The sequence below is a fragment of the Sceloporus occidentalis genome, unplaced genomic scaffold (assembly GCF_023333645.1).
Source record: "Sceloporus occidentalis isolate IW3139 unplaced genomic scaffold, rSceOcc1.0.p SCAF_7, whole genome shotgun sequence".
NCBI lineage: Eukaryota > Metazoa > Chordata > Lepidosauria > Squamata > Phrynosomatidae > Sceloporus > Sceloporus occidentalis.
This window is the reverse complement of record NW_028316987.1, coordinates 12,191,936-12,336,114: the sequence shown is the minus strand read 5'-3', so window position 1 is coordinate 12,336,114 and position 144,179 is coordinate 12,191,936. Positions and strand designations below refer to the sequence as shown.

Genomic DNA, 144,179 nt, shown 5'->3' with positions numbered 1-144,179 from the left:
GTTTTACCCATCAATGAAAACGTGCACTACAGTAACAAATGGAATGCAAGACAGCAGCAGGATGGACACAACACTGTGTGATCAATACCAGCCAAACACGTTTTTATCTGGTTAAAATTCTGCTTTTTAGCCACATGTGATAAAGTCCCAAGACTTTCTTGCCTTCTAATTTCATTCTCGATTTTGGTTAATGACTGATCCAAGGAATAGGTATTTCTTTTACCTATTTCACTGCCACTGACTAGTCTCATAAAATTCTGCTCTGTCTGTTCCCTCTTCCTCTGGTTTTGACCAACATTAAATCCAATCAAGAAGTATTTCTTCATTGACTGAACTGATAGCTACTGATGGGGAAGGTGGATTTTTGTTTAATTGAAAAGAAGAAGAAAGGAAAAACTAACAATGAGGCCCTGGTTGTTCATTCTTTTTAGTGGTAAGGGGGGAAAACATGGGAAGTTGAATGGATGAAAATGAAACAAGAATGTGTTCATTCATTAGTTCATTCATTTTTAAATGCTTTGCATCAGGGACATTGTTTTGCAGGGAAGAAATAACCTAGAACACTATGTGCAGTTCACAAAAAGGTCACAAGAAGGGAGGAGGGAGAAGGACAGCAATGAAACTGAGCAAAGGAAGAAAAAACTTAGAAGAACCCATACAGGTCACAAAAAGGTTACAGGAAAGGATGGAAAGAGCAGCAGCACCAGTACTTAAGAGCTGTCAGCCATTAGGCTGTCTTTGTACCTTTTTCACATGTAAAAATTAAGAAAACTCTTCGATCTGAAATTTCACACAACAAATCCTTCGGAAAAGTAACAGAACAAGAATTTCCCATCTATAGGATCAAAAACCACCCGTAAAATGTGCAAATGAAATGCAAGTTACAGGAAAGATCTGAAAGCTGGTAGAGTTAATGGCCCAGGTTGTGGGGAGGTAGGGTGTCAAACATTTTCCTATTACTTAAATGGAAAACCTAGAAAGTACAGGCAGCAGAAGACTTACTCGGACCCCCACTGAAATAATTGGGAACACAGATGAAAATTGTACGCATGAATGATGTTCACATTAATGAAGAAGTGTAGAGGCTTAAGAAATTCTGGAGGGGAAAAAACAAAAGGGGGAAAAACCTATTTCTATGCATGCCACTTTTCTGGCTTCTTTTATGTATGGCGCATAGAATTATAGGGAATTCTGAGAGCTGTAGGAAAATTTTCATGCTCTGCTTGTATTGATCAATCAGAGTCCTCTCTTTGAAGGCATTCTGTATTTGAAGGACTGCCTAGTTTGTCAAGAACTGTCAGAGAAGAGGAGCAGGGCTCTTGAAATTGTTTTACCATTAAACTCTTAGAACGTTGTGTGAGCAAGCATAATGGTATCCTAACGTATCAAGATGCATTTCTGTTTTAATTACAGGGGCCGCCATAAGTCGACAGGTAACTTGAAGAAACACACACACACACACACAATTATTCCTGAATTTCTAGAGAGGGAGCTGTGTTAGTCTGTTGCAGCAGGACAAAGGCCACTGTCCAATTGATAGTCCCAAAGACAAAGGACCCACCAAAATAATTGCTGAATAGTAAGTAAATATTTATGAGAGCCAGTATGGTATAGTTGTGGTTTGAGCATTGGATTATGACTCTGGAGACCAGGGTTCAATTCCCATGTCGCCCATTAAACTTACTGGGTGACCATGGGCAGGTCACATTCTCTCATCCTCAGAAGATGGCAATGGCAAACCTCCTCTGAATAAACATTGCCAACAAAATATCATGATAGGTTCGCTGTAGGGTCACCATAAGTGGGAAACAACTTGAAGGCACACAACCTACAAGTAAACATTTGTTTAAATCACATTATTCAATGCATCCCCTCTAGTTGGGACTAGCAATTGGATTTTGGTGAAACACACTTTGGGCTCCTCCAGACAGGCACTTGTAGCATTTATTGTAGCTGTAGTTCTCAGATATTTTAAAAGAAGTATCCCAACAATATGTCTGTTATCCTAGACTATTTTCTGGAAATTCCAGGTACCAGCTACAAAATTTCATTTCCACCCATGGATTGCTTTCTTTTTAATTCCAAGGCATGTTGGAATAAAAAAAAGTCTCCTTCCTCTCCTCTGTTTTTCTTTTTCAAAAAGATTTATAGTTCTGTTGTGCATCACTTTCACATTATAACCCTATGGCTGCATCTGCACTGCAGAAATAATGCAGTTTGACATTAACTTAATTACTATGGCTCAGTGCTATGGAATTCTGGGATTAAAAGTTTCTTGTAGTACCAGACTCTTTGACGGAGAAGGCTAAATACTGTATATAATCATGTATAAGTCTAAAATTTTAGCCAAAAAATGAACTCAAAAAATCTGAATTGACTTATCCATGGGTCAATGTAAGTACTGTACCTTAACTCTTATAAAAATAGAAACCATCCCCTGGCGAAACACAAGAGTATATAATCTGTCCTGGAAGCACTAACATTCCTCTATTCTCTCATCCATCAGCCGTGAGTGTGAACACAAACAGTTATCTCTCTTGCAGTTTTGTAAATTCTTTGGTATTGTTTTTCTTTGATCCTTTGTTACAGGACTCTAAGTCTTACTATCGAATTATCCATGCGTCATATCAAAATCTATCATTTTGGCCCCAAAACCTGCCCTCGACTTATACATGAGATCGATTTATAGGCAAGTATATAAAGTATCTCATAAAATTACAAATCTGAGAATTCTGTAGCATTAAGCCATGACAGTTAAAGCCATGTCAAACTGCATTATTTCTATAGTGTAGATGAAGCCATTAAGTCTAAGAAAAGTTCGAAGATGAGAAATTTTCAAACCAAACTGTGCCCTGGATTTTTTTTTTTAAAAGAAAGCAAAATTTGGAAGAGGCCTAGTGCAGATCCAAGAAATTACTACAAACACTTGCCTGGAGCTCAGCCTCCCCAAATTCAAGAGAAACTACACCATGGAGACTTGGGGTCAGGCCCTGAGATTAGACAATCCTAAAAAAAAAACCTCAGAAAAGAATGGACCAAGTGGACCAAGAGGCAACAACAGCCAACAAATCCCAAGGTGCTCTGTCACGAGAACTTGTGTGTCTTTAGACCCATTTGGAAGGAACCTTTGTGGTGCCTTCTAGATAACAAATATATTATGGCATAATAAGCGATCCAGCCCACATCACCAGATGCAATTTTATTTCTACATTTGCATTCATATAAATCATCATATGCAAATGTTATGCAAATCTCCACCTGCTTTTATCCTCTTTTGGAAGGGATGCCTTCTCTCTTGTTTGGCAATGAGTCAGTGGCCACCTTCCTCCCAGAGCTACAAATGGAACCAGGCATCTGGGCTTTGGAAATGAATTCCCCTCCTTGTGGCATTCCACCGCCACTTCCTCCTCCTCCAGGGCTTTGATCTCCATATGTTTTGACATCAAACACGTGCCAGATTTCTAGGACAGAGTGAGAGCCTTTGCAGTGTATACAATATAAACAGGAGAAATAGAAATGAAGGGGGTGAGGAGACAAGGCAACCTGCGCCAGGCACTCTTTGCTTATTTGTTGACAGATAAACTTCACCAAAGGCAGATGGAAACGTGCCAGCAACTCCCTAAGAGAAGTGAGCAGGGAGGGGCGTGGATAAAAATCTCAGTGGTGTGATGGGATATTCCACTTGTAGACAAATGACAAGGTTAGAGGTTAATTCCTAAAACAGGAAGGGGATGGAGTGAGGTAGGAAGTTGAGGTACAGAGACATTCATATGCTTGGGCTTTATTCACCAGCTGCAAAGTGTAGAAATTAGGCCAGCATGGTGTAATGGTTTGAGTGTTGGATTAGGAAACTAGAGACCAAGGTTTGAGTCCCAGCTTGGCCATAGAAACCCACTGGGTGACTTTGGCCAAGTCACATTCCCTCAGTCTCAGAGGATGTCAATGGCAAACTTCCTCTGAAGAAACTCACCAAGAAAACCCTATATGACATGTTCACCTTAGAGTCACATAAGTCAGAAATGACTTGAAGGTATACAACAAACAAGCCACATTGTAGTATCGGATCATACCACTGCATAACCCATCACACAATGGGCAGTACTGCCATGTGCATCAGGAATTCCTACTCTCCGCCTGCCACTAGCAACTCCACAACTGGACTTGATCGGTGGTGTATGTTGGTGACAGTGGGCCTGCAAACCATAGAGAGGATGCAACTTCTAAGAAAGTCCTACTGGTATAATGGTATTTAGGCCAGTGTTTTCAGTGTGTATGAAATTCAAATCCAAGTCAAGTCAAAGTTGTAGTCATCTGGTGCTGAATTCAAAATGTTCTACAGTGTACTGTTCTTTTGATCATGCGGCTCATGGCTCAGCTTCATCTGATCACTTGTTTTATTTATTTATTTTATTTACACCTGCTTTTCTCTCAAAATGGGATCCAAGGTGGTGTACAACATTTTAAAAGCACAATCAAATTAAAAAATTCTGAATACAAAAATTAAACCACAATTAAACTAAATTTCTGTTTTAAAAAACACAAGGTAAAAACAGTTTAAACAAGCATTAAAACACATTATGAACAGCACTGAAAGATACTTACAAACATTATAAAATAAAAACACTACAACTCCTCCCCCCATTAAAAGCTTTATATGCTGCATACACTAAAACCCCAAAGCTTCCTTAAATAAAAAGGCCTTTGCCTGCTGCTAGACTTGTGTAACCGATTTATTTTAAAATGCCCTTCATTGTGAAATGCCAGGGTTCAGTCTTCTATATTTCCCTCTTTCAGAAAAAAAATGAAACAGCATAAACATCTGTAACCTGAAACATGTGCAACATAACACAAACAGAGTCCATGTTTTGAGAAGAAATGTTCAGTTTTAGATAAACTCAATCTGTGGATGCTCTTAGAGTCAGACTTCTCTTTAGACTTCCAACAAATTTTGCAGCACCTTTGCCAGCTGAAGCCTATTTTTCATCTTCAACCTTGTAGATTGTTCTGGACACAAGCAATCCATGCTCTGATAATAGACTGGTTGGATTACTATAATGCAGTGATGGCCAAACTTTGGTCCTCCCAATGTCTTGGACTTCATCTCCCAGAATTTCTGGGAGAGCTAGGGCTTCTGGGAGTTGAAGTCCAAACCACCTGATGGACCAAAGTTTGGTAATCACTGCGTGTAATGTCTTGCAGGGAGGGTCTGCCTCTGAATACTTAAAAAACTGGAATGGTTTCAAAATATCAGGTGCTGGTGGGAACCATGTTGGGCTTGAAGGATGGATTGCTTTCTAAGTGATTGCCAAAAGGAACATTTCAAAAGGTGAAGGAAGGAACAAGGGGTTCAACAATCCTGGACTTGATCCTAACCAAGAGGGAGGAGTTGGACACTGGGATCAAAACAGTTGGTACTTTAGGGGAAGTGACCATGTAATACTAGATTTGTGCTTGTGGAACAGGAGAAAGAAGAATATAGTCAAACGTGAACCTTGGATTTCAGAAAGTTTGATTTTATCAAGCTCAAGGAATTACTGAGTAAAATCCCATGGCTAGAGATGCTTAAGGAAAAATCCACCCTATATAGTGGGATTTCATGAAGAAGGAACTGCTAAAAGCACAATCATAAGCAATTTAATGGAAGAAGAAAATGGGAAACATCTGAAAAAGTCAATGTGGCTGCACAGTAAACTTGATAATATATAAAAAAATCAAAGGAGGGGTGAATCACCAAGGAATAGGCCAAGCTTGCTAGAATAGTGTCAGGAAATTTAAAGCGCAAAATGAGCTGAGACTGGCTAGGAGCAAGGAGCAACAAAAAGTCCCCCCCCCCCCCAAATATGTTTGAAACAAGAAAATGAACAAGGAAATTGTGTGGCCACTATTTAGCAAGGATGGTAAAATGCTAACAGATCATAATGAAAAGGCAGAACTGCTCGATGCTTATATTGCTCCACTCCCGCCCACCCCACAAAAGGGCTGTCTGCTTCCATGCATCAGCAGAGTTTGGCCATCACTGCATTATAGTAATCCAACCTGTCTATTATCAGAGCATGGATTGCTTGTGTCCAGAACAATCTACAAGGTAAGGAATCTGAGTTGCAAATCTAGACTGATAAGGAGTCAGACAGGAATCATGCATCTGTGGAAGTAGGCTCAAGTCTATGAAAGCTCCTGCAACCAGTTTGTGCACTACCCTGAGCTGTGCAAATGTGCTTCTGGCTACCACTGAAATCTGGGCATCCAAGAGTAGATCCATACTTCAGACCTGAGTCTTCAAGGGGAGTGTAGCCCTATCCAGCACAGGCTGAATTGTTATTCCCTGATTTGCATTTTAACTGTCAAGGAGTATGTCTGATTGTAGATTTTCTGTTTACAGAACATTTCTCATTTGGGAAATTTATTTTACTTCTCTTTTTGAATTAATTATAGGGGAAGGAGTTGTAGCAAAATTTTACCATGAGAAAAAGTATAAAAGAGATGTTCTAGAAGAATGGAACTGGTAAGGCATCCATTTCAGGTAGGTTACTATGTCATTCCTCAGCCACAAAGAGAAAGAAGGAATTAACTCATCTATTGCTGTTGTTTGCCTTCAAGTAATTTCTGCTTTATGGCGGTCCTAAATCAACTCTATCATGGGATTTTCTGGGCAGAATTTGTTCAGAGGGGGTTTGCCTTTGAAGTCAAGAAAGTGTTACTTGTCCAAGTCACTCGGTGGATTTCCATGGCCAGGCAGGGATTTGAACCCTGGTCTCAGTGTCTAGTCCAACCATGCTGGGTTGGCCATTTATACCTAACCACTTGATTGAAGTGGAGATAACCCAAAATATATATTTTTCAGTGCTGAAGGTTTGCTGGTCAGAGCTTGGGAAAGGGTTTTAATTTTCTTTTGGATATGTGGACCAGAATTTCCCATCCCGCTATGCTGTTGAAAGAATGTGGAAAATGCAGTCCAAAAAGTAAAGGGAACTTTCCCATGCTCTGGCCTCGAAGCAGTGATACACTGATGATTTTAGGCTCTAGATTTGATGGATTTAAGGAGGTGGGGGATATTTAGATTATCACATTGGCCTACTTTAGATGATAATGCATATTGCTGTGCTTGAGAACCTCCTTCTCATTCAGCCAAAAGTCCTTGTGCCCCAAACCTCTGCTCTGATATTGCTGCTGTCTTTGTGTCCTGCTTGAAGGCTTCCCAGGAACATCACTGGATGAAGGATGCTAGAAACAGAATACTGATCTAATCCAGAAGGGTTCCATTTACATGGAACAAATCAATTCACCTTCTCATATAAGTAAGTGGTGGCGCCAGGGATTGTGATAGCATTGACTGCTTATTCAGTGCACAACTTCTCATTTGTCTTGGGAATTCTGTACACACACAGCTCTGAAGCCACATTTTTGTGTCTCTTCCCCACACTTACTGCTAAAATGCGCAGGCAGGTGCCATGTAAATGCAGCTTCAGAATACAAACAAACCTTGTTGTCCAGGCACACAGAACCAAATCCCTCTGGGAACAATTAATGTCTGTTCTCCTGCTGTGCTGATATACAGGTACTACCTAAGCTTCTGATGCAAATCCATGGAATTTATGAGAAGCTGCTTTTCTTGCAGAGACTTACTCATGCTTGATTCTAGAAAAGTCTCTGAGATCTTGGGAATCAGAATGTGTACTTAGTAAAGAGTGATATACAGTGATAGTAGGCAAGTAACATGCAGAAGGGGTGTGTGGGTATCTAGAAACCATGAAATATCCAAACAGGCAGGAGAGGTTTTATCCCATGAGAATCTGATCCTAGAATCATAGAGTTGGAAGTGACCACAAGGGCCATCCAGTCCAACTGCCTGCCATGCAGGAAATCATAATCAAAGCATCCCCGACAGATGGCCATCCAGACTCTGTTTAACGACCTCTGAGGAAGGAGACTCCACTACACACCCTTACTGTCAGGAAGTTCCTCCTAATGTTGAGGTGGAATCTCTTTTCCTGCAGCTTGCATCCATTGTTCCAGGGCCTGTTCTCTGGAGCAGCAGAAAACAAGCTTGCTCCCTCCTCAATATGACATCCCTTCAAATATTTAAACAGGGCTATCATATCCCCTCTTAACCTTCTTTTCTCCAGGCTAAACATCCCCAGCTCCCTAAGTCGTTCCTCATAGGACATGGTTTCCAGACCCTTCACCATTTTCGTCGCCCTCCTTTGGACACACTCCAGTTTCTCAACATCCTTATTATTATTATTATTATTATTATTATTAACCTTTATTTATAAAGTGCTGTAAATTTTTGAATTGTGGTGCCCAGAACTGGACACAATATTCCAGGTGGGGCCTGACCAAAGCATAATAGAGTGGTACTATTACTTTCCTTGATCTAGACACTATACTTTTATTGATGCAGCCTAAAATTGCATTGGCCTTTTTAGCTGCTGAATCGCACTGTTGATTCATATTCAACTTGTGATCTACTTGGACTGCTAGATCCCTTTCACATGTAGTCTTGTTCAGCCAGGTGTCCCCATCCTATATTTGTGCATTTCATTTGTCTGCTCTAAGTGCAGTACCTTACATTTCTGTGTGTTGAATTTCATTTTGTTAGCTTTCTAGTCTATTCAGATCATTTTGAATTTTGATCCTGTCCTCTGGAGAATTAGCTATTCCTCCTAATTTGGTGTCATCTGCAAATTGGATAAGTATGCCCCCAATTCTGTCATCCAAGTCATTGATAAAGATGTTGAATAGCACTGGGCCTAGTGGCCACTGGTAACTTCCATATCAGTGGGATGGCGAATCCATTCTGGGTTTTAGAATGATTTGGAAAGACACTGTCCCAGGTGCTGAACCCAATCTCCAAAAAAGGCTCAACCATTTGGAAAACTTTTTAAAAGTCTAGGCTGTAACCCAGATCAGAATATAGCTTTATTGATATGGAAGCCACCAGATGTCACTGCCATCCTTCTGCAGATATTGTCTGCATGGTTTCAGAAGTATGGCTTCACTTGATGAGGCCTAGGAACCTGATTTAAAAACCAAAAAAACCAAAACCAGTCCCACTATACCCCAAATCATGGCTTCAATATAACGAGAGCCAAGAACTTTTTAAAAAATCCAACATGCTGTAATTTTAATCAGAATAACAAATTTAATATGCATAGAACATTAGTAGGCAAACTCACTGCAACTATCCATTTGGTAATTGGAACAGAAGTATCCATTTTGTCCAAAACAATAATAGGAAAGCTGTACGCTGCCAAAGCTCTGTATGGCAGCATATATGACTCACACCTCACACAGCTCTCTTATCCCTCGGCCTTTGCTGAACCTTCTTAGTCAGAGGGGCTGCGTAGGAAGAAGAGCTGAAGAATTGATTCTTAGAACACCATCACCATGGGATAATTAGCCACACTTTCTAGGTCCTGAGTCCACAGTATGAGCCTTTTTTAAAAATGAAATAAAAATAAGTCCCTTGTCTCCAAACCCAAGGGACTTTTTTATTCATCCAATTCATTTGGTTCACTTCTGCTGATCGGAAAGCATCTGTTTCCAAAGAAAGTTTGGTAGTGGCTTACATCAGTGGTGCAGAAGACTCCCTGAAAGACAAATGCCAGAAAAGGATAGTTCTACTCAGCTAGGATTGTCATCACAAAAGGGAAAAAAAGAACAACACAAAGTAACTGGAATTTCTTCCAATTTGGGATGACATAAATGTGGGCAGGAAGACCATAATCAGACTCCCTTGAAAACTTTTAGTTTATATATAATACAATTGCATCAAAATTAACCAACTACTTTTTAAAATAATATCCCACAAAGTAAGCATTGAAAAGGAAAAAATGCAAAACTTTTCAACATGATTTTATTTTTAAATTTCTCTGCATTTTTATTTCAGCTACAACAGATTATTCAGCAAATCACAATTTGGATGTCTGGTTCCATATTGGCTTAAGGGCCCTTTTGAACTATAGCTCCCAGAATCCCATAGGGAATATGGTAACGTTTCTAAATTGCACTGCTATCCTTGGGAAAGATGGTCTTGCTTAGCCTTACATTCAAATTTTGGTCTGGACAGGAATACAGTGTTGATTTGGGACAAATCATACTGTGTCACCAGCCCTCTGAAATTAAGTCAGGTAGTTTTTTTATGAGCTCTCCACTTTACCACTTTGAACACAGAACCACAGACTCATAGAGTTGGAAGATACCACAAGGGACATTCAGTCCAACCTCCTGCTATGCAAGAACTCACAATCAAAGCACCCCCAACAGATGGCCATCCAACCTCTATTTAAAAACTTGCAAAGAAAGAGACTCCACCAAATTCCGAAAAGTGTATTCGGCTATCCTACAGCTCTTACTCTCAAGAAATTCTTCCTAATGTTTAAGCAGTATCTCTTTTCCTATAGTTTGAATCCATTGCTTGAGGTCCTATTTTCTGGGGCTACAGAAAACAAACTTGCTCCATCTTCAGTCTGACATCCTTTAAAATATTTAAACAGGGCTATCATATCACCTTTTAACCTTCTCTTCTCCAGGCTAAACATACCCAGCTCCCTAATCTGCTCCTCATAGCATTTCATGGTTTCTACAGGCCTTTCACCATTTCGGTCGCCCTCCTCTGGATACGCTCCACCTTGTCAACATCCTATTTGAATTGTGGTGCCCAGAACTGGACACTATAGCAAAACAGAATGGTACTATTACTTCCCTCGATCTAGACACTATACTTCTATAGCTGCAACCTAGAATACCTTTCATGTGTACTATTGTGAAGCCAGATATCCACCATCAGGTATCTGTGCATTCCTTTCTTTCTTTTTTTAGGCCTAAGTGTAGTAGAATTCCCTGTAGAAATTCATTTTGTTAGTTTTAGCCCAGCTTTCTAATCTATCAAGGTCATTTTGAATTTTGATCCTGTCTTCTGAGGTATTAGCTACTCCTGATTTGTTGTCATCAGAATATTTTATAAGCATGACCTCTATTTCTTCACTCAAGTCATTGGTAAAGATGTTGAATAGCACTAGGCCCAGGACAGAACCCTGTGTCACCTCACTGGTCACTTCTTTCCAGGATGAAGTGGAGCCATTGGTGAGCACTCTTTGGGTGTGTACTTTGTTTCCTCATCCCCCATATACGTAATACAGAACTATCTCCTTGTGAGGGATTTAAGGATGCTGCCTTATTACCATGCATAGGATTAGAACACCATGGGATTAGATGTGTGCAACATGAATGTTACCAAGAAGGCTGCCAGCCATTTTAAGATCACCAACTGAACTTAAACCTTACAATTCCTCTCTCCCTCCCATTCCCTCCAATTTATAAAATGCTGTTCAGGGACTGCAAAAATGCAGGAAGCTGCGGAGCCACAACTACAATCAGCCAAACCCAAACGTGGGCTTGCCATTTGAGGATTGGAGCATCTGTGGATGGCCCCACCGTACTCTCCCAAATGGCAGTGTGTGCAAGTGACTGTGCCAGTGCAACAGTGCACACTATGCGCTGCTATTCAAATCAATCAGTGTGCTTTGGACCTATGAGATGTATTTATCGCCTTATCATCTGATTTACTCGATTTGGGAGGGACAGTACCAATTAATCATTTGCTGTTTTCCTTATTTTAAAGCTGATTTTAAAATATCCCAGTTTCTCTCTTCTCCTTCCACTTTTCCCCTTTTGTCCATGGCTTACACCTATGGCTGCAAACTCATTTCAAAGTGCAAAAAGAGTTTGCACTCAATTAGCAGTAGGAAAAGAAGTGGGGGATAATCTTGCCTTTCCCAGTAGGCTCAGGGAAAAGTTAACCGCTGCAGCCTCTCCTAGCTTGGATGTTCTTCCTCATGAACAACTTTTGGCATCATGCCCACCCTCTGACATTGCTTTGCAACATGTGTCCTGGTATTCATTTGCGAAATGCTGAAGGGTATGTAGTTCCAATATTCAAAACAAATCTGAAGGCCTGGGACCAGACACTTGCAAAGAACATGCTCCACCAATGAGCTATGTGCCCTCTTGGTGTTCCTACTGCTATACCTCCCCCAAACTTACTGTCAGAAATACAGGTCCAATTTGGCCATCTTGTCAAATGGCACCTGGCTTCCATCCAGACTTTGGGAAAGTTCATTACTTGAACAGCTTCCAGAACTGCCCTCCTTCCCTTGTCCCCAACAGGGGAATTCTGGGAGGAGCTGTCACTCCCAAAACTGATGTTTTCTGATTCTTATCGTGTCTCTTATCATGCAATGGGAATTCATTCTGATGATGCTGGAAGTGACGCTGCTCCAATGTTGTGGCACAATTGGAAATGAGTTGGCAACGGCTGAAGAGGGACTGACTCTCCTGCCACTTGCACGTCGTGCCTTTTTCTTCCCAATAGTGATTGTCCAACTACGAGGCTTTATATAATGATACATTTATAACACTCCTCTGCAATAGGGAAGTATTTCCAGCCGTATTGTGCAAGAGCAAAAAGAATTCATCCTTTCTTATTGCGTCAGATGCTTCTCTCTCTTTTGCGGCTCTCCCTCTCTTTTCCCTTGACCTCCTACACACTCCAAGCAACTGGATGTTTTACTATGCAACAGTCATTAATATCAACGGCTGCCTCTACAGTTAACTCATTGTTAGGCTGCAATTTCCATTAGATCAGAGAGGGAGTTTTTTTTTTCTTTAAAGACAAGTGCAATTTGAAGAATTTAAGCCAAGCCTGAAGGTACTTGTGGTTGGAATCCATCTTCTACCAGATGTAGCCAGTCCTTTTAATGATAAGGGATGATCGGAGTAACAGTAGGTGTTAATCATCATCTGGAGTGACACAAGTCCCCTATCCCTGAGTTAAGCCTTTCCAAACCTGGTGTCTGCCTGATGTGATGGATGACAACTGTCATCATGTTCCACCCATAGCAATTGGGGATGGTGAGAGCTGTAGTCCAGCATGCTGCAGGATAAGGAATAAGAGATTATTGAGTGATCTGGGAATTTCCAGTTATATATTTGCAGAACCAATTTAAGATTTGATTGTTCAGTGGTGACCATCACTATAGTTGTTGGGGCCTGGTGGTCTTACCAGGTGCTGTGGAAAGGGGCACTGTGGGAAATAAAAAGCCTGATACTGCTCAGAATGACTGCCTACATCCTCACCCCAAATTCCTTGCTGGGTGTCTACAGCTATGAACCTCTCAGCAAGCATCACAGCCGATGGGGGATTACTTTTTGGACTACAATTCCTAGATGTCATGCTAGATTGGTATGTTGAGTATTGTATTATTAATATTAGTATTAGTATTTGTATCCCACTCTTTCCCCAAAACTCACAATATTTAAAGAACAGTACAATTATAAGCATTTTTTTAAAAGGGCATGCATTGTAGCCTTAACAAGTAAGCATGGTACAGACGCGCCAAATGCGCCATGCTGGTGGCGTACTAGGGTTAAGAGACTGTGCAGCAACCGCACTGTCTCTAACCCTAGTACGGCGTGGTGCCATAACAATGGCAGCCCCCCATGTATACGGGCATCGCCATTGTTACGTGACGGATGCATAGCGTCCGCATGTTGTGCAGCACTTGTGATATCACGAGTGCACCATTGGCGCATTCGGGCATCACAATGGTGGTGCAAAAAGAAACCACTTTTTGCGGGTTCTTTTTCCTCCACAAGGAAGCCACATGGTTTGGCAGCTGCGGCTTCCCTGCGGGCGGGGGGGGGGGGGAAGACACCGGCAGGCCTCCCTTTTAGGGAGGTCTGTACCACACCAAAGTTCCCCCAGGTTTGCAGCAGTGGGCCTTCAGAAAGCCTCACCAGACTGTTGCCAAAGGATCTCAAGGACTGCAGCCAATCCTATACATTTCTGTTATAAGTTGACTCAATGGCCTTTGGCAAGCCACCTCAGGGATAAACCTCATATTACCATAAACATTTAGGATCAGTCACTCATCAAAATGGAGTCTGCAGTCAAGAAATCAGAAGACTGTTAGAAGGGCCCCTATGAAGAAACTAGACAAGATCCTCAAATGTAAAGATGTATAACTAAATACCAGAGTCAGGATTGCCCATGCTGTAGCATTTCTCACTCCTATGTACAGGTGTGAAAGCTGGACAGTGGGGAAAATATGAACACATATGAGATGTGGTGCTGGAGGAGAGTTGTACAAAAACCATGGCCTGCTGAAAAGACAAATGAATCAGTCCTAGAGCAAATCAGGCCTTAACTTTCAGTAGAAGCAAAGACAACTAAACTGAGGCTGTTGTACTTTGGACATATTGTGACATGACTCACTGGAAAAGACAGTGATGCTCAGCAAAGCGGAAGATAGTAGGAAAAGAGAAAAACTACATTATAGGTGGATTGATTCATTCAGTTTGTATGACAGGAGCAGAACAAATGATGACCAGGGCTCTCAGAGGTCTTTCATTCAAAAGGTTGGCATAAGTTAACATTCACCTGATGGCAAATAAGCATTACATGTAGCTGAGTTTTAATTTATTTTTTACTTGAAAGGAAAGATATGAGGGCCTAACTTGGATTAGGAGTGGATAAGGGACACATGCCAAGAAAACATGTGATATGCCTTAGTTGGCATACGTCAGAAACAATCTGAAGACACACAACAACAACAAAATGAAACTTACTTCTAAAGGGTACAACCATTTTCTTCTTCTTTATTTCACCCAAAAACTCTCCTCCTGTGAAGGCTTTAAAAATGAAAGAAGAAAGAATTCAATTGACACAAATGGAGGGTTATTTTATTTTATTTTTTGAAACCTTCAGTAGAGAGGGAATAAATTTGAGGCAGGAAATCGATGCTGGGGCAAGGGATGGAGATTTGTGCTTCTCCTGTCTGCACATGGTGATCCTGATCCATTTTTGGCCTGCAAGCCCATACTTTTTGGAGGGAAAGAATGAGGCCAGGTTGTAAGTTTAACACAGCAGGGAGTTCTCGCCTCAGGCATTCTTCTGTAAATGCAAGGAGTACAACAACAGTTGCCTACTTCAGGAGCTGTTGCCTTGAGATAAGGTATGTGAAGTGCATACTTTAAAGATACTATATAAATGATAACAGATATAAGTCCAGGAATTACTGGAAGCACATTGACTAGCCATGTGCTTGGGAGCCTGGGGTCCAGTTGCACAGAGAGTCTCCCCACACACAAAAAGCAAGAGACCAACAGACTTGTGGCTCTCCACATGAGGAGAGTGGCAGTCCAGGAGACGGAAGGGGTAGAGTTGGTGTGCTCCTCTCTTCATGACATTTAAGCTGGGGCCCATTTACACTACAGAATTGTAGCGTGATGATTCCACTTTAATGGGAATGGCTGCATTTAATGAAATTCTGGTGTTTGTAGTTTGGGGAGCTCTCCTGCTGGGGAGTCTAAATGCCTTTCTCTAAACTGCAAATCCCTGAATCTGGAAGGCTGGAACCATGGCAGGTAAAGTGGAATTGTCATGCTATCAGTGTATAATGTGAAACACAAGAGTTGACATGTCAACTGAATGGGGTTTGTGAAGCTGTACAGACCAGCGATGAACTCCAGCTTTGGTGTGGAGTGGGGCGTGATGACTGCAAGGCTTGCCCCCAATGTCACTCCCATGCCAGTGTGATGCTGAGCCCCCCTCCACCACATGGTGGGAGATATCATGGCACTCCCTTAGCACACGGTGTACACAGACTGCACCAAAGGAACACCAAAAAGCCATTGCGCTAGCAGCTATGGTGCCCATTCCATGGCGCAAAAAGGAGCCTCTTTTTGTGGCTCCTTTTGGTGCAGCAGAAAGGTCAGATCGGGGCTGTGGCGCATGGTTCTCACAGCCCCAGTCCAGCCCTTGTGTGTGTCTATGTGGAGGTTTGGTAGATTTCAAGGACTCCTGCTGCAGTCTTTCTGGAAACAGGGCCAGCCAAAAGCATTTTGCTCCCTGATGTCAATCAACAAATGATGCCCACTTCCCCCAATCAAAGTAAAGTGTACATCATCCAAGTCAACCATGTTACTCTTTCCTTTTCTGGTAATAATAAAAACTATAATAATGATGATAACAGCAAATGAAATGGTTAGCCATGTCCTGTCCCACACTCAACTCTGCCACCTGAAGCAGCAGCCTCACTCTTTGCTGTGCATGGAAAAGCCTGCCCTATGAACCCGTTCCCTGTCAGGCAAAACCCTTCCTCAGGGACAAAGAAACCATGGCTGGCCTGAGATATTTTGTTTCCTAAAGTGGTTCAGCAAATAGCCTCTCCCCATTAAAGTACTGGCTACCAAAAGCCAGAAGACCTATTTTGGCACAATAGGCCAAAAAACCAAAACACAAAACAAAACAACAACAAAAACCTTCATAAGCTTGTCTCCCCCTCCCTGGCAGTAAAAATGCAATAGCAACAAATTAAATAACGAAGATTTTGCCAGCATTGTTTTTTTTTTTTTACAACACTGTAAATCTCTTGGGTGAAGCAGCTGCTTTGCTCTGTCTCATGGTGAGGCCCAGCCCTGAGGCATGCTATAATAGGCTTGTTTAGTTGTTTGAGAGCAAAATCACTGTCCTCCATCAGGGCTTGGATTATAAGAGTTTGTGTAGACTTTTATAATCCCCTTTCTTGGGGAGCGAAGAGCCGGGGAGAAGGAGGCTGGAATGCGTGCCCGGCCCCCTCCTCCTCGCTTTTCATTTGCCTGAATCTACAAGGGAAGAACAAGATTCTGCCCTTTCCTCTCTGAGATGATTAGGGCAACTCCCCTGTCTAAGTGGTGGTCGTAATAGTAGTAATTGTAGTAGTTTATAGCAGTAGTTATATTTATTATTACTATTGTTGTTTTATTTATGTCCCAACTTTTCCCAATACTGAGACTCAAGGCAGCTTACAAATTATTAAAGCCAATACAGATTAAAAGCATTCAAACACATCAGTAATATACAGTGTGAGTTAAAACCATTTTAGATTCTTTAAAAAAAAACAGGTTAAAAAAACATCAATTGAATAATACACCACAAAAAGCCCATTAATTTCAATTTCAAGCCTGGTAGGATAGGAACATTTTCACTTACTGGCAGAATGAAAGCAAGGAAAGAGCCATGCATGATAGCTTGGAGGGACTTCCAAAGCATGGGAGCAGCCACTGAGTTGGGTTTCAAATTTTCCCTGGACTATTGGGATTTTACCCTTTTCCTAACTTGGGGGTCATTTAGATGGTGAAAATAATCCAGGTAGAATCTGAGTTGAATCTTTGTTGTTCACATACATTTCAAATACATCTGATTAATTATCGGGGGGGGGGGGGGGGCGGGGGTACCAAAAAACCCACTTAACCTGGGACAATCGATCTCCGGGATTTCTTTTGGGTTTTTCTAAAAGACTCACATCGTCAGCTGTGTGAATTACTGATGCGAATAGACCTGGGATAAATTGGGATAAAACTCAGCAAGCCTTGGACATGCTTTGAATACATCTGCACCCTTGACTCCATCCTCATTTGAATGCTGACATGAGTGAGCAACAGAACTCATAGAGATGCACATAGATGTGGTTCCATAGTGAACAACAAAATTGGAATGCATAAATTAGATTATTTGCATCGTCGAGCTAAAAAAAAAAACAATGTTTGAATAAGTCCTTGGGGCCTTTCAGACCTCACTGATCACATTTACTGAGGCTGATGGGAACTGAAGTCTAAAAACATCAGGATGGCTTCAGGTTGGGAAAGAGTGGCTTTCTTGATGGCTGTTCCCAGGAGCCTCTTCAAAAGGAAGATGGGTGGGCATTCTCTGCCCTTCTGCCAATGAACAAAGATTGGCTTTATTCTAGTAGCCTTTTTGTAACTGACTAGTTGTTGACGAAGGGCCTTTTAATGGGAGGGTGCTGTACTTTATTGATGTGGTGTTAGGGTTCTTGTAATTCTATTGTATTTTATAATTTGTTTATTTGGGTTTTACGGTTATAACTTTTTTGTGGTTTTAGCAGTACCTTTTCTTTTTGTTAGTTAATCATTGTCAGCCACCACAAGTCTCAACTTTGGGAGAAAAGCAGGATATCAATCAACTGACTAATCAGATCAATCAATCAAAATTTCAGCAACCAGCTGCCAGTTGCAAACATTCTTACCTTGGACATGGTGCCAGAATGAGTGGTGGCAATCTGGGGATCAAACAGATTGTCTGGATCCATCTTTGATGGGCTTTTGGCACAAAAATCACCCTCATCATCTTGAGGAATGACCTATACTAGAAGAAAAGACAGAGCTCTTTGATCCTGCTTTGATCTCAGTGACCTCCAGTACCATCAATCATATTATCCTTTTAGATAGGTGTACAGTCTCAGGAATGGGGTGGTATAATATTTAGGTAACCTGAGAATATCTTCAGATGCTTTCCTCTAGTCTAGGTACTTCCACCATCTGAAGTTATGTAAGCGCTGTGCGGTAACGTGCAGATGCCGCGCGGCGCTTACATAACAATGGCAGCGCCCATGTATACAGGGTGCCACCATTATTATGCGGCCACCACGTACTAGGGTTCTGGGGCATGTGGTCACTCCTCTCCTGCGCAACCCTAGTACGTGGCCAGGCCGGCGCAAAGTACTGGTCTGGACTGTGCCTATGTTACCACAAGTCCAGGCTTATCTAGAATTCCAAAATCCCAAATCCAAAATATTTCAAAATCCAAAATTATCCACATGGGTAGCTGAGATAGTGACACTTTTGCTTTCTGATGGTTCAATGTACAAAAACCTTGTTTCAGGCACAACATTAAAAATATTACATCTAAAATTACCTTCAAGGTATGTGTATAAGGTGTATATGAAACAGATTGATTTCATGTTTAAATTTGGGTTCCATCTCCAAGATATCTATGCAAATATTCAAAAATCCAAAAATCTCCAAAATCCCAAACAACTCTGGTCCCAAGCATTTCAGATAAGGGATATTCAAATTGTATCTGTAAGCCACTTTGATAGTTTTTGTTGTTGTTGTCATTGGAAGGACAGGGTAAAAACACTTTAAGTAAACAGCAGCAGCAGCAACACAACAACAGTATCAGAGGATTTTGGTGTTTGTGTGTGAGACAAAAAGTTTCCACTGTCATCCAATTGCAGAGAACACTTTCCCCTTCTTTACTGTAAATTTGTATTTGTGCTCTGAGATAGGTAATTTAGGCCCCATACAGACAGGCCAAAATAAACTGCTTCGGGTCACTTTGGAGATATGCTGCTTAAATGATGCATACACCCTAAGAGTCCAGAAGTCATGCCAAAGCTTTGGCACGGCTTCCGGACATTTAGGACACATGCATCATTTAAACAACAGATCTCTAAAGTGACCCGAAGCAGCTTTATTTTGGCCTATCTGTATGGGCTCTAACAGACACTAAGAAAGTCTCTTATCCTATCTTGGAAAATATATAACATTTTGTTGGGAAATTGGTTTTAGCCAGTGGTATGGCCTGTCCACACAATTTGCTTTAGCAGCCAATGGAATATTAAAACCATAAGGTTTTTCGGGTTTTAGCAGAACAAATCTTGCTGACTGCAACTATTTATATTTTTTTAAAACCATCATATTTCATTTACTTTTAATAGTGACAGGAAAAGATGTGAAGTCCTGGAAAAAATGCTTTAAAATATTATTATTTTTACTTGGGACATGAAAAACTAGATACAGTACATATTTTTACCTATGGGATTATTTATCCTTCTAGCAGATATTTTTCCGAAAAAGTCTTCATGTCCCTGTGATAAGGATTTATTAAAAAGCTATGATGAATGGTTTGGAAGTTACAGATAAGTGTTTGTAATTTATTCATTACTACCTAATGAATCCCAGACCCAAAGTTGCAATTTTATCTAGTACTAGGTTTTATCTGTCAGCTGCCTTTACCTGCTTGGGCATGTTCACATTTCTGCTTCTCCCTTTCCATACTTCCTCCTGTGTCTCTTTTTAATGAAGTTTTGGGTAAAGAAATGTATTCTGCCTCCTTGGCTGCAAGAAAAAGACAGGTGCAGTGGTAACAGCTAGTCATACCTTTGGTCAACCTGAAGAAAGGTAAAATTGTAAAAAGCTGTTATCTGAAACATCTTACCCTTGACCAATCAAACAGGTTCTCTCCTTGCACACACCCACCTGAGGATCAAGTACATAAAAAGAAAAGGGATGGTAGTTGCACTCCAGAAGAGCAACCAACTGCCGCAGGGTAGAGATCTTTCCTCTTCATTGTTTCTGTGTGTGCTTCTGATATTTTTGTGGTCCATCTTTTGGGGATCCACCACCAATCATGCTTTTCTGGCACAGCCAACCTGATCATTACTGGCCAAGCCCAGGGGAAATGTATCCTTGCTCTGGCAGCAATCTGATAAGGTGAGAGGTTTTCTTTTATCTACCCTGTCCCTTCCCAAACTGGCCAGAAACGCTAGTGGTGGAAGTCCAGAATTGGCTAGGTGGAGATGCAGGAAATAGCCGACAGCTCTTCAGGTGGTTACTGGGATGCTTCCTAGAATGTAAAAAATTGCCTCATTGGATCACATTCATATAATTTAGTGTTCTGTTTCTTGAAACAGCAGCCTACTGGGTGGCTGTAAAAGGTCAAGAGCAGAGGATAATGGTGGTAGATTAGCTTTGCTATTTGTCTTCCCAGCATCTGAATATTCAGAGGTATTGATAGTTGTTGTTTGACATTAAGTCACCTTTGACTTATGGGGATCCTATGAATGAGAGACCTCCAAGAGGTCGGGTTTTGTAAACTCAAGGCTGTGTCTTCCTTGATTGAATCAATCTACTGGTAATGTGGTGTCCCTCTTTTCCTGCTGCCTTCCACTTTGTTGTTTGTTGTGTGCCTTCAAGTTGTTTCCAACTTATATAACAATAAGACAAACCTATCATGGGATTTTCTTGGCAAGATTTGGTCATAGCGAGTTTGCTATTGCTGGGACAGTGTGACTTGCCCAAGGTCCACCCAGTGAGTTAGGATTTGAAGCCTGATCTCCAGAGATGCAGTCCAACACTCAAACCACTACACCACACTGGTTCCACTGTGTCATGTTGTCTCATGTCTCCCAGAATTCCCCAGTTAGCAGGGCTACTTATTCTGTGGTTAATGTGCATTAGAAGATTTATCCTCTGTGAACTCATATCCTTTGTTTTAAAGCCATCTAAGCTTGATTCTTCACTCTTTCATATGGTAGAGAGTTCCATAAATGTATTAAGGAAGCCTAACTTTGGCAGTGAACAACAGCTGGATTCAACTGTGCCAGGATGCCTTCACAAATTAAGGGGTTTAATGACTTGCTTTTTCTTCTTAGTTCCACCCACGTTCCTTGAGTTTCAGGCCTTCTCACTTGGCATCCATAAGATTTGTACAGCATACCATCACCACCTTTCTCCAAAGCGCCTGTTCATAGGTCTTCACACCTTCTTCCTCTCTTGTTCTCTCCACTCCAGTGCTCTTGGCCATCTTTAGAATGGGTAGATGGAAAAGATTAAAACAAAGAAAGAGAGATCAGGGCTTCTGTATCTTGAAGAGCTGTATGGAAGAGAGGATTCAGTTACTAGGTGCAAGAGCATTATCCTTCTTCAGAACTGCCCCCTTGGCTATCCTTTTTTGGTCTACCTCATACTTCTATATGTCTTCTATCCTGCTGGTTGTTATGCTTAGGACATGTTTCTATATCAGTTTATTTCATTGTCAAGAATGAGTTACAATAGCAAAGCTTTCCTTGATCCATATAAAATTCTCCTTACTAGCACCTTCTCTATTCTTCCATATCCAATATAATGAGTGTACGCTAGCAGGAGCCTTCTCCAAGCCCTGGGAAAGACAAGTGAGCTGAAGATCAGATTTGCCAAAATGTAGAAAACATTCTCTTTCTTTCTTTCTTTCTTTCTTTCTTTCTTTCTTAACCTCTGGCAAACAACTTTGCCAGTTGGGAGAATTTGTGTGTTATTTTATAGAATAGTTTCCCTGCTCCTTCCAGCTACACATTATTGTAACTCTTATGTGGCATACTTCCATTTGAGTACTCAGAGCTTGAAGTCAGATACCCAGCATTTAGGAAGTATGAGATGTTTTGGTAAAGTGCATGTAATGAAAAAAGAGTGATCTTACTTTGGCCATGCAGTGAGCAATACAGCCAAATACAGAGAACATTTCCAAAAGTCTTTTTTTGTGTGTGTGTGCTTGCTGGCATTTCCTAATATTTAGTGGGTGAACCAGGGTCCTGTGTTTCTGTTCATTGTGGCTGTTGGCTTCCATTGTCAGTGAAGCAGTTAATCCATTCTAGGGATCAGTTTGAACTTTAAAGTGCTGAATTTATTTCTCACCTTATCCAAAGTGCTGAATTTATTTCTCACCAGAGCAAAGCCAAGAGTGGATTCGTGATCCCATTGATGCGGGAACCATTCGTTGCCATTAATGGGGAGTAAATAGACAAGTAAATTGTTGTAAAGTGGCGGAGAGAGCAGGTTTTTTTCTCCTCAACTACCACCACCTACTTTTTCAAAACCATTAATGTATTAAGTAAGGACTAATGCAGGTATATAGTCGCAAACAGGATAATTGTAATTTTTGCAGCCTGGTAACCTTTGTACATCTGTTTGTAAGGTGTGTGCAGAAGTGGGCCTTGTGGATCACAAACTGAAAGGGAACTACGTGATAACTAAATCTGAGCCTTAGGTTGCATTCATACTGCAGAAATAATCCAATTTGACACCACTTTAACTGTCAAGGCTCAGTGCTGTAAAATCTTTAGATTCACAGTTTGTTGTGGCACAAGAGCTCTCTGACAGAGAAGGCTAAATATCTCACAAAACTAAAAATCCCAGAATTCCATAGCATTAACCATGGCAGTTAATGTGGTGCCAAACTGCCTTATTTCTGTATTGTGGATGCAGCCTTAGACAGAGCCAGGACAGGAGCTACTACTTGCAGAGGAAGGCAGTCATCCTGGACAGCAAGTGCTGAAGGGCAAGCTGGCAGCCCCCTGCCATTGCTGCTAGGTCCCCCAAGATGCCCCATCCTGTGCCCCCCCAAAAGCTAACCAGCTGTTCTCAGGTGCATGGAAGATGCTGTTTTCTCTGTCAGTGCAGAGGTGACTGCCAGTGCTGCCAGTTGGATTCTATATATTGAATCAGGAATGAAAGGTAATCAGTGCCATTCAGTTACCGATCTGAAGCAGAATTAGTTCCATTTAATTCCATGCTGCTTACCTCTGTCTGTATACACTCAACTGGTAAAACAGACTGATTTTAATTAAGGTCCTTGCATAATGAAAGCCAATACTTTGTTTTGGTACGGTATAAATTTATTGTGTTTGCAGATGAAGAATCATCCCCATGGTGTCCACAACAAACACAGCTGAAATTTGGGAGAAACTCATTTTAAGGGACATACGGTTGTTGACAGTATTTCCTTTGGAGCCAAACAAGATACATCAAAGCACTGATTCTGTGGCAGAGACATAAAAGGATAAAAGAAGAAGAAGAAAAAAGACAAGACAACAAAATATATTAAAGATTAATACTTTTTTCCAGTTCTTTGTATTAAGAACTTAGCTGTAGAAGCCAGGGTTCATTGCATTTTTGTACTGTTACTAAAGTTTGAAAATAAAATACTTAAAACAAATGCACACTGAACTTTATTCAGTTGCTAGTTCTAACTAGATGAGGCCCATTTAATTTATTCATTAAGATTTATGTAAGTGCTGACTTTCCAACTGATTGATTTAATTGGTCTCTAGTTGAGAATAGCCATTGGAATTGGACCTTTATCTCAGGCAGCAAAATGTCTTGAGATGGTTTTGGCCACTTCAGAAGTAACACTCAGATTATGGACATGGGAAAAACAAGCCACCACTGCAACATTCCCTCCCACTTCCAACTAACTGACCACATTCCTCCACAATGAAACACATAGATGTGGAAAATAGCATACAATTGGCACACAGATAACCAGAAACATACCAGTTGGTTTCAGCATCCTAGTATTTGCTGCCCTGGGACTGGGGAAGGCAGTAGGACATTCTAGTCTCATCCGTTGGCCAAGGGCCCAAGAGATTCTGAAAAGCTGCTTCCCAGGAATACCATCAGAGTAAGAAATGTGTCTGTTGCTCTCCTCTTCAATCCCCATTTCTTCTCCTTTTTGTATCATGCGTATTAGATTGTGAGCCTGTGGGCTGGGACTGTCTTAGCTGTCAGTAAATGAACCATACTGGGGAAATTTAGGAACTTATGTGTTTGAGAATAATAACAATTGTAAAACAACAACAGTAGCAGCTTGCATGTGTTGAGTAATTGAAGGCACATATATGCCATCACAGTGTATGACTTAGTATGCATGCTACTTTCTCCCTAGAATTGCTTTCTGTTGTAGACATTTCCTAACTTATGAATGGGAGAAATGTTGCCTGGGGATACTGCCAGAGTTTCCCATTTCCCACTTTGTTTTGTTTTATGTTTTGCGATCTTCAGGGAGCCTCTAGCATTGCCGTTCTTGAAACAGGAGGAACCGAATAGCATTTCGACATCAGCTGAACAACATTGTCCATCTTTCCAATACATTCTGTGTGCTGTTACCTCTCCAGCTGTCAAACAACATGAGGAAACCCTCACCTATCTCAACCAAGGTAAGGTCTATGACAAGTGCTTGTATGATTGTGAATATATTCAAGTGAGTTGAATTTACTTGGGAAAGGGAATTGCCTAGCTACTGCCATCTGGCGGTGAACATAAAATAAATGTGCCGTATTGCATTTTCAATATATGTATTGGTTAGCATAGTCCACATATGGAAAGTTTTTGCATTGTTTTTGAACTAAGAGTGGCTTTAGGTTTAAACTAAGGTAGCTTTTATTGGCCAGGGTGCTGCTGGTAGTACTATGCTCATGGTTTACAAAGATTGTATGCATACATATAGTTTCCAGAAAAAAGTTAGCATGTGCTTTATAGACTATAGCAAAGCCTTTGATTGTATAGATCACAAAAAGCTATGGATTGCTCTTAAAGACATGGGAGTGCCACTACATCTGATAGTCTGATGAAAAAATTGTTTTTAGGACAAGAGGCTATGGTCAAAACAGAATATGGAGAAACAGAATGGTTCCCAATTGGCAAAGGGGTCAGGCAAGGCTGCACACTGTCTCCATATTTGTTCAACTTGTATACAGAAAATATAATAAGAAGATCAGGTTTAGACTCAGAAGAAGAAGGAGTGAAGATAAGAGGAAGGAGCATCAACAATCTAAGATATGGAAATAATACCACAGTACTAGCAGAAAACATCTTAGACTTGGAAAAGAAGGTCAAAGGAAAAAGAGCAAAGGCAGGCTTATTGTTGAACATAAAACAAAAATAATGTCTATGGAAGATCTACATAAATGGAACCTGAGGAAATTGAAATAGTTAAATATTCCCTCTACCTTGGATTAAATATTGATCAGAATGGAGACTGCAGCCAAGTAAGAAGACTAGGAATGAGAAAAGCAGTTATGAAAGAACTAGACAAGATCCTAAAGTGTAAAGTTAGAGTCATCCAAGGCATTGTATTCCCCATTACCATGTACGTCTGTGAGAGTTGAAAACTGAGGAAAGTACAGGAAAAAAAATCAATTCATTTGAGAAGTGCTGGAGAAGAGTGCTGAGGATACCATGGACAGCCAAAAAAATCACAGAAATGGATTAGAACAGCTCAAGCCTGAACTCTCCCTAGAAGTCAAGATTAAGAAACTGAGGCTGTTGTTTTTCGGCCACATCATGAGAAGATGTGACTCATTAGAAAAGACAATACTGCTAGGAAAGGTAGAAGGCATTTGAAAGAGAGGAAGACCAGAATAGAGCAGTGGAGGATAAAGGGTCTGGGGGATGTCTTATCGACAGAGTCACCATGAAGGCAGTTAAAAACAACAAAGTTGCTAATGCATTCAAGGAGCTATCCTATAACTGATCTGAAATTTAGAGATTCAAGATATTTTCAAACATTGTAATTTAGATTTCAGTGTCAAGCTTCTTCCAGAACTTTGAAATTTAATAGAATAATCTTGTACATGTATTTTTGGAATAATTCTCATTGAGCTGAATGGGGCTTCCTTTGAAGTAATTGAGCATAGAATTGTATCCCTGGCAGTTTGTCCATTTTCATATTTTTACCTAATGAGTGAGACATATCTAGATTGGCTAAATAAATGAATCAAGCTATCATAACATTTGACCTAATTGTTTGATTTGGTTACAAGTAATTAGGTAAGTGAGGCTTACTTCTGGCTGAGTGGTTCTAATGTTGCAGCCTTAATGCAAGGTTCTGGCCCTCCTGATGGTTTGGCCTAAAACTCCCATCCACCTCTACCCTCATGGCAAGGTATTGAGGGAACTGTGATCAAAAACATATGGAGGACTAAATGCTCCCCGGTCTTTGTTTGAAGTTATTCAGATGATGCTGTTTAATAATTTCAGAAGTAATAATGGCACTTCTTTAGGCATTCATTAGCAATCATTGTTTTTTCTATGTTTGTTCCTAACCAGTAGCTGCTAGTTATGAATGGATTATGAACACACTGAATGAATCACACTGGATGGATCTGGTGTTCTTTGGTGTTTTACATAATGGTGTGACATACCAATCCATGATTATTTTTTCAGTGATTGACACACACACACTCTCTCACTCACTCACACACAGATACCAACACCAAGACAAGCAGACAGAAGCACACTCCCTCAAGTGATCACTTTGTGTATCTGAAAATGTGCGCTTTTGTGTCCACAGGAACTTATGCCTGATCTGGGGAACACACCGCCCACCAAATGATGCTAGATTGTAACTTCCATTATCTCTTATCATTGGATGTGCTAGCTGGGGCTGATGGAAGTTATAGGTCAGCACTATCTGTGCGGATTCAGTTGTACAAACCTTAGGCAGAGAACTAAAGGGAGAGGAGCTGATTGAAGGCTACATCTTATGCACACTTACCTATGAGAATCTCCAGTGAGGCTCAGTGATGGGGCTTATTTCTGAGTAAACATGAATAGAATAGAATTGCCATTCAAATGCCTTTTTTCCCAGAAAGAATTCAGCATTTAGGTCTTGGTCTGTGGTGAGCTTTAAGAGCTTTTTGTGTTATTTTGTTCCAAGGCAAAAGCTCCTGCTCCATTTACTTTGAATTTCAGCTGCGTGAGCCCTTGCCAAGAGAGTCACCCACGCCCAGTGCATGTAGGATGTGGCCCAGATTAGCTTCTGACAAGCCATGGCAAAAGTTCAAAATGATTTTTTAAAAAGAAAATGCATTGTAGTGCATAAGCTTATAAATAGATGTTTGTTCTTAATATAGGATGGCATCTCTGCATCCTAATTATTTTCTAGTGCAGTGAGTAAGGGAATGTTCCATGTATTTATACTGCAATGTTCACTTGCACCAGTGACAACCTCCACACCCATCAGATTTTGAATTCTGAGAGGCAAGTTTCCTATCTCAAACATTTCCATTATTCAACAGATTTCACCGAGGATGAATGTTTAGAATGCATATAGCACTTTCCCCCCTAAAAACCTTACAGCATTCTATATGCATTGCCTTGATGTTAGGCTGTCAAGTCGCTTCAGGTCTGAATGAAAAATGTGCTGGTGATAACACTCAAAGCCCCAGATGGCTTGGGACATTGATACTTGAAGGAGTATCTCTGTTTACCTATTATATTAATATTATATTAATATTATGTCTGCCCAAGAACTGAGATCTTCTATAAGGCCCCTCCTGTGTTTCTCTCCAGTGGGAGCAATGTATGTAGATGAAGGCCTTTTCTCCTGTGGCACGCCAGTTATGGAATACTCTCCCCTGCCAAATTAATTTCCATTAGATACCAAGTTAAAGCATGGCTTTTTGTTAAAATTTTTGGGCATAATCTTTTTTAAGTTTATGTATGCTTGGTTTTAAAAGTTTTAGCCCTTTCTACTGTTTTAACTTGGTGATCCCTTTAATATGCTGTTATCTCCACCATGAATTCCACAATGAGAGAAAGGTGAGATAAACATTAATTAATTAATTAAAATGATATTACTTAATTCTTAAATTATTATTATCTGGTATTATTTTAAATTGTTTATATTTGCCTTAGTTGCATGTTACCCTGAGATTCCATCATAATGAGTGGGATATAAATATTTAAATCAATAAATGGCTTAGCACTCATAACATCCTTCCCTATGAGGAAGGCCAGCATCATGATTACAACCTAAACAGTAAAGAAATAGAAATAGTAAAAGAGTTCTCATACCTCGGACTGCAGCCAGGAAATCAGAAGAAGATTAAGAATGGGGAGAGTGGCTCTGAAGGAACTAGAAAAGAGCTTAAAATGCAAAGATATACAACTGTACACAAAAGTTAGAATCATACAAGCCATTGTATTTCTTATTACCATGTATGAATGTGAGAGCTGGATAGTTAAGAAAGAAGATAGGAAGAAAACCAATTCATTCAAGATGTGCTGGAGAAGAAAGTGGAGGATACTGTGGATAGCCAAAAGGACAAAGAAATGGGTCCTAGAGCAGATCAAGCTGGAATCTCCCTGGAAGCCAAGATGACCAAACTGAGGCTGTCGTACTTTCGACAGATGAGAGAGAAGGACTCACTGGAAAAGAAAATAATGCTGGGGAAGGTGGAGGGAAGTAGGAAAAGAGGCAGGCCACATTCCAGATGGATAGAGTCTATTAAGCAGGTCACGGGTATAACTTTGCAGGAACTAAGCAGAGCAATGGAGGATAGGGAGTCTTGGAGATGTCTCATCCACAGGGTCACCATGGATTGAGGTCAATTTAAGAGCGGTTAACAAAAACAACAAACTGTGAGACAGTATGATCTTAGGCAAGCTACTGAGCTAACAATTGGGATGAGTTTGAATGTGCCCACTCACAACCTATTTTCCTAACACTTTGGCTGTCCTAACACTGGACAGCATGCCAGTGATGCAGCAGAGGAAAAACACAAGGGAAAGTAGTTCTGGATCTCTCCTTCCTCCTCACCAAGAGTAGTGACATTATCTTCTAAAGCACCAGGATAATTTATGGAGCCTCCATCATCTGGCAAGTGAATGTGACAATAACAAAAAGTCCCATGAAAGCTTAAAGATTAAACCATTTATCATAATTTGAGTTTTTGCGGACAATGGCCTACTTAATCAGAGGCATGAGGTGTTATCCAGAATTTCAGTTTATATACACAATGCACACGACTGGGTTGAAATTGTAGAAAAAATCTCTTAACTGTTAACATTGACAGTGTTAATACTAACATGGACAGTGACATTATTAAAACTTGCCATCCACAAAGCTGTTGGTGATGAAATGGGCTCATAGCCTATTAAAGCTCATGTTCATTTTTTAGGGCTTTACAGGGCTCTTGATTGTTTTTGGTGCAACCAACTAAAATGGCTACCCTCTTTGGAATTGGTAATAATAAGGTTTCTAAGGGCTAAAATCATTCTTCCTCAATGAACCACACTCCCAATATGTGGGACTATATTTCCCATCATCACTAGCTATTATGGTCATACTGGATGGGAACAATGGGATTTGTTGTCCACATTTGGAAGGCAGCAGGCTGGGGAAGATTGGTTTAAATGGCAGCACCAATCCTTGATTGTGATTCTAATTAAAAGCTGAATGGTGCATTTCAGCTGACTGATGATCTTTGGTTATGGGAATTGTGTGGGCCTCTAGATGTTGTTGAGCTGCAACTCCCTTCAGTTCTAGCCAGCATAGCCAATAGTGAGCGATGATGGCAACTGAAGACCAACAACAGCTGGAGGGCCCAATCTGAATTCAACTGCTAGTCCCAACTAGCCTGAATCCATGTGTGAATGGTTAAATCAGCAATTATGTATGCTCTGTTGAGTCAATGGGTCTCCCCTAGTTTGTATTAGCAATTGGATCTAACTCTGTGTGTTGAAACTAAACTCATACAGTAAGAGGTAAGCAACAATGAATTAAATGCTACTTACTCCCACATAACTATAGTTAGTAATGCAGCTATGCCCTGGGAAACTTAACTGTGAGATTTTATTAGTCATTTGTTTTGGCTGTTTTTGGTTTATGATGGAATTTTTAACCAAAGTGTTACCTCCTTCAGTATCAAATAATAGCACAGCATAATCTCTCTCTGTGTGTCTTGGGTTTGAATTCTAACTCTTTCTTTCCCAGGGTTTGTGGCAAGGGAGTTATCACAGGAGTCGCTTCCACATAAGAATTTACCATGATAGCACAGGTTAACATACACATAAATACAGATAGTACACTCACATAAAAGTAACTGAAGATCTGGGGCTGGCATTTTGGATTTTTAGCACATTTGTTGTTCTCCAACCTTCTCTTCCTGATGGAGTCTACTCTCTTCCAGGACAGTCATATGAAATCCGGATGCTATGTAACCCCAAGATGGGAGAATTTTCAGAGGGACGCAAGCTGCTGAAGGTGAGGGATGTGAAAGGGAAAATGGATAAGTATTTATAAAAAATCTGGAGTACTTGTAACGCATTATCTCTCACTGCAAAATCAGCCTCTGGAACACATTGGCACAGAATAATATGAAGATTGTTTCAAAATGGTTCACTGGCCACAAGAATGATAAATTTGGTCATGCTAGTAGTAGCCAAATGCACTACCTCTTTGTTCAAAGATGTTAAAATTCTGACTCTCAGATCTTGGACTTCAACTGTGCAGGATATGCACCTTAGGCCCTGTTTGTGGATCTTTTTGGAGGAGAATTTTTTCAACAGTCAGTGCAGCAAAGCAGATCAAGAAGAGATATGGATTGGACATAGCAAAGTTTTATGTTTGTGCAGCAAAAGCTAAAGAATCCCCAAATGAAAGAGGCTGGAAATATTATAACCTAGTCTGATGTTATAGACGAAACTGCCAATGGCTTCCACTTCAGACTAGCAGCTCTGGTAGCCCAGGCAGGCACTCCCAAGCCATGTGGCTTCCCCTTGCCCTCATCCCCACTTTGAATCCTGCAGTACCATCCTGCCTTTCCCAAGAAATATTGTCTTTATTATATATTTCTACTCATTCCATGGACAACAATGTCTACTCAAGCAGTTTCTTCCATGGTTACTGAAGCAGGGAACATCTGACTGCCCTGTGACTGTAGCACAGAGCTGGGAATTATGGGGCCCTTCGGAGGTTGATAAACTGCAATTCTCAGCATTCCTCAACACTAGGGTTGCCATCCCCGAGGACCTACAAACCGGGGAAAATGTAGGACAAGGTTTTAAAATGTAGGACTTTTTTTTAAATTTCCTGGCCAGGAAATTTTTTAAAAAAGGTCCTACATTTTAAAACCTTGTCCAAGGCCTCCCTGGGGCCTGGGAGACAGCGTCTCCCAAGCCCCAGCGAAGCCTTGGAGGACTCCGCAATCGCGGAGCCGCCTCCAGGGCCTCGCGGGGGGAGGAATCCCGGGGGCGGGGCCAAACCAGGGCGGGACCGTGCGGACCCGCCCAAACCGGAAAAGTCCCGCCTCCAGGCGGGATATGGCAAGCCTACTCAACACTGGAATAACTGCTGGGAGCTGCAGTTCAACAACATCTGGAGGGCTGCATGAATCCCAACTCTGCAGTCAGGCAACAGAGTGGAGAGAAGACTGAATTTATATATTTGAAGCAATTGACATACATTATTTTAGAACCCTTGATATACCCCCGCCTGCTCCAAGATCAGCCCAACACATTTTGCTGCCTGAGGCAACGGACAAGATGTCCACTTCTCTCCAAATCCCCATATAGTTGTAGACTGGATTGGCCATTGAATCTAACTGCAACACTGGTGATGAGGGTTCAATCTGTGCTGTAGAAATAATGCAGTTTGATACCACTAGCTACCATGGCTCTATGCTATGGAATCCTAGGATTTGGAGTTTGCTGTGGTACCAGAGCTTTCTGACAGAGCAGGCTAAACTTCTCACAAAACTACAGTTCCTAGAATCCCATAGCATTGGGCCATGGCAGTTAAAGCAGTGTCAACCTGGATTATTTCTGCATTGTGGATGCAGCCTTTGAATTTGGGAAGTACAAAGTAGGCTGTATGGTTGTGTCCTCCAAGAGAGACATTTGATACAACCTGGACCTGATTCTTGACCAGCCCCTCATGATGGCAGCTGGCAGTTTCCTCTAGCAATCATTTCAATGGCTGCTGCAGCTGGGGAAGCAGATCCTCTTTTTTCTTTCCTACTTCATTTTTATCTGACAGTTTTATGGATGGATGTCTCATAGGCCTGTTTGCCCTTGATTTTAAAATTCTGTGTTTTTTTAAGCCACTTCTTATTTCAGTGGGAAATAGAGAGCCATAGTCTCCAATGTCTCAGTTTACAGAATACAGTCTCTACTCTGCTGACCCACATTGTCAGCTGCTTTTAAATTGTCTCAGTTTCTCTCTCCTTCCACTTCACTCCTTCATTCTCAGCTTACTTCAGTTGCTCCAAACTGGAGTCAAAGTACAAAAGTTGTTTGCATTCAATTAACCCAGCAGTAAGGAAAAATGAGGAGGAAACAAAAGGCTCGTGGAAAAGCAAACTACTGCACTCTCTTCTGTCTAGTGTATGCTTTATTAATAACTTTTGCCATTTTGACTACACGCTGATGTTGTCTGGTGAAAACACATGCTCTGGTTTTCACCGGTGAAATGTTGGAGGGCATGTAAAACTGATGTGGTGCACAGGGACGTAGCCAAAGGGGGGGGGGGCTCCTTGGGGTGCAGACCCCCCCTTCCATTAGAAAAATGAATGGTGCATGGTGCTGCACCACCGCTCCCAAGCCCCATTATAATGGTGGCACTTAGTTTGGACCCCCCCCCTTCCTAAAATCCTGGCTACGTCCCTGTGGTGCAGAGATATAAGTGGGATAGTAAGCTAGTTCTCCTCTCAGTCTTTAGCTAGCACAAAACTATGAGTTTCTATTCTTTTACTTCCCATCTTCAAGGTTCGGGATTATAACAAAGAATCTTGTGGGACATTAACAATTAATATTTGATTCAGCACAAGCTTTTGTAGACTACATACATCAGATGCATTCTTGTTTGCTATTTTTGCTACAACAGGCTAACATGGGTACTGCTCTTTCAGAGTTACTAATTATGAGCGCTTTTGTCCCTAGTTGGTTTATGGGAAACAAGATAAAGCATTTATATTTAGCTAGCTGAACTTTAATTTGATTCTGACACACATAAGGGGAACAAATAAGACTACAGGGAAATGTCAGTTGCCTCTTTCTTTGCTTCTTAGAGTGTTGTCAGAGTGGTATTCCATGACCGAAGACTCCAATATACTGAACATCAGCAGCTGGAGGGATGGAGGTGGAACCGACCAGGTGATCGCATCCTGGATATTGGTAAGTATTTTTGTAAGGGAATTCACCAAGTTCTGGAGACTTATGGTTAGTATCTGAATGTGCTTCTCTTCCTATACCTGTCTGCTAATGAATTAAGACCAACAAGAGAGATGCAGTATTTAAAAGGGATTTCTTCTGTGTTCATCTGCACCGTAGAAATTATGCCGTTTCATACCACTTTAACTACCCCTGGCAGATATGACTGGTGCCAATGTTATTCTTTTCATAAAATCTAGATAAGCAGGTTGCTTTGCTCATATATTCTAAATAGATTTATTAACTGGGTGGGACTTTCTATGTTATGTAATTTTTTGGTCTTTTTTATTTTTACAAAAAACTTTTGTTTTATAAGATAAAGGACAATTTTGTTTTATAAGATAAAGGACAATTGAGAACTATTTTAAACAATATTTCTGATATGCTAATTCCAAACGTTCAGACCTAGTTTCTACTAAATCTTATAATCTTCTACAGCGTACATAATGGGAAGTGGGGTCTTTTGGCAAGCAGATTCCATTTAATAGAACTTGATTTAGAATTCCCACATTATAAACAAAATCTCTCAGTTTTCTGAGGATCATGTTGTGATTGTGTGAACAGTAATTTTTTAGGAGTCATGATATGTTTATTCACCAGTTGCTATTTTCTCATCTTCTAAGTCTTCAACAGCCTGCAAAATATAATTTCAACGCTTTGTAGGGCACACATCTCTGACCATTCACTTCATCTTGAGGGGGGCTGTTATAAATGGAGTTCCTCATCTACTTCCATGTATTGTCCTCTCTAGAGTTAATTCCCAGTCCTTCAACAATCATTTGCATTGTAAGTCTGCAATTGAAATCCTGACACCCTCTTCTTTTTATGCCTCATTGCAGATGTTCCCATGTCAGTAGGCATCATGGAACCCCATATCCATCCCACTTTGCTGAATACTGTGGAATTCTTGTGGGACCCAACTAAGCGGACATCTGTTTTTGTCCAGGTAAGGAACAGGGTGCAGTTGCCTACTGGCAGGACTCTTTAACACCTGGAATTTCCTTATTCTTCCTCTTCTTTTAATCTTCTTCCACCTATGACCAGTTTTGCTGCTTGCATGTTTTCTAAGCAAGGTTGGTACTGCTACTATATTTTTAAAAAGGCAATGAACCAAAGTTGTCTACCAACTTTATCGTGTATGTGTATGCATATGTGCGCCTTCAAGTTGCCTGGTGACTTATGATGACCCCATGGATTTCATAGGGTTTTCTTAGGCAAGGAATACTCAGAGGTGGTTTTGTCCTTCCTCCAAAATACAGCCTACAGCACCTGATATTTGTTGGCAGTCTCCCATTCAAGTAATAACCAGAGCTGAACCTGGTTAGCTTCCAGGATCAGGCAGGATCTGGTGCCTTTAGGTATTTAGGCCACCTTTATCATAGGTGGAATAATAGGGAATAGCTGAATTATTGTTTTATAAGCAGTCACACTCAGCGACAAAATAGAGGAAACCAATGACTGTCTTGCCTTGTATATGGGAGGAGCAAAGTTGTTTTAGAAAGTGACAGCCCTGGATTACTATATTATTACTGTATTGCTATATTACTATATAACTGCCTTATGCTGAGGCAGATCATTGGTCTATCTCGACTAGTATTATCAACTCTGACTGGCAGGAATTGCTCTCCAAGATTTCAGACCGGATTCTTTCCCAGGCATATCTGAAGATCCCTGATATTTCATGGTGGCTTCCCATCCAAGTAACTAACCAGGCCTGACCCTATTTAGCTTCCAAAACCAAGTACAATTGGATGTGTTTAGGGTGGTAGGCCACCTTGAGAAGTTTGAAAAGCAACTGAAAATACATGCATGAAGTGAATGATGGAATGATTAAATAAATAGCATTTTCAGTAATCATTTCAAACTGTAAAGCAATTACTGTCTTAGAATAATGGAATTCATCTCTGCAGGATGTAATCAACTTCAACTGTTTTGGTAAAATAGAGCTGCTACTAGTTTTATGCTGGAGAACATGAGAATGCTCATCTCCTGCTGGTGAGCTTCTTAAAGGCATGTTTAACAACTGTGGAAACAATGCTGAATTTGTTGGGTTTTTAGCCTGACGTTGCATGACTATTTTACATTTCTGTCCTTCACCCAATAATCTCAACTCATATGGCTTTACCTTAGCCTTCTCCAACCTGATGCCTTTTAGGTATGCTGAACTAGAACCCCAATTATACTCAAGCTTTGGCTACTTCATGAGAAGACATGACTTTAAGGTAGAGGAAGACCACATTCCAGATAGACAGACTCAATCAAAGAAGCCATGGTCCTGTGTTTGCAAGACCCAAGCAGGGCTGTTCACGATTGGGTGACTTGGAGGTCTCTCAGCATAGGATCACAACAACAAATACTAAACAGGGATGGTGTAATGTGCAGTTCAGAACTTCTGCAGGGTGCCAGTTTGAGGAGGACTGGCTCATCCATTTCTTTTTCTATAACAGGTCCACTGCATTAGTACTGAGTTCACACTACGTAAGAATGGAGGGGAGAAAGGTGTTCCTTTTCGGATCCAGGTGGACACCTTCAGGCCCAATGAAAAGGATGAACATGTGGAGCACTTGCACTCAGCCAGCTGTCTCATCAAAGTTTTCAAGGTAGAGTGATCAAGCCCAGCTCCCTCAGCTCCAATATTGCTTGAGGGTAAATGGTGAATGGCAGCCCTGACTGCAACCAGGTCTAGCTTATCTGAAGGATTGTATCCTCCCTTATGAACCAGCCCATACTCTGAGATCTGCTGGGGAGGCAATTCTCTCTGTCCCATCACCTTCACAGGTACATCTGTTGGGAACATGGGGAAAGGCCTTTTCAGGCTCTTAAACTTCTCAGGGAAGCCAGACTAGCACCCTCCATACTTTCTTTTTGTAGACAAACAAAGACTTTTCTATTCCAACAGTTATTTGATGAATGATGATATAAGGTCCATGTTACACAATGTGATGGATATTGCTTGTGTGTATATATGTGCAGGTGTGTATGTATCTTTTAATATGTGGTTTAACCTACTTTCAATTTTTTTCTGATTGTTTTTTTAATTTTTGTATTTTGTGGATTTTTAACAATATTTTTTAATTGTTGTAAGCCACTTTAAGACCCAGTCTGGGAAAAGGTGCAATACAAGAAATGATGATGATAACACACAAGCCAAGGCACCAAGTTAGTTTGTGCCATGAGGCATGACAAGCACCTCTCCACATCCCTGGCAGTTAAAAAAATCCAATGAAAGCAAATTAAATAATTAACAATGTCTTTTAATGGCACCCAAACTTGCTGTTTGAGGTGCTGCCTCCCTCTGCCTAATGATAAGGCTGGTCTTAGAGCTCCGTCCCCTAAAGCATGAAACATCATATAAAGACATTATAGCATGAAGTTTCATGTATACATCCCACTTCATCAGATACCTGAAAGGTTATCCAAAATTTCAGGCATATACACAATACATGGGATTGGTGGTGGGACTGTAGTGAGTGGGAGGTCAAAGGGGATTAAATGCAAGAATTAGGAACAGTGGCCATTCAACAAACTGTTGCTGGTAACACAAACATTCTGGAACTAGGTAAGAAATTAACACACATTGTATGATAAAAATCTAGTATTCCAATTCAAACCTCTGGTCCAACATACACATACTTCACATTTTGAGTTAGACTGTATATGGCTGTGAAAACTGAACAGTGGGGAAAATTAACGGGACAAGAATCAATTCATTTGAAATGTGGTGCTAGAGATGAATCCTAGAGAAACCATGGACTGCCACAAACAAACAGATCATAGATCAGATCAAGCCTGAACTTTCCCTAGGAACCAAAATGGGCACGCTGAGGCTATCATTCTTGGGACATATCATGAGATGACATAAACATCAATGCTGATTGTTCAAGTGGGAAACAATAGGAAAGCAGGAACAACACATTACAGATGGATTGATTCAATAAAGGAAGCCGTGACCCAGAGTTTACAAGATCTCAGCTGTTAATAACACAGTTGTGGGATTCTGCCTCCCCACTCCCCTGAGGTCTCTCATTCATTGGGTCACCATAAGATGAAGCAGGCTTGATAGTAAATAACAACAAATGCAGATCTGATGGAGTGGGCAATAGTCCATGAAAGGTCATGTGAGAATAAATTTGTATTTGTTAACCTTTAAAATGCCACTTTAAAATGCACAGGACTGTCATTTCTCTACTTCATCAGATGGCACTTTGCATGAATGAATAGGTTACCTCTTATCAACCACTGTAAACAGAACCTAACATTTCTTGCACAATGCTTTGCAATAGACTCCATTCACTCACTCAGTGCTAGTTTATCAGATGCACAGTAATCAAGTATAGAGAAATTGGATGATACACAAATGTTAGCTGGCTTAAGGAGGTATGATGTTCTTGCTGTCAACACATTGCACCTTAAAGGGACTCATAGAAAACCAGATCCACTCAGCAAATCTTAATTTAATTTATTTGCAATATTCTCCTTTCTTTTTTTGGTGAATTTCTACAATCACATTTTGAGACAAATGTAAATCTGCATATTTAATTTGCACATGCAAGAACAAGTCATTTCAAAAAAATTATCTTACAAGGCAAAGCTGAATTTCTGCATATTTTTTCAATTATTATCATTGCAATTATTGCACTTTGGGGCCTTTTTGTGTGTGCAAAAATGCATTTTCAGACAACTTATGTATGAAACCTAAATGTTTTCTCAAGAAAATATGTATTTTACACAAAAGACAGTGCTTTCTATACAAAAATGTTCTCTGGCTTAAAACAATGCAAAAAACAAACAAACAAGAACACCAATCCCCCCCCCCCCCCCCCCACCAAAACATCCTCGAGGTAGTTCACCATTTTTCTGAATGGAGTCTCCTGAGATGTGCTTTCTTGAAAAGATAACATTTGCAAACATCATTTACAATCATATTTCTTGATGCCACTTACTTGGGGACAAAACCTCATTGAACCGTTGAGGCTTACTGGTGTATGTGTGTGGATGTATGTGAATGACTGGCATGTAAATACACCACATAATTTGATACATGTTTTTAATGTGGTTTTTTGCAGCCCAAAGGAGCAGACCGGAAGCAAAAAACAGACAGGGAAAAGATTGAAAAGCAATCCCTTCAGGAGCGTGAAAAGTACCAGCCATCTTATGAGAGCACAATGCTGACAGAGGTAGGGGTGCTCTATCACAATCCCAGTGACTTGCTTGACAAAGAATGCTGCATAATTTGAAAGCTCATTTTCATTCTGACTGCATCAGACATCTGCCTAGGAACAGATAAAAAAATCGATGTTGCCTTATGGAAGAGGTGGATAACTATGGCCCTCCAGATACTACAACTCTATCAGAATCTCACATTCTGGGATTTGTAAATTGAGAGTAAATTTTCCAAGCTCAGCTCAGTGTGTAATTTTTCATCAGATACTGCCCACATAATTTCATACCTACTTATTTGATATCCACAATGACTGTAAACTTGCTGTTCTTAAAAGAGATACAGTGCCATGCATATAACTCTCCCATAGGTGTTCTCTTTCTCTATGGTGCAAACTGGAAAATTTGAGCCTGTACAGACAGGCCAAAATAAAGCTGCTTCAGGTCACTTTGGAGGTACGCTGTTCCAATGCTGCATGCGTCCTAAGAGGCCAGAAGCCATGCCAATACCACGTTCTAGTCCTAAGGACTGGAGCGCAGCTTTTGGCCTCTTAAGATGTGTGTGTCATTTAAAGAGCATACCTCCAAAGTGACCTGAAGCAGCTTTATTTTGGTCTATCTGTACGGGCCCTTTGATAACTAAATATGAACTCTTGAGAACTAGTGGATGTGTGTGATGCAACTTCCAGGGTCTAACAGTTCTCTCCTTGGCTTTATTCACCCCCTCCTTTTTCAGTGTGCTCCATGGCCTGAAGTTTCCAGTAGTCTCCACAGCCCTCCCACAACCCCTGGCCTTGTCTCTCCGCACCCTTTCAAGCTTCAGACTCCTGAAAGGTGAGGTGGAATAAGTCAAGCGTCTGTAAAAGCATGCATATCCCCCCGTCTTATGAAACCTTGGCAATCAGACAGAATAATCTTGTTTCTCATTGACAGGGTCTGCTCCTCACCCAGCTATGCCTTGGACAGCTCCTCAGAGAGCATGGGAGAGGTATGGGAAAAAACAGAAAACAATGGGTTTTTAAGTGGCCTTTGTAAAAACAAAACAAAAACTGCTTTCCTGCAGATCCTCACTGTTTTGGGTCAAATTGGGCAATACCTTTATCAGCTTTTTGAGACTTGTTCCCAGCAAATAGAGAAAGACACTGTTTGTCTTACCATGTGATTTCCATCATCTAAGTATCTTGCATTTATTGTGCATTGTTTTTCCGTTTTGACTAGAAGGTAAAGATTGGTTCTATTCAGAAACCTGATTGCAGAATCTTATATTACTCAGGAAATCTCATTGCGAGAGAAGAAACAAGTTAAGATCTAAAGACAGAATATGTATTTGTAACATCTAGTGCAGTGGTTCCCAATCTGTGGGTTGGGACCCCTTTGGGGGTCGAACAACCCTTTCACACATATTTGCATGTAGCAATGAAAATAATTGTATGGTTGGGGGTCACCACAACATGAGGAACTGTATTAAAGGGTCCTGGCATTAGGAAGGTTGAGAACCACTGATCTAGTGTAACCTCTTTTCCGTCACACACTCACAGACAAACAAAACTGGGTGGATCTTCTAATATTTTGTATTTATTCAAGTTCCCTTACTTAACTTACTTTAAAAGCAAAATATTTTGGATATTTCACCCCATGGTTTTCTGAAATGAGGCCTAACAATCTTGAATTGAGTGTGGAAAATGCCCTACAATCCTTGATATGGAAAGGTTTGAAAGTCTGAAAAACATTATTATAGAATAGGTATTAGCAAGTAACCAGCAGCCTGAGCCCAAGCGAGGTATCTAACTCAAGTGGGCCATTTTAAATGCTGCAAAGTTGGAGGGAGTTGAGATCCACGGGAGCATAATGCATTATATTTACTTGTCAGAACTATAGAATGTTATATTTTTATTTGCTGCCTCATCGTGTACCAAAATCAATGCGAGGGTGCCGCCTGGTGGTAAAATATGGTTTTAATGTGAGGTACTAAAAAGTAAAAAGAACACACTCACATATGATTAGCATAAATGTCCCAAAGCAATGGTCCCCAAACTTTAGTCCTGCAAGTGTTTTGGACTTCAATTCCCAGAAGCCTCAAGAAGTTTAGCTAACAGTCAGGAATTCATGGAGCTGAAGTCCAAACCATCTGGAGGACTAAAGTTTGGGAACTGTTGCCCTAAAGGCACCAGATCCCATCTTGGATCTTGGAAGCTAAGCAGGATGATCTCTGTACTTGGATGAAAGACTGCCCATGAATACCAAATGCTGTAAGCAATATTTCAGAGGAAGGGACTGGCAAAACCAGCTCTGAGTATTTCTTGCTTAAGAAAACCCTATGAAATTCATGGTGTCACTATATGTTGACTGCAAACCTGAAGACACATGTGTGCATCCAGACACACACAGAGGTGTCAAATAATAGAGTAACACTGAGAACTGAGGGTTACTCTATTATCTGAGAAAGCCATAGAAGAGAGAAGTGTCTCTGAGCATAAAAGAGGATACATGATCACTGTCACTAGATGAATCAGCATAAACACACTCCTAGAATTGGGTTGGGAGGCTTCTAAAGTTAGGTAGTGTAATCGTTTTTTGTGGGGGTTTTGGGCTGTGTGGCCATGTTCTAGAAGAGTATCTTCCTGACATTTCGCCAGCATCAGGTGAAACGTCAGGAAGAAACTCTTCTAGAACATGGCCACACAGCCCGAAAAACCCACAAAAAACTATGGATGCCGGCCATGAAAGCCTTTGACTTCTCATTAGGTAGTGTAACTTCATTCACTGTCCTATGTGGATTTTAGCTGATGCATTTTCAATTGGTTTGTTGTTTTCAGACCCTGAGCCCAAGTGCCTCCATCATGGAAACTCAACAATGGTTGCACAAAAACAGATTCTCCAATTACTGCAGGGTTTTGGCCAGCTATACAGGTGAGGCTTCTCCTCTCCATGGCAGGGGTGTTAACAGGGGTGTCAATGGGGAATTCAGATCACAGCAGGTGACACCACTGCTCCCCAAATATCTGCCTTTTGGCAGAAATGGGCTGGGGTGTTCACCTGTGTCCCTTGAAAATGCTGAAGAGCTGGTGTGAGTGAGGAAAGGCTCAGTGGGAGGAGAAAACTGAAGCCCCATCTTTTAAAAAAAATATTGTTTATGTCACAACTATTGCCATTACATTCAGTGATATATGGAGATTATGATTTATGAGTAACATCAGTACAAAAGACATTATTAAGGATTCTGTATGGTGTGGTATGGGAGGAGGTCATTCGGTGGAGATGACACCATGGGTAACTGCACTGGATGACACCAACCCTAATGACATTACTGGCTGTTAATAAACCCATATGAGGACATGTCTCCTTCTTGCATTACTTTGCTGTCTTCAGCTAATGTCATTGCTGGTGTCCTAGATGACATGCTGACTGGGAGTGGAGAGGGGAGGACAATTAACCATTTTAAAATAGCTTAGGGCCCCCCCTCTTTTGTGTGTTATGTGTCTCTTGTGTGTTCAAAAACATAGCTGTGTTAGTCTGTATCAGTATACAAAAGAATCTTGTACCAGATTTGAAACTGAGGTGTTAATTTCTCTCTCTGACACTTGCTGATATTTTTTTTAACTTTTGAGAAAATAAGCACCACCACCATGATTAGAACTGCAGAAAATTATATATGTTGTTAAGAAAGTAGATTTCTCTCTATCATATATGTACAATACCAGAAACCAAGTTTGGGAGACTTGGGTCAGATAAATAGATGTACTTGCTTACATGGTACGTAGTCAAATTGTGAAATTCAGTACCACAAGTTACAGTTGCAAAATTGCATGGCTTTAAAAAAAATTAATGAATTTGTGGAGGAGGGGGCTAGACGTGGCTACTAGACATGATAGATGTCTCTCACATTCTTCCTTATGTCTCTGAATGACAGTTGCTGAGACAATATATTGTTATGAATAATTTCCAAAAATTGTGTCAGGCCCAGCATTTTAAAAAATCACACTACAATGGGGAGTCTGTCTTTCTGATTCCAGTGAGCCAGAATGGAAGCATCCAAATGGAAATCTAGCCCACTCTGTGAAAAGTTCCATCTTTGGACTGCAGCTTCCAAAATCTTCCAGCCAGCATTGCTAGCGCCCATTTTGGCTGAGATCCTGAGATCTGTAGTACACAAAGTAAATTTCCCAACCTCTGCTTGAGCTTTCTTTGCTCTCTTCATTGTTCTAGAAAGTCATCCTGTGCATTTTACAGGTTTTGAACAAATTCAAAACAGGAGCCCTTTTGCCAATCCATTCCTCACTTTTCCCTTCTGTCATAGGAGCTGACTTGCTCAAGCTTTCCCGCACTGATCTGGTACAGATCTGTGGAACGGCAGATGGAATTAGACTCTCCAATGCCCTAAAGGCCAGGTAAGGAATTAGAAAGCAAGGGAAACTGCTTATGGATTATTTCTAGAAGCCTCCATTAAAAATGCTAATATGGTGGGAAAGGGACAGAGAACTAAATTAAACACACACAAAAAAATTAATCCTGTTCTTGTTTAAAGATTCTTAAAGCAGCTTACAGAGAGTAGCACATGTAAAAGAGGACAGGGCTCCTGTATATTTCAAAGCTGAGCAGGAGAAATTTTGAGATGCAATACTCTCCACTTGTCCTGATTAATCTTCTGGTCTATGAACAATCTACCTCTGTAGGTGTTTAAGCTATAACCTTCTAAAGGTAAATGAATTACCCCCCCCAAAAAAATCTTCTCTCACCATTGACCATTCTCACTTGAGAATCAACTGTTGTATAGATCAGTGATTCCCAGTCTTTGGGCTTCCAGCACATAGAGAGATCTTGTAGCACTTTTGAGACTAACTAAAAGAAAGAAATTGGCAGCATGAGCATTCATAGACTTCAGTCTACTTCTCCAGATGCATTTTGTGGATTGAAAGCCAGATATAGACATATCTATCTATCTATCTATCTATCTATCTATCTATCTATCTATGGCATATATATGTCTGTACCTGGCTTCCACTCCTCCAAATGTATCTGAGTAAGTAGACTGTAGTCTATGAAAGCTCATGTTGCCAATTTCCTTCTTTCATTTAGTCTCAAAGGTGCTACAAGATCTCTCTATGTACCGACTCTACAGACTAATACGGCTATATCTTTGAATTCTACCACTTTTGTCCTCCAAACTGGACTTCAACTTCCAGAAGCCCCAACCAACTTGGCCAACAGTCAGGAATTCTGGGAAGTCCAAAAACATCTGGAGGACCAAAGTTTGGGAGCCACTGGTACAGATCATGAAATACCTTCTCCCCACACCTTTGTTTTATAGCAGTTAAAAAACAACTGTGTTTTTATTTTCTCCATTAAGATATAAGGCAGGGCAGGTCTAAGGCCAACAGAATAGCTTCCTTATGCCTATGTTGTTGCTGAAAGGTTTGAATGGGGAACTTTCCACCTTATCCACCATACCAAATCAGGCACAGAATGTGACTCAGCTTCCCCCTCTTTTCACAGGTGTGTGCGCCCTCGACTCACACTTTATGTGTCCAAGGAGCTGGAAACAAGTGGGAACAATGGCTCCCCCAATCCAGAGTCTGGTAAGTCAGTATTACTCAAGCTCCATAGTGCCTTGGTCCAGGGGCTGGTGAGAGGTCTTTCCGCCATCTTCCAACTACCACTACTCTGGCCTCTGAGGGAGAGAAAAGCAGAGAGCACGCCACTGCCATTCCCATTTCCTTAAGTGTCCTGTTTTATGTAGATTGTAACCCTGAGGGCATGCAACTGTCAAATTGTTAAAGATCTGTAAGCCACCATGGGAGCCTTTTTTATTTAACACGGTTCCATGCTATGGAATTTTGGGAATTGTAGTTTTCTGTGACATTTGGCCTTCTCTGTCAGAGAACTCTGGGTGTCACAACAAACTACAGTTCCCAGAATTCCATAGCATGGAGCCATGGCAGTTAAAGCAATGTCAAACTGCATTATTTCTGCAGCCGAAGCTTCTAATGAACATTTAGACATACAGTTTAGGCTGATGAAAAGCAAAAGTAAAGCTTCCAAAGGCATGCAAATATAGCAAAAAGGTCTAGGTGTGAAGGATTTTCAGTGTCTCACTCTCTGCAATACCATAAATTTGGGGAGGGAAGGAAAAATTTATTGGGAGCGGAAGAATTCTTTGCACTCCCCAGTGCACCCTTGACATTACTTCTTTGACATTAACATCAGAAGGATCTTGATAGATGTCCTCCTGACTTCCAGGAGGCTGTAAAAACATGTCTTTTTTGTATGTAGTGGTGATTATGGCGATTTTATATTTATTATTCCAGAAGCTGTTTTAATTATGGATGCTGCCATTTATTTTTGTCTTTCCCCCCTGGAAATGTTTGCTCTTTTGGCTCAGCAATACAATACTCTTTTTTTAAATTCTTTACATTTTAGCATTTTACTTTAAATATTGCACATTGTAATGTTCCTTTTAAGGGAAGCGTGAAAAATGTCTGACTCTCCAAGTGGTGGTGGACTACAAATCCCATTGACCTTAACTAGTATCAACAATGATAAGGAATGATGGGAGCTGCAATCTGACAATACCTGTAACACTACAAGTTAATTTAATTTAAGGAATTTATATCCCACCTTTAAATATTTAAAATATTATGTATAAAATTACATTTAGGCTATGTTTATAAGGTGTATGTGAAACATAAATGATTTTCATGTTTCACCAAGATTTCTCATATGTATATAAAAATAGTCCAAATTCCAAAAATCAAAATAAAATCCCAAACACTTCTGGTCCCAAGCATTTTGGATAAGAGCAACTCAACTTGTATATTAGGTTTGGATATTTTTAAATAAACACGTAAAATATTATCTGTATTAAAGTGTGCAAGTTTACCTTTTATCTATTCTTCCCCTTTGCCAAAAAGCTATTTACCAGGAGTTGTATCTGGAAGAACTTACTGCCACCGAACTTACCAATAAGCTGGCAGAACTGCTCAGCTTCCCAGCCAGTCAAGTCCAACAGGTTTCCAGACAGGGACCTACAGGAATTCACATCCTTGTCAGTGATCAGGTAAGGAGGAATCTTATACATAAAGGATGGAGAATATACCTACACTGTGCACTTCTTCACTGTGCACTTCTTCAGATCATGACTGAAACCAAAGCTTGGAGGAGTTACTTTTGGATGCGCTATTACTTCCAGAACCCCCCAGTTAGCCCACATTCAGGTAATGGATGGAATGGGAGCAGAGCTTGCACCTATCCCATCCTTAACACTGCAGATCTCAGAACTGCCTGTGTTGGATATAAGATATGAAGACAAGAAGCGCCTCATCAGATATTTTGCCCAACACATCAAGATTAGAGGTGGAGCTGATTGGGACACTGAGGGCAACGCATATGGCTTAGCTCACCGACTACATGTACACCAAATACATAATGGCCTAAGAATGTCTGAAAGGCTTACGCAACCTTCTTTAGTCCAGCAGATTCCAGACATGTTGGACTGCAACTTCCATCATGTTCAATGCATTAGCTGAAGATGATGAAAGGTGCGTAGGTGAGAAACTTGGCCTAACCTGGGATGGGCAATAACAAAGAAACATGGGCAACCCTCATCAACCCTGGGATCTTTTGTTGCTGTGTGCCTTCAAGACATTTCTGAGTTATGGCAACCCTATGGTGAATCTATCATGGGGTTTCCTGGGCTGAGTGTGTGGCTCACCAAAGGCAAACCAGTGGATTTCCATAGCTGAACTCAGCGGAGAATCAAACCCTGGACATACTCCAGTGTTCAAACTACTAGACCAGTGGTTCCCAAACTTCAGTCGTCCAGGTGTTTTGGACTTCAACCCCCAGCATTCCTCTGTTAGCCAAGTTGGCTAGGGCTTCTGGGAGTTGCGGTCAAAAACACCTTGAAGAGCAAAGTTTGGCAACTGCACTAGTCGATCCTGGCTCATTCACCCTCTTTTTAAAAAGTTATTGATTTAATAAGTTACTGGAGGATTACTTCTGGTTGACACCACTGAGTGCTGTAGCTCCATCCTATGGAATCTTGGGGTTTGTACTTTTATAAGATCTTTAGTTTCTGTCAAGTGCTGGTGCCTAACAAAACTACAAATCCCAGGCATCTGTAGGGCCGAGCTATGGCAGTTAAAGTGGCATGAAACTGTATTGTTTCTACAGTTCAGATACACCCTCAGCAAAGCTATTTAAATTGTAAAGAAAATTCACTTAATACAAACTCAGAAGGCGCTTTAAGCCTATTTCATTTCTAAGAAATGAATACTAGAATCCACTGGGCATCTCTCTGTATATGAGCACCTGTTATATCCAGTTTGCACTGCATTTTATCCCTGCTCACAATCCGTTTTAGTGCATCGTTGCAAAGTTGCCATCTGTCACAGAGGTGTCTGGAGATATATATATGTATTTAAAGCCAAGCTTGGCAATTCCCAGTTGGCTTTTTAAAAACGCACAAGTCTGCTCAGTGTTTAACCTTGTGTTGTTCTCCTTTGGGTTGTCACAGATGGTCAGAAATCTCCCAGACGAATCATGCTTTGTAGCAGCTGTAATAAAAGGTAAGGAAACCTGTAAAATGAGCAAAGCCTTGAGGCAATATAAAGAACAGACTGTGGCATTGTGTGTTGGGGAAGGGTTTGTGTATATGGAGAGAAGAGAATTTCCCATTAATGGCAAAAGTGAGGTTTTGCAGATTCCCACTGGTTGCTGGACCTTGTGTGTGCATACATGATCACTAATTCTCCACTCTTTTATAAATCTCTCTGCTGTATATATATGTATGTATCAATATTGGCATACTGCAATGGGCTATTTTCTCCTTTGTATGTATTTGGGCATCACAGGGAAATGTCACTTTTATATTTGATAGCCTCTTCACTATTTTCAGTTTAAATTCAGTAACGAGTTCTGTCTTCAGTAGCCCTATTGAATCAATGGAACATATACTGTATAAACATGTTGAATCACATTTCCATGAATCTGTTGCAGCTGGCCTAACAACTAGTATTCATGCCCATGCTTTTATTTCTATTTATTATTATTTAGCAGCCTTGTATTTCATCTTCTTCCAGAATGGAATTCAAGGGCTTTGCAGGTGTTCCTCATTGAAACATTGACCAGTGGAAATTCCATTATGGGTGGAATGATGAAATCCTGGAACCACTTCATGAATCTTTGGCATGTGCATCATCAACCAATTACAGTCGGCCCTCCTTATCCATGGATTCAAGCATCCATGGATTGAAAATATTCAAAAGAATTTACAAATTCTAAATAGAAAACCTTGATTTCCCATTTTATATAAGGGACACCATTATATTTAACGGGACTTCAGCATCCACGGATTTTGTTCTCCACCGGGGGGGGGGGGGGGAATAAGTCTTTCTACCTTTGGCAAAGAGGATTCTAGGGGTTTCCCCTTGCCAACCAATTACAGTGATTTACTCACCGAAATCTGTCACCCATTAAATGGGGAGATCTTGTCCTTTCTGGCTCTTGAACACAGAAAATTCCAAAATATTGGGATGATCCCTTAGAAACACTCCTGGAACAATAAAGAAGGCCTGCACTGACAGAGGAGCAACCTGACTAGGGCTGAATCTGCGCTGCAGAAATAATGCAGTTTGACACCGTTTTAATTCCCATGGCTCCAAGCTATGGAATTCTGGGATTTGTAATTTTGCGAGATAGCTTTCTCTGCCAGAGAGCTCTGGTGCCAGAAGAAACCATAAATCCCAGGACTTCACAGCATGGAGCCAAGGTAGTTAAAGCAGTGTCAAACTGCATTGTTTCTGCAGTGCAGATCCAGACTAGACTGTACAGCTTGGGATGGTTGAATCAGAACCAGCCCTACTGTTACGCAGTGGGACAACAGCCTCAAGTGGTAGATGTTGGACACAATAATTGCAACCTTCCAGCTGATCAATCTGAATTCTCTGGCCATGCTCCTTTCTTGGATAGTGTTCCTACTCCACTCATGCCTTCATGTAATGATAAAGGTACCCATCCCATTGGAAGTGTGGAAAAATGGTTCAACTGCCTCTCATCAGCCCAAACTTCTTTACATGTAATGGAGAGTGGCAACATTTTGTCCTTGCCTCAGGTTGGTGCTGCTTAAAATTACAGGCCATTTCCTTTGATCCACACAAGTGAATGCAGTGAAAGTCCAGACATTCATTCATGAGTGATTAATACTTGGAAAGTAAATCCTTTGTCTTTTGCTGTGTGTCCTTACAGTGCAGAACACAGAAGGCTACAACTTAGTTCTCAAATAGATCTGGATCTTCTAGAAGATAAATTGTCAGCCTATGAGAAAAGAAAGAACAGTATGGTGGAGGATCAGGTGCAATAATGACGAAAAACCCACAAGATCACTGTATCCGAATGAACTCGGGATCATCAATGGCTAAACTCTTCCAGGATCCTTAACTGAAAGACCAAGCTGGTATTTTATTTAGGGCAACAGACATCTAAACTGCAAATATAAAATACTGCCTCTGAAAGGGGATGAGCACAGTTTTGGAAAACTCCCACTGGTGGCTAGAAGGAACAACAGAGATGTTATTGTTACATATTAGGAAGCAAGCACTCAAGTTAAGAGATATTGTGACAGGACTGCAAAAGATAAAATTAAATATTTTTGTGTTTATATACACTGTTTAAAACACTCTCTAGGCTTCACTACGTTGAACCTTTTTTTTTAACCCTTAGTGCATTGAGCCCTAGTGACTACTGGCTAAACGTCCTGCTACAAAAAGTAGAGACAGCTCTTTGCATAATTTCCCCCCAGAGAATGGTGGTGGACCTATGTACCTCTTTTGCCAAATGGCCATGTGAGGCAAATTTATACAGGAAAACCAACAGGTGAGAGGTACCTAACCCTCGGTATCCCCAGCATGTAGTGTACTCTAACACCAGAGTGGACATATTTCTAATCTGAAAGGTTAATGGGAGTATATCAGAAGGGAATATTGGTGGTGAAGCTAAACAGCTAGTCTGCTATTATTTATTATTATCATCATTTATTTATATAGTGCAATCAGTGTACATGTGTTGCATGGTTAATAAGGAAACACCATTATCTTTCCTTTACTAGCCATTTTTGAGGCAAAGGAAAGAACCTGCCTCAGTAAATATACTGAATATGCTTCAGATTTGTTTGTTAATTGCTCTCGAGTCGACCATGGAGACCCTGTGGATGAGACATCTCCAAGACCCTCTATCCTTCACTGCTGTACTTGGGACCTGCAGATTGAGCACCATCTCAAATGATTGAGTCCATCTATCTGGTGTGTGGTCTGCCTCTTTTTCCACTACCTTCTACCTTTCCTAGCATTATTTTCTTTTCTAATGAGTTGTGCCTTCTCATGATGTGGTCAAAGTACAACCACCTCAGTTTTATTATCTTGGATTCCAGAGAGAATTCTGGTTTGATGTGTTCTAGGACCCATTTGCTTGTCTTTTTGGCCATCCCTGGTATCCTCAGCACTCTGCTCCAGCACATCTCACGTGAGTTTTCTTCCTGTCCAGATATGATCATGCCCTCTGTACAAGTGAGCTACTGCTCACTTTGCTGGAAATATGGGGAATGCAATAAGACATCTAGCCATCTAAATTCATGCTTGAGGAGCTTTTATGAGAGTGAAATCCATGGTATCACTATGGTCACCACTGATAACATTTCAGTTTGGGGAAATGGGAGGAGGCAGGTCAGCAGGTGACTAATCCCGGTAGCGATCTTGCTGTGGCGCTGGATCCATCTCATTGCCACAATGTGTAACGGTACTGAGAACTGACCAAAGGAGAATCATGTAACAGTATCTATCTCAGCATTTTAGTTTTCTAATATATGTTCCAACTTTCAGGACAAAGCAAGGTCACTTCTCCAGTAGCTGCACATTAACTTTTTTTTTTCATTTATCTCACACAGATTGTAGGATTTAGGAGGTTGGATTTTTTCAGTTTCAAGAGAGAAAGACAATAAATAGCCAATAGAGAGGAGTCTGGACCACAAGCTTTCAAGTGTTAGGCTTCAATCTTATATTCACTTGCCTAGTCGTCTCATCTAATTAAATGGGACTTACTCCTGAATAAACATGCATAGGGTATTGTTGTTACTCCTAAGTTGCATCTGACCAGTAGAACAGAAACTCAAAGATGGTCTTCTAAACAATTTGCTTTCAGAAGCTTTCCCCTAAGAAACATTTATATGTATTCACCCTGCTTAAGCCACTTTTCACCTGTTAGTATTAACTGCAAACCTAATTATTAAAAATCTATTTTTATTTGGATGTTGCTGTATGTGTCTTAAGACTTTTTATATTAAAATATGGCTGTGTTTAGCTACCATGTTACTAGCTGGCTGGTTTTTCAAAAATTGTTTTAAATCCTTCTGCACAACAGGGAAGCAGCAAAATGATTGTAATCGAGAATGACTATTTTTTTGTAGGATACACATAATATATAGGTGGAAACACATAAGAAGTGTTAATTCTTTGGCTGAATAAGGATGGCTGTTAAGTGTACATTCATTTCTCTGAACATCTAAGCTTGTGATCCAGAAGATTCTCAAAACAATTTCCACCAACCAACAGAAAACTCTTGCAGACCCTTGCTTGAGGACACAAGAGCAGCTTGGCCGGATCACAGTGTCAGTAATTTAACCAAATTTGAGCATCAGGAGGTCTTCAACATGCATTCCAACCATTTTCTAGTCTCTTTGTACAATGAATTTTAAAATGTACACATCAAAATATAAAATATGAGATAAAGCCAGCTTTACTCTGCATGAAGTAGCTCTAGAATACATCAGTGAGCGTGTAAATGCAACACTGACTAAGCAAACCTTTCTGAATGTGTAAATGCAATACTTTTTAAACAAAGTATTCCTGTTTCCAAGGTTAGCATACATTAGTGGCGTTTGCATAGAGCATATGGATACATGCGGTTACAGAAACCTTGTCATGTACCACAGGTCTCACTACTATGGCATACAGTGGTATTATATTTCCTACTTCCAATATATTGCTCCTCATAACTCCAGTTAAATATCAAATGACCATGCTTAATTTTTCCATGATTCCATAATAACAGCTTATTAACTGAACTCATGAGCACAAAATAGGTCTTAATCCAAATACTAATTGTGGACTTACTTAAAGCTGACTAAAAACAAACACCAGGACCAAGTGAAAAACAAGGTTAAATCGTATACCCCCTCCTCCTCCTGACAATGTCGCTATTGTGTTATCCTGCACAGCCACAAAATATCAAGGTTTTGGAAACAATTTTCTTTTTTGCAACAGATTTTCCCACAATACAAATTTAACAAAGACGACAACAATACTGTAACATGGACACACACACAAAAAAGAGAAATTTAGCTACATGAATACATACATATTTTTTATATATATAGCTTTACTTGTAGTGAATTGGCATTATATTCACACTCAAGTGTCCAGGAGAGGGGAAAGCACACGTTACAGGATCATGAAAATAATATTTCACAGATTGCTCTGTATAATAACATAATTAGGGGGCCAAATAGGAAAGTTCCATCTTGAGTGTCCAATATATTTGTTTCTGAAGAAATTAAAGACCTGTGACTCACATTAAAAGTATCTTGGTCAAAACTACCCAACATCAGACAGATCGTGATCAGCATTGTGCTCCACAATTTGGAATTGGCATTTAAAAAACATCAACCAAGCAGAACATCTGAAGGAGTCACATGAGGGTAAACATTAAAAAACACACACACACAACTCTTTCAAGTCCTTGAATGATGGGTTTTGTGTAACGAACACTTTTACATAAGAGCTTTGCCAGTTTTCCTGATGGAAATGACTGAATGACCCCATACCATTTTAAGGTTTTCAGTTCTAAAGAGGTTTGGCATCTAACTACCAAACGTCCAGTGTATGGAAAACTAGCTACCTACCTAATAAATCTATACAATGGCTCCTGAATTCCAGTTCCAATGAAGAGCTCACAAATTAAGGAAGGCCAGGTCTTCCTGCAGTCCTTTCCTTTTTAAAAACAGGCTATTATTTCTTTTTAAAATAAGGAACCATGTCATACAATTCTTTTCTCACAACCCACCCCAAACACACAACACCATGGGCCAGCCATGTTCATCACATTCACATAACACATGAAAATTAAAGCAAAATATAACTCCTAGAATTTTTTTTTAAAAAGTGTGGTGCAATGTTAACTTACATATCCATTTTGGGAACGATTTCATAATTCTGATTTGTGAGTGCATTTTTACAACTTGAAAAATCAGAGTCTGTAGGTTCAGCATTTCTCCAAAGCCTATGTGGTTCTACAGATAATGTGGGTGTATCTTCATTCCCACTATCTTTATTCAGTTTGCAAGACAAGTGGCTACCAGCTGATGGATTACTAAAGTTTTCCATAACATGAAAGAGGCTATAAATTGACAGTTTCTACTGAAGCACAACTTACTTTTATTCAGGTACAAAAGCAGCCAATGATGATGCCACCATGTTTGATATTTCAGCTTTTCAAGGCTTCCAGTTTAATAAGTAGATTAAAAAGAAGGAGATAATAAGTAAAAAACTGCTGTGATCATGATGGTCTGCTGACCATATGACTATTGGTAGTCCAGCTGTAGCTGGAAATTGAAGGATTAGGGGAGGGGAGAATAACTATTTTCTTTTCAGATACTGGATTTGGCACTTATTGTTAGAACAAATATTGATGAATGTGGTTAACAAATTACCACTCAGTTCACTTACTCTTAGACTTCCTAATGGGATCAGCACTTTTGAGTATCGATGCAGGTTCAAAAGCATGTACTCTCTTCCTTTTTCACACACAGCTCAAATTCTTTCCTTGTACAAATGGATGAACTCCATGACAGAGTAGGATGGTTTTCATGATGCAGTACATCCAAGAACTCACCACATGTCTATAACAGTTATCAATGAAAGGGTTAACATTAAGAATAAAAATGCATCATATGGCTAATCCTTGTCCAAAATCATATGAACAAACAGATGGATATGAAGGGATGGGAACAGTCATTTTTTAGGTTCCTTTGTTTGCAATCAACTATTGTGCTTTTAAACTCAAAGGTCTTTGAAATTAAATCAATAAACTTTATTTTGAGATCCTGTGCATGTGCAGTAGTGAGGAATTGCTCTATATTGCCATCTGTCCAAAGCTTTCAAGACCAAAGTGGCCACTTCTGAGCGTTTTGTACTACTTTCAAAACATGTGTACTCTCCACACTTGATAAAATGCACACAGATTAAAGCAGGGATCAACCCAAAGATCAACACAGAGACCTGAACTCAGGTTTCTTAAATCCATGCATTCTACAAACCATAAACACATGTGGCTGAAACATAGGGAAGTTCAAGCCTTCTTAGAAGGTGGTGAACTACATTAACTTTTGCCCATGTAACATTTAGAGCAGTATTTAAAAGAAAAGTCTAAAATTACCTGGGGAAAATTATCAGAAAACAAGAACACAGGAAGCTTTAAACCTATGGAAAGCCATTTCCCCAACAAAACAAAGACAGAAAATGGTAGTTTATTTGTATTATTAATAAATACACTAATAATGAAGTTGATGGTTGATGCTCATTTCTAGAAGGATTTCATCAAACTGTATGAACTAAATTACCCTTTCCTGGCTTGTCACAACATTCCCCAACTTCAGCAAGTATAATTTTGGCCTCACATTCTCTTTGTCTGGTATCTGACAGCTAGAAAAAGAGGTCTCTTGCATACAAATGGCATGCAAACAGCTCCCCTATAGTGCAATTCAGCTCTGAAGGGGTGCTGATAATTTGACCATGTGTACCAACTTGTTACAGAAATAATCTCTACAATCTGCCCCTTTTAGAGATGTGATGACATGTGGAGAAATGGGTTGAGAGGGGAGGGAAAAGATGGGAAGAAAGGTTTTCACACATACCCTTGGAAAAATATGTTTCCTCCTTGGGTTTTCAGACCTCTGGTTCCACCTACACAATTCAAATGTTCCAGAAACACTTTTCTCTGTGGCAATGGAATGCGCCACAACGAAATGGTTACCACATCATGGCGTATAAAAGGGTAAAGGGATCGTTTAGAAGAACTGCTATTTAATCTGGACACATGCAATCCAGCAAGCATTACTATGGTATAACCTTGTTTCACATTAAAGGAGTCTGACTAAGAATAATGTTTGGACAGTTGTTGTTGTTATTATTATTTTCATTATTATTATTATCTGCCTTTAGAAGAGGAGGAAGAATAAGAAAAAAAGGATCCTTTAAAGTCTATGGCTTACATTGAGAGCTGTGTTAAAGCACTGACAACCTGGTAGCAACATATTTGTGCTCCTGGCATGTTCAGGAGGCTCAATAAATAATTTTGCAACCTATAGGCAACTGTCACAGTCATTTTTGGGATTCAAAAGAAGGATGCTGAATTTTAGAAACAGATTGCATTAATCATCTATGGCAGTGGAAAAACAGTCATATATCTGCAGTGGAGTCACTGAAACACATATTATGATGACAGGAAAAGAGAAAATAGCATTTTCTTTAAAAAAATAGTAGGCCTTCCCTTTTCTTTGGTAATAGTCTGTACTTCTCTAAGGCCCTGTAAAAAATCACTGTTGAGACTTGAAAATTTAATGCCTCTTTGCGTGTACACAAGAGAGATAGAGAAGTTACATATCACTGCATAAATTTAATATTTTCAGAGGGCACAGGGAAACACAAATCCTTTGAAATCCAAAGGAATTTTTTTAGTGCCATAGCTTAAATAAAAGAACATTCACAGGACAACTCCCATAAAACAAGGTATTCCCCTGGCCCAATTCTTCTGCTAATTACAATAAATAGGGATGGTTGTCCAAGGTCTATGTGCTACAGAGAATAAAAAGTGAGAACCTGAACCTCACATTCCAACAACCTGCAATGCTGTCTAGGTCAGACCTCTGTCTCACTACCCCATCGGAACCAGCCGGGTCCACTTGTGCAAACTGCTCTTCCAGCTGTGGATGGATATCCTTTCACTTTAAAACTGGTAGGGATAAAATGGGAAAGCACACATCCAGTTTCTCTTGCCTTGGCCTTCAGCTTCGCTGCTCCGGTCTTTGGTATCCAGTGAAAATCCTGAAATATTAACCGACTGACATTTCTGCATAAGTTTAACACTCTTTTATCCCTTTTATACATAGCCTGATGGTACCATGGCAAGCTTTATTGAACCTTATCTGTTACCAGCATGGCATTTCTGTCTTCTACTCTGAGAGCCATGAGAGTGGATCAATGCTTTAGGTGCTGAAACAATTTGGAAAGGGAAGGAACTGTTTGGCAAGCCATACCTTGGGACATCAGGAGCTGGCACATTTGAAAACAAAGCAGATCAGAAATGCATCGAATGGAAACAGGCAAATGGGACACTCCTAATAACAAAACTGGATTGTGCATCAGCAAGAGAGACATGTGCATTGGGACCTTACTTCTCCTTATAAAGGGCTCCTTTGTGCTTTCTGTAACCCAACCATCATGTTGGCAGGTACCTTTAAAATTGTCTTTGGGCACTGTTAGCATAATTTATGAAGGGGAAAGCCAACAAATGGTTGAACGGATAATTCAGCCTGCAGGAAACTGGAATGATACTGTGCTTCTGCCCATATTCCTTTAAAAAATCCATCTGGTACCAAAAATGATTACCCAATGGCACCATGAAATGGCTCCAGTGCTTTCTGAGGAAGCAGCTCTTCATAAAACAAAGCAAAACAAAAGATCTTGTTATACCCTTTAGTGCTGAACTAGATTAATCTTGCCAACTTCCACATCAAGATGGTGACTTGTAAATAAATTGCACCCATCTGGCAAAGGAGCTTTCAAAACCAGACTGATTAAAGAGGAAAGTTCAGAGATAGATCTCATGATGCCAGACAATTACTGTTTAAAACAGAGCAAAATACAGATGTGTGCAATTTCTAATTTAGGGCCATATACTTATTTGATACATACATCTGAACACACACCATGATGTAACAAATTCCATCCTCCCCAACCTGTGTTATTGGCTTAAAAACATGGGAAAGAATCTTTATAGAAGGGCTTTTGCTTTTATAACATCAACCTCTTTCACAGCTATATTTTCAAACCTAGTGGTAAAAGATGCCTTTAAAAAATAAAAAAATTAACTTGACATATATTTTATGTTCAGTCATTTCATACAATTTCAGAATTAGACATCTATTTCTTTAAAAAAAAAAACCTGGAGAGACTGAAGAAGAGAAAGGAGAGAAAACAAAAGAAAATAAATCAGACCTAACATTACAGATTTCTAGCTTTATCGTCACAACAATCTAGGAAGCCTCTGAGCCAAATGCTATGAAACACGGAAGATAAACCGCTGAACCTTCAACATGAGCATGCTCAGTGTATGTGCCAGCACAGAAAACGAGGAAATACAGAAGCGCAGGAATAAGCATCTCACAATGGCTGCTGTTTTAACATTCCCTAACACCAGGATGATTTTTTTTTTAAGAAATAAAAAATATATAACCATGGATTGTGTTGGTTTTTTGTTTTTACACTTTTCTTCCCTCTGGACAGCAACGTTAAGATTCAGTGTTCATTTTTGTTCCCTTCCTCAGCCATTACCCCTCTCCCCAGACTTGCATTGAAGGGTTTGTCCATCTTGCTGATTTCAATGTCAAAAAGAACCATCTTCTCCCTACCACTGCCGAGAAGCAGCAGTTCTTCAGAAGTTTATGATGATCCCCTCCCAATGGTTTCTCCCACCCCCCTTCCCATGTTTTTTTCTGAGCATGCCCAGTAGGAATGGTTCACAATTATACCAATCCACCTACAAGGAAAAAAAGGAGAAAGATCCCACTGATCCAGCTCCTCAGCTCCAGTGTCCTTCAGTTTGCTGGACTAAGTAGGGGTGTGTGTGTGTGTGTTTGTGTGCAGGTATGTGTGGACACTATGACATGTGTGTTTTCGTGTGTGGCTATGGGGCAAAAAAGGGGTTCAGCATCCAGTTCCCCCTGCTTTGCCTTCTTTTCAGCAGGCCCTTGCGACAAGACCACCGGCATCACTTTTCGTGGAGTTACTGGTGTCCACGGTTACTTCTAGAAGGGTAATTTAAATACTCAGTTTTTTTCACACAAGATAGATTGGCTCCCGCGTCATAGGATGATGCAACATCTGCAGAAACGTTGTCTGCTGCCCCCCACTGAGGGTGGGGGGGTCACGGGCGCGAAGTAGGCGTGGACTTTAATATTGGGTAAATGGGTCTGAAAAGACAAACACACATTTAAAAATTTTTTTTTAGCAAAATTAGAAAACATGTAAAAACAAGCACTAAATAGATGAGAGAGCAAGGGTTGCATACATATTGACACTGGATCCATGATTTGGAAAACAAATTTCTCGAAAGAGCAAAGAGAAATTTCTAAGTAATGTGCAGGATTCTCTCTAAACCATCTTATCCCAAATATTAAGTAGATTTTTTTGGCTTTACCAGGGTCATCAAATGAAGAGGTAGCAAGGTTCTTCCTGAGCTTGACATCTCACTATATTACTGAATGAATCTGGGGATATGAATGAATCTGGAGAATGAATCTTTCCAGGAACAATTATAGTTATGAATTATATATATATTATTATTATGCAGCACATTTTGGGGCAGTCTGATCTTGAATTTGGAATGAAGACCATTACCTTTACCACCTCCCCCAAAACAAAAACAAAAACAGAACAAAACAAAACCCTGATCTGCTCCTAGTGCAGTCAAACACTGCTAGAACTGTTTTTTGACACAGAGTGACAGAATGCCTGCAATTTTTGGACCCATTTTGGAGACATGAGGATTGTAATGATGTGTAGCTTTCAAAATTTACCACTATGACACTGCAAGAGGCTAAACAAACAAACAAATAGTAAATAAAAGGTTGGCACATACTGTGAATGTTCATTCTTGGATGACTGTATGAGCAATCCACACTTGTGGGTTTATCACTCATGGCAGCTTCTCAAGATAGGAGCCCAAAGTTCTAATTCAATTGAAACTGTTGACTCTATTCTCCCTCACATTAGTTTTATTATGAAACCTTACCACTAACAAGTTACTCTGAAAAATCCTTTTTTCAAAAACTGAATGTATTAAACTGCTAATAACATCTCGGATAGGGGTGGATTTCTTATGCAATCTAAGAATGAACATTCACAGTAAGTACCAACCTCTCATTCTTTGGATGACTGCTTGAGCAATCCACACCTATGAGACATATCTAAGCTCTGCCATGGATGGATATTATTTTATCAGTTTATTGCCACTGCCTATAAGACTATTTGCCCGAAGGCTTCCTGAGCAGATTTGGATTCATCAATTTTGTAGTGTCTTATAAAGTTTAAAGGCTCCTTCCATCCAGCTGTTTTACATATTTTTTTCAAATGATGATGTGGTTTCATGAATGCTGGATTTCATAACCTCACACTTAGTTGGTTATGCCCATATATTTGTAGTGAGCAGTCATAATATAAGATAATTCATGCTTTAATCCATCTGGACAACATATTTCATGTTGCTTTGTTTCTTAAAGTTTTTCAATGCAAGGAAACAAACAAGGCCTCTGTGCATCTAATCTATCCTATTCTTTTAACATATACTTTAAGAGCTAAAGGCAGGATACAAACCGCCATATAGTATGTATAGGATACGTACTAGGGTTAGGAAGGGGCGGTGCTTCCGCACCCCCCTAACCCTAGTACGTATCCTATACGTACAAGATGGCGGCGCCCCTTCCACATGGGCACCGCCATCTTTACGTACTGGACGCATAGCGTCCAGACGTGTCGCGGCGCCTATGACGTCACGAATGCGCCAGCGGCGCTTTGCGACGTCATCAGTGCGCCGCAAGAAGAAGCTCCAAAATGGAGCTTCTTTTTTGCTCCGCGCGAGAGCCACGCGGTTTGGCTGCTGCAGCTCCCGGGCGGAGCAAACGGCGGCGGCGGGGAAGCGCCGCAAAGCGGCAGTTTGTATCCCGCCAAAGTGTGTCATTTCCCACGTTCGGATGTGACAGAGCTGAACAAAAGGTTGGTAAATTTATTGCTCTTCCATATTGTCTCTCATTCTTTGCCATGAATGTTGACGCTAATGTTAATGTTACTTTGGCCCGAAGCAAATAACGTGTCTTTTAGCAACTTCAGGGGCATGGCATTTACACAATGCATGCCCCTGAAGTGGCCGGAAACCACTCTGAGATCAGCTAACATTGCCTGAAACCACCGGAAAAAGTAGGGAAAAGCCACTCCTGCTGGCGGCCCATTTCGTTAATTCTATCCCCCATTTCACACATGCCAGACTGAGGCTGTAGAACACTGACTTGTTGGTTCTCTGTTATTTTCTCCCACATGAGTATTTTAGTTTGTAGCTGATCATGTTGATTTATGAACTGCTATTGTGATTGCAAATCACTTTGTGTATAAGATCACTTTGTGTATGCGCTGGAAATGTATAAGGCTCCACTGACATTATTATATTTAAGTATGAAAAGAACACCCTCTGCATTTCTTGGGGGTGGATCATTGCTACAGATGAAACCTCCTCTCTGTTTACTTGAGGTGGAGTCATGTGTCATTACATTCGCGTTAAAGTATGTTATTTCTTAATGTTAAAAGGACTTTTGTAGAGACAGATCAGAAACCTTCCGCTAGCTGGCAAGGCAGGAAATAAAAACTAGTGTGAAGGAGAGGGGGGTCAATTGTTTCAACTGAATTAGAACTTTGGAGTACTGAGCCTTGAGATGCTGCTATCAGGAAAAAAACCATAAACACAGATTGCTCAGGCAGTCATCCAGAGAATGGTACAAACACCTGCACTTTTGGGACCCATCCTGGAGACATAAGGATTGTGATTATGTGTGCCTTTCAAAATCTATCACTATGACATTGCAAGAGGCTAAACAGAAAACACAATAAATGCTATGCTCTCTCATAACAGCTGACAGTGCACAGGCAGTTTGGCTCTGGAAAGAGGTGCAAAAAGAGACACAGGGAGAGAGAGAGAAGAAAAGCACCAACTCAACTTTGACCATCTCTTACAATTTCTTGGTTAGAAGTCTTCAATTGGGTGCATGGGCATTCTCAAAGTTTGGAGACTAATTCTCATACTGACATTATAATAGCAATAGCAAATACACTTCTATACTGCTTATCAGTGCACTTAAGCATTCCCTAAGCGATTTACAAAGTGTAGGCTAATTGCCCCCAACAATCTGGGCACTCATTTTAGTGATCCCGGAAGGACGCAAGCCTGAGTTGAGCTTGAGCCCCTGGCTGGGATTGAACTCGCAACCTTATGGCTTGTGAGTGAGTGGCTGCAGTACAGGCATATACAGAAGACTATGTAAAACCCTTCATCAGCTGTAACATATGCCATATATTCTTAGTCTTAACTTGGAGACTGGATTTAAAGCAGCATCCTGATTGAATTTGCATAATGGCAGTTTGGGAAAAGAGTGAAACAAATACAGGTGCTAGAATGGTATGTGCCTGTGTCAATTTAAATAATTATCTTCCTTTATTTTACCCTGAGTCTTTTGATTCCAGCCCGTGTAATCTGTTGACAGTCGTACAACTCTATCCTCTCCAGACTATGGCAGCTTTTGAGGTGTTCCAAGGAGGCATCTGTAATCAAAGGGCAGTTGTCCAGCTCGATTACCTCCAGGCGATCATGAGCACAAGCACCATTGCCCAGATGGCGAATACCATCATCAGTGATGAGCTCACAGTGTGATAAACTCTGTCATCACCATGGAAAACAAAAACAGAAGAGAAAGTAGCAAGTGGCATTTACAAAAACTTCTATTATGCAGTATTACAGAACATAATTATCCTCAACATGTAAGTCTTATATAAATTCTTCAGCTAAGTCTGTGGCTGTCAACAGATGGGTGCTATCTAGTTTACCTTTATCGATTTTCTTTCTTCCATCAGCCTTCTTTGACACCTGGCAGGATTTTCCATTCTGTGTCTTCCTTTAACCCTCCCCATCCTTGCTAGTCTTTGATCAAACCCTGACCTTTCCCTTCACTTCTATGTAATTTTTGTGTTACCTGGACCATATTATGGATCTTTAGCATTGACACAGCATTTTTATATAATGCTCAGGTAACCTTGCATAAATCACCTAATCCAAACAATGACACTGTGAAAAAAATGTTATATCTATACTGCAGGCTGAGAGACTAGAGCCAAGAAAGGGTGGCTTGCCTAGAGTCCCCTAATCAATTCGTGATTAAGTTTAACATTTGAAATCAGACAACTTTCTGGCTCAGAACATAATATGCTCTAAAAGCTCACTTGGCTGGCCTTTTGAACAAATTTATTGTTCTGTTCATGGATCCCTTCAATCACTATTTGACTAGATGGCAGAATACTTATTTAAGCATACCATATAGCTTTATGTCCCCCTTTTCATTGAGATTGTAGCAAGGTGGTCTCTTGGCCTCTTTGAATTCTGTCTTAAAATGCTACAGTGAAGCTAAGAATTCCCAGCTCTTCTGCAAGAAAACTTTCCCAGACTCACCAAAACTTGGAGCCGTGGACAGTGTATGGAGAGCTGTATTAATGTGCTATCTGTTATCTGGAAGAAACAAAAGAGACACTTTGAAAATATTGTGCCTACAATGAGTTTTCGTTGTAAAAAAAGATATTACCAAAAGGTATTGCTGCATCCATTCAACTGTGGCTTTCCTCTAGGGTCCAAATAGCAACAGTTTTTGTTTCTTTCAAATTCTGAAGCAGACCTTCCTGGGGAGAGGCAGATGGCTCTGTGTGTGCATGCATGCGTACATGTGTACTTATCCTGAATCTTTTCCACAGTAAGGATTCTGGGTGGGGCAGGAAGCTGAACTGCAAGAGGAATTTGTGTCCAATTCCTTTTGGACAGTATCAGTCAAAAAAGTAAAATTTGCAGCCTCCTAATTTAACTGAACCAACACTTTGGTTTGGTTTCTATCACGTAATTATAATTCTGTGTCCTCTGCATTTCAGTTACCTAGGGAACATACCATGGGGACTTCAGAACAGGAGCTCTTGCAAGTAATGATGGACTAGGTAAATGGAATCGTGGTCTGATCTAGCAAGGCATTTCTTAGGTTATTAAGCAAGAGTGAAGAATCTGGATCACTTCAACCTCCAGAGGAGCTATGCCTTAACTTTTGTGTATACACTCTTGTATGGTAAATTTAAGACATAGCACTGTCAGATGATCCATCTGTCTTAAGTCTTACACACTGTTTCCCTACCATGAGAAGGATCAATACAGAGTCTGAGAAATATTAAGTTAGACTTTTTCTTTATTAGGTGCTTTGAATTTCTTAAGTCTAATGTTGTGGGTAACTGTACGGTTGCCAAACAGAAGCTCTGTGTTGTCCTTTCTTTTCTGCTTTAGTGAGGGATGTAGCAAAGAAGTGGTCTTGTGACATGTGAGCACTTCAGTTCAACTTCCTCCCCTCTTGACTGAGGTATAATCTGCACTGCAGAAATAATGCAGTATGATATCAGTTTAACTGCCATTGCTCCATCCTGTGGAATACTGGGATTTGTAGTTTGTTGTGATATCAGAGTACTCTGGGGCAGCTAAATTTCTCATAAAACTACAAATCCCAGAATTTCATAGCACTGAGGCACTATAGTCTGCATTATTTCTCCAGTGCAGACTAGATCACAAGTCAACCAATGAAGTGGAAGAACTAAAAATGGACCACAGTCAGCCATGAAGTGGAAGAACTCTGTATAATGATGTCACATTATACTTTTAAAATTATTACTGGGCAGAGAAGAAGTGACTGAGATGTAGCAGTTGACACTCATTTGGAGAAGCATCCGGACACACTTTTAAAATTTATTTGAAAAGTAACTGAATAGGATTTAGAGAGAATGTCTATTTTTATCCTACAACATAACTGCTGTAGTTATAAGCACCTTTTCATGGCAGTGAACAAATTCTCTCTGCAGCAATCTTGTGAAAATGTCAACATGCAGAGCAAGAGAGACGAATATCTTCCTTTTTCTAGCACTGCATGATCAAGAAACACGTCCTGCTTCAGTGTTTGCTGTAATTAGCAAGTCCATTCTCAAGCAAATTATGCCATCCTGGAGAACTCCACAGCCAGGCTCAAGTCATGGTTTGTGTCCCTACCCCACTGTGCCTTTCCATATTGCAAAAAATAATTGAAAAAACTTAGCAAAGATGATACTGCATTTACCTGAACGCACTCCTCCAGGTCCATTTTTTCTAGCTCATGACAATTCTGAAAAGGATTAAAAGGAACAAAAGTAGTCACACAAAAAATACTAACTACCGACTTGGGTTTTTAAAGTATATACTGGTCACTTTTCCTTCTGAACACAAGGTAAGAGGACTGTAGATTACTTCCATTTAATTCAACGGGATCGCCCCTGGATAAGCTGCTTAAGAAATGAGGCTAACTTATTTTTAAAATAATCATACTTTCCACAATTAGAGCCATAACTAAAATAAGGCCCAGCTACACAATCTGAAGTCCTTTTCCATTGGAACACTCCAGTAAATTTACCAAGCAGAAGGTAAGCTGAGTGTGTCTTCCATTATCTCCCCCTCATTGTTTTGGTTTCAAAGAATTCCCAACTTGTATGGTGAGTTATGGAAATATATCTACTTTTCCAAATTCTGGGTCCATTAAAAGATTTTTCAGTGCAACATAAGATGATTCCATTAGCGCCATTTCTGTCAATAAGATTACTCCAGTGAGAGAAATAGAAATGTAGGCATCAAGGGTCTACATCAGCCCTTCCCAACCTTGGACTGTTCATTTTGTACTGAAACTCCCACAATCTACAGACACCATGACCAACTATGAACAATTATGTTGCTGTTGATTTATGCTTTCAAGTTATTTCCAACTTATTTCAACACTAAGACAACCTGATTGTGTAGTTTTTGTGGCAAAATTTGTTCAGAGGGTTTGCTTTTGCCTTTCTCTGATGCTGAGAGTCTGACCTGCCTACAGTCAGCCAGTGGGTTTCTAGATATAAAAAACAGGAACCTGAACCCTGGTCTCCAGAGTCACAATCCAACACTCAAACCACTAAAACACACTGGCTCACTCAGCAATTACACTTGCTGAGTGAGCCTGAGATAGAAAAACAAAGGGACAGGAAAGCTGTAGGAGATGGAGATTGCCTTGAGGGAAGAGCAGGGCACTGAAACCCACTCCCTTAATCAATAGGGAAGATTAACCTGCTATGGTTTCCATTCAGCCTTAGCCAAGCTTCTATCATATGCCAAACATATAAAATTATGTTTGCCTACAGTACACCATCCATCCTGCCCGGTTTTTGCCGAACTTCCAAGCACCCTTTGACTTCAAAGCACCCCTTTACAATCTCCCTGTGATCCTGATGTTTCATGATGGTGGTTAAACCTATCTTTCTTTTCACAAGCCTACCTCATTCAAGTATTAAAAAGACACCAGGATACCTTAGTTGAGGATTAAGAAAGATGCAGGAAAATGGCACTTCACCCATATATGTTCTCTCAGCATTAACCAGTTTTCTGCATTCCCATTTCACTTTTAATATCAAGAAAAGAGCAAAATATATAGAGGAATAACCTGCAGGGAGTTAAGGAATGAAAACAGGACTCCCCATACCCCTCCCCTTCACTTTTTTTTTTTTTTAGTAAAATACCTTAAAACGAGCTTCATATATCAACATGGCAGAAATGCAAATTATGGCTCCACCATGCCTAATGTAGCTCTTAGTAAGATTTGTTCTGTTCTCTAATCCCTAGGCAGCCATATTGGCTGTTGCTGCTGTTCATTTACAGATATCGACTATAAAAGTAATTTGGCACCCACTGTATGAATATATGACATCCCATGCTTGTTATCTGGCTTTAATTTCCTGCCTCTATCTGTAGCTTCTGGGCAGAAGCATTATGATCCTGAAGGTATCACAGTAGCAAAAGCTACACCCTTATGAGTACTGGTCCGGACAGCCAATAAGATGTCATCTAACTAATTTTATTAGAAATGGATTGCTATCAGACGAGTGGCTTGAACCCATGTGAGAGCTTGGAAAGATACTTTAAAAAAGTAATTCACTGTTTAACTCTTCAGAAGTCCTCCCCTTTATTTACATTGCAAAAAATAAAAGTATATATTTAAAGCTGGGTCATTTACTGTATAGAGCCCTGGTGGTGAAGTAGTTAAATGCTGGTATTGCAGCCACAATGTTGTGAATTCAAGCCCAGGGCTCCAAGGATGACTTAGCCTTCCATCCTTTTCATAGGTCGGTAAAATTAGTACTTAGCTTGTTGGGGGCAACTGGCTTACAGACTGTAAACCACTTAGAGAGTGCTGAGCTCACTATTAAGCAGTATAGAAAAGTAAATGCTATTGTTACTATACTGGGTGAAAGGTGGGATATATGCTAATGAACTAATACCAATAACAATAGCAAGTACATTTGTATACTGCTTATCAGTGCACTTAAGCATTCCCTAAGAGGTTTACAAAGTGCAAGCTAATTGGCCCCAACAAGCTGGGTACTCATTTTAGTGGCCTTGGAAGGATGCAAGCCTGAGTCGAGCTTGAACCCCTGGGCTGGTATTGAACTAAATAAAATAAAGTTTTGACACCTATTACTTTTTCATTACTTTTCTGAGAAAAAAATACTTTAAGATCCATAAAGCAATGAAGGAATACTTGAAAAATTCCAATCGAAGTGTTTCTTAAAAGGCCAAAAACGCATCTAGAAAACATTACTTCGTACAAACTTCTTACATTTTTAGACTTTGTTACTTCCAAGCTCTGCTCATATGGGAGGATATGAGTAAGCAAAGAACAGAATAGACAGGTCACTTACCCGTGCCAAAGTGGTAAAGCCCACATCTGTGAGTTGAGAACACCGAGCCACTTCCAATATTCTGTGCACACACACACACACAAAAAATTAACAGACATTAACCACCTCTGCTTTGCTGGGCCTATTTCTGAAATCTTAGAACACACTGTACGTATGGAGTAATCCCTGCCCACACACTTCAAAGCAGCTATGGACCAAAGCAACACCACTACTATTGTTTATCTGCCCTGCATCATGGGTCCTCTGGGTAACAACAATCCTTCTGAGTGCACATGGAAGGAATAAAGAAAGAACTTCAAGCTTCAGAAGTTGCATATTTATTTGTATTTTTAAGATTTTCACCATGCTTCCCAGTGTAGCTCCTGAAGATTTTAACAGGCAAGAAAAATCTCCCACCTACTTGCCTCACCTATATAAATAAATTACTCCAGTTCACTTCCAACCATTATTTTGCAATCCCCCTTTTTAACACCCAGCAATGCTTCATATGTTGCCAGACTTCAATGGCTCTAAGCCCCCTCTTGTCATGTGGAGATAATCTGCATGATTGCTTTTGTCATATGAAGGTGGCTTTAGAAAGTGGGAGGAAATGCTGCTTAATAGTATATTACAATTTACTCTGATTCTTAATTACATTGCTACACTTTTAACATTCTTGTTTCCTCAAACTTAGGGGTTGGGATTTACGTCTCAATGAATAAATGAACATCAACCTACCTACTCAACCACTCACCCATCTAAGGAGTGAACAACTCCAGGGATTAATGAGGGGGAGTATAAGACTATGGGGGTTTTTGTTCTTTCATTTGTACCTGCTCAAGCCACCACCCCTGAAAAAAAAAATCTTGATTGGCAAAAAATGTCTATCCCCAAATGACCAGTAGACCATTTCAGTCTCTAAATACTGCTTATTTTGATGCATTTTTTCAGGCATTCTAGCATTCTTCTCTCCACTTCCAGACCCACAGCTCTTCCCTACTTTTTTATGAAAAAAGGCCTGAGTGAGCTTGAAAATATAATTCCTCATATGCAGCAATATTAATAACATCTCCTCTGGAGCTTGTGGGGTATTATGGGCCATGGGTAGGGTCTACGAAAACAGCCTTCGTACCATGTGTTCTGTTTGCTCCACCACGTTCAATTCTTTGGCCCTATTCATTCTATATAATATGCTGGTAATGTAAAAGCTATTCTTTTCACATTAACAATTTATATCCAGACTGCATCATACATAGACCTGCAGAATAAAGCTAACTTACCTAAGCCTTGGACAGTTTTGCCCTAAAGCATTCAAGATGGCATCTGTGATGTTGGAACAGCCAGATGCACACAGAGATTGTAACTTGTGGCATCCTCTACATATTGTAATGAGGCCATCATCTGTTATTTGCTACAAAACAAGAGAGCAGTTAAAGTTAGAAATAGGGAGAAACAATGTTTTGTGTGGTGCTTTTAGACCAAGCACCTCTGCAAGTCCTAAAACTGCATGCTAAAAAATATTTACCTAAACATTCTCAACCCACTTTGGCAGTGAAATACTATATGAATGATTTATAGGAAACCATAATGTCAAAATGTAGGATGCCAACCTCAGACAGCCTCCTAAAACCAACTCCTTTTTTGGGCTAAAGTTTCCATTTTTGGCATGACCACAAACTGGTAGAGGATATTTTCTTCCAGGACAAAAATGTGTTTCCTCTTCCAGCTTTTTATATACACTGTATTTTTAACACATGCAAAATTTAAATTTAGAAAGACCAACTAATCATTCCAACTCAACAGAAAGAATGTTTTTCTCCCTAACCAAACAAACATTGAGAGACTAGGATAAATCTAGTCCAGATGGAGTTGCTATACTAAATGTCAGAGCTTGGAGAAATTCCTTTTTTTAACTACAGCCCCTAGAATTTACCAGACATCATAGCCACTGCCCATGCTGTCTGAGGGATTCTGAGGGATGTAGTTGAAAAAGGAAATTTTGAAGCTCTGAAGTAAATGTTAACCCCAGGACTATTTGAGAGACTTCCTTAAGGTATCAAAGTGATGCCCAGTAGGGTAAGTAGCAAGATGCCAACTTGTAATTTTAAAAATATTGGATCAGTCAGTGGCGGTTAGCAACTTCTTAGCAAACTAGGAGTAAGGTCAGCACAATATCATATAAATGTCTTGCTCAAAATACTTCTTTCTTTCAAGACAACAGATGACACCTAACCTAAGGTAAAAATGCTGATGGGAAAAGTAAAGTATTTGATGATTAGCAACCATGGGGGAAAGGGACATTTTGGCTGGATAAGCCTCTGTGACTAATACACAGGAAGCCCCTGCTTATTTGACAGTTTAGGGACCAGCGCATTGACAAAAAATGGAAATTGTCAAAATGTGTAACCATTATGTGCTCTGGTTCCTAACCTGATGAATAAATGGGAAACACCTGTATCACTATTCTGAGGAGTGCTGCTATGATAGGATTTGTACCGGCCCTGACTGTGATTCCTACATGTGAGGAATGTTTCCATCATTGGTGGAAGTGGGAGGGAAGCTCAAGGAATTCCTTCATTGGAGCGCTCATGTTTTCCCACTAAAAGAGAGAAAAGAACATGACCGGTGAAATTGCAGGATTGCCCTGCCCTTTGCCAAGGAATTGACAATAACTACCATAGCTCTGTGTTCTTTGTTCAAACTTGGAGGGTTTAACTGAGGCGTTGCTGAGTGACTAGGCTCATTATTCCTCCTCCTTCCTCACTTCATCATGGTGCTGACCAGAGGGAAGCCTAGCAAAGAGTCAAGTGTGGTAAACTGACTTTACTAGGCTTTGCCCCGGTCAGTACCATGGCAAAGTGAAGGGAGGAGGAGGAATAAGAAGTAACAGCAGAGCCTCTGCTGAACAGTTTCTGTCCTTCAGGTTTGAACAAAAAACACAGCATTGTGGTTGTTGTTGTCATCATCAACTTCCCAGTAAAGGGCAGGGCAATCCTGCAGCTGCACCAGTTGTGTTCTTTCCCCCCGTTAAGTGGGAAAATGCAAAGGTTCCAACACAGCAATTCCTCGAGCCTCCCTTCCAGTACCATCTTGTAGAAGGAACATCCTCTGACCTTTCCTAGGTTGAGTGCAGAAAAGAGAGAGCAGATAATGGCCAGAGCATTCTTCAGGCTGTACTCTTGGGAAGGCTGTACTTTCCTTGGTGGTGTGTGTGTGCACATATGTATACATGCATGGAAAAGGCAGAGTCCGACTGGGAGAAACTCCACCTCTGGTCTTTCAACCCTATTAAATTACTGTACTGTATAACCAGAACCCATTAATTCGACATGTGGTCAAAAGAGCAGAATAAGTATCAAATATATGAGTTCTAGGTATAATTTAGAATGGTTGAGGGAGAGTTGTCCAAATGCAAGGCATTGAGAGGTGGGGGACACCTGTATGAAGGACAATGGTGAAAGTAAGTGGACAGGATCAAATATAGAAAGCATGTGGTTTTAAAAAGGAAGGTACCACAGGTCAACCTGTACGCTAGCTCATTTTATTAATTTTAAGTATGTGTATAGGGAAATTGTTTACATGAGAGAGTCAATTTACATCATGAAATATGAGAACACTTTTACATCATTTAATTCAACCTTTACCGGGTCAATTATCTCTAAGCATCCAGAGAAGGAAGTTTATCACCTACCTATTGTTCTTACTATAGAAATTTGCAAAGAATCGGGTGCCTTAGTCTACTGCAGCTAAAACAAAGAGTCCTGTGAGACTAGCAGATTTATTATAGCACGAACATTCATGGACATTAGTCTACTTCCTCAAATGTACAGAATATAATGTAGAGATTCACAGAGGTCTGTATATGCATGCACACATACATATCTAAGGCCCGAAACAGATGGGGGCAGCTTCCAGATCCTCTGGGGGTGTGGCACTTACATGACACATGCCCCCAGAGCGCCTGGAAGTCGCCCCGGAGCTGCACCAGGGCTGCCTAAGGTGGTCCAAAACCAGCCCCAACTTTCCGCTCCTTGCTGCACTACTTTTGGGTCCACAGCAGGAGGCGCTGTGTGTTTGCTGCGGCCCCAGGGTGATTGGGCTGGGAGCGGCTTCTGGTTGCTACTGGATACCCATCTGGTTCTCCCCTTTACCTCTGAGGAAGTGGGTTGTAATCCATGATGAAATTGCATGCTATAATAAGTGTATTAACCCAAGATGCACAGCACTTTTTCTTGTTTATGCAATAAATGCACAATACTTTACAACACAAGAGAGGATGAATTTTTTTTTGAGAAGTCTACAGTCTAAAATCTTGACACAGAAGAAGTAGTGGGGGAAGGGTAGGAGATGGGGGCATGGGTTAAACAGGTAAAGAATATGCATGCTTGTACTGTAGGATATGGGGCTGTTCAAAAGACTTAACCAGGGCAACTGATATCCAAATTGTGAAGTTTATTAGCCAACTAGTTATGCCCTGATGTCCATTATAAATCTACCATACTTTTGCTTGGATCTATTTGTTTCCCCCAGTGTTTTTTTCCCCTCAGCCTATTTCAAATTTGAAGGGATCAATTACAAAAGAATAAACATTAAACACTGAATTTACCAACAATGATGCTGACTGTGGTAAGAACTTCCAGGGTGGTGGCTGTTTTAATCTGCTGCAGCAAAAACAACAAAGAATTTTGTGGCACCTTAAAGACTAACTTGTTTTATTTGGGCATAATGTTTTATGGTGTTCAGTCCAGTTTATTAGATACATGGGTTATAGATACTTATACGGTGATGTGGGAATAAGAAAATTTAAAAGGTACCAACAAACAATCACCTTAACAGTAGTTGTTTAAAAATCTAGACGTAAAGGAGATAAGAACCGATGAAGGCACACAGCATAGTTGAGTGGATTGACACATGTACGGTAATTAAAGGCTTTGTTCAACCCAAGTAAAGTTTAACTTTTAAGGTAAAATTTATTGGGAGGTACATAGAAATCAACTCATCCAAGCAGATTTGTCTCTATCACCATCTAACTTGTATTTGTTTTCTGACTACTATTTAAGGTTATGCTCTACTTACACAAAAAATTTCCCTGACAGACATGTGAGAACACATTTTCCCCAAACCGGAAGTGACCTGAAGTTCCCTCCCTGCCAAAAACAGTCCAGTCCAATGTCCAGTTTCCATCCCTGTTTTAGGAAGTCATTAGTGCCTTTGTGATGTTATGCCAGTTCCCAATCTCATTGCAGAAAAGAATGCCATGTTCAGCATTTCTGGAAGCAATGTGTCAAGAATAAAAATGGCCATAGAGAATCCCCCCAACTTGAGCTTTCTTAACTATCGCTTATCCACACATATTCTCATCCACTATATTGTAGGCATTCTCCTATCAAATACAGTAAGATGTATAGTAAACTATGTAATTCCTGCAAACCAACACGAACAGTGCTGAATGTGAAAGGAGAATACTTCTTGAGGTGTTCTGCTGCTTAATTCAGTTTATATGACTGATTCTGCATGTTAAGAAAAACAGGAAAAAAATTAGATTAATATGGGCCCACTGCTTACCAAGCAGGTCTGCAAATTTAAAGTTACCAGTTCAGGACAGTGCGCTCCAATATATTTGAGGGCTTCATCCTCCAGCTAGAACAAAAGGAAGAAGAAGGAGAAAGAAAAAAGTAACTTAATTCTCAGAAGTTTTAATTTTATTTGAAAAATGAAGGACAAGTTTCTCATTTGCAGAGTTAGGATCAGCAAAAACCCATAGGATCCAATGCAGCTATTATGCCTTCAAAGCTGGTTAGAACATCAACCATTCACAAAGGAAAGACGAACTGAAGGGCAGGGGGGATCACATGGTTTCTAGCTCCCCTACAATACCATTCTCCCATAAGTATAAAAGCACAAGCTACTTATGAGGCATATCTCCAGAACTGCTTAGACTAGGTTCTCAAAATAACTGATCCCATTATGGATTTTGTTTTTAAAAAAAGACTCATTGTAAAAAATTGTGTTCAGAACCATAAATGGAAGTTTCACTGTGAAATCTAGCATGACTAGAAGAAGAAAAGCATTATTTTTCTGAATAAAGCAAAGAAAGAAAGAAAGAAAATCTACACAAATTATTTATACTAAAAATGTCACAGATGTCCTTAAATCAAGAAGAACAGATGGCAAATAATTGATAACAAGGGCCTTATTTCCATCAATATTTTTTATTTCAGAACTCTGCAAATGAGGGGGAAACCCTGAAGTTATTTTTCAAAGAGATCTGATTCTAAAATAAAACTTGCAGTTGCTAGATCTCTTTTAACTATGGCTCCTTGCTTTATACATTCTGTTGATGTGTCATGGGAAGGTTTAAATTGGGCTTTTTTAAAACAAATGTCTGCTGAAGACTAACATGCCAATCCAACAAGGATGATCTATATGGAAGTAGTGTTCCACATGAATGCAGCTATGAATGTGGCTATCTGTCCTCAGATGCACCACAAATCTATTCTGTGATGTACTAAATTGTTCGCATGCATCTTGTGATATAGATGAACACCATTACTGAGAAGCCAATAATTGCAAATAGTCAGGAGATACTGTGTAGGAACCTGCAGAGTTCCATGGGCCTAGAAGATTTGTACAAAAATATGTTTATACAAATGTTAACACAGCACTATCATGGGAGCTGGATGTACACAGAGCTATAATACCCCTACTTGAACCCAGGCCAGTCACAGGTGATATGCTGTCTGAGCCAGCAGAGTATTCTACAAAGACAGAATGTTCATGAGTCCTGCTGTTTTCACGTTTAAAGATTTTAAATTATGACAGATCTTTGATTGCATCTGACAAAAATCTTGTTAGGAAGCCAAGCATTAGAAATATACAATATATAACAGAGGTGAGCTTGTCACCACCCATATGCCAATTCACTCCAATATAGAAGCAGAAAAATCTGAAGATGACATGAATATCTTTATGGTGATAGTCCTCTTCCAGCTTGATCCACTGAACTAAGGCAGTAGCCTATACTGGAGTAGTCAAAAGCTCCTTAATGGTATATAACAGAATCGTATAAGCCATGTACTGAAAAATATACATTGCTACTGTTACATTGCCAGGGGTTATAAGACACTCGCTGCTTCTGTTCCACCATTCCTTTGTTCAAAAGTCCTGCATATGCACCTCATTCTTCCTCCTTTCTACCCTCAGAGTAGCTGGTGTAGCATGTTTGAGAATACAAACATCCACTGTCATTATTTTGGATAGGACGGGTTAACAAATACAGATAAAATTTTCTCCATCTTGCTTCCAATGTCATAAAGGTAAAGGTAGACCCCTTGACATGAATGTCTAGTCACAACTGACTGTAGAGGGTTGTGCTCATCTTTGTTACTAAGTCGAAGAGCCAGCTTTGCCCGAGGACTACTCTGGAGGTTATGTGTCCAGCATGAATGCACTGAACTCTGTTACCTTCTCACTGAGATGGTACCTATTTATCTCCTTGTATTTGCATGCTTTTGAACTGCTAGGTTGGCATCAGCTGGGATTAGTGATGGGAGCTCACACCATCATGCGACACTTGGGCCTCAAACTGCCAACCTTCTGATCTTCCAGTCCTCAGAACTGGCATCTTAACCACTAAGCCACCGCATCCCCCAACATCATATGTGGGAGCATATGTGGTCATATTGTCTTTTCTCCAAGTCCCAGAACATACAGGCCAAATAAAGCAGCTTCTGGCCACTGTGGGGGCATGGCATTCAAATGATGCACATCCCCAAAGTGGCCAGAAGCTGCTCCAACACCACACTAAAAGTGAGCCAGAATAATCTGGCACCTGGCAGTGGCCCGCTTTGGGAGCAGGCTGTGTGGTTGCCGCAATCTCAGTTCGATATGGCCAGAGAGGCCTTTGGCTGCTCTTACTTCACCTCTTAGTCTTAGTTAAACAAACCTAGTTCACGCATCCCTTCCCACAGCTCTTCTGTTTTCATTGAAGATCGTACCTGTGTGCAGCCCTTAAGAAACAGAGCTTTGAGTCCACCGCAACCTTTCACTAAAGCCTGGATACCATCCTTTGTCACTTGGTCACACCATGAGATATTGAGCTGTTCCAGCAGGGGACAGCCCTCACTTCAGAGGCAAAAGGGAGAAGAAAGGGGGGGGGGAAACAAATAAGAGATGTTAACTTTTGTTTCAACAAAAGAACACTTTGTCCCTTGTTTGCCCCTTATTCTACTAGCCTGTGAACACCCTCAACAATCCAATCCCTGCATGCAGCCTCAAGGAGGGCCACAAACTGAAATTGACAGTTTAAACTACTAGATTGGGTGTGCAGTTAAAGCAAGTTGCAGCAAAACACTAATGGAAGAAAGGGATTAACATACTTGTGACTCTTGCACAGTAGCTACTTCTTTAAACTAGCCTAAGCACTGCTGGAAAGCAGGGACATAAAATAAAGAAAAGCAATGTGACGATAAGGAATACTTTCCCTCTTAACAGATATCAAGGAAGATTAGTACGAGTGAGAACTACCTGTGGCATCTGCACTCCAAGAGTTACTCATCATGCCAGAAGCAAGTATAAGAGCAAGCCCCCTCTTTCCCAGCAGCTAGGAGTCGTCTCTGCAATAGGAAAGCAGCCCAAGGATACATGAAAAGGCACCCTGTATCTGGTCTCCCTGAGTCCCCTGAGCTATGGAAGAGCCAGCTGTGCTTTACCCAAATTCCAGCTCTGGGTATTTTATCTATTATTTAATTATAATTATAATTATTATTTTATTTCTTTCCCGCCTCTCCTCAAGGCTCGAGGTGGGGTACAAGTTAAAATACAACACACAATTAAGAGGAAACACATAAAACAAACAGTTAAAATACAATACTGTAACACCATTAAAATACATTTATATAATACATTCTTTAAAATATAACAGTTAAAAGTCATGATTTAAAATTGATTGGGTAGGCCTGCCAGAAGAGATATGCCTTTTGTGCTGTTGTACTTTGCCGGGAAACTAACTGGCTGCCAGTGGAGTGATTTTAAGACTGGTGTGATGTGATAACTCCTGGATGTACCAATAATCAGTCCAGCTGCCATATTCTAAATCAATTGGAGTTTCTGGATTTGATACAAAGGTAGCCCAATGTAGAATACATTGCAGAAGTCTAGCCTTGAGGTTACCAGTGCATGCACAACCATCTTTAGGTCCTCCAATTCTAGGAAGGGGCGCAGTTGCTGCTAACAGGTATTCTTGACTGACGCATCTATCTGAGCTGGAGGGATGTATCCAGGAGCACTCCCCTACTGCAAACACAGTCTTTCAGGGGGAGTGTAACCCCATCCAGAACTGGTTCACACATCTCCAGACCCAGATTAGGTATTTGATATTAAGCGCCTCTGTCTTGTCTGGATCCAGTTTCAATTTTTTTCCTTCATCCAGTCCATTACCTCTTTCATACATTCATTCAGAGGAGACACATTATCCTAAGCTGAAGCTGTTTTTGAAAGTATGGAGAAGTATATTTGGCTGTCATCAGAGTACTGATAACATCCTGCCCCATGCCTCTGGAAGATCTCTCTCAGTAGTTTCATGTAGATGTTGAATAGGGATAGAATGGCACCTTGTGGTACACCATATAACAGCTCATTTTTGAGGAACAGCTATCCCCAAGCACCACCATCTGGAACCTGTCTGAGAAGTAGGACTGGAACCACTACAAAACAGTTCCTCCAATTCCCAACCAGCTCAGGCGTTCCAGAAGGATACCATGATTGCTGGTATTGAACACTGCTGAGGTCCAAGCACACCAGCAAGGACACACACACACGTCAACGGTCAGGCAAAGATCATCCACTAAGGTGACCACAGCAGTCTCATCTTTGTATCCTGCTCTTAAGCTGGTTTGAAATGGGTTGAGGAAGTGTGTGTCATCCAAGATCACCTGAAGTGGTCACTGTGAGCTGGGCCAGTATATGGTAAAATGAAGGGAAAATCTCTGTCACAAAGGCATGTGACTTTTTTAAATAAGAGACTCACTATTAACTAAAAAGTTAGAAATACTAGCATAAAGAAGTAAATATTATGAAGAATGTCACTCACCTCAGTGCTTTGAGGGATAGATTGGTTACTGAGGTGCAGGAAGCCAGATCAAGATGCCGGAGTTTGGAGCAGAACTTACTAAGGCTAGTACATGTACTGGAAGAAAGCAGAACACATACAGGTATATTAGTCCATTGCTTTTTTTTTAAAGTCAGCTTTTTGTGGTTGCTTCCCAATGGACAGTTCCCAGCATTACCAATCAAAAGGCATTGTTTCTTCTGGAGTCCCCCTCTATGGCATTTGGTCCCTACTTTCACAGCACTCTGTTTAAGGGATTAGATGTACAGGTTAAATGTCCCTTATCTGAAATGACTAGGACCAGAGGTGTTTTGGATTTTTTCCTTGGATTTTGCAATATTTGCATATACATAATAGTTCACCAGGCAGGTCCAGCTCCATCAGGGCTAGCCTAAAGGAAGGAGACTCCGCCCTCCATAACTGTCATCTGCCGGCCTGAGAGGGAGTTCACCAGGCAGGTCCAGCTTCATCAGGACTAGCCTGAAGGAAGGAGACTCTGCCCTCCATAACTGCCATCTGCCAGCCTGAGAGGGAGTTCACCAGGCAGGTCCAGCTCCATCAGGACTAGCCTGGAAGAAGGAAGAGCCCTCCCTCCAATCCATCTGCCTTGGTCCAGGCCTCAGAGGGAGAGAAGAACCACTGGACCTCATCTGCTTTCCCTCCACCATTCCCTTCTCCTTTTGTGTCATGTCTTTTAGATTGTAAGCCTGAGGGCAGGGAACTGTCTGATTAAAAATAATAATTGTAAGCCGCCCTGAGAACCATTAGGGCTGAAGGGTGGGACATAAATACCTAAATAAATAAATAAATAAATAAATAAATAAATAAATAAAATAAGATCTCTAGAAGATGGGACCCAAATCTAAACATGAAATACATTTATGTTTCATATACATCTTATACACATACCCTGAAGGTAACATTAAACATAATATTTTAAATTATTTTGTGCAAGAAACAAAAGTTTGTATGCACTGAACCATCAGCAAAGATGTCACTATCTCAGCCAACCATGTGGAAAATTTTGGAATATTTAGGATTTTGGAATTCTGGATAAGGGAGACTCAACCTGCATTCATGTATGTAAGATGGTTTTTGGCTTTATTCTTTTTCTGCAATAGGGAAACATGTTAAAGCTTGTGGTTTGAAAGGAAGTGTGCTTTTGATTATCTCTGTACCAAAGTTTAATTTTTTAAAATGTATAAATAAAGCATTCACATTTCTACCTTTCATCCCAGTGAAAAATGGACGTTTCTGACACAGGAAAAACCTGTACATCTTTCTAGGCAAAAATAGAAAGTTTTATGCAGGGATTTACAGAAGAGGAAAGGCTTGGGCTTTTCATTCTTTCTGTATCATTCAAAGCCATATCATTCCTATGATCTATGTCTATTTTGAGTGCACTAAAATCTGTTTATAAAATATAATGACACTGACAGGATTTTGTTCAATCTGATTTCTTTTTCAATGAAATAAAAGTGCTATATGGTTGTACATCTAAATTAAAAATCAATGCTCAGTAAAAATCTGATGACATCTACACTTTGGGGTATATACATGGGGAAGTATAGATATACATCACAGTAGGTTTTTCTGCATGCTATGTTGGTCTGCTTTTATTATCATATATACTTATTTTTATGTACTGTCATGTTGTTTTGTAGCAGGCGAGAAAGATCCCGGAGTATATACATTATGGAAATGATTTTATTCAATTCATCACAATTAAATGTTCTTCATTTTGCATTTTGATTCTGTATCTTCCTTTGTTTTCATCTGTTGATGGATGCCTGCCAGTTTTTTTGTATTCTTGCCATCCAAGCCACGTGTCACCTAACTATCTGTTTTCTTGGCGGTCTGAAATGCACATAAGGGACCACCACAGTTTGAGTACAGACTACATAATCCACTATGTGAATATTGAGAAATGGTTTGCGGGCAGAGAGAATCAGAAGGTGAGAAACCTGCCAGCTATTTATTTCCCCCAGGTCCCTTGAATATTTTCTCACCGTTTCCCCAATCACCCTCAGATGATTCTTACATCAGTGTTGGACAACTTTCAAAAAAGAACAAGGAGAAAAAAAGAAACAGGCAAAGCACTTAACACTGCAATCAAATATATGCCTAAGCACAAGTAAACCCACTGGCATTCTTCCTGGTAGGTGCATATAGGATTATTGCTTGAAGGGCTAACACTTGAAGGGCTAACATCAGAGCTTCCCACCTCCAAAAAAAGTCACTTACGCATCTGTAATCTTGGTGCAGCCATTCAGATTCAAAACCTCAATATTCCTGCAGTTCTGTGCAAACGTCCTTCATGGGAGAGAAAAGGTACAACACTTTCCAGGCTTTTAATAGCACACACTTTACATCAATGACATCTAACTCTCAAGAGATTTCTTACATGCTGGGGTGCAATTAAAAGTAGCATAATATTTTGAGGTATTTTAAAATAGTATTTTGAGGATATTTAGGGAGAATATATAGCTTTGAAAATTCCTTTAACATATATAGTGTGATCTAGAGATTTATGTAAACATGGAGCTGACACTGTCAGCTGCAGTAGACAGAACTCCTTATGTGCACTCAAGCAGAGCTTGGAAAATTTACTGTTTTCTAGAATACCCCAGCCAGACAAATGCAGACAGTTGATTGGGGAATTGTGGGAGCCATAGTCCCTAAAAGTAAACTTTCCTAAGTTCTGACCATATGAATGCCTGTCCAATATGCATCCATTTCCTTTGCCAAATTTCCAAATAGCTTCATAATGTTTCCTGAAATAATGTTCAATCCAAGAAAGCATTGTAAAATGTTAGACTAGGAATGTGAAGACCAAGATTCAAATTTCCACTAAAAGCTCACTAGGCAACCATGGGCTACCCATCTAGCCTCCTCACAGAGCTCTTCATATTCAGGAATACTGTGTTACTAGAGTTCTCAGTCACTGGCAAGTTTGATTAATGTGTCTGCAAACCACTTTCAGATCTTTGCAATTAATGTGGAGAGTGAATACACTGGGCTTTAATGTGCATCCATCCCCCCCTCTTAATTTTAAGCTAACACATACTGGCAGGCAAATAACTGAATTGGGGTTGGGGTTGTCAACATGTCCAAATCAAGTCTTCTCAAAAGACTTCTTCAATATCCTGCAGGGCCTGAAGTCATTACTAATAGCTCTTTGTCAGGCTATTTGGATCCCCCCCACCACATATTGTTGCAAATGCAACAATTCCTCCAAGTACACAGAAACCACTACTATAATTTTGATGGGCACATATTGTTTCTGGCCAGGTATGGAACAACTCAAATTTTGTATTAGAGGGAATTATGATAAAATAGAAATACATTAATTTTAGGATGTTATAACCATCTTACACCTAAAAGTACTTAAGTCTCTGAGACATTCATTTTTCAAATCTTTACTGAATATAAATGTGATTTGTTTTTTCCAGTGACAAAGCACTTGAGTTCTACCTTAACGCGTTGTCTCCCACACCTAGGCATCCACGTAGGCTCAGCTTTCGCAAGAAACCCCCACATCTTTTAGAAATATTCTCCACTACACGTCCCTGTAAGAAGACCAGGAAATAAATGAAGTAATCTTCTAAACCGGAGCAAACAATTTTAATTTTCTCATTCTTTTGAGTAAAATCTCCCTCCCCTTAACCTACTATTCTCCCTCCTGGTCTTTTTTTAAAATCATATTCTGCTGTTCTCTCTTACTACTGGCTTGTGCACTTAAAGTCTGTATTCTGGAACACTATAATCTACTAAATGGTGAATATTCTGTTGACCCATAAATAGCTGGGGGCTTTTTTGTGGGTTGTTTTGTTTGTTTTAGAAAATAGTTTTTTGTGGGTTTTTTCGGGCTATGTGGCCATGTTCTAGCAGAGTTTCTTCCTGACGTTTCACCAGCATCTGTGGCTGGCATCTTCAGAGAATGTTTGCCTGGAAAGGACTTGGCTATATATATTGTGTGACCTGGAAAGGTAGGAGTGATTTGCATGTATATTGTTTGTTGCTAATGGCAGTCCTCAGGGTGTGAGGGTCTGCACAAGATGATTAATGTCTGCTTGATTAGTGCTCATTGTCTGCTGGGAAACCCCTGACCCTGGGAATTTCTCATTTGCATCTGTTGAGTCTTTTTCTTGCTATCTTTCAGGACTGGTAGCCAAACCTTGTTTACTTTAAGGGATTCCACTTTCCTGGCAAACATTCTCTGAAGATGCCAGCCACAGATGCTGGCGAAACGTCAGGAAGAAACTCTGCTAGAACATGGCCACATAGCCCAAAAAACCCCAGAAAAAACTATGGATGCCGGCCATGGAAGCCTTCAACTTCACATGTTTTAGAAAAGTTCACACTATCCCTCTGTGCTGCCAGATTACTGTTTTATTTGTGTCACACTGGTCATTTGAATGCTCCCAGTAAAAGCACAACTCATGAGTTGGAACACTGTTTTTCAATTGCACCTTCAAGGTCATTTACTGTAGTAAATTCGCTCTGAGCATCTGAGAAAGAGCATTCACAGACAAATTCCTTATGAGAATCCAGGCAGCAGAACTATTACCATGACAGAAAATAATCAGTCAGTCATGCATTCTAGGACTATTTGATTACATTTGGAGAGACTCAACAGGCTTTATTCACAAAAAGTTGTCTGTTACGCAGTTTAAGAAATCTTGATCCATACAACAGATATTCACATTTAAAAGCAGATGCCAGAATGTTCTGGCTTGTATATGAGATGATATTGCTCATATATAATGGTGTCGATCTAAATGTTTGGATAGGGAAATCAACTAATTAGGCCAAGACTATCATGGAAATATGTTTTGTCATATCTACAGAGGCCAAAATTACACAACCTAGTGCTTCCCAAAGGCCTGGCCACTCTACCAGAACAGCACCTTAGGTCTTTCCATATGACAATGAGTGTCACCCAGAGAACTGGTTCCATGTAAACTGAAATCTAACCATTTTTGGGACTCAAAAGTGAAGATAAAATGACACTCTTATTAAAGAGTGGTAAACATGTTGTAAATGGGCTTACAACAAATAGTATGAGGTCAAATATATTTATGCACACAAAAGAGAAAAAAAAAACTGTGCACACATACAGCATAGTTTTAATTTATGAACCATTGTTAAAGCTTTAAAGATTCCCTAAGGCTGCGAACCAAAAATTAACAATTTCTGTCTCTGGGGTAAGCTGCAGAAGATTACATGGTTTGTTACTAATCTTATGCACTGCTGTAATTACTGTTTAACTAGAGAGAAAAAACTGCAGAATACTCAATTATACCTCAATGTCTCTCTGGAAATCAAACAGGTCAATGCGCTGCCAGTTGCTTCCATCCAGGGCCAGGACATTCCATGCCTATAGTTAAAAGGTAGAAGACAAAAGAATGTTAAATATGTGGTTAAATATGGAGTAAATAGAAAGCAAGTGGGGACAGTGATCTGATTTAAATTCACAAGAAAGCTGCTGTCCCAGTGATGCACAGAGCTGCCAGGGAGATGTTTGCTATGAGGATGTGAACAGGATCCTTGGAGAAGTGAGAAACACCAAAAGTATGTAACACTCTCCCCCTTCTTGGTTCATTAAGACTAAGAGTGCCAGACGGGGCATGGCCAAGTGGATGGAGGAAGTAGTCAATTTGTCCTTATGATAAGGCAGGATCCCAACATGCCTAAAGACTGCTGTTGAAAAAACTTTTGCCTGAATTCCTCTATAATGGACAATCATTAGACAGTGTCCAATATTCCATTTTTGGGGAAAGTTATTAGGACATGTAGTGACCTCTCAGCTCCAGGAGTTCCTGGATGAAACAGATTATCCTGATTAATTTAATTCTGGTTTCAGATCTGGTTACTGAATTAAGACAGCTTTGGCAACCACTATGGACAACTTTCAGTGGGAACTGGACAGGTGGAATGTGTCCCTGTTGGTTCTGCTGGACCTCTCAACAACCTTTAGTATCTTTAAACATGGTATTTTGGCTTATCTTGCTGGCATGGGATATGGAAGCACTGTTTAAAGTGGCTCCTTTTCTTCTAAGAGGGGCAAACCCAGAAAGTAGTACTGCTGGATTACTGTTTCACTCCTTGGCTGCTGGACCCTTTCAGGCTCTGCTTAGTTTCCCATCTATTCAACATTTGTATGAAACTACTGGGGTTCAGTGGCACTAGTAAACTGATGACACTCTATTTCCCCTTTCCATTAAACTCCAAGGAAGGTGTTTCAGTTCTAAATCTGTGATCAGTTATAGACTGAAGGAGGGTGAACAAATTGAAGTTTAATCCAAGCAAGAGAGGTGCTTCTGGTTGGCTGAAAGGTAGAGCAAATTTCTGCAGTGGCCAGAAGTGCCTCTGCATACCTAAAACTAGTGTGCCAACTGTGACCATTCCTGGAGATACCTGATTTGACCACAGTGCCATGCCTCAATTACATCCTTTTTGGATTACTCCAATGCACTGGAGTATTGGGCTGTCTTTGAAGTATGTTCAGAAACTTTAGTAGATCCAAAAACCTGCACCTTGGGAGTGGTTAATGGGGCCATATGCCTTCCTTGGTACAACAATTCCACTAGCTGCTGGCTTGTTTCTGGCCACAAGTACTGTTTATGACCTAAAAAGTTCTACACTACCCAGGCTACTTACAGTCTGTATCTTCCCATATCTCAGGAGAAGCCCTTCTCTCAGTCCTACCATCTTTACAGGAATGGCTGATGGGGACATGAAATAGGACTTTTTTGGTGGCTGTCTCTAGGCTCTCCAGCTCCCTTGGTAGGAAAGCTAGAATGGTCCCCTTCTTGATGTCCCTCTGTTGGGAGTCAAGGTTTTTCTTTACTTCAACAAGGATGTTAAGAGGGTGTTATAATGCTTTAATTATAACGATTTAAAGCTAATTTTGATCATTTTAAACTGTTTTTAAATGTTGTTGATATTTTAATTCCATTTGATATTTGTAAATTTTAACATAAACATTTTGTATTTGTTTTAATCTGTGAGCAATCTTGAATCTTGGCCTTGGAAACAGTGATATAAATAAAGCTCTGCCACCATCACTGCTGCTGCTTCTCCTTTTTCTTCTTCTTTTCATCCAACATATCCATGTGTAAAGAAGTACCAAGGTGGATTTTAGTTATGTTTTTAACTTTTGTATATTTTTATGTGATTTTATATTGTGTGTAGATGTTTTTAATTGTTTTGAATTTTACTGAGATTTTAAATGTTTTCTCTGTGAACTGCCTTAGGTCCCCCCAAGGAGAATGGTGGCATACAAATGAAATAAAAAGAAAGAACAGCTTGGGATACTATGCACATCCCACACATGAAAACCCACTGATAAGCCACACATGCTTAATCACTGCACACTGCTTTGCACTGAGCACCACACTTGTCTGGGTCCAACATAATGTTGCTTTATTTTACTTGGTACAACCTCTTGTACAACCAGCTCAGATTGTTGATGCAGGAGGAAGACATGAATAGTTGGGGAAGGAAGGAGGAAAAATCTCCTATCTCATGTCTTAATTCAATCAGTATACAGATTTCCAAAAAGATGGCTATTTTGCTTAATGGCTGAAATTCTTTGCAACATTTTATGCTTCCAGGGTAAAAAACTTTTAATTCCAGTTTGTTCATTCCACTAACCCTTCCCAATCAAAATCTATGTTACATCATTATATATCTTGGCACATTACATTTAATGACCTCAATATAACATTTCAATTATTATCTGTAACATGAGAGGGTCATTTTATTGATAAAAAGAATGATCCCTTAAAAAGAGCATCAAAAGGTGTACTGATAGTTTTAAAAGTCATTCTCTGCAAATTTTCAAGCCATATTTATTATCTTCCTTTGTACTGTACTTGAAGAAAACTGAAACATAACAGGAGATGGGAGGAGTGAAAACGGAAAGAGCAAAATAGCATGAAATGTAAACTCTCTGCTAGAACAAAGTACAGTGGGACTGCTGTATTGGCAAGCCGATGGTACCATGTGCACATGACCGTGCCACCATTAGGGACAGCCTCTATTGTCCCCAATGGCAGCACACGTACACACACATGACTGCACCACCATTAAGTACAACAAGCCTTCACCTGAAATCCCATTGTCTCTAATAGTGGTGTGGTCGTGTGTATGCACCACCATTCGGGAGAACGGGACTTGAGGTCCTGCAGATTTTGGTATCCATGGGGGGGGGGGGTCCAGAATGGATTCCCCATGGATACTAAGGTCCTGCTGTATACATCCAACCTGGGATGAGTGGAATGAAAAAAAAAATCTACTGTTAGATTTTTCTTTTGTGTATTTCATGTAGATTGGTGTGATGGTTCTCTGAGTCCCTCTCCTACTTCTGAGTAGAATGGATCCTTCAGAAATCCTGCAAAGGATATGGGGGTCCCTCTTTTCTTTCTCTCCTAGGCTACAGGATGTAATTACAGCCTGTTTGGTTCCAACTTCTGGTTGTTTGCAAACTGACTGAGATTTGGGGGTGCACATGATAAATGGGAGTCCTTCCACTTATCAGAGCCTTCTTCCCAGATTACAAAGAGTTAGATGTAGGAAGAGATACAGTTACATTTTAAAGTCACAGGTGACAAGAAAGCAATTGGCCAATGAGATGGGCAGTTGGGCAGAAGCACAAACTTTTAAAATGATTCTGAGCAGAGGTTACAAAAAGCCCAGGGTTCTTTGTCTCCCAAAACAGACCACGTTGAGGTGAAACAAAGGAATATCTGGAGCGGAGTTCCATTTGGAAAGGCTGGTCGAAGCCAGACAATAGATTTCTGTAGGAGAAAACCTACAGCTTAACATACTAAAAGCTTTTTCCTCTTAACCATCTGCCATATAGCAACACTGTACAGTAAAGTCTTTCACAAATGTCAGTGGAAGCTACAGAGGTCAATTGGAAAAGGGAAGGTCAGGAAATAACTATGAACAGCAAGGCAAGGCAATTTGTGGTGCACATTATGTAATACGGACCTGTATATGTTTTACGTACAAAGAAACATACACCCTTCTGGAATTCTTAGTATACTAAATATACTGTATTGAACATCAATACAGGAGAAGAGATTTAACTACTGTAAGCTCATAATATTTTATAACTAACAGACCAATTAGCATGCATGACAGCCAAAATGAGAAAGGATTTTATTTAACATAGATAAGAGTCATATTAAGAATGTCCCTTCTTTCTCAGTGGTAGCTTTCTACCTCATCATTCAAGGAAGGACATTTGGCAAGCAAATAAACCTCTCCCCCCATGAATCTCTATGCAAAGCTAGCTTAATACCACCAAACAATAAAATGTCACCAATAATTTGGTTGACTTGGGGCCTCACTCAACACGGTAACAAAAAGATATACTGGAATGCCGGATAGAACATGCATTCATTGTAATACTGCTTCAACTGGCATTCCATTGGCTTTTAATAAGATGGCAAACTGGAGGTTCCCAAAAGACAAGCAATTAAAACCTTACCAGTACTGGTATGCAAACATTCTTACCCTGGAGACCTGAGCACAACGGCATAGCGTGACCACGTCCAGGAAGGAGAATATTCTGTTAACAAATGCACACACACACAAAATTAATGCTGGAACTTTTACAGAGGGTTTTCCTTCCAAACTGTTAGTAGCAATTGACTTATGTACAAATGCTCAAACAATTTACTGGCTGGCTAACCTCTGGAGTGTCCATCCAGTAGAACAGTAACAAACACTGCTTACTAGAACAAATTGAGTATCTTCAATATATGTCATTAATCTCTTACAATTCATTACGCCACAATAACAGTAATAAAAAGAAACATATTACAAACAACAATATTTGTTCACTGTCTATAATCTTAACTGAACTTTATGTACTGTACTGTGTTATTACTTATTTATTAATATTTATATCCTGCCCTACTAGTGCCTGTACAATACGGAAAGCCAGTCACAATTTAAAACAACAATACAATATGATGCCATAGATTCGGTAAGTATAATAAAAAATACCATGACAGAGATCACAGATAAAATAACCTTTATTATAAACTACACTACACCGTACTGTATTAAGCAATTTTTTAATTTCATATTTATAAGCCTAAACAATCTTCAGCTCTCTTTTGGAATAAAATTATAATACAGGAAAGGCAACACAGAGATTAAAACACAAAAATTACACAGCCATACTGAAACACAAACACAGTTAGTTCTCAAATGAGGTTGCAGTTAATAGCGCAGAGTTCCTAAATGAGGGGGGGGGGGGGAACAAATGAACATTATATATTTACATCCTTACATGTCAGGGAGACAAGGAGCCCTCACTTGGGCCTTTATTGTCAGATAATACTACTATGCACTTAACAGGTGGGCTATTACCTAGAGTTTGGATTTGAAGAATATTCTATTGTCAGCAAAGAGATATGCAGAAGACTGACACTTCACCTCCAACCAATGGAAATCTTATTCAGCTCTTTGCTCTTATTCAGTAGCTATTAAGAGATATCTAGCAGGTTCAGCAAATATTAGCAGACTTTTTCAAACTTATATATACATGGCATAAAGAGTTTTTTTGGTTTGTTTTAAATAGAAGTGGGGATTTTCAGGAAGTTGAATTCTGCACCCAGAATCACATGCTGCACTTCTCCTTGTGCTTCTTGCAGAACTGTGACAGGCAAGCTGCCCTTCCCTTAGTTTCCACAGCATATTAATATAATGAGTTTTATTTTCTTGCTGTTACATGGTTTTTAAACAGGAACTGAGGGCCTCATACACAAGTTCCTCCTGATAGAGTAATTCCTGGGATTCCCCTTCTTTTCTGTCCAAATGTGCCTGAATGGTATATCCAGCCCTAAGAAAAGAAATACTGTACCATCAGGCAAGAAAATCTTAAAAAAGAAATTACCAAAAGGCAAAGAAACAACCCCCCACCCCAAAAACCCTAATTAGCTATGAATCTGAATCTATTTCTATTATCCTTAGATAGGCATGACAGCACAGCTTCCAGGGTTAGACACAGCCCTTTCTGTTAAGAAATCCCTGCAAACTTTCCAAGAATAGGAGCACCTCCAGGACTAAAAACAGCACTGAAAGCTGACTAAAAGCTCAATGTGAATGCTCTCTTAGCTAAGTCCGAGCAGCTTAGAGGCATTGTTTCAGTACATGCTTTAGGAGGAAGGAACTGGTGACACAGCTTCTCTTTGCCACCTTGAATCAGAGGTGAATGAGATTCGAATTAGGCAGCATTCCTCTGAGTATGGAACTAGATTCCACCATTCCACAGCTCTTTGTTTTTGCTGTGTGCCTTAATTTCTAGCTTATGATAACCCTAAATCACTCTGGGACTGAGAGTATGTGACTTACACAAGGTCATCCAGTGGGTTTCCATAGCCGAGTGAGCAACTGAACCCTGATCTTCAGAGTTGTAATACAACACTCAAACCACTATACCATGCTGGCTGTCTCTGTTATTGTTGTTGTGTGCTATCAAGTCATGGTAGGTGAACTATCATGAGGGTTTCTTGCCAAGATTTGTTTGGAGGAGCTTTGTCATTGCCTTCCCCTGATGTTGAGAGCATGTGACTTGCCCAAGATCAACCAAGCAGGGTCTCCAGAGTGGGAGTTCATCATTCAAACCACTATACCATGTTGGCTCTCACTAGACCTGCTGAAACTACTGTGCATTTCTCCTAGTCCTTTTTGACTGTTTTTTAAAAAAATATCTGTCACCCGTTTCCCAGATTGCCTAAATTATCAGAAATTTAATCAAAATGAGGGTAGTGCAGAGAAATGAGAAAGATACAAAAGAAGGGAGGTAAAGGTATAATTTGTTGGACGTATTTCTTGACATAATTATATGTAAGCTTCTTATTTAGACAGAACTCACTGTCAAGATGAATGGAGATGTGATTACAGTGGGGCAGAACTGGCTCAGATATCTGCTGAGGTCCAGACACTATCAAGGAGTAAATCATCACTGAGTTATGATCAGCTTTGATGTATGCTATATATTAAGCTACTTGAAACCTTATTATCCTTTTGCAACATCAAGATGAACTGGAGTCTAGATTAAATCCCTTCAAACTGGGCCCTCCAAATGTGCTGAACAACAGTTACTACCATTCCACCATGGCTAGAACATCTAGAGGGACCCAGAAAGCAAAAAAAGGAAAAGGGAAACAGTTTGGCTAAGATGGACTCCTGATGGGGAATTATTTTCTGTAAAATTAGTTATGAAAGCAATTACATTTCAGTGCACTCCCTAGTTTATCCAATTGTTCAACAAGCACATACAGAGCTTTCTCACTTTCATTTTGAACACACTGCTACTGTAATTGAACCTACGGTAAGACTACAACAAGTTATAGAATCCCTGGTAAGCAACTGGGATCCTTTGCATTATGGATTTTTTTTTTAGTAGAGGTATGTATCATGGACAAGAAGGGCTTAAAAGGTTAAAAGCAACTCCTACTGAATCTATAGCAAAAATACTTCAATTCTCATTTTAGTAGTGGCTTCCTTTGTTTTCTGGCCTGTTCATCTGCAGAGTATATCTGAAAGTTTTCTTTGGGAGGTGTAAGTAATAAATGGAAAATATTTCACTGAGACATGTGAACAAACTATTTCCCTATACGTTGTGAATATTCAGGAGGAAGGTGTAGAGAAAGTATAGCACAATGCAATAGCAGCAGCAGCAGAGGTGTGTGTGTGTGTGTGAGAGAGAGAGAGAGAGAGAGAAAGAGAGAGAGAGAGAGAGCTCCATTAGTGACACAAAGGCTGCCTTCCCTTTAGCCATCTCCCCAGCTCTGTTTTTAAGACTAATACTATGTCAATCCCTTGCATGTTTAATTAACCTTATGACCTATGATGCTTAATGACTCTATTTAAATAGCTCACTTTCTGGAGGGTGGAATATCTGAAGACAGAAAAGCAGGAGAGAGGGACTGAACAGCTCAGCTTGGTTTTCAAGGTTGGCCCAACCCATAGAAGTGAAGAAACCATAGAAAACTATGTTGAAGCTCCTGCATCTTCAAAGAAATACTATGCAGTGTGTAAGACAAGGACATACAGAAATCCTGGTGGAGGCATGGCAGTACTAGGTCTAGCCATAGAAGCCTATCTCCCTCTGTATGGATTGCATGTGCTGGATCAGGAAAGTAAACCAATATTATAGAGCAGCTAGATATTATATTTAGATAAAGGTAGATAATGACCTCGTAATTTTTCAGTCAATCTGGCTCCTAATTGACTAATGGTTTGACATGATTCACATAAATTTAGATCATCAATAAATGTACTCTTTAAAAACCTGGAAACAAAACGCAGATTGTAAAGCTATCATTCGCCATTAGAAAGACAAACTTCTTAATTTCTTTCTCACAGAGTTTAGAAATGTGAATAATTCTGCATTAAACTCTGTGTTTAGATTTTTTTACTGAGACTAGAGCTTTGATTTTTAGCTGAATAAGAACCTTTCAACAGATTCTTGTGGCTGGGGGATTATAATCAGTGGGGTCAGAGGAAACAAACGCAAAAACCAAGAACAGTGACAAATTGCTAAAGAATGATTGTGTCTATTCGTTACTGTTTGCTTAATGGCCACTCTTTTGCTGTTTGTCCCTGTTTGCACTTCTTGGATTTCTATTGCGTCTAACCCTACTGATTATAATCCCCCATGAGGTTCCCCTCTAGACATCCACATAGGGCAATGGCTTTATGTCTGCTATTCAGCTCATTTATGCCAGGATGCTTGTACAGTGGACCCTTGTTATACGCTGGGGTTTGGTTCCAAGATCCCCCGTGTATAACAAAATCCGTGTATGCTCAAGTCCCATTAAATATAATGACATAGCACAATGGTGTCCCTTATAAAAAACCGTGTATGCTTGAATCCGTGTATAAAAAATCCGTGTATAAGAAGGGCCGACTGTACTGTTTTCCAACTATGCTTTTTAATGAATACTGTTAAGATAACAATGGATATCTGTAACTTTTCATATTCCCCCCACTCTCAACTCACTGATCACACCCCACACCCACTTGCCCACCCAAGCATGTGTGCAATAATCTACCAACTGAGACATCACTCAATGCATCTGATGAAACAAGCTGTTCGGGATAAGTGCCAAATCAAATGTGTTAAGTATTGAAGGTCTGACCCCTGGAAATAAAATTGATTATTTTTATTGAATTAATTGCCAATTAACCACAACACAATTATACCACAATCTTACAAATGTGTGTGCCTGTGTCCAATTGGACTTACTTTCAATTAAGTGGTTACAGAATTGCATTGGTAATCAATTAAAATGCTGTTAGTTGATTAACGGCCCTAATTGACATAGTGGGTATATTTCAGTGATGCATTTGTTAGGCCTAGTGTGCACAGTAACTTCAGCCATGTATTGCCACCACAATTAGTCCTGCAACCACTCTGAATAACACAGTATTAATCTATGTGGTTAAGGTGGGGTGTATGGTTCCTTCCCAAGCTGATGATGCTCAATCCATTAGAATGCATGCTACTACTGAGGTGCATAAATATGCAATTCACCTTAATAATGTGGAGAAAACATCCACATTTGTAATGCAGATGATGCATAGGACATGTGACTCCCACTCCTGAGCTAGATAATTCAGCAAAACACTTTGTTGATTTTAAAGACCATCACATTTTATCTGGCTCAAGCTTTTTTGCACTACAGCAAATTTCATTACATGAGAAATAAAAACTGTTATTTTTAAGGTGCCACAAAGTCTTTTTGTTGTCCCACTGTAACAGTCTAACATAACCACAACCTGGTAGCTGTTACTAGGCAATCCACACATTCTGAAAATACATATCTAATTAACATTATTTAATATGCTCCTACAGCTGAGAAAGCACACATTCATTTATAAGAGTAGCAGCATAAAATATTATGTGTTACAAATTAGGAATTTCTTGCTTGCCTTTATTTATTTATTTAGTGCCACTGATATACATTGCAGTGTATAAAAAAATAAAACAATAAAGCAGTGAAACAGACACCACTGTCCAAGGCATACAGCAATATATATATGGGCCTAATACAAAATCATTAAGCAATAGTCCAAATATTCTGAATATACAAATTTGTAAGGGTAAAATGAAACTAAGACGTTAGAAAACAAATATATATATTAGCTAAAGGTTTTAAAATAATAATTAAAAGAGCAGTCCCTAGATATTTCAGAAGAATACAGAGAAAACAGGGCAATAATGAGGAAATGCTGGCTGAAAAATAGTGGTGAATTAAATCATGCAAGCCTTTAGAAGTTGAAACAAGAAGCTGATGGAGAAAGTGACAGGATTCAAAAAGAGAAAGGAGATCAATAGTAGAATATGATCAAAATGATGGGCCATACAGATATTCTTAGCAACAGAATGTTGTATAGCAGGGCACTAAAATGAGACAATGTAAGACTGATCAAAATGATCAAGATCACAATATTTCAGATTGTCTCTTTTATGTTGTATATAAACACCATACCATTTTGAACACAGTTAAGCAGAGTTAGGGCTGATTAATACTCAGAAGAGAACCACCAAGGGAATATCAGGAACTTTCAAGTGAGGCTAGAAAAAAATCCTATCTGAAAGTGAGGAGAGCCACTACCAGCCAGAATTGACAATATTTGCCTAGATGGACCAATGTAAGGCAACATCTTATGTAGTACTGTAGTTTTCTTGTATTTTTAGATACCTTCTCTGTTATTTATTCCAGAGAGGAGGATGTGGGAGTATATTCATCATCTAAATCACATACAACTATGATTCAGGATAGCAAACTCTTCCTCACACTATGATTCAACCCTTAGTAAACTCTTCCTCTGCATGTACATAGCCTTGCTATGTTATAAAGCCCCACTACTTTGCTTAGGTCTTGTAGATTCAGGCCTGGGACCTCCCTGATTGATTCTAGCCATCTGGTGTACAATCTTCCTCTCTTTCTATTGTCTTTTACCTTTCCTGGCATTATTGTCTTTTCTAATGAATTGTGCCTTCTCATGATGTAGCCAAAATATGACAGTCTCAATTAATCATCTTGGCTTCCAGGGAGAGTTCATATAAGCAGGCAATTCTATAGTTACATGGAACCAATAACTTTACCACAATGATTCCTTCTTCCACAATTATTCCCAAACTTTGGTCCTCCATATGTTTTAAACTTCAACTCTCAGAAGCCAAAAACATCTGCAGGTCCAAAGTTTGGGAACCACTGAGATAGAGCTACTAATGGTGTGTTTTTTATGTACATAAAATTTCTGATCATTTTTAAATAGCAATATTTATACAGGTTGAGTTTGCCTTATCTGAAATGCTTGGGGCCAGAAGTGTTTCAATTTTTTTCAGATTTTGGAATATTTGCATATACATAATGAGATTATCTTGGAGGTGCAATCCAAGTCTAAATATAAAATTCATTTATGTTTTGTATACAGCTTATACACATAGCCTGAATATAATTTTGTATAAAATACTTTTAATCATTTTGTACATGGAACGAAGTTTATGTACAATGAATCATCAGAAATCAACGCTGTCACTATTTCATTCATCCATGTGGACAATTTGAGTTTTTGGAATATTTCAGATTCTGGATAAGAGAGACTCAAGCTGTATTCCACTCGCTAAATATAAACAATTCATTTTCACCTAATGAAAAAAGCTCTAAACTTCCCCGTTAACTTTTAGACTATATATCATGGGCATTTCAATTTTTTATTAAAAAAATATTTGTCTGCCATTTATTTTTGTAAGGATATGTTAACATTTGTTTGATCAGAAAAGTTAGAAACAAAGAAAGCACAATAAAGAATGCTCTTCACATTGGCTGATTTAGCCTAGGTCCACCAAAACTGATCCTCAGAGTTTGTCTTGTAGGTGCCAGTTACTGAGCCTGGATTTTCTACATGCAAAGCATGTGTTCTATTACTTAGCTATGTCATTTCTCTGTCTCTGACAGCTCAAGGCAAAGTGAAGCAAAAATGGAGCAACACTGGAATGAAAACAAAACAAAACAAAACAAAACTCCAGTCCATAGGTTCCTATATTCTTATACTTCACCTGATAATATAATGGTTGATGGTCAAGACAGATACTTGTTCAACAAAATGTGGGACTGAATTGGATTGGCTATTAAAAAAAAAACAACCTCAAATCCAAGCCATTTTTTTTGTACAAGGAAGAATGGAAAGCACACAAACTGAACAATGCAACAATGCAAGAGTTGTAGGACCTCGCTGAGCATTATGTCCTGGGCTGGCCATCGACCGGTCAAACATGGTGTCATGCTGTGCCATTGTGTGCATGGACCAGCCGGCTGACACCGTATGAGCTCTGCTGGCCAGTCCCTGTCACTGCTGCTGCTGCCTCACTGTCCAACCAGCTCCCTGTTAGATCCTGGCTGTCACTTCTGCTAAAGTCAGAATGGGGTGCCCTACCATGTGATCAACAAGGAAGAGGTCACTCTATCTCCTCCTTGATGATTGCACAGCCACCCCATTCCAACCTCAGCAGAAATGATGGCACACTGTGCAGACTTTACACAAAACTCCTGCCTGCATGGAAGTGGTGGTACTGGTGGTAGTACAAGATGGTGTTGAATCTGCTAGCTGGACAAATGGATTGGGCTGATTCCAGCTGAAATCCAGCTGTCCAGACAGCCAAGAGAATCAAAGTAAACCATGGGTTCTCTTAAAATGGATTAACACCTTAAAACTGGTTTTGTTGTGGATGTTGTTGTACATTTCTAGACATATCACATCAGGACAATGGTGAGTCTGGTGTATATCCTTAGTTTAGACAAGCCCTCAGGTTATCCTATAAAGCAGAATTCTTAGGTTTATTGGAAGGGAAGGAGGCTCCAGATTTGTTCCACTGTTGGTGCTTTGACTATTAAACTTTATGTGGATCATAACTGCCTTTTACAATTATGTTACTACCATTTAACATTATGTGTATTAGAGACAGAAAGAGAGATGAAAAAAGAGATGAGTGTTGGCATGATACTCTTATCTTCTATTTTCATCCCCAGCATTTCATTCTTGGACTTGCAGTTTGTGATGAAATTGCAGCGAAGGGGCAAATAAGATTTCAGTTTCAGACACAATGCAGGCATCCCAACAAAAAGTCATCATGGTTAGAAATCACCTGTTGTTCATGCTATTGCAACTGAACTGAAGAAAAATAATGCTGTTCACTCAACACCCCCGTACATGAGATGTCAAGACATTCTTTGGAATGAAGCAACAAGGGAACAAGAACTTACACAGCAGTGCTGTATGAAAACACACCCGTCTTTGTGCAGAAACTGATGCCCATTTACAAGAGAGTCCCTTTGAGACGGCTCCCTTTCAAAGGCAGCCCTGCCAATCTAGATTAATGCATTTTTACAGTATGCACAAAACAGACAAAAGTTTCCATTTCTGAAACTGTAACTCTTCATATTTTCAGCTTTTTATAAACTCAATTCTACTTGTTTGTTCAAAACCAAAGTTTGGCAGAATGCTGAATGCACAACTCCATTTGTTAGGATGAATTCTAAAAGAGTAGCGATATTACTGCTTTGAAAAAATAAAAGAATACTGTAATATCCCCACTCAAAATGAACCAATTGACTGTGGCATTGACTGTAACAGCCTGTTTTAAGATGCCTTCCCCAAGCATGAACAGGCCAGTCTGCATTTCAGCTTCATGGGAAACACATTGCTATGGCAATTCTATACTGTATTACTAAGTGTGTGGCTTCCTTGATAAATTGTACCAATCACTTGAGAAATCTGTCCAACAGATACTGTGTTATAGAGTACTGGAGCTGGACAAATCCCTTTTCTCAGTGTACTCTATCATACAAAGCTGTGAGGATAAAATGAGAAAGCTCCCCATACTCTGCTCTGTCTCTGCCTGCACATTCTTTAACTGAAGCACATCTTGATAAATACTCTAGATAGATTCGAAGGTACATTAGAGGAATAAATCCAAAATTTGACTACAAATGTGGAATAAGCAATAAAATAAATCAGTGCTGTCCCAACCATTTCTTTTCTTCCTTGACAGCAAGCTAGCACTAAGTTGATAAAAAAACATTGTTCAAAATTGAGAGGAGCTCACGTGTCAAAAGAAATCTGAATGTTTGGTTTCAGATGCTCTTGCTTTGGATCAAGGTACACATTAATTGCTGGTTTGCCCTCATAAGTGGCAGAGCTAACCACAGTGAGTTGCCTTTTTTCCTCTAAAGAGTCATATTGCTATTCTTAACCATTTGGCAAAACAGAAATTATCAACAGAACTTATAAACAAAGAATTTCAAAAATGGGTCTGGAGAAACTCCTCACAAAGAAAGCTTACAATATATTTTGAGTCTTTTTAGCACAGAAAAAAAATGAACAGGGAACAGAGCAGGGATGCACAACTATCAGAGACTGGTGGGCTACCCCAAAAAGACTCATGGGGACAGTGTGACCCATGAGCTGCATTCAGTCCCCAGTCCCCACTTCGGTTGCCCCAACAGTCCCCTCAAATCTTCAAAATTTTAATTTGCAAACCTGCTAAAGCCCTCTTCAACCTCACTCAGAACCCCCTCACCTCATACTTCTTAATTTCCCTCCAAACAGCAACAGGAAATGATGCAATGCTCAACTTTTACCACTGTGTGTATCTATAGTATTTGAATAAGAATATTGTAGGATTACATCTATTAGGTGCAATGATAAAAATGATGTGAATTTGTGTCAATTCACTAGCCATATAACATGCAATTTTCTTCAGCTCTGAATATCGTAACAAATTACAGAATACACAGACCATCCCATCTCCATTTGTACTATAACAGAAGCTAACAAAAATATTATACATCACTATTATGTATCTTTCCTTTTAATTCTTTAGCCTATGCAAATCCTTGATTTTTGATCTCATTTAAACAAAAACTCAATTTTTGGAGAAAATAGTCTAGAAATATGTATTTAATGCATGTTTTATGCAGATTAAAAAAAGAAGAAATTAAGAAAGAAACTGGACAGAATGGGTTTATGAAGTAACACATAAAAAACTGACATGGGACAGAAACAGACTGATTCACCCATTCTGTTTCAACAATAAACCAATGATCAAATTCTAGCTTCAATGCAACTTTATTACAGTAAAGTGTGCACGCGGATTTGAGTTTACGCGTATGGCAAGCCATGGAGGACAAAATGGCATGGGTGCCACAGGTGGCCCACGCGACGCCATGCACGGGAACACGCCACCATAGCACATAAAGGGATTTAACTTTACACAGTTTTTCCCATATGGCTGGGGGTGGGGTGGGGAACAGATCCCCCACATATAGGAAGGGGCCACTGTATTACTAATTCCACCAGGGGAGCTGTGTTAACTGTTGTGACAAAAACAAAAGAAACTTGAGGGATTTTACAGCTATCTACCAGTTTCCTCAAACTTAAAATACAGAACATTTCCAGTACTCATGCATATGACACTGATCTTAGAACAGTCAAATTGCCGAAGGGAATGATTTGGGACTCAGGCTGTGGCGACAAGACTCCATCTGAATTTCTGTTCCTTTATGTACAGGCCACCTACATCATAAGAATTAATTGATTTTTCTGCTACTGAACACATAAAAGGTTGGCTGTAGGCATTGTGAACACTTGTCATTGGGCAATTTTGAATTGCTTAAAATTATATTTCCTGTGCTTTCGGATATTGGTGAGAAAAACATTTCAAAAATTACTGCAAGCTTGAATTTATTCATACGGAGACTTAAGAATGTTGAGGTGAGAACTGGCCAAGTTGCACTTTGACTTCAAGTACTCTTTTTGGGGAATCTAGATTAACAGTTGTGCTGCCTTGTGTATAGCAGTCTGTTTCCAATACTTTAGCCATATAAATTTGTAAACAGATTCATTGAATCTATTTCACTGAAAGAAAACTAAACCAAGAATCTATTCTCCCAGAACTTATCATTGCTGGAAACTTCTGGCAGGCGAGCGCAAGCACGAGGAGCGAGCTGTCGGAGCTACGGCAATCTGTTCTTTTCAGAGGGCTTGTAAAACAATAAAACAATAAAACCTACCAAAGCAACAGAAAACAACAGAAGACCATTAAGAATTCTTCCTGGTATGGAAGAGGCGAAGGTCCTCAGGGAGGCTCAAACTGTTTGGTTTGTTTAATTGCAAGGCAAGAACCCCAAGCATGGAGCATGCAGCACATCAATGCAAAGGGGATAAACCAAGCCGCTAAGCCAGAAGCTGGGAGAACCAAGAGAGCCGAGCTGAGACCTATTAAAACACTGAGGCAGGCAAACGCTAGCCACCCTGCTATAAATATAAAGAGGCTTCCAGGGAAGAGCAAATGTGTGGGAAGCCAAAGATATCGAAATGGGGTGTTGCTTCAGTATCCCAGCGATAAATAGTGAGCATTGAAAAATCTTGTAAGCGCTAAGCAAAAAGCGGACTATAAAGAACGTATCCAAACTAGAAAAGTAAGATAAAATTTGGGAGCTCCAAACTTGAATGAAATAGTGAGTAAGTCAACCATTGAAGTATACTGGATAATATTAAACATACTGACTCATCTAAAACTTCACAATAGAAGCAAAGTGTACAAATAATCTCATTTAATATAATTTGGAATTAGAATGGGATTAATTCAGTTATTACAAGTGTGTTTTGGAATTGGAATTATGAATCCAAAATTAATGAAATGACTGAATTAATTGTCTTGTTGAACTTTAAGACAGAGTGCATACATGCTGAACTAAGCATTGGCAGAAAACAAAAGATTGAACATAATATTACTGGGTTTAAAAAAGATTGAAATCATTGCTAATGGAACTGATACAATATATACCAATACCATGTTTCTAACTGCCCAAAATGTTGTGGGTGACTCACTGCCCATTTTTTTCCTGCTAACAGTGAAAGGTGTCTTCACAACTAACTTGACTGATAGACCAAACAATTTGAGAAATGCTTGCACCATTGTACACCATTTTCAGTTATGTATAGAATTTAGCTTTCAAGGTTGCAGAATTCAGGTTGTTGTTTTCAGGTGTAGTCTATCAAAGGCTTTGCTATTACTCAAACTTTTGTTGTAGCCTTGAACAAACTAGAAGGCAGCTTACCGAAGCAGCAGTTCCTTGGGAAGCTTTTTGTTGATCACAGCCTCATCATTGTTTGAGAACATCTGCAAGAGAAAAAGCAACAACATATATTTAGATTTTTGTATTTTCATTATAGATCATCATCTCTTATAAACAGGAGTAGTTATGACATCTTCTCAACAGAAAAGCTCCTTCTGAGTCACTATCAATAGAATTTTTAATAGTTGATGTTTCAAAAACAGGTAGTGGGATATGGAAAACCGTTCCTAAGAGAGCTTAAGGTTTTCACACTGTTTTGCTGGAACACAGGGATCTAGCAGATCTACCAGGCTGAGGCAAGCAAGCAAACAAGCAAACCTGAGTCCAAACAATGTTTCCATTCTATTAGATCAGCTGTGAATGGGTTCTGCTTTCTTCAAGGATATAACTGTTCCCCTGGGTCAGAAAGTCTCATTTTCCTTAAGTGTACCAAGTGGAAAGGGATCAATACCTTCATCCCTATATTAAACGAACAATATTCTGGGATACCCACATCAGAATATCATACTTTATGAGTGGACAAGATTCAGAAATCTCTATTGCCACAGCTCGGTTCCTTCATAAAGCATCACTGTTGAGATCTAGATATGTGGAGATGATTGGCGTTAATTGTAAGGGTGATGAACAGATTTGACATACGATGACGGATGTTTTATGTTATTTCTGCCTCCCATTTCAATTTCAATTTTAATTCTGTTTTACTTTCTATGGTAACTATCTTACATATTACTGTTCAATTGTGTAACCATTTTATTTTTACCTGTTTATTAGTATATCTTTTAGCATATATTGTACACTTTTTAGATATGTATAAGCTGTATACAAGTGGTGCATGTTCTGGTTCTGGTGCATGCTCAGGTTATTCATATGTATCTATATTGTATTGGGGTTTATTGCACCTAGTGCACTATATTTACATTTTATATATAGGTGTGTGGCACTGCTTTAATACTACGTTACTAGTATTTTGAAACGGCCCTCGGGCTATTCAATAAACTGTACTTAAGTGTTTTTTGCCTTCCTAGGAAGTGTGGCGCTGAAAACACTTGCTTGAGTCATCCTGGATTGGTGCCTGTTTGTACTCTCTACTCATGCTGCATTTCATTTTGACAAGGGATGTAGAGACAGTTGGGCTAGATACAAAATCCATCTGCATTCAAATCACACTACTAACTCATCTAGAATGTAATGTTAAACCAAACATTGTTTTTAATGGGTTTTTTGGGCTATGTGGCCATGTTCTAGAAGAGTTTCTTCCTGACGTTTCACCAGCATCTGTGGCTGGCATCTTCAGAAAAAGATGAGAGAAAGATCTCTGAAGATGCCAGCCACAGATGCTGGTGAAACGTCAGGAAGAAACTCTTCTAGAACAAGGCCACATAGCCTGAAAAACCCACAAAAAACGATGGATGCCGGCCATGAAAGCCTTTGTCTTCACAAACCAAACATTGTTTCTCAGATTGAGCCATTTAGCATTTTCAGCAAAGTTCATTCCACATCCCGTTATTCATGATTGGAATACCCATGATGCACAAATCATGCTAAATATAAGCAGGTCTGGGTCTCTTCCATGTCTGGATGAGAACTCTATGCAACTCTTTAGAATGGAAGAAAGGTGAGACAGACATGGGGATATAGGCAGATGCCTTCAGATCAAGTCTTAAATTGATCCTTCTAGAATAATAATTGGTTGCATCAACCTTCCACAACCTAGTTTCTAACTATTTTAAATGATTAGCTCCCTTTATCACCAGCCAGCATAGTCAACTGAGGGGCTGATGAGAGTATATCTATCTGCTTTAAATTGGGAAAGCTAATTCAAGATTGTTTAACAATATCAAAATATCATCTGCTTATAAAACAATTTTGTGTGGTAATCATGAACTTGGGCATCCGTGATTTCAGAGTTTAAGATGAATTAGCAAACAAAAGAGGTGACAGTGGGCACCCTTGTTTGGTGTGATGATGCAATTTGATCTGGGGAGTGCCTATGCCATTGTTCAAGATCATGGCAGTTGAGCCCATGTCAGGGCCAAGAGAACATTTAAACCAAATTTCATTTCATGTAGTATCACAAAAACATGCTGCCACTCCACTCTGTCAAAAACTTTAGGCACATCTAAAGATAGAAGTGCCACTGGTGTCTTTGACAGGGTAGAGTGGTGGATAATACTGAGAACTTGGGGAATCGGATCTGCTAAGTGCCATGTTGGCTTGGAGCCAACTTAGTCTGAGTTTATGTAGTCCAGGATGAATCTATTGATTTTGTTGGCTAGAACAAATGTGAAGATTTTAGTGTCTTGGTTTAAGGCAATTGGTTTGAAAGAGTTAACGTCTGAGTTGTCTTCTGTTGTTTTTGGAATGGGTATACTGTATATACTCATGTATCAGTCTAGAAATTTTGATAAAAAAAATTGACCCCAAAAACCTGAGTCGACTTATCCACGGGTCAATGTAAGTACCATACTCTGGCCCGGTTCATACCTCAGATTCCGTCCGGGCTGGCGGTGGCATTTTTTTCTCAGCAGGGAAGCTGCAGCTACCAAACCATGTGGCTTCCGCGTGGTGTGGCTTCCTTGCAGAAGAAAAAGAACCCGCACTGATTCCCCTTTATTCTCTCATTCATCCCGCCTTTAGTGTGAGTACAAACCACAATGTCTACTTGAATTTTCTAAGTTGTTTGGGATCGTTTCCCTTTGCTTCACTCTTTACATCCTTTTTTACATGCCTCTACGTTTTACCCTCGAGATCTCAGAAAATAACCAAATTTTAAAGTAGAAGGTGTTTTAGTGGAATATAATTTAAGAGCAGAACGCATGAAATTCTTTGGAAGATATCGCTGGAAGAAATAGTCTCATTGCCTGTGGTGGTTGCAATGGAATAAATGGTTCTCTTCTCAACCGTTCACTCATTGCTTTAGCTAAAAGGTGGGAAATCTTATTACTGAAGTTGTAGTAATAAGCTTTCGTATAAGAGAGTGAGGCCTGAATTTTCCATTAATTCTGATTTTTTTTTCTGAGCAATTGGATATATACCTGAGTTTTTATGAATTTGAAATAGTACTGAAGTTTATTTTGTCAAATATGATCTTTTCAGATCTCCAAGTTTTTTCCTTCATGCTTCTTCCTGAATGAAGAATCCATGGAGGACCACTTTCAACGGCGGGTTACATACTGCCATTTGGGACGTCCCCAGGACATCCCAGTTTAAAAAAGAGGCGTCTCTTCTAGACGCCTCTACTCCTGTTACGGACTCTGTCCATAACAAATGGCGGTGGCCGTTCCACACGGCCGCCGCCATCTTGACGTAACGGATGCTCTGCGTCCACACGTCACGCCCCGGAAATGACACCGTGAGTGCGCGACTAGCACCTCACGGCGTCTCTTCCGGGGAGCAAGAAGGAGCGCGATTTTCACGCTCCTTCTTGGCAGCGCCCGGGAACCGCGCCGTTTGGCTGCTGCGGTTCCCGGACGCTGCAACCGGCGGCGGCGTGAGACAGCCCCTTCTGGGCCGTCTGTAACGCGCCAACATGTCACAGAGAGGAGCATCTGAAGTGGATGACAGAACAGCTTATTAGTCTCTTGCATGTGTTTTTGTATCGGAGCTCCTTCCTGGTTTGCGCCGCTGGGTGCAGCCTTCACACGGCTGCGCCCAGCGGCGCAAAGGAGAAAGGGGCCAAGCAGCCCCTATCTCCTCCTCCCCGCCCCCGCGGGGTGTCCTTGGGGCTTGAAGCCCCAAGGATACCCCTTTCCAGGCTGCGGGGAATCAGCCTTTTGCCGCTTCCCCGCAGCTCAGAAAGCGGCGGATCGGGGCCTCAGTGGCTGCTGGTCTAGCCACTGAGGCCCCGATACACCGGGGAAAGGGATGGGTGCAGACCGCCCCAAACGGGCGGTCTGTAACCCGCCAATAATAGCAATCTTTGCATTGCTCTTTACAGAACATAGTCTTCATGTTCAAGTCTTCATACTCTGTGAAACAAACAAAAGGGCACAGTACATATTCAGAACATGGAAGGAGAGAATCCCTGAAGTGTAGACACCCCCTGACATCAGTGACCTCCAGGCATACATTAGCCAACTGCTCCTGGAGAGGACATGCTCAAGAAAATGCAGCACTGTGTCTCAGTGTGCTGCCATTACAAAACAATGATGAACCTGATGAGATTTTGTGCATTCGCTAACAAGGTACTTGAAGTTCAGCAATAGAGAAACACATGTGATGCGTATATAAAGCTTTTGACAAAGTGGCTATCAGGATTATTTGTTTAGCAGTTTCAAATGTGATACATACCATTGGCAGATCTAACTACAAATTAACATTGTTGAGTCCAGATTAACAAAGTTGAGTTCAGAGATAAACAACCTTTCCACCAATACCAGTATATGTCATGTAAACCAGGGTGGAAATCACACAGTCAGTGGGCTGCATATGGCCTTTGCCATGGTTTTTAAAAATGGCCAAAAAACCAAAACCAAAACACTTTTGGGGCCACAAACATAATTTAAGGTGGTACTTTTGCCTCATAAAAATGATCCTGTTAAAAAGAAATCTGCTAAAACAAAACAAAGCAAAGGTTCCTCATGGTGTCTAGAAATATCACTTTCAAGTTGCAGCAGACCTGCCAATGCAGTCCATCAAAGGCTGGCTCTTGATGCATTCCCATGTCTAAAATAAACCAAGGAAATATGGCACAAAAGTGTGGAGGTGCTATAATGCTAAGGCATCATAACCTCTGAAGGGATATATGTGCTTAAGCAAGCAAATGTATATGTCATGGGAATTCTAGCTTTTAGTTCTGGTGTGATTCCGCTACCTTTACTTTGTACTTTACTTTGTATTTACACACTGGACAAAAAAGGTGACTGGGCACAATTTGTTTTGCATCAAAAGTTAGAACTGGAAGAAAAGCCTACTATCTAAGGGATGCTGGCACCATTCAACAGAATAAACCATACTTCCACCTCAGCTATGTCTAAAGTCAGGTTGTTGATAAGAAAACATACCAACAATAAGGAGGGGGCTTCTGGTTTGCAATATAGCAGCGCTATAGTGGTTTGAGTGCTATTGCGTAGTTCAAATCATGGGTAGCTAGGCTACTTTAAAATTAAATCAAAGCTAGCAAGCAAAAACTTGTTGGAACTAGAGGACTTGAAAGATACACACACCTGGCCAGTAAAGTCCATGAGGTAGCCACTCTGATTGAGCAACATTGGTATAAACAAGCTATGTGCAGTTGGAGCCATCACTCTGAAGAACAAGAGCTAGCTGACAAGCTTCTCGGGGAGAATAAGTGAAATTCAGATAAATAACTGGGAAAGAAGCCACTCTGGTCTTCAGATTAACAGTCTTCGAGTATCTATTTCTTTTTGTTTTGCTATACTGAAGCACTGCTTATGATATTAGAGGTCTCTTGAAATCCCCCCCCCCCCGGGCCAGTTCTTAATTTTTTCTTTTTGACATCCAAATAATAAAAGAGAGGAGAGTTGTAAGCAAAGAGGTAGAAACAGATTTCTCCCCCCCCCCCCCTTCTCTCTCTCTTTTTAAAATAAATCACCATTTGGGAAAACCCTTTTGCAAAAAATACTGCAATGGCCAAATGTCTGATTGTCTGTGAAAAAGTTAGGAAAACATTTGGGGGACATTTCTCTCTGCAAAGACTACTTTGCTAGTAAGAGTAGAAAATTACATCAGAGCTGTAGTAATCACAGAACGTTTGTATTTATTTCTTATGCAAGCATGATGGTTAAAATTCTACAGCAAAAAGTCTTACTATCTCATATATATATATATATATATATATATAGAGAGAGAGAGAGAGAGAGAGAGAGAGAGAGAGCGAGCAAGAACTGCCAGATATCTAACGGGGATTCAGGAAAGGAAGAAGCACTAGGGAATCATATAGAAAACATACAATGGATAATGGAACATAGGAAAGAATTTCGAAAGAAGATCAGTCTGTTCTTTATAGACTATACCAAAGCATACGATTCTATAGATCGTGAGAAACTATGGATTGCTCTTAAAGAAATAGGCATGCCACGCTTGATAGTCCTGATGAGTAGTACTCTACACTCAGTACAAGAGGCTACCGTTAGGACAAAATATGGAGAAACTGGATGGTTTCCAATTGGAAATGAAATCAGGCACGGCTTTATTCTATCACCCTATCTGTTTAATTTGTATGTTGAGAACATCAAACGAAAAGCAGGATTGGATTTGGAGGAGGCAGACATGAAAACTGAAGAAACATCAAAGATGACACTAAGAATTGTCCATGCCATCATATTTCCCATTTCTGTGTGTCTATGATTATGAAGTTTGACAGTGAAGAAAGCTGATGAGAAAAAACCCAATTCATTTGAGATGTGGTACTGGAGAAAAGTTCTGAGAATACTGTGGATTGCTAAAAAGACCGATGGATGCAAGAGCAAATCAGGACTGAACTTTCCCTAGAAACAAAGATGACTGAGATTGTTGTATTTTGGCCATATCATGAGAAGAAAGGACTCACTAAAAAGATGATAATGCTTGGTAAATTTGAGAGTAATAGGATGAGGAAAAACACATTCCAGATGGATAGATTCAATCAGAGAAGCCATGGCCATGAAACTGCAAGAGCTGATCAGGGCAGCTGAGGACAGAGTGACTTGGAGGTCTCTCATTCATAAATTCACCATAGGTTGAAGTCAACCTGAAGGCAGTTAACAACAAAATTATTAATGCTGTGCAAAACAACAGCAAATATGGATGTTTTCCTTCAATGGTTCCTAATTTGGGAACTTCATAACAAGGCTTATTTTGGTTTTATTTGTGAAGAACAGTGGTATTATTTTTAGTACTCATAAACTATAGTGGTTTCCAAAAAAGAAGGTCTGTCAGTTCCTCAAAACAAATGTTCTGCTACATACTAATATGCGTTTTCTGGCTATGAGTATTTCAGTCTTGTGGAATATCCTAAATTCTCCACCCACAAACAGTTCTGTGGATATGGGGCATGTTTATACTCTCAAATACACAGGAAATCTTGTGGGATCAGAATATATTCCAGATTAGTACAAATATTTTCATCACTCTTGATGAAGATTTAATTCACTTTAAGAAAAATGTTTTACCATAGTTCTTAAGTGTTGCTTTTTGACTTCTTAAAAGTAAAATCTCACATTATATTGGCCACAGCTCATCTTCACTGGCATATATAGTAACAACTAGCATAAACTGATCAGAAACTTGACATCTTTCAGGTATGTTCTTATATTCATTCTTTTAATGTTGAAATCAATAAGCAAGAAAGGCACTTCAAAATTATGTGGTTTAAAATATTCATTTGTTTCTATATTTCTCAGTCACCTTTTCCTGAGAGGCAATTTTGGGAGACTTTTTGAGTCTTATAAAATCAGATCTTGCTAAGTATTTTGGAGTAAATAATCCATCTGCTAGCCACAACTGAAGCAGATTCATTGATGTAAGTGGTGATCTCCTCAGGTACTGATTCTATTTATTTATTTATTGAATTTGTACCCCACCTTATTCCCACAATGGGATTAAAGGTGGAATTGAAAGTGGATTGCAATAATTAAGGTGGGTTCCAATAATTTAACTCTAGCTGGGACTAGCAACTGATTTAGACCAAAGCCACTACTGAAATGTGTTCAGGTTAAGCTATTTCCTGGATCAGACTGAAGAAGGCCCTCCCTCAATCCACCATCCAGAGGGAGAGAAGGGCTAGCCAGCTCCATCAGACCTTGCCTGAAAGAACAAAGCTCTCCCTTCATCCACCATCCAGAGGGAAAGAAAGGCAAGCCAGCTCCGCCAGGCCTTGTCTGAAAGAAGATGGCCCTCCCTCCCACCCTCCACCATCATCCAGAGAGAAAGGTAAGCCAGCTCCATTGGGCCTTGCCTGAAAGAAGAAGGCCCTCTCTCCATCAACCATCCAGAGGGTGGTGTTGCAAAGTAGTGTTGCAAAGACAGAAAGATACACATGCAGCCTTGTATCATGTAAAGGACTACATAAATATACTGCAACGTAAGTGTTTATATCATCAGATACACTGAGTAGCATCCTTATTGGTCTGTTTACCTCACTTAAGTTTATGCACCCTAACTTAATAATATTAACAGTAGAACCACTGAAATCAGTGGAACCTATGACTAACTTATGTCTCACTGATTACAGGGGATCAACTTGATGAAACTAATGGGTCAAGCAAATAAGAAATAACTGAGATATGTCACATTACTGTGTATGCAAAACTGGATAAAAGATTGTCAGCATGGATGTAACCCACCAATCACTGCTACTGATGAAGAGGCATAGTGAATGCATGGTCCAGGAGTATCTGATATACATGGCTGCTGAAGCTGTGCAGCTGTGAAGTATATCACTCCCTTGTGGAATTCCACCTAGGCCTTGGAAGGAGGTAGTTATTTTTAGGTAAGGTAACTGATTTATTCCCTTGCCTCTCTCTATTTGCCATCTTACATGTATATTCTTGGAGTAAATAGAAATATGACAGAGAGATGTGGGACAGATGTTTGGTCACTGTGAAAGTATCTAGTGACTTGAGCTGGCCCCTACCAGGTATTTTGTTATATTTTGTATAACAAGTTTAAATTCTCCAGGCTCCTCTAAAAAGTAATTTGATTATCTCCCACTGACACACATTCTATCCTTTCAGAATATGCTCAAGGGCTTAATCTATCACTCCGGGGGTTTAATTTGTTTTTCTGAATGAACAGAGTGTTTGCACAATTGTATCCTTACACTTCTCAATCAATTTGATCCAATTTATCAAGTGTGTCTATGTGAATTGTCTGACAGGAAGACAAAGTATATTGGCTTTGGGGTACTGAAGTAAGCAGGTTTTGATTCTGTTAAGAAATGGAACAAAATCCAAACAGATGTCTAAAGTGAATGAATGTGACAGTGCTATTGTATAGAATTTCCCTAGAATAAAAGGCTCTGATAATGAAAAAGTGGCAAAACAATAGTCAGGGAAAAGGATGTGAATCAGAATTATATTGCTTTTTAATAAGCTTGTATGTTTAGTACCCCAAAAATCTAGGGCAGAGTGGGGAACGTGTGGCCCTGCAAATGACATGAACAGTATATAATATTACAAACTGGTATAAAATACATAAATACCAATAGGCTGTGCAGGCAGCAACCACAGAAATGCAAGTCTGAATAACACTCCAAAAATCCATAACATGGGCTTTCAGTAGCTATATCCAATCATACCATGATGAAAAGTGACCCAGAAAGATGGCAGATGGCAAATGACAAATCACTATTCTTGAGAACTTGCAGAGCTGTTTTACTGCTCTTCCTCAGTGGAATAGTTTTCAGTATTCAACATGTCAATTTTCAATGATGCAAAAATCTACCACATAGCTGTGGCAATCCAACACATTAATGTTTTCCAAGGCAGCAATTGTTTCTATAATTTGTTTAAGATTAATTATTTATTATGGTCTTTTCTGGCAAGACTTTTTGAGACCCTTTCTTCTTTATTGGTTGGTTATTTCTCTAATCCCCATCATCCTTCACTATGTTATGGTGGCCAGAATTTATGGAAACTGCTATCCAGTACCATCTGAAGGGTTACACGCGGCCTTATCAAAAGCAGTGCACCTAGGGAAAATATGGAGATGCGTCATTGTTTGATTTCAATATGCCATGTTGTGAGACTAAATAGCAAAGCAATTTATCCTTCTACGTAAGAGGAAAAAGAAACAGCAGACATCCCTTGTAGGGGAGCAGATGTGAGATTTTCAGTCAGCCCTAATGCATTATTACTTTTCTTCAGATGTAATGGGAGTGAATAATGATCATAGTTCAATTATGCATTTAACAAACTCTGCATGCTTTGTTGCTTAGTAGTTCTTCACTGCCCCTCTCTTCCTGCAATAGGTCAGGAGGAGTCTCACCGGGTCTGTCTTATTTCACCCTCATTAACCATGAGCTAAATAGACCAGGAGAGAAATGGCAGAAGTGAGCAGGGATTTCCAGTTACTTCTCCATGGTCTAAAGTCCACTATTCTATTTATTACTCATCTGTTTGTCAAATATCAGAGGGGAAAAAACCACACCCTATTGTTATTTTCCTCATAGAAGTAGCTCTTTTACATTTTCCCAGAAAAATCTATAGTTGTTGTTATTATTATTATTACCCTGCTTTTATCCCAAGATTGGGACCCAAAGCAGCTTACAGTCTTAAAAAACCCAGTACAATTAAAAGCTTACAAAATTGACAATTTAAATGGTATTAGACTATTATAATATTAAAAATATCATTTTTTAAAAATGGAATACAATTTTAAAAAGATAAAAACACTTTAAAAATAAACATTAATGGATTAATGCCTTAAAACAGCGGTTTTGCAGTGGATGTGGCCATACATCATCTGGATAGATTGCACCAGGTGTATATCCTTAGCACAGACAAACTCCTAGCTGGTCAAATTAATTATGAACTAAGCATTAGAGCTCAGTGATGTAGAAACAAGAATATGCCTTAGGGAAAAGAAGGACAGGTTGCATATCTGTAACTAGTTTTTCAAGCGGCCATCTGTGAACTCACACAAATGGGTTATCCTGTGCAGTGCATCTTTTGGAATCTTCTAGTGCATTACAAAAGTGTTTGGGCAGTAACGCCACCCACCTCCAGCAGCCCTATATAGGGGCTTTTCTGCCCAAAACACCAATTCTGCAGATGCTGATGTGGGGCTGCATCCACAAAGATGGAATTCGAAGCTGACCTAACCAAGCCATATCAGAATCTTGAACCTTATAAAGAGCTTTAATCTTGGTGGCTATGGAATGTATTGAGGAAGGAGTTGCCCAGGATTTATGGAAGACCTGCACAAGGTATGGTAGCATGGGTAGCACAGCAATTGTGGTAGGATTAGTCTGAATGCAGTGGGAAACAAAGTCATCCATCTGTGCTTGTGGCTATGTGGCAGAGAGATCTAGCAACTTCACCACTCTCATCATCTGACTGATAAGAACACTAGCAGAGGGATCTAGTGCCCCCAGTGATATCAGAGGGAATTTCCTTGTTGGAATGATGACCAAATCCAAATCAGATCTGGAGCTGGAGGTTGCAGTGGCTGAAGTCAGAAGCTGTAACGCCCAAGATGTGACAGGAACCTCAGTCTGAGTCAAAATGGCAGTAGCTGAAAGTTGTGCCAGCTTGCTGGACTGTCTTGGAATGTCCTGGACTAGTAAGGATCTACAGATTCTTGATGTGCTGTTCAGGATATTTCCTGTAAGGCATGTCTTGTGTGCTGAACAGATGTAGCCCTCAGGACTGGGGAAGACTCTAGGATGTCTCCCTCAGAAATATTTTCCTCAGGAAGTTTACCCCTTTCCACCCAACAGGGGAATAGTGTGAATCCTCTGCTTCAGGGGTAGATGACTGCACTAGCAAAACACCTCCAGAGGCCTCAACACCAGCACTGGTATAACGATTAGGATTCCAATGTTCCTTTGAGACTGAGGGAGTGCTATGGTCTTTCTCCTTGGAGTGTCTTTTCTTCTTATGTTTTCATTGTCATTGACTACATTTCAACCACCAGTGATTCACCTGGTGTAAGAGGATGTGTTCGTGCCACCCTACTATCATAACTAGCCCATGCAACCTTTGACGAAATATAGATGGATTCCACCAATGAATGTTTGGCTCCACAGCAAGTGGAGGAGATGGTAGTCAGAACCAAAGCAGACTTCGAAGTTCTTTCTGCGGCTTCCATACCAATAGAAGTAGGTAGTTGAGAAGAAGCCTGAAGCCTGGGGGCCTGCTCATACAGGGATACCTTCAAATGCAACTCCCTGTTTCATTTTGCTTGAGGCATAAAGACAGTACAGTAGGCACAAGGGGCAACTACATGAGCTTTGCCCAAACAATCAAGACAGTTCACGTTTCCATTGCACAGGAGACACATTTTTTTGAACGACACCAGTGAGTAAAGAGGTTCAGAAGGCAGGTGCATCTTTGATCGCCAATGCTTGGCAACTTATATCCACAGAGCCCAGTAACTCCCATGGCTGAATCAGCCAAAGAAGGCTGTGACGAGTTGCTATTGATGCTGCTGCAGCAGCAAACAAAAAGGAACTGGTGGTTTTGGCAGGAAGGCCCCTATACAGGCTTGCTGGAGGTGGGTAGAGCTACCAACAAAACTCTTATGTAATGCTCTAGAAGTTTCCAAAAGATGCACTGTGCCACTACAGGATAACCAATTTGCATGAGTTCACAGAGACCACAACAACAAGAAGAAAGGTTACCCACTGTGTCAAGAAAATTAAAAAAAAAAAAGCAAGGGCAAAAAAAATGCAATTTTCTCTTTTATATATAATCCCATTTTATAATTTAAGCATTCCTTCAGTTATAAAGACATTTCTCATATTAGTTGCATTTCCGTCTCCTGTGATACAACATGACCACTTGTCTCCTGTAGTAACAGGTGTGTGATGTTTAATGCAAAATATTGTTTCAGATGCAGTGCTCAAAGTCTGCAAATAATGACTCTCAATATAAGCAGCAGCACAATTCTAAATTTGTGCATAAAGGGATCAATTTGAAAATATGCAAACATCCAGAGGCAGAGAGCTACAAAAGGCAGAGGGCTATTCCAAAGCCTCCCACAGCATTTATAGCTGGGTGGCAACTCATCCTTCCATGCAGCATTGACTGTAAAGGAAGAAGTTATAGCTTGGCACCCAGGCTATGTTCTTCTCTAGCCAAAGACAGAAGCAGCTTCTCCTGTGAACTGTCCATTTGTCACTTTAAGAATTAAAAGGCCAGCAGTACAGCTTGAATGTAAGAGAAACTAAATTAATTTCTCGGCTAGCACACAATGAGGTGCAAAGCATCCCAAAAGTGAATCGAACAACTCAAGTAAAAAAAAAATCCATTTGATGTATATTTGTATATTTGGTCTGATTCTTTATGACTATGACTCAACAAAAAGAAATATATATTTGTTTTATTTAAAATTACCATCTATTTTAAATATTGTCAGTTGATTTTACACAAAGCCTGACAGTTATCTAGCTGTATATGTATCATCTATAGAATTCTTACTCCATTTTAGGAGGGGGAAAAATTGAAAATGTTAGTCACAGATCTGCATTTGCAGGCCTATGACTAACATGTTCAAATGCAGGCCTATGACTAACATCTTCATTTCCCCCCTCCTATTTGGTTTGTAATACTTTCCCTGATGAAGAACCCAGTGAAGCTTTGAAAGCTTGCAACATGTATACTTGTGCATTTTGATTGGTCAATAAAGGTATCACTGTTTGGTGGATTTTTGACTGGATTTGTGAAACGACCAACATGGCTACCCCTGGATGTTTTCTCCATTTTAGGAGTTTTTCCATGCCCCTTGCCTGTTTCACTTACTTGAGCCTAATATTTTGAATAAATATGCATTAAATAACTACTTTTACAATTAGTTTGAGAAAGGGGTGGGTGGACAGGGACAGGGAGAGAAGTATAGGTACTTATAATAGACCATAAGTTTAACATGAGTCAACAATGCGATGCGGCAGCTAACAAGGCCAATGCGATTTTAGGCTGCATCAATAGAAGTATAGTGTCTAGATCAAGGGAAGCCATAGTGCCACTATATTCTGCTCTGGTCAGGCCCCACCTGGAATATTGTGTCCAGTTCTGGGCACCACAATTAAAAAAGGACATTGAGAAACTGGAGCGTGTCCAAAGGAGAGTAACTAAATTGGTGAAAGGTCTGGAAACCATGCCCTACGAGGAACGACTTAGGGAGCTGGGGATGTTTAGCCTGGAGAAGAGAAGGTTAAGAGGTGATATGATAGCCCTGTTTAAATATTTGAAGGGATGTCATATTGAGGAGGGAGCAAGCTTGTTTTCTGCTGCTCCAGAGACTAGGACCCAGAGCAATGGATGCAAACTGCAGGAAAAGAGATTCCACCTCAACATTAGGAGGAACTTCCTGACAGTAAGGGCTGTTCGACAGTGGAACAAACTCCCCCGGAGTGTAGTGGAGTCTCCTTCCTTGGAGGTCTTCAAGCAGAGGCTGGATGGCCATCTGTCGGGGATGCTTTGATTGTGATTTCCTGCATGGCAGGGGTTGGGCTGGATGGCCCTTGCGGTCTCTTCCAACTCTACGATTCTATGATTCTATGAATGAAGTGTGCCATTCATGTTGCTGGCCTACAGCTCCCCTCAGTGCTAGTCAACCAATGGTGAGGGTGGAAGGAAGTTCCCATCCAACAACTTCAGGAGAGCCACACATTTTCCATCTCTGGCTCCAACTCTGAGGGAGTAGGCAGCAAGCATACTGCTAGTTTAGTGATGGCCCTTGTGGTCTCTTCCAACTCTACGATTCTATGATTCTATGTGGATTTCATGGCCAAATGATCTGAAATATACTCCTAGATAATATATTGGCCTGGAAATCAACACTGAATGTGCTGCTAACACAATAGCTGGCAAATATCTGTTGGATCTACAAAACAGGAAATGTTGTTTTAAATTAATTTACACTATGAGCAAGGAAGAAGAATAAATTATGCAAAGTATTAGAAATAAAAACAAATTGTGCCATTCATACAGATAGCACAGAATTTAGATATTTTCACCATCTATTTTTAATGTAGTGTACACACAGTCCTACTAATGAAATCTGTATAATAGGAAGGACAGAATAAAAAGATATAGCCGTGTTAGTCTGTAGAATCAGTATGTAAGAAGATCTTATAGCACCTTTGAGACTAACTGAAATAATGAAGTTGGTAGCATGAGCTTCCAAAGACTTCAGTCTACTTCCTCAAATGGATATAAAAAGAAGTAGAGGGAACACACAAAAGATTACACAGAGCACAGGTATACCGTCTGCCCTGAGTCCTAGAATAGGAGATGAAGAGTAAATGCTCCTCCATACGAGTTAAGGCTGCAACATATGAAGTGCCACACATCCCCCATCTCTGTCCTAGATTTACTAGACAAATTACATCTAATTCTGCCACATTTTCAGGCTCTTCAGAAATTAGAAAGGCTAGAAACCCAGCTTTAAACAAAATAAAAATGTACTAATATCATTTCAAGGTTGCCAAAATAAAAGTTGGTGTTTTAAAAGGCCAATGCCCTGTATTTGTACAGATCCTATTCTGGGAGAGCTGCAGGGATGTCATCAGAGGGTGCAGGGACATCACTGCTCCCCAAACATCTGCTTTTTGGCAAAAAAATAAAGGGGGGGGGGCTGTGGCGTTCACTTGCAGCCCTTTACAACACTGAAGTGATGGTGTGAGTGAGGTGAGGCTCAGTGGGAGGAGAAAGGAAACGCCCTAGGTTTTTTAAAAAATAAATAAATATTTATTTATTCTCAAAAAACTAATTTTTTAAAAATATATTAATTTTTTATTCTTTTTCATTTTCTTAATAATCTCTCAACCCCAGAGGAGGGCACTGGCACCCCCTCTGAAAAAATCTTGCCAAGAAAACCCTCTGATAGGTTTGCCTTAGGATCACCATAAGTCAGAAATGTCTTGAAAGCAAACAACAATAACAACAATGCATGCAGTGAGCAAAAGTTAATTTTTATACTGTATAGTATAGGGAATATAGGGATGCGGTGGCTTAGTGGTCAAGATGCCAATTCTGATGATCACAGGATCAGAAGGTTGGCAGTTCGAGGTCTAAGTGCTGCTCCTGTCACTAGTCCCAGCTTCTACCAACCTAGCAGTTTGAAAGCATGCAAATGCAAATAGGTACTGCTTTGGTGGGAAGGTATAGCATTCGGTGCAGTCATGCTAGCTACATGGCCACCGAAGTAGTCCTTGGACAATGCTGGCTCTTTGGCTTCATAATAGAGAGGAGCACCGCCCCCCGCAGTCAGTTACGACTAGATATTTCATGTCAAGGGTCTACCTTTACCTTTACTATTAATATAGGGAAGCCTGGCACATTCACAGCTCTAGCTTGGGCAAGGTCAGAACAGACACTGATTTGCTAGCAAACTCAGCTGGTTCTCAGTGGAGAGAATCAGGGCTTTTATTTCCTTTTTAAAAAAGCAGCTCATACAGGTCCTTGTGATTAAAAGAATCAATGCCAAAAATTAACCACCAGCACAAATTGCTAGCCTGGAAAGAAGATCATGACTTTATACAGCCAGCACAAGATTGTGACAGAGGTCTGGTCACAGAAGTTTCCTGGAGTGAAAGTTGAAAACAGACTTGTCTTGAAGCTTTATGCTGGCTCATTCAGATGGGGGAGTAGTCCTCTATGGAAACTGTGGATGAATTCTGCCAAGTTCTAACCTCCTGGAACAAGTTTAAGATAGTACTTAAGAATTCTTAGAAACAAAATTGAAATTAAGGGGCAGAGTTCTAGCAACCTTAAAAACCAAGCCTGTTCACAATCCAGTCAACTTGTGCAAGCAACCCAATTAACAAAGGGAGAAAACAGTTGTGAGAGTGGGTTACCAAAGTAGCAGTGAACAGACTTCAGGTTTGTGTAATCCATAAAAAAATAATTAAGACAGTGGTTCTCAAACTGTAGGGTGGGACCCCAAGCAGAGGGGGCAGAAGAGTTACTCAAGGAGGGGTATGAGACATGAATTACCTGAACCTCCCTTTTCCTCCCAAATCTTTTTTGACCTGAAGGAGAAGAAAAAGTCAAGGAGGGTGCTTGCAGCTTCTGCCTGAGGGAGGGAGAAGAGGAGGAGAGCTATTTCCTTATAAGATGTTAAAATATGAATATACATGAATATATGAACAAAATTGCCTACGCTAAACAAAATTTTTATTCATATAGTATGTCAAGCAGGGGGGTGTCCAGATGTAAATGTAAAGAGGGTCACAAGGGTAAAAAGCTTGAAAACTATTGAGTTAAGCAATCTAATCTGACTTCTCCTTTCCTAACTATTCAGCAGTTTTCATGGTGTGCAGCCAATCTACCTTAAGCAGCACAAGCCATGAATGTTTAAAGGTCACCTAGACCAAAATGCTGCTAAGTGAAGTATAAGTATTGTGCATATAGCTAGAAACACTGAAAGCTAAAAAAGTGACTCTGCCATTGCCTTCTGTAGGTTATACCTGGTTTTGTCAATTGCAACTAAGCATTATGGTCCAGTGGTGTGAAAGAATTAATTTGTATTAATGACCTTACTGGAGGCTTGTTTGCATTAGCTTTGCAGTTTGAGGATGGGAAAAAATGTAAGTTGAGAACCAACCAGGTGAGTGAATTTTCTCTGTTGCTACTCTGACTCTATAATTATCATAGCTATTAGTAAGGAGATTGGAAAAGTTTTTTTTAATTTACATTACAGCCCCTAACCCACCCACCCCCTACAAACGTATAAAGAAGTGATCCCCCCCCCAAGTTCTTCTTGTTAAACCAAGAAGGCATGGGAGGAAATCCACTGTCCCATGGCTGGCACTCCATTTATAAGCCATGGTTTTCAAGGAGCCAATATCACATGCTTACCAAAATATAAGGATCTGCATGTGAGGGTTAATTTTCAACAGTAACTACAACTCTTCACATAGAGAAAAATTACACACACAAACACAAAATTTGCAGGATGAACAACCCAACATGTACAATCCGCTAGTGGAGTATTTCAACTAATGTCCTTTACAAACCCACCATTCCTCTGGGATCAGCTGTATGAAGAATAACATTATTCACTGCAATTTATAAATAATATATACAGTTCAGACCATGTTAGATTTCTTCTGAAGCTTCACTGCTGTTCAGGGATGTCTATTTTTCCTTCTGCTTTCCTCTCTTAAATCTTTCATGGAAATGCCAATATAGAAAATAATGCATCAGCTGTGATGATGATCACTATCATTAACAGCTTCACTTCTTTTTTGTCTTCCCCAAGCACTGATATCATTAGGGTTGAGAACAGGACCTGGTAAAATGCCTGATTACATATAACAAACATTTGCTTCCCGACTCCCACAAGCTCCATGGGACTATGGTGTATATTGGGTAAGAGTCTCAATTAGGTCATTATGAAAGAAGAGTAAAACAACCACCACCAAGACAACAACCAAAACACTTTGCCACCTTTGAACAATTACTCATCTTGCAACACTTTCTCTGGGATCAACAATCTCTTAAGATCTGATATTATTAAGACACAGTGGGGAGAGTGCCCAAAGGAGAGACACAAATTTATATTTCTTAGGTTATTTACCTTGCTTTTATTTTAACATAAAGCGGTTGTGAAAATGATGAGTATTGAGAGATTCTATGACAGCATGCAAACATAGGTGTGCCAGGACAAGAGGCTACTGTAAGAATGGAATACAGAGAAGCAGAATGGTTTTCAACTGGGGGAGGGGGTTCGATATCAAATTTAAATACAGCAATAGCAAGTACATTTCTATACCGCTTATTAGTGCACTGAAGCACTCCCTAAGTGGTATACAAAGTGTAAGCTAATTGCCCCCAACAATCTGGGTACTCATTTTAGCGACCTCGGAAGGATGCAAGCCTGAGTCAAGCTTGAGCCCTTTTGCTGGTATTGAACTCGCAACCTTATGGTTTGTGAGTTAGTGGCTGCAGTACAGGCATTTAACCATTGCGCCACCATTCACTCATTCCCATCCCATCCCTACATAAATACGTACATGGTTTAGTAGCAAAATTAGTATTTCAACATTGTCAGAGTGTTCAATTGTGCCCATTCTGGATGATGGGGTGGGATAATAAAGTCACACACACACACACACACCTTTTCAGTTTTCCTCTCCCTACATCACTCTTCAGTCTACATATTACTGCTAAAGCACTGGTTTGCTGGTAAGAAAAAGACAGCATACCACGTTCATTACCAACATGCTACAGGTAGTATTGAAAAGGAAGAAAAGGCCATACAGGTTGAGTATCCCTTATTTGAAATCTGAAATACTCCAGAACCCAAAATTTTTTGAGCTATGTGCCTGTACTGTATTTGCACAGCTGGAGAGAGACAGGAGGATCTGTGAAATGGCAGGAGGTATAGATTTGTGCCAAGCACTACATTTGGATTCCCACCATTTAACAGATCCTCAATCTCTCTCCAGCCTCATTAAGTCTCATTATGCATATGCAAATCAGAATTTCAAAATCCCCCCAAAAGTCTCAAAGAGCATTTCACTTAAGGGATATTCAAGTTGTATTACAAAGGTACACTTGCCAATTAAAAGGTGAACTATATCCAACAAATAACAGAGGTGACAAAAGGCTTGAATTATAAATTTGCTACAAAGTAGCCACAAGCTCCAATCCATTGGCAGTGATGTGAACAGAGACAATGATTTTCTGGCACACTACACATATTCCAACCCTAGGTGACATTCCAGCTATTAAGATTCCCATGCCTGGTTTACTGCAATATTCCACTGGTCTTGTGCACTATTCATATGCTTACTGTGCTCTTCTTGGTTTGTATATAAAACCTATCTCCTTCCTTTGTCCTTTTAACTACTCTTTATGACCATCATTGAGACTATACTTGTCACCCCATCACCACACTCACACTCTGCATTTCTATTACAATTCATTCTCACAACCACCTATTTATATACATGTGATATCCAATAACTATTTGGTTCTCAAGAATGTCAATGGCTTTCTGTCTGCTCTTACTAGTCATCATCCCCTTCAATGTTCAATTGCAGAAATGTTTTGAGTGCATTATAAAATGTGCTCTTGTGTCTGCTACATGGCTGGGCAAACCTCAGGCTTTTGTGTCTTCCTTGTTTGTTTTATAATAGATCCCTGAGATCCACCTACTAGAGCCAAGAACTTGCATAATGGCATAGTGGAATAGGCACAGACATCAGATTAAAAGAAAGGTAAAGGGTACCTCCAACCACACTCTCAACCCAGAAATATGCTTTCACTGCAAGATTTCATTGCCAGTCACATTCTTTCAGCCTCAGAGGAAGGCAAAGACAAACCTCCTCTGAACAAATTTTGCCAAGAAAAACCTATGGTAAGTTCACCTTAGGGTTGTCATAAATCAGAAATGACTTTAAGTTGCACAACAAACAACAGCAGCAATTAAATTCATAAGAATGTTTGAGGAGTCCTTCTGGATTAGACTGTGGGCCTGTGTTCTATATTCCATGGTGAAGATTTGGATTGTGCCACAATGACAGACCAGATACACATGGGAATCTGATCAGTAGCACATGCCAGTCCTAGCTCTCTCCTGTTCTTAGACTGCAAAGGTATACAAAGGTATGATGCCCCACATCTTGTTCTACCCTGTTGGCTCAAATACTTTTTGGGGGTCTATCCTGAATCTCCTGCTAAGGGAGAAAAATCTTCGTCCACTTTGTCAACAACAAAATTTTATATGTCTTTAGCATATTTTCCCTCCTTTACTTTTCTCCTCTTAAGCCAAATTGTCCCTTTACCTGTACAGTGGGACCTCGGTATCTGCAGACTTGCCATTCGTAGATTTAAGCATCAGGCAAACCCCTGATGTTTCCAATGGTGGTGTGTCCATGTGGACAACGGAACAAGATCCCACGGATTTTGGTATCTACGGTGGGTGTGGGGTCCAGAATGGATAGTGAGACCCCACTGTAGAAGACTTGCTCTTGCCCTCTGATTATTCTGGTTGCACTTCTCTGCACCACTTTCAGTTCTACAAAGTTTATTTTAGTGAACTAAGAAGGCAGAGAATTAATTTGTAATGGGATGCTCTTACTAGTTAGACTACCAAATTAATTAATTTGAAGAGACATAAATGCTTGATCAAAATTAGATCTAGCTCGTAACAGCTTCCTCGGTTTCACCAGCTAGAAGAAAGGAGGGTTGCTGGGATGGCCTAATTCCTTGCCCCCAATTTCCAACTTGATACTTATTGCAACATGCTCCCATTTCCATCACTACAGACAGCAGGGAGTGGAGAGACTCTGCTGGGACCTTCAGTTCAAATCATCTCTTACTACAGGTTTATCCAGAAGCCACCATGAGAGTAACACCACAGCATAATGAACCACAGTGTTTGAGAGCTTTCAGAGAAAATAGTGGGTACTGGGAGCAATATGACATCAACAACCAGTTGTGTCACCTCAGTTTTGTCCCTGAACATTCAATGATGTTATCCTTACGCCACTTACAAGCAGACGCTCAATCAAAATTTGAGCATCAATGTTCTTTTAAGAACATTTGCTGTGGCTATAACATAAACATGACATCTAACATAACATGGCGCTGTGGCTCAGTGCTTAAGACGCTGACTCTAACGGTTGCAAAATCGGCAGGTCGGCAGTTCAAGGCCCAGCCGCTGCATGACGGAATGAGCTCCCATCACTAGCCCCAGCTTCTGCCAACCTAGCAGTGTGAAAGCATGTAAAAGTGCAAGTACAGTGTGCCAACGTTATATGCAGCTTTGAGCATATGGTCAAAGCCACACAGGAGCGCACAGGGCACAAGGGGTGGCGCGTCCCATTTGCATGAATGGGATGTGCTCCCGTGGCGTGCGCCCTGCGCGCCTCTCCACCACGGACACAAGCCTCATTCGTTTGAATGGGGCTTCAGCATCCGCGTTTTTTCTCTTATGTGGGGGGGGGGGTCCAGAATGGATCCCCCGTGTAAGAGAAGGGCGGATTGTAGATAAATAGGTTCCATTTGGGTGGGAAGGTAAAAGCATTCTGTGCAGTCATGTTGGCCACATGATCACAAGAGTTGTTTTTGAGAACGCTGGTTCTTCAGCTTAGTAATGGAGATGAGCACTGCCCCTTATATTTGGACACAACTTGAAACCTTGTCAAAGGGGAAACCTTTACCTTTTTAAAAAAATATTCCCAACATCCCCTACAACTGGCCATATTGGTTGGTGTTGATGAGAGTTGCAATCAAACAACATCTGGAGGGCTATACAGTCCCATTCCTGCACTGTAGTAAGAATTTGGATGTGTAAAACATATACAACTGCAATACTGTGTAGACATGTATGCCTTTGATTTTAAAAGTAGCAAGGTTTTGTGCTCCACTGAATTTTAGGAAGCTAAAGGATTATCACAATCTTCTGTTCATTCACAGGGTTGTGCCCTTTACCAATTTTGCTAGCATATGCATTTCAGCTACCAACAATAACTTCCCAATTTGTACTATGGAATGAAAAGGTGTTATAAGCACCCATGATTGGCCACACTGTTAAATGGGTGAAGGACAACACCACTATTTCCCTATTAGGTGGTTTCCTCTACCTTCAGCAATTAATAAATGTGTCTTAATACTATACAGGCCTTATGATCAGGCTATATGGTAAGATACAGTAATCCTGCTCTCATTGGTAATACTTTTTTAAACCAACATACCGTTTTCAGCTTGGAAACATTTGCTTTAGATTTGTTATTTGGCATAACTGCAATAGAAAACTAAGCAAGTACTAGTGGCCCAGGGAGAAATGGGTGTGCCAATACATTTGATTGTCCTGATGTCTAACCTGTACTCAGGACAAGAGACTGCCAACAGAACTGAATATGGTGAAATAGAATGATTCCCAATTGGCAAAGGGGTCAGGCAAGGCTACATTCTATCACCCTATTTATTCAACCTGTACACAGAAAATATTGTGTGCACAGCAGGCTTAGACTCAAAGGCAGGAGGAGTGAATATAGGACGAAGGGAAATTTGCAAAGTAAGTACACAGGTGACATAATACTACTAGAAGAAACAAAGTCCTGGAGAAATTACTGGAAAAGGCCGAGGAGTAAAGTGCCAAGGTAGGCTTAAGGTTGAACATGAAGAAAACCAAAATAATGATCACAGAAGATCTACAACAATTCATCCAAGATAACAAGAAAACTGAAATTTTCAGTTTCCAAACCTTAGATAAAGTATTGATTGGGACAGTGACCGCAGTCAAGAAATTAGAAGAGGATTAGGATTAAAAAGGGCAGCTATGAAAGAACTGGAAGATCCTAAAGTGTAAAGATATGAACACCAAAGTGAGCATCATCCAAGCCATCGTATTCCCCATCACCATGTATGGATGTGAGAGCTGAACAATGAAAAGTCAAGAGAAAGAAAATAAACTTATTTGAGATGTGATACTGGAGAAGAGTACTGAGGATACTATATATGACCAAGAAGGCAAACAAATGGGTTCTAGAACAGATGAAACTTGAACTATCCCTGGAAGCAAGGATAACTAAATTGAGGCTGTCCTACTTTGACCACATCATCATTAGAAAAGACAATGATGCTAGGAAAGGTAGAGGGCAGTAGAAAAAGAGGAAGACCCCATGCCAGATGGGTAGACTCAATTAAAGAGGCCACAGCCCTGGGCCTGCAGGACCACAGCAGAGCAGTGGAGGACAGAGGGTCTTGGAGAAGTCTCATCCACAGGGCTGCCATGAGTCAAAGTTGACTCCAGGGCAGTTCACAACAAGCAAGTACTTTATCCTATTGTTTAAAGCTGTCTAAATACTGTATAACCCACAGAAGCAGACTTCAGGTGAAATATGGGAATCAGGGCCAATGAAATTTGTATGATCAGAGGGATTATACAGGGCTGTATTTTAGCACAACATTATTTAACCTGTTCATAGATGACCGATAGAAGTATTTGTATGGCCCCAATGGGGACCTTCCTAAACTTGTTTTAAGTCTGTTTATTATTATACACAGATGATGCTGTTCTATTTTCTCATCTAAGACCAGGACTGAAACGTCCGATTTTAAATTTTTTAGATTACTGTAAGACAAATGACCTCAAAATAAAGTTTAGAAAATCCCAAGTAATGGTTTTTGAAAATAGATTCTCAAAATTACAATGAACAATTGATGAGAATGCCTTGGAACAGGTAAAAAGCATTACATACCTGGGGCTGCCTTTCCATCGTTCTGTCATGGAAACCTCATATCGAGACTGTTTTTAAGAAAGTGCAAATAAGCTCATCTGAAATAATTTATTTTCTTCTCAGAGATTGGACTCTATATCCCATCAGCAACTGAAGTGTTTAATGCCAAAACTGTGGTGCAATTACTACTGTATATGCTTCCAACATTTGGATGGGGGTGTATCTTCTGTCTTGGATAAGCAACAGGCAAAAACCTGAGATCATTGTTTCAATTTCCAAACTGCATACCTAACTGTGTGTTATTGCTGGAAACAGGAGAAAGTCCTTAATCTATTAGGGCTCGGTGGCTTCCCTCAAGTTATGGATGAAGGTTATAGTGTTTGGCGAGGGCTCAGGTCTCCTTAAACATCTGGCACAAGATAAATACGTTAATTCCTGGTCCAAGTGAAAGCTGCATCTATTGGTCTCTCATCTCTTCTAACTTAGGTTCGATTATTGCTCCTAATTCTGTCACATTAAGGCTACTGCATTCGTGCTCTTATGTCTCTAGTATGATGTGCATACATTATGATGGCTCTTTCCACATAGCCAATTATTTGGTGAATTTGTCTCTAGGCAAGTATCCATATTTCCTCTCCGAGGCTAGACACAATGTATATTCCATGGTAGATTTGCCTGTGTTCCTTAGGCCGAAAGAAGACAGACATACAGTAACTTGGAAGTAGAGTCTATATAATAAACATATTTTATTGTACTGTAATTTTTACAAACAGATTTGACAAACAAACTTATTGCTTAAGATAAATGGAAGATCAGATTTTTAAAATGTAAAATTCTTGTTGGAATATAAATGCTCGAATGTCACTCTCAAAGTCACTAAAGTTCTCTCTAAGGCAGCAAGGATCAGAACCCTCTATGTATAAAGGGACATTTCAAGTTAGATTTAGTAACCCCTTCAACTCTTGTCTTATTGTGGGGAATTTTGGGGACTTGTATCTCTTGACTGTATGTGTAAATTTTGGGTTTATGGACTGTAATAAATGATGCATGTATCTATCTATCTATCTATCTATCTATCTATCTATCATCTATCTCATTTGTATGCCACCTTTCTCTCAGAAGGGACCCAAGATGGCCATCTATCTATCTGTCTGTCTATTTTTCCCAAATACCCACATATATTAGATCTACCACTTCCCAGGGACCATAGGACATATCAGATCTCCTCTTTTGCTCTTGGAGGGAAAACTGTAATCTCAGTACTTCCCTCTGAGCCTTTATGGAAACCATATCTCACTCTGAGAAAGAAACGATATGCTAGGGTGATCTTAATGAGAGATAAATGTTTGGGCCAAGGACCCTCTGGGAATCATAGAAACTTCAAAAAATGCCCCCTCTCCTAACAGAGATAACTGGAAATGGCCAGAAGTCACGTATACAAGCACTGCAATCATTCTCACCGAAATCTGCTATGCATACAAGTGTTAATGTTGGGTAAAACTGCATAAGAAAAAGAACTGTAGCCCTATCTTCAACATTCCTCCTGCAAAAAGAAAAAAAAATGTTTGCCACCTTATGTAGGCAAACTTTTGTGCTCAGCCATAACAACTGGTGCACATGGTTGATACTCTGCTCAGCTGGTGACACAGTGCTAAACAGCTGCCTATATGACTGTGGCCAGTTATTCCACCATTCTCCCAAGGGGCTCAGGGCAATGCAGAGAGGTCTCTTTCCTGTTTTGATCTTTGCAATAACTTTGTGAAGCAGTTTACATGTATTTGGAGACTATATGCAATCTGTTGTGCATTCGAAGAATGCCACTGTGGAGATGGCAGGTTGCTTAATTTCATTATGGTGTCACTTTTTAACAAATAATCTTGCCCAATAACCAAGCAGCGATGTGGAAGCCAAGCAATTGCGAACATCATCAAACACATAGACAGAAAATGGCAAGAACTATTGTTTAGTGCAGAAAAATGGAACCTGTATTTCCCCAATGTTGCTAGACTGAAACTCCCATCAACTATGACCATTGTTCATACTAATTGAAACTGATGAGAGATGGAAGGCTGCAGATACTCTTTAATATATAAAGTTGAATATTAAACTGGGCCCAAAAAGACAAAGGTTGAAGTCCTCACTGAGTTGTGAAACTAACTGAACTCACTTTGAGTGAAGCTTGACCAACTATAACTTCTTAGCATGACCTGCCTTATAAACGCCTTCCAATAAAAAATGTGGTATAAAAATACATGCCAGATGTGTATGTGCCTTTAACTGGCCTGTTGATTTATGGTAGCCCCATGAATTTCATAGGATTTTATTAGGCAATGAATACTCAGAAGTGATTTTGTCAGTTTCTTCCTCTTAAATACAGCCTACAGCACCTGGTGTTCGTTGGCAGTCTCCCATCCAAGCACTAACCAGAACAGACCCTGCTTAGCTTCCAAGATCAGATAGGATCTGTTGCCTTTAGGATATAATAAAAACAGTGCTTTTTAAAAATTAATCATTTCACAAGGGGATTTTTTAATAGTTAGCATGCCAACCTTGTTAATAAATTGCCTATATTTTCCATAGCATTAATGCTTTAAAATAATTTTTGGTCACTAAATCACAAAATTGGTCAAAATGGCCAGGAAATATCCAGGATATGGTGGTAAAACATAATTTACACAGTATAGCACTCTTTGAGTTCTTGAGAGAAGACAGGAGAATAGGTTATCCACAGTTCACCTTGATATAATAATTACAAGAACCCAAGAGCCCTGTTGGAATAGACCAAATGCTGATCAAGTCCAATATTCTGTTCCCAAGTAGCCAACTAGATGGCCCAAAGGGGAGCCCACAAACAGGACATCAGAATAATAGCACCTTTCAGTTCTTGTTCTGTGTTTGTCAATATTAAGCGGCATATTGCCTCAGAATCTGGAGATTATATATATCGTAGCATTATGATACAATGAAGTACAAGAGAATAATTGCATCTTGCTAGCTATGCATTAATCGTGAGTACACAAACTGTTTGATTTAATTAGATTTTAAGTGTATGTAATGACATAGGCACACATACATATCAATGAGAAACTTCATTCCCTTATGGAAAGTTAGCAGAAAAGGAAATCTATCTTCAGTTTGTAATAAAAGCACCAGGTTTACCTCACATGTAGATAAATACATAAGGATATTTTTAAAGATATTGGGAGATGTGGCATTATACATAAATGTACAAACATACAGAAATGTTTCTATGACTGTAATACAGTACAATCCCCAAATCTGCAGGACATATGTTCCTGGATTTACCATGGAAATGTGAAACCGCGAATAATAACAAACTTGAGCACGGCGACGTGCCTACGTAACCAGCAACGGACTTGTTACGCCGCCACTGTGGCTTGAAAAGAACCGGCAGGAAGCCACGCACTTTGGCAGTTGTGGGTTCCCTCTGGCGGAATAACAGGCGCCAGGAGGCCACCCTTTTTGGGTGGCCTGTACCACGCCTAAGTAAATATTACTTGATACAACTTATATTTTCCCACCAGGTTTTTAAAAAATAAACCATGAAATTGGCCTTGATAATTTCTTCAATTGTTTAACAACAACAACAACAACAATAATAATATACTTATTTATTTATACCCCCTCTTCAGCCAAGGCTATCAAAGCGGCTTACAATTTGTTAATTAGACATTTAAGTGTTAAACAGCCCACAGGAAATTATTTCCCTTTTTTGGGCGCCAAGCAAGATCCTGATCATATCTCCCTAAGGGTTGCCAAACTCTTCAATACTTCCATGAATGATGGGCAAGTCCTTTGATGTCTGTACACTGGGCATGTAATTAGAGCCCTACAATTCTGCCCCCTCCCCATTCTTGTATCATCCCAGCAGCCTCTGGCAACTATCCACTGCTGAAGGGCATTGAAGTTGTCTACTAGATCAGCTGTGCCTCTTTGATTAAAGCATTGTTCTGCCTGTGAGTTTTATGAGTAAAGACTGATGAGAATGCTCATTTGTTTTTTACAGAATGAAATAGCCAGCCTCAAACTCTTTGGCAATCTGCAGCTTCTATAACTGATAACTCAGTTATATATCTCTCATATGTAGCAGGACTTGGAACAAAATGTGGTCAAATGTGAAGGAAACAAGAGGCCACTCTGTCAAAGCATCTACACATGTGCTAAAGTAATCCTCTTATAAGATTAATATGCACCCAAATACTAATATGCACAATTCCAATGCTATTACAGTTACTTAGTACTGAAACTCAGGACACCCATGTATTTTATCTTCATATCAGGCATCAAACACAAAACAAGGTAGCTAATATTTTTTACTTTTGTAAGAATGTAGTTGTCACATGCACAGTGCTCCAGCATATATAATTACTCCTGTGGTTTGATATAGACTTATTTTATTGATTGATTGGATTGGATTTATATCCTGCTGTTTTCCCCAAATGGGACTTCTTGTATGTGGTACTTTCTGGAATGAGGCTTCAGTTCCAGCTGCTGATGTTACCTTGTTTTCTCATGGTTTAGTTCATCCACTCTCTTTCAACTATTTTAGTAAGGTCTTTTAGACTGTCATCTTTATATGAAGCATTCCAAACACCACATGAAGTTATCTTCATCACACTTCTCAAGCCATTTCCACTTGATCTCTTTACTGGTAGTATACAGTCTTGGTCAAAGATCAGCATTGGTATTAGTCTCTAGTTCAGACAGTCAATACAATTTCTGACCTCATCTATTTCTCCTATGTAACACATCACAGGAGGCCTCATTCAGCCCTTGAAGAGACAGGAAAATCATGCTCCCTCTAACTCGTGTAATTCAAATTCTGAGTTTAGTGACATGACAGAATGCTTTTGGTACTACTATCAGCTTTCCAATATAATAACTAACATAATTAACTAACATTGCTGAAATGCAAGGAGGAGTATGACTTTACCAATCCCAATGGTTTTAATTATCTCTCCATAATCATCTTTGTGCAAAGCTTTGTGCTTTTGTTATGGCACACACATTTTTATGAAAAGATGTCTACTAACATGAACTGGGATTAATGTTTGGAATCTGATAAAACTGAAGTTGCTAATAGGACTAATGGTCCTATTAGTTCTCCAGGACCTTTCAATAACTTTTAACCATCAACCATGGCATATTTCAGGACTGCTTGAACGGACAGGGAACTGGTGACACTGTATCACTGTGACGCCAAATCTTTGTTGGGTGGTACTCAGGAGATATTGGGGGATTAATGCTTGACATCATGTCCTTTGATGTATGTGTCCCACAGCCTTCTTACCCAGTCTCCTGTGTCATTCAATATCTAAACAAATCCAATGGGGGAGGTCATTCAGAGTTTTAGAGAGACCTGGTGGCACAGTGGTTAAATGCCAGTACTGTAGCCACTCACATCCACAAGGTTGTGAGTTTGATCGCAGGCAGGGCTCTAAGCTCTACTCAGTCTTGTATCCTTCTGTAGGTCGCTAAAATGAATATCCAGCTTGTTGGGGGCAATTAGCTTACTCGTTGTAAACTGCTTAGAGAGTGCTTGTTCACTGAAAAGTGGTACAGAAATGTACTTGCTACTGCTAGAATTAAGTGTCACAAATCCTGGTAACACCCAGCTCTATTGTGCCACATCACCTACCATCAAAGAAACAGCTGATACCCTTGAAAGTTGAATGGTGGATGATGGTAACCATGATGAAATTAAACGATTGACAAAATGGTGCTGATTAGTAGAAAGTCTGCTGCTGTTGTGTGCCTTCAAGACATTTTTGATTTATGGCGACCCTCAGGCAAACCCATCATGGGGTTTTCTTGGCATCTGTTGAGGGAAGGTTTGCTGTTGCCTTCCTCGGAGACTGAGAGTATGGTTTTGCATGCTCGAGTGTTTAAACCCTGGTCTCTAGACTCCTAGTTCAGCACTTAAACCATTACACCAAACTGGCTCTCTAGTAGGAAGTCTAGCTCAGTAATTTTGAATTAACCTGTCCCAGGAGATGAACTTCCTCTAAATTCCTGGTTCATACTCTATGAGTACTTTTTGCTGTTATTGACTCCCAGGTAGCAGCAGTGCCATGAAGGCTTTTGAACAAACGTTTCCAGAATTCACTGGCGTTGGCAGCAGTCATAGCCATACATTAGTTCATTAGTACATCAAATTTTGAGTCTTTCAAAGCACTACTTTTAATGTCTCTGAAGAGTCACTGGAAACTTCAGGTGCTACAAAATGTGGAAGCCTAGCTAACTGTCATATCATCCCTATACTGAAACATCCATGATTGACAGTTGCTTTCTACACTCTATTAAAGGCATCATTTTAACCAGTAAAGCTTTAAATGGCTTGGTGGCTGGTTACTAAGTGAATACCTGTGCTTTTATCAATCTGTCCAGATGCTAGAATCTTCAGGAGAGACCCGCTGGAGAACACAGTCACCTATGGAGACTCAATTGATGGGGCTAGAGAAGATGCCTTCTTCTGTGTTCCTCCCAGACTGCAGAACACACTGCCTTCAGAATTGTGATCAATTTCCATTTAATCAATTCTTGCTTTTATATCTCTTCAGACTGGCATTTTAAATTGCTTTAATGTTTTCTGTTTATAATTTTTTTATTTAAATTGTTCTGCAGCAATAATTTTAAAGATGTTGTTGTCTAATTTGTTTTTAAGTGATCATTACCTTGGGCTTTCTTATATACAGAAAGGTAAGACAAACATTCAAAAATAAATAAAATGCATTCACATTTTCATTCTAAAAGGGCACTTATTACAACTATAGTGAAGTCACCTATTAGAATAAGTGTCATTATTTAAAAATAATCTGTAAATTTACCAGTAACATTTCATATCCATGTATCATTTATGTCTACTTCTACTTAAGTTTTGGATAGATTAGCCTCAGAGCATACTGTTTTGAGACCACTGTCACTTCACTGCTTTAAACAAGAATCCATACATTTCTATATTCTCTCAGTATTGACTGCAGAGATATACCTCAGTTAACAAGGTAAGTATGTTAGGTCAGGTAAGCCTTGCATAAGTAAACAAAAACATTCTGAACTATCTAGAGAAAATTTGAAAGCTTCTTCCTAACTGTACCCAGAGATGACCTTTCCTTTCACCAACCTCCACTTTTCTTGTGATTTCCATTTTCATGGCCAAAGTAGTTTTCCAAAATTCTGGTGTGGCAGATTTATTTGCTCTTCAGTCTTTCTTTGTTTTGCTGTTCATGCATGCCCAATAAGGGATTCTGGAAACAGCTGCTCTTTACCTTATTGTAGGCAGGCACACACAGCTATAGTAGACTTACCAGAGTAGAATCCGTTCCTTCCCTGCTCAAACTTTGTTACATTGTTTACTGATGACAGGCTGCTGCAATATGACACTAAAAGTCCATGTTTCTCCAGCCTTCCTTCAACATGCTCCTCATTGCTGATGACTACTAAACAAATCCAGCTGGACAGAGGATGAAGAAAGGCTGGGTATAAATAAATTGTAAAACAGAGCTTCTTTCTCAGAGGCTCAACTAACATATGCCTGTAAAGCAGTTACAATTTTAATAATAATAATAATAATAATAAATAAATAAATAAATAAATAAATAAACAATTTTAAGCAGTCAAAGACCTGTACAGACTGCCAAAATAAAGCTGCTTTGGGTCTCTTTGGAGGTATGCTGTTTAAATGATGCATGCATCCTAAGAATCTGGAAGCTGCACCACAGCTGCCCTCCAGGGCTTAGGAATGGAGTATGGCTTTGGCGTGACCTCCGGACTCTTAGGACCCATGCATCATTTAAATAGCAAACCTCCAAAGAGACCCGAAGCAGCTTTATTTTGGCAGTCTGTAACAAGCCAAAGTGATTTTTTTAAAGTACATCAATTTCATTACTACGGAAAAATAGAAACAATTTGAAAAGCATTTACTTTGACATATATTATACTGGTGGCCACAAGCAAAAGGGTAAAGCAGGCAGCCTAGTGAGCAATTCTCTACCTTGTTTGCTTTGCTGTAGCCTAAGTGATTATTTTCTCCATAGGAGCCACACCTTCAGAACAGACATTCTTAACATATGCTCTCATTCTGGTACAGGGACCAGCTAGCTCAGTTCTCTGCAGAAAAGTATTTTTAATAACCATTTTTAAAAATGTAATGAGTTGATTATGACATGTAGGTACGAGGAATAGGAAAACAATGTTTAATACTCAATCCATATGCTACCAAATGTGTCATGATACAAAAATAGGTGAGTGCCCAACAGACTTAAGGTAATACTAAATACACAAAAAAGGATTCTGAAAACCATCTGCTATGTAAGAGATATATTTAAACTCTACAGATTAACAACAGAAGTTTCACATAAAGACATTTGTGTATTTAACTTTACAGCTCCAAAAACCTGGAGACTTTACAAAGGAACCGGGCACAGTGGTGAAGTTTCAGATTGGTGAAGTTTCAGATAATGAGTTTAAAAGGGCTACTACTAGGCAGTTCAACCTGCCAAGTCACCAACTGAAAGCAAGTAAGTGCCTTGCTTTTATCAGGGACAAATCATACACAGATTCAAACAGCCATATCCATCAGGAAGCAACTAATTCTACAGAGTTGGGTGTCCTCTTCTGAGGTAAGGTATCATCTTGAAGAAATAGAGGAGCTAGTTCAAATTTGCAGGCAGTCTAACTCAAAGTGTCTGACATTTGCCTCTTGCCAATTGTTAAGCCATTTGGGAGATTTTGAAACTGTTTCTGAGAAATTAGAGTGTGAGTGTTTAGTTTTTGCTAAACTGAAATCATTTGCACTTTAGCATTCACTGTAAAGTTTAAATTGTAAACCAGGGATGGGCAAAGTGCAGCTCAAGAGTTGCACATGGCTCCTAGGGACTAGTCTTCTCCCCCAAAAATGTTTTACCCCTAAATGCCCTCTAGAGAATTCAACATGTTCTCCCCCCACCCCTACCATTTTTAGCCCAGGAAAGGCCTTTATTTAAACAAAACAAAAAACCTCTCCTGACCCTAAAATGGCTGGTGGGGAGGGGGCTTAAATATGGTGTTCCTAGAGAGTGTTGGAGGGGATTTGGGGCAAACATATTTTTATTTGGTGGTAAAGTACAGCCCTCTCCACCCCCACCTCAGTCTCCTAGGGAACTAATGTAGTTCCCTAAATTATTTACTTATGTATGTATTATATTTATTTGTATCCCATTCTAAATTCCCACAGTAATCCATTTCTAGTGTAAACTAAAAGTAGTGGCAAAGATGTTGAGCACTAGCTTCTTGCCAGCATAAATCTATTCTTGGAGCCCCATTGTTCAATCAAACTGAGTCGATCAGCATTAGGTAAAACACTTATCTCAAAAATTTGTAGATGACTGAATTGAAAAGTCACAAGATGGACACCAAATGGGCAAACCTATAACAAAATATTATGAAGATATGTATGTTACTCAAAAAGCAATAAATGACACACAGTTTGGTGCTTCCTTCTTTGACAGTGACTTTGAGAATACAGAAATTATGCTCATCAAAATCATTTTATCTTAACTAAAATTGAAATATATGCAGTGTAAACAGCTTGGGAATGGGTTGCAACTTGAGAAATATCTCTGAAGATTATCTGGGAACTTCACTTAGTGCAGAATGGACAAGTTTAGGCTACTCATGGAATTGGTTATTTTGAATACAATATCTCAACACTGAGTCAACCTTGCCATTGTTATTAGTTAGTTTTAAGTGTTGATGATAATCTTTAAAACCTTCAACAGTTTAAGGAGCTACCTCAAGGAGCAACTGCTCCTAAATATTCCTACCCTGTTATAAATGTCATCTTCAGAAGATGTCTAAAGATGTAGAGGCACAGAGGGACTCCCCAAATCTTTTCTCCCTGGGAAACATTGGAAACAAAGTGGATTATGGAATATTTTATTTTAGAAGGTTTTAGTGTTTAAACTGGAATCTTGTTAGTACTATATGCACAAGAAAATTAAATTACAGCATGCAGTATGATTATCTGGCCATTGTGCAAGGGCCATATTCATGGTTGTGTAAACAGAGTTCTACACTTATATCCACTGTACAAATAGCTGCACATTCTCAGCTATTGCTGAACCATTTGGCAGAGTCTTCAATGTACTACTTTATTCACTGAGATTGTGAATATGTCACTGCATATTCCCTACAGTACAAAAGAACAATAAGCTAGCACCCTGGCTGATAAATTAGTATTAAGAAGAAGCATGGCACAGCATAAACAGTGCATATTCCCATATGTAGATTAACATTCTGCAAGTGTAATATAGAATCTTGGCAAAGGTGTTCCCTAAAGTTATTTCTGAAAGCTATGTAACAGGAAGGCTTTTATGTATGTCTATGTTCAGTATCAGATCTCTACGATTTCTTTTCCCAGTTCTTTTCAAAGAATGAGTACTTAATTTCCATTTGACATCACAGACTTGAGGGGGAAAATTTCTTTTTACTAACGTTAATGGTACTCCTTATGTTTATTGCTCTCTGCTAGCTCTTAATAAACTGACAAAATGAAAGAGGTTCTTTATAGTTGCTCTTTTCAAATGGAGGTACATGGTCCTGAACTATAACAAAAAATAAAAATATGTAGGGGTAACCGTGTTGGCCATATAGCCAATCCAATAACATCCAAACAATGATACCTTTATTGGACCAACCAAAATGCACAATTACATGTTGCAAGCTTTCAAAGTCACACTGGCTTCTTCAACAGCCAAACTGGAGAAAGAAATTGAAGATGTTAGTCATATGCCTGCATTTTCTGTTTCTGGTCTTAGGTCAGATGGTAGGGAGGGCTATTTGCAAGCTGGCACCTCCCCCTTTGGTCATGTGTCCTCTACCTACATAGGAGCCTGTGGCTTCACAAAGTAAGGTGACATGCTGGATTCCAGGGAAACATCTTCTTTGAATTGCAAATGGACATTACATTTCCTTGACTCTGAAAATCTACCAGTGACTGCATGGCCACAGGGGGAGGTGCCAGCCTACAGATAGCCCTCCATACCATCTGAACTAAGACCAGAAACAGAAAATGCAGGCCTATAACTAACATCTTCAATTTCTTTCTCCTGTTTCCCTGATGAAGAAGCCAGTGTGATTTCAAATGCTTGCAACATGTCATTGTGCATTGTGGTTGGCTCAATAAAAGTATAACTGTTTGGATGTTATTGGAAAAAATAAAAATATTAAAGATCAGTTTAATTCATAATGATTGTCCAAACAAAATTTTAATATATCAGGCATGATGATTTTGTCCCAAGATAGATTATACATAATATAGTTGAAGTACCTAAAATAACAAAGTGACTTTCAATCTGTAAAAGATGCTATTATCACATTCCCACCTTATTTTTCTGAAAATGTCTGTCCCTCCTAAACTTTAAAAAAAAATGGGAGGAAGATCCCCCCTCATTGATTTTAAAGAGTTCAAGAATTTTTGCATATTTCATTGTCTCTTGGTGTCATTATCCAAAATGATGCAATGGGTTGTTATCAGATAAACAGCTTCCTCAGTAGTGGCCCCTCCATCTGTAGAATGCCTTCCCAGGGCAAAAACTAGCTTTCACCCTCATTAGTGAGGCTTAAAGATTTTCCTTTTCTTGCAAGATCTTTATTTCAATTTTTGCTCTTGTTACCAAGGTTTTACTGACAGCTAGCAACACTATTATATTTTAAAGATAATGTTTCAGCTGATTTGTTTTAGTTGTAAGAATCAATGATTTCATTGAATGTTTTTTTTTAATATTTGTGAATTACCCCATACGTATTTGACAATAAAGAGGCAATATGTGCACAAAATAAGGATAATGTACATATTAAAAGTACGGTATGCTGCAGGGAAAATCTTAGAAGTGCTGTATCTTGGCCATCTTTTATCCAAATCTTTAAAGTTCAGGCATCTCTCACCTTATCACAAAGACTGTACAAGACCTTATAAAGCTGAAATACAGAGTCTTGATTTTATCAAAGTGCTAAAAGGAGATGCAAGTATTTAGAAATAGGGGATGTGTTCTAAAAACAGACCAAGAGCATTGCCCAATTACCCAGTAATCGAATGCCAAGGAAGTTCAGAAAATCTCAGGTTTTCCAAAAATCTTTCCTTTCAAGTTGGCAGATAAACCTTCCAATTCCCTTGTTATTCAAAAAGTATTAAAGAAGTATTATAGCTAACCAGTTTTATTCGTAGTTTTTTAAACACACTGGAAAGGTCATCCCTCCTGCTAAGAGATCTATTTAACCACTCAAAACAGAAAGTACAGTACTTTCTAGAAAAAGAGGAAAACAAATTTGCAATCTGTGTGAATTCTAAGAAGAAATACCTCAGCATATACATTGACAATGTTGGCCAGGGCACTTAGAATGAAGAGCAACAGCTGACTAACTCATACATTGACACTTAATATTAAAGCTAAAATGTTCAGTACATGCATCAAACACACCATTCATAAATGAAATATAAACTCCCCCTTTTGTTTTGAACTACCAACACCCACGTAAATCGACAGAAATGGTCTCCACAACTCTCCAGGTCTAATATGTCCCTTTATTCCCTACCTTGCAAAGTTTCATAATCATTTGAAATGGTATAGGACATCACAAGTCACTTTCTGTGTGTCGTCTTATGGAAACCCCAATAATTTTTTAGTTTTCTTGGGTAAGGAATACTCAGAGGTGGTTTTGCCAGTTCCTCCCTGTGAAATATAGCCTACAACATTTGGTATCTATTGGCAGTCTTCCATCCAAGTGCTAGCCAGGGCTAACTCTGCTTAGCTCCCAAGATCAAATAGGCTCTGATCTTGGAAACTAACCATGGTCTACCATGGATGGAGGGACTGCCAGTGAATAACAGGTGCAGCTTTCTGTGGTGTTGCTGGTGCTGTGTGTCTTCAAGTCATTTTCAACTTATGGCAACCCTAAGGCAAACCTATCATGGGGTTTTCTTGCCAAGATTTGTTCAGAGGAAGTGCCATTGCCTTTCCCTGAGGCTGAGAGCATGAGATGCCCAAGGGCACATAGTGGCTTTCTATACAACTCTTTAATCCCCGTTTTCCACTACCACAAATATTTTGTGGAGAGTTTCTTTGACTTTAAGAATGCATCTTTAACATAAGAATGTCAGTAATGCACTCCTTTCAGCAAAAGCCCTTTGTTAGTTACTGACCAAAGTACTTTGCAATGCTACTTAATATCCAAGAGATGTAACAACTCTTCCCCACCTCCAAATATTTGCTTTCAAAATCTATGGTTGAGGATGACTTTTATACTTAAATTCACATCATGCTTTCTGAATATTAGTGCCCCTCTAAAAGAAAAAAAGGATACTTTGCTCTGCAATTTTTCCTTATAAAGGAAAAGGCTTTTATATGGGGTGTTTGTCGTATCGGGTATGTATTGTAGTTTTTAATGCATATAATTTTATACTGGTTTTATTTTATATTTTTAATTGCTTTTTAAACTTTTATTGTAAAAGTCTTTTATCTGTAAGATGTTTTGGATCCCCTTCTGGCAGAAAGGCAGCACAAAACCTAAATAAATAAAAATATTAAATCAACAACCACTGGATGCTGCAATACATGTAAAACGTCTGTAGGTATTACCCATGGTTTAGCCACGTGGAATGGGAGCATATGATCACATGCTCTCTCCCTTCTGCTTCTCCTTTGCTCTAATTCCTTAAATGTACACACTTCTCCCTAAACTAATGTTTTTCAGTCTGTGGTCTTATAGATGTTTTGGACTTTGTATCCCAGACAGTGTAAATGATCAAAAAATCTGGGAATTGTAGTCCAACATATTTGATGCATTTAACGTTCAGTGATTAGAATATAATCTCAGAGTCTTCTAGAAATTCTGAACTGAAAGATTTCCTACTGCCCCGAATCAAAGCAGATCTAATTAAGTGTGTTTCTTTGACTTACAAAATGTTATTTGATGTGTTGTAAAGCTTCTTGTTTATTCCAACAGCTGAAGCCTGTTAACTGAAATATTTGCCTCGGGACAGAGCCAACCAGTTGCACTTATTGTGGCTTACACACAGTCAAATAAATTTAAAGCTTTACTTATATTGACATAATTATAAATGTGACAAAATATGACAGCACAAAAACATACATTTCCCTTATGTTATGAAAATTAAGAGAAAAAGCAAAGGCACTGAAAACTGTTAACATACTAATTTTAGTATGCCTGAAGCATTTCACATATAAATGTGTGTTTTGGAGGGACAGACACCTGAAAAAGCTTTGCAACTTTGACTTTAGTCATGACTCAAAGGAAAAGGACTATCCATTGCTCAAATCTGACTTGAATTGGGCTAATTTATTATGTCATTAATTAATGTTATAATAATTCCCTTTCCACAGGGTAAAGTTTTCCATGGGGGGGGGAGTAGTTAACTAGTCGCCTACATTTCTAAGTAGCTTCACTATACAGTCAGCTCTCCATATATAATAATGGATTTTTTATCCACGGATTCAAGCATCCACCGTTTGAATTTTTTAAAAAAATATAGAAATTCTCAAAAACAAACCCTGATTTTGCCATTTTATGCAAGGGACACCATCATACTGTGCTGTTATATTTAATGGGATTTGAGTATCCACAGATTTTGATATCCACTTGGGGGGGCGGGGAGCGGAACCAAACCCCAGCGGATACCAAGGGCCCACTGTATATGTAAAGCAGAAATTTGCCACCTTTTCATTGTACCTGAATATAAATACTTAAACAAGTTTTGCTGAATTTCAACAGGATGAGTATGAAGTACAATAAGAAAATAATCAGAAAGGGAAGAAAAGAAAAAGGGAAGGGTGGGGTACGCAAAATATAAACAATAGTAGGCATATACATTGATATAAACTGACCATATTTCCCAAAACATATTTTCTGAAGTTAACATCTATATAACACATGTTCATGCCCAGCTAAAGCAGTAAGAACTTTTGACCACTGAATGGTGATTGTTTGTCTTTCCAAGCTTGAACAGTAAGTCTCTCTGCAACAAAAGAACATAGGAGCCAAAATATTAATTCTTGAATTCCACATCATGGGAAAACAGTTTTTTAAAAGCATGTACATCTAGACCTGCCAGAATTGTATACACTGTGATACATCCAACTCAAAAGGAGTAACCATTGAATAAGTCCACATCATGTACTACATAGAACCATTATATGCATTACACTGCAGATGCATAAGAAACATACAGAAACAAATTTGAATTTATTTCATTCTGACATATAGCAACTCTGGAAGAAATACTTCCAATGCCAAACTTCAAGAGTATCAGTCAAAACTTTTCCAAAAGAAAAGATACTCTACATCAATCTTGCAGTTTATCCATCTTTTCTGACATCTATAAACTTGCAAAACTCAAACAATTAAACTAACCCTAATGTCAAATCACAAGAATTTCCTCACAGTACCTTATGTCCACACTAATCTTTAGTTTACAGAAACAATGGCATGAAACTGAATAAAAACAATTAAATATTGCTGTTTCTAATGTCACCAAACACTTCTGAATTGGACTATGTACCAACTGGCATTTTACTAGACTATTTGTACTCTATGGCAATTAACCCAGCTATCAAACTACTTTTAGTGCATGTAAAAAGGATGTAAACAGAATTAAGCCAAAAATATTATTTCTACCTGTTTCAATCCACCAGTCAGTTTCTGGATAAAAGTGCTGCTGTTTTTCATCCTGTAGTATTACCTCCTTCTGCTATGCAAGAGGTGAACCAAGACTTCCCCACAGTTAATTGTATGTTTCCTTTCTGATCCACAGACTGAAGAAGAAACTGTGTCCAAAGCCATAATTCCTTCTGAGGAAGGCTATTATTCTTTCCATATTATTCCCAGGTCACTTTACTGAGATGTTTACACTTAAGTAATTTGTATTCCTCCTACAGGAAATCTTCACAAAATGAAAATGCATGAAACAGTTGTTTGCTCTTATTTGTGTCACCCATGCTTGCCCTGCAGACTGTCAAGGGCTGGAGGTGGGGAGGCAGCTGTTACAACAAAGAACTAGAAGAAATCCTAGCTAGATAGGGTGCTTTGTGTGGCCTAAGATCATGCTGATTATGTGCCATATTTTCCTGAATAGCTCATTGTTTAGCCTTTGCTTGCTGGTGTTCCTTCCAGCATCTCCATCCTTCAGGCTTCTCAATGCACAAATTCTTCCCCCCTCCCCCTTCTCAACCTCAGGATAAGAAAGCAACAATGGTACTGAACTGTACCATTTTTTTCCTGTTCTGACACAAGCACTACTCATTTATTCCGTTTAAAGACCCTTAAGCATTAATTTTGCACAATGTGTATAAACACACATGTTCGGCCACCACCCAATGGAAATAGCTGGCCATTCTGTCCAAGAACTACAAGCTGCTGCACAATGTTCCTAAACCATACACACAGACTCTGTCTTACTGTGGTATAGTATAGGCCTTATGACTGAGCACTTGGTTAACATCACACCCTCAATCTCCCACTGGAGTGTGATTGATAGACTGCTGGAATTATTAAGTACATGTAAGGCATGTGACTTTGGATCTCACAGCAAAAGAAACTCATGCATCCTACATTTGGTTTAGTATGCAAAGGGAGCTTTCAGCACCTTTGAAACTAAAGGAAAGATAGAAGTTGGTAGCATGAGCGTTCACAGACTTGAGCCTACTTCCTCCTATGCATTTGGTTTTAGTAACGGACTTAAAATTCTGAACCCTCAAACCAAAAAAACATTTCTCCCCCTTTCTATGAAAACACACATTCTACACAACACTGTCCTGCGTATACATATCCTCGCTTCTTTACTTCCCTCCTCCCTCTCCATCCCTGCCAGACTGGGAGAGCTAGCTTTTCTGGCACACTTGAGGACCTTTCAACAACATCGGCCAAGGAATGAAGTCGGGAGCTATATGCAAACAGCATAGACAAGATAAGCCAGGCCACGCCAGCAGCATTAAGATTAGTCCCCCATGATGACACGAGACTCTCGATACACATAAGCGCCTCCCTTCTCCCTCGTATCATCCTTCTGCCCCTCCTGCACATGAAAACACAGGGCTGTGGCTCCTCCCAGTTTCCAGCCCATCCATCCTAGCTCATTTCCATCCATTTATCTCAGGGGAGGAAAGGGACCCAAACCTCCTCCTCCCTTACAACTATGCATCAACTGCATCCTCAAAAGGATGTCCCCTAATATGCCTTTCCTCTTCTTTTTCCCTTCTTCCACTCCAGTCGGGGAAGAAAAATCTCCTCCATGTAAACCTACCTTTGTTGTTGTTGTTAACCGCCTTCGACTCATGGCGACCCTATGGATGAGACATCTCTGTCCTCCACTGTTCTCAGTCCTTTAAACCTACCTACCCTGATTTACAAGCCAGTCAGTTTATATTCCTCCATACACACACACAGACAATGTCTTTTTCTCTCCCCATCACAACATTTACAGTTTTCTCTCTCTCTCTCTCTCAGGGTGTTTACTGTTTGGGTCTGTCTTTCTTTCTCTCTTCACAGGCGCCAACGGACTGCTGTCATATTCACTTGAGAGGTGGAAAAACATCCCTCTTTACATGCTAGATGCAAGTGATCCATCCATCTTCCCTTACATTCACATTCCATAAATTCATAAACTCCCTAAAATTCACGTTTGGGAAAAAAAAATCCCATCATTTTTTGCAATGTAGAAAAACATACTCCTCCCTTCCAACCCCAGCCTCCTCCCAGCCAGTTGTTTTCCTTGCTGTGCAGCTGAAGGAGACTATCCTTCATCCCAACACAGTTGCCTTTAAACTCAGTCAGAAAGGCAAACACCCAAACAATCCCCCCTTTCCCTCATCCATCAGGGATGGCTGTATGTTGGGAGGGGGGAACACAGTCATCCCTCCCTATCCATGGATTTCCTATCCACTGGTTCAAGCATCCATATATATATATTCCAGTAAACAAAGCTTGATTTTGCCATTTGATGTAAGGAACACCGGTTTACTATGGCTCTGTATATAATGGAACTTCAGCATCCAAGGATTTTGGTATCAACCAAGAGTCTTGGAACCAAACCCCTGAAGATATCAAGAGCCCTCACTGTATTGAAAAGTCATATAAATACCAATAAGCAAACCTTGGTTTTTGCCATTTTGTATAAAGGGGTACCATTTTATTATGCCATTGTATATCATGGGACTTGAGCATCCAAGGATGAGGAGCCCTGGAACCACACTGCAAGAGACACCAAAAAAACCCACTGTATTGAAAAGTAATATAAATACCAATAAGGAAACCTTGGTGTTGGCCATTTTATGAAATTATAATACTATGCCATTATATATCATGGGCCTTGAGTGTCCAAGGATTTTTGTATCAACCAGGAATCCTTGTATCAAGCCCCAAGAGATACCACTATAAACCCTTGGAGATGCCAAGGACCCACTGCCTTCAAAAACACAGTACTATAAATCCCAAACCAAACCTGACTTTTTTGGCCATTTTTACCCAAGGGCCACCATTTTGCTGTACTATTGCCATCACAAACAATGTGGCTTCACCACATTATGTCAACCACATTGATATAACAATTCAGCACATTGTGTTTATGAGGTGGTCCTGGACCCAAACCCCAAGAGATAATAACCAAGGGCCCCCACTGTGTTGAAAAACCATATAGATACCAATAAGCAAACCCTGATTCTAGGAGGGGCACCATATGACTCTGCCATGGCATATAATGGGACTGGAGCATCCATAGATTTGGGTATCAACAAAGAGTCTTGGAACCAGAGATACTATAAATCCCAACGAGGCAACCTTGGTGCTGGCAATTGCATACAAGGGGCACCATTGTCCTCTGCCATGGCATATAATGGGGCTTGAGGATGGAGGGATGCTGGGGTCCTCCCCCATTTCGCACGTAGCACACACTCGGCCTCCAGCCTCTCCCTCCTTCTCCCTGCGGGGCCCCAACGGCCGCCCTGGGCCTCCTCCTCCTGCTGCTCACCTCAAACCTGCTCTTGGTGACCCCGTTCATCTCCCTCCGCATGGTGTAGGCCCGGCAGCGGGGCTGGGCTCCAGGGAAGCCGGGCCAGGCCCAGCCGAGCCGGGCCAGGCCGAGGAGGGCCTGGCCCCCCACTTCCTCAGCGCCCGGGCAGAGAAGCCAGGCAGGAAGGCTAGCCTAGGCTAGGCGAGATTAACCTAGAAGGGGGCCGCTCTGGCAGGCCAGGCTCCTCCGAAGGGGCTGCGGGGAAGAACAGAGACACAGAGGGAGAGAGAGAGAGACCGGCCTGCCTCCTTCTCTTCCTCTCCTTCCCTTCCTCCTCTCCAACTACTACTTCTTCTTCGTCTTCTTCTTCTTCTTGTTCGCCTTCGTCTTCTTCTTCTTCTTGTTCGCCTTCGTCTTCTTCTTCTTCTTCTTGAAGCCAAAACAAAAACACTCCGCACCTGCCAGCAACAGCGCCGCTCATTGGTCGAGGGAGGGAAGGAGGGAAGGAGGAGGAGGAGGAGGAGGAAAGGAAGGGGAAGAGCCAGAGCACAGCGCGCCCCCGAGCCAGGAAGGGCGGGAGCGCGCACCGCTCCATGGATGCTCTGGGTCTGTGTCTGTTGTGTTTGTGTGTGTGCCTTATGGCTTCTCTGTTGTTGTTGTGTGTATACACACACACACACACATGTACATATACATATATACATATATATATATACACACCTACATGCATATACACACACATACACACACACGCACACATATATATATATGAACACACACAAACACACATACAGATATACACACATATACATACACTTGTACATATGCACATATACACACACACATATATATACACACATATACATACACTTGTACATATGCACATATACATACACACATATATATACACACACATATACATACACTTGTACATATGCACATATACACACACACATATATATACACACACATATACATACACTTGTACATATGCACATATACACACACACATATATATACACACACATATACATACACTTGTACATATGCACATATACATACACACATATATATACACACACATATACATACACTTGTACATATGCACATATACACACACACATATATATACACACATATACATACACTTGTACATATGCACATATACATACACACATATATATATACACACATATACATACACTTGTACATATGCACATATACACACACACATATATATACACACATATACATACACTTGTACATATGCACATATACATACACACATATATATATATACACACATATACATACACTTGTACATATGCACATATACACACACACATATATATACACACATATACATACACTTGTACATATGCACATATACATACACACATATATATACACACATATACATACACTTGTACATATGCACATATACATACACACATATATATACACACACACACACATATATATATATGAAGACACAAACACATATACAGATATACACACATATACATACACTTGTACATATGCACATATACATACACACACACACACACACACACACACTATTATTATTATTATTATTATGGCTTCTTCCTTTGTGTGTCTGTATGTGTATAACAATAATATATATACACACACCAACACCACTGCTACACACAAATACACATGCCTTATGGTTTCCTTGCTGGTGGTGGTGGTGTGTGTGAATGTATACTGTATAACAATATATATACATATACCGCCACCACCACCATTATACACACAACACACACACACATGCCTGATGGCTTCTTTGTTGTTGTTGTGTTTGTGTGTGTGTGTGTGTGTGTGTATGTATATATATATATATATGTACACACACACACATTCACACACACACACATGTGCCTTATGGCTTCTTTCTTGTTGCTGTTAGTGGTGATTTTGTGTGTGGAGTTATATTTATTTGTATACACTTACACACGCATTTGCAGTTCCTTGGTGATGGTACTGGTGGTGGTTTTATATATATATATATATACACACACACACACTTCCACATGGCTTCTTTGCTGTCATCTGCAGGGCAAAAAACAGGGGTGGGAATTGGAAAAAAGGAAGAGAATCAGTTGTGGAATATTTTATTTTACCTCGATTCAGGAAAAACACAGACAAAAATTGTTTCCCCCCTAGTTCCTTCCCTGGGCCTTAACATCTCTAGTCTGCCCTCAAGTCATTTCTGAGTTATGGCAACCCTAAGGCTTATCATGGGGTTTTCCTGGCAAGAATTGTCCAGAGGTGGTTTTGCCATTGCCTTCCCCTGAGGCTGAGAGCATATGGCTTGCCCAATGTCATCAGTGGGTTTCAGGGCCAAGCGGGGAATCAAACCCTGGTCTCCAGAGTTGTAGTCCATTGTTCAAACTACTACGCCACACTGGCTTCTTGCTAGCTTTGCCTCCATGTTCCCTGTTGACTTATGGCAACCCCATGAATTTCATTGAGTTTTCTTAGGTGAGGAATTATCAGAGGTGGTTTTCGCCCCTTCCTTTCTCTGAAGCAGAGCCTACAGCAACCAGGATTCATTGGCAGTCTCCCATCCAAGTACTAACCAGGGTTGACCCTGCTTAGGTTCTATGATCAGAGGGGATCTCATGCC

General features: G+C 39.9%; 2 protein-coding genes across 2 annotated transcripts; one reads left to right on the top strand and one right to left on the bottom strand.

Moving 5' to 3' along the window:
* The first annotated feature begins 20,251 nt into the window (after window positions 1-20,251).
* Window positions 20,252-48,809, top strand: LOC149309196 (transcription factor CP2-like protein 1). The gene is made up of 15 exons (XM_089531930.1): window positions 20,252-20,334; window positions 24,439-24,593; window positions 30,351-30,424; window positions 33,228-33,333; window positions 34,209-34,315; window positions 35,817-35,969; window positions 38,436-38,546; window positions 39,266-39,363; window positions 39,463-39,517; window positions 41,346-41,439; window positions 42,827-42,917; window positions 44,023-44,105; window positions 45,438-45,583; window positions 47,042-47,093; window positions 48,772-48,809. The coding sequence occupies exons 1-15, from the start codon at window positions 20,252-20,254 to the stop codon at window positions 48,807-48,809; spliced, it is 1,446 nt and encodes a 481-aa protein (XP_089388056.1).
* A 6,365-nt stretch (window positions 48,810-55,174) lies between these two features.
* FBXL20 (F-box and leucine rich repeat protein 20) lies at window positions 55,175-142,009 on the bottom strand. Its single transcript, XM_089531929.1, has 15 exons — window positions 141,548-142,009; window positions 98,694-98,755; window positions 86,059-86,113; window positions 81,836-81,910; window positions 80,005-80,099; window positions 78,775-78,843; window positions 76,513-76,608; window positions 74,420-74,546; window positions 71,988-72,062; window positions 67,703-67,833; window positions 66,444-66,504; window positions 63,803-63,847; window positions 62,119-62,175; window positions 61,120-61,332; window positions 55,175-57,823 (listed from the first exon to the last, which is right to left on the bottom strand). The coding sequence occupies exons 1-15, from the start codon at window positions 141,587-141,589 to the stop codon at window positions 57,716-57,718; spliced, it is 1,311 nt and encodes a 436-aa protein (XP_089388055.1). The 5' UTR covers window positions 141,590-142,009; the 3' UTR covers window positions 55,175-57,715.
* Between the last annotated feature and the right edge of the window lie 2,170 nt (window positions 142,010-144,179).

Coding starts and splice junctions, on each gene's coding strand:
- FBXL20 (XM_089531929.1), bottom strand. CDS start 141,589: ATGCGGAGGGAGATGAACGGGGTCACCAAGAGCAGGTTTGAG. Junction 80,100..81,835: donor ATTTCCAGAGAGACATTGAG/GTATAATTGAGT, acceptor GTCTTCTTACAG/GGACGTGTAGTGGAGAATAT. Junction 61,333..62,118: donor GTCCACGGCTCCAAGTTTTG/GTGAGTCTGGGA, acceptor TGGTGATGACAG/AGTTTATCACACTGTGAGCT.
- LOC149309196 (XM_089531930.1), top strand. CDS start 20,252: ATGCTTTTCTGGCACAGCCAACCTGATCATTACTGGCCAAGCCCAGGG. Junction 24,594..30,350: donor CCTCACCTATCTCAACCAAG/GTAAGGTCTATG, acceptor ACTCTCTTCCAG/GACAGTCATATGAAATCCGG. Junction 38,547..39,265: donor AGAGCACAATGCTGACAGAG/GTAGGGGTGCTC, acceptor CTCCTTTTTCAG/TGTGCTCCATGGCCTGAAGT.